The 144,179-nt window shown below is 44.4% G+C and overlaps 2 protein-coding genes across 4 annotated transcripts in view; both read right to left on the bottom strand.

Moving 5' to 3' along the window:
- The window catches only part of LOC143924400 (glutaminase kidney isoform, mitochondrial-like), a 196,691-nt gene extending 189,306 nt beyond the window's left edge, over window positions 1–7,385 (bottom strand). Inside the window, exon 1 of one of the 2 annotated variants that reach the window (XM_077448698.1) lies at window positions 6,862–7,385. In XM_077448698.1, coding sequence (XP_077304824.1) covers window positions 6,862–7,142 — 281 coding nt within the window. In that variant the 5' untranslated portion in view covers window positions 7,143–7,385. The remainder of the gene's footprint in view (window positions 1–6,861) is intronic. The other variant, XM_077448697.1, reaches the window with a different exon arrangement.
- Window positions 7,386–48,802: 41,417 nt separating this feature from the next.
- Window positions 48,803–126,479, bottom strand: NAB1 (NGFI-A binding protein 1). Of its 2 annotated transcripts, XM_077448695.1 has the most exons (9): window positions 126,262–126,479; window positions 95,864–96,702; window positions 83,741–83,874; window positions 72,502–72,553; window positions 68,861–68,980; window positions 61,954–62,104; window positions 57,736–57,864; window positions 53,972–54,088; window positions 48,803–49,237 (listed from the first exon to the last, which is right to left on the bottom strand). In XM_077448695.1, the coding sequence occupies exons 2-9, from the start codon at window positions 96,680–96,682 to the stop codon at window positions 49,152–49,154; spliced, it is 1,608 nt and encodes a 535-aa protein (XP_077304821.1). In that variant the 5' UTR covers window positions 96,683–96,702; window positions 126,262–126,479; the 3' UTR covers window positions 48,803–49,151. The 2 variants fall into 2 exon arrangements, with proteins under 2 accessions (XP_077304821.1, XP_077304822.1); XM_077448696.1 differs by lacking the exon at window positions 53,972–54,088 and having other exon boundaries at window positions 126,262–126,468.
- Between the last annotated feature and the right edge of the window lie 17,700 nt (window positions 126,480–144,179).

The raw sequence follows: 144,179 nt of genomic DNA, 5'->3' as shown, positions 1-144,179 counted from the left end.
CCATACCATCCCCTTCCTTGCAAACTTCCCTGCTTTTAACCCATTGTTGTCTCCCCTTTACACACTGTCATGCCTGGCCCTGCACTATTATCTCAAGTCGGGCCTCACTATATAAAACATAACGTATGTACCAGTGTGAATGTAGGTTTACAGTAAAAAAAAGGATACATTGCTACACTACTTAAAAATCAATTTAGAGGAAGGGAGGTTCCACTGATTAAGCCGCTTGCCTCTCTGAAGATGGATTTCTGTGGCCTTAGGCTCTCATATAACAATAGTACTTCAACGTGCTTAGGATCTCAATATTCCAATATGTCATTGCTCAGAAAGGACAACTTTATGATCACTCCCTGTCTATATGTTATCATAAGGAGGAATTTATTGATGCGTAAAACAGGTATGCCTGAACACACACACACAAAACGAAGGTGAAAGGCAATGCATTTATGTGACATTTATTGCATTGTATATTGCTTGCTATATGGTAATATTGTATAGTGTCAGCCTCCTGGGCCTGTTCTACCCAATCTCTTTCTCAATACAACCCTCCTCTAAAATATAACTTGGTGCCCACAGAAACATTACATTCACAATGTAATAGCCTTGGTCCATTTCACTTATCCTTGGCAGCTTTTAAAGTGACCTGGTCACCAATATAACAGTAGAACGTAAGCAGTAACCTGAAAAGAAGGGGTTAAATGAAAATCTATGTATGATGCTGCCTGTGCAACTAAATGCCAGTTTGTTGCTGAGGAATCATCCCTTAAAATCTGTTGGGAAGCTTACAAGTCCAGCTTTCAGCTCTAACTGGCTCCCCCGGCTGACCTCCAGCCATTATAGGACGCCGTAGTGATGGAGGAGTTGGCAGGAGGAACAAGCGAGAGCTGTGGGGCTCCTGGAAGATTGTGATGTGTTGGAGGCTCATTCAAAGTGAACGTATCTGCTTAATATAACACATTATTAAGCTGCAAAGCTCTACATCTGGCCTTAAAGCTCAACAGCACTTTTGTGAGTAACCCGGCACTTCGGATTCCTATAAGTCTCTGTTTTCAAATATTCACAAATAGCTAAATCGTTTTGCTGAATCCTATTAACGTCACCTGCATATGTGAGGGTGCCTACAAAGCATGCCCCTTCTGGAGGGATGTGAAGACAGATTTGGGCAACACTGGGGTCAATCATTGCTCATTTACTGGTTCAGAATAGAACACCAAACAAAACTGAAACTTACTAACCTCTAGATCCATGAAAAATGACTGCTAATGCCCAACTGAAATAGATATTCCAGGAAATTATCTAAGCTTCCTGCACATTATAATGGCACAGGAAACTGTGTGACATCAACAGTGCAGAAATACCCGTTTCAGGCTGTGCCAACCATGCCAGTTTCTTTTTCAGAGGGAACTAGAAAATGGCCCGGGTGGGCACCCGGTTAACTAGGAGACAACAGCCGCCTTCAGTAGAGAAGAACTGCAGTAGATCTCCGCCAGGTTGAAAGCAACGTACAGGATGTGAACTGTCTGCAGACAGCTTGCATCCCTTTCTATGCCCATGCAGCTATTACACTGCATTAGCAGAGTCTGCAGAGCCCTGCTCCTCCCTTTCAATAGCAGCAGAGCAGAGGGGAGAGGAAAAGGATTGGAGCATGCAGCTCCGGATGTACTGTGCTGTGTCTGTTACAAACACAGCACAGACCAGGGAGAAAATCACTCCTAATGAACAAAATGGCTTGTGCCTCTTGGTAATTAGGTGTAGGACCTGCTTTGCCTACTCAGCTTAGAAGAGGGGTGCAGTAATATAGCTTGTGGTACTCTTTGTTAATTATTTGAATTAGATAAGACATTGTACTAATAATTTTCTTTTAGTTCACTTTAATAAATCTCCTCTTATGCAATGTATGAAAGTGCAATAATCACATATACAATCAGACAGGCTGAATGTACCCAAGTTGATCAATCGAACAACTTGGGTACATTCAGCCTGACCATACATGGATTGAATTATCTATGGCCAGGTTTACTGACCACTGAAACAAGATAATGTTATTCCCTTTACTTATCAGTGGTTATAATGTTATGGCTCATCAGTGTATGTAGGATCACTGTGTTAGAATGGAACTAAAAACTTACCTCCATCGGTCCTGTCCCTCACTGATGATGGTATCTTTTTGGATGCCAGTCTTCGGCCATCTTCATTTCCATGCACTGGACCTTGTATGTCGCCTCAACAATAAATAGCCTGCCTGCAGTTTGTCACAGCAGAAACTATTAGCTCTGCATTAAAGCTCACCCCTGGGCCGATAGAGATATATATCTATTATATACACACACAAAAGGTATTGGGACTCCTGCCTTTACATGCACATGAACTTTAATGGTATCCCAGTCTAAGCCCGTAGGGTTCACTATTGAGTCGGCCCATCCTTTGCAGCTATGAAAGCTTCAACTCTTCCGGAAAGGCTGTCCACAAGCTTTAGGAGTGTGTCTATGGGAATATTTGACCATTCTTCCAGAAACACATTTGTGAGGTCAGGCACTAAGGTTGGACGAGAAGGCCTGGGCTTGCAGTCTCCACTCTAATTCATCCCAAATGTGTTCTATCAGGTTGAGGTGAGGACTCTGAAGGTCAGTCAAGTTCCTTCACCCCAAACTCGCTCATCCATGTCTTTATGGACCTTGCCTTGTGCACTGGTCCAAATCAGTTGGTGGGGGGGGGTGGGGTGTATTATGGTGTGGGGTTGTTTTTCCCAAGGGTTGGGCCCTTAGTTTGAGTGAAAGAAACTCTTAAGGCGTCAGCATACCAAGTCATTTTGTACACATTTCATGCTCCCAACTTTGTGGGAACAGTTTGGAGATGGCTGTTTCAGCATGACTGCGCACCAGTGCACAAAGCAAGGTCCAAAAAGACATGGATGAGTTTAGGGTGGAGGAACTTGACTGGCCTGCACAGAGATGAGAGGACACCTTTGGAAAGAATTAGAGTGGAGACTGCGAGCCAGGCCTGCGCGTCCAAGATCAGTGCCTGACCTCACAAATGCTCTTCAGAAGAATGGTCAAACATACCCCTAAACCTTGTGGACAGCCTTCCCAGAAGAGTTGAATCGGTTATAGCTGCAAAGGGTGGGCCAACTCAATATTGAACCCTACGGACTAAGACGCCATTAAAGCTTGTGCGTGTAAAGGCAGGTGTCCCAAGTATATATGCCTATGGTGGGCCTTTAACCACTTCAGACCCGAAAGGTTTTACCCACTTCCTGACCAGACCATTTTTTGCGATACGGCACTGCGTCGCTTTAACTGACAAATTACACAAATAAAATGTATGTCCTTTTTTCCCCCACAAATAGAGCTTTTTCTTTTTTTTTTGGCGCTATAAAAAAAAAAAAAAATCAAATCAATATTTTTTACGTTCTGCTACAACACATCCAAAAAAATAAAAAGATAAATGTAAAAAAACAAAAAATGTCTTCATCAATTCAGGCCAATATGTATTCTGCTACATATTTTTGGTAACAAAAATCCCAATAAGCGTATATTGATTGGCTTGCGCACAAGTTATTGCGTCTACAAACTACTAAACTAGATTTAGGGACTTATTTTTTTACTGGTAATGGCGGCAATCTGCAATTTTTAGCAGCACTGCGACATCTTATACTAAGTGACACTTTTTGGGTACCAGTGACACCAATACAGCAATCAATGCTTAAAAAAAAAAAAAAAGTGATCAAGGGGTTAAATGTGTTCCCTGGGAGGTGTTTCTAACTGTGGGGGGAGTGGATTTACTGGAGGAAAATAGATTGAGAGATCGGGTTTCAGCTAAGCTAAATCACACTTTTCCTCCTTGACAGATCAGCGTGCTTTGTTTACAATGGCACACCACTGATCAGTCTCCTGTGAACGATCGGCAGGTTGCGGCAGCCAACAAGACCACCGGACCTGCTGACTGGCTCCCCGTGTCCAATCACAGCGGAATCAGGGTGTGCGTGCCCCCTAAAGGTACATTTTTTTAAGCCGATCCAGTCTCCAGCGGTGGAAGCTCTGCAGAGGACACAGTCGACAACGACTGTGAAATGAATGGGGAGTGACATCACCCATAGAATTACTATGGGGCTTCCATTGTTGGCTGTGTCCTCTGCACCCACCTCCACAGCAAAGCTGCAGCTGACAACTCAGCGTGGGATCAGCTTCAAAAAAAAAAAAAAAAGTTATGTATTTCTTCATTACAGGGCTAGATAGGTTATAGATTGTAGATGCAGGGATTATAGTGTTAGGGGGGACTTCTACTTTTATTGCATAGATCTGGCTGATAAAAAAAACAAAAAAAAAAAAAACACACACACAACAACTTCTAAATGTATAAACAGTTTAGGGCTTCTTTTGCACAAGGCAGACTCCATTTTGATCAACAAGGCATCTATCTGCCAATCAGAGCAGCCAAAGATACAGCCCACTCTCCTCTATGGCTGGTTTTATACAGACTCCACTGTCCATAGGAGTTAATGGACCGTCCAATCAGGCGGACCTGATTGGAATGGCTGTGTAAAAGGGGCCCAACAAGTGTTTCTCGTCTTCCATAGACAAAACAAGCTACCAACCATTGCAGTGCAGGTGCAGCCCCACTACAAGGGATCACTTTTCCTGGAGTTGGGCTTTGACCACTTCCTGCCCGGCCTATAGTAGAATGACAGTCGGACGGTGGTTTCGTTTTCCTGACTGGACGTTATTTGCTGTCCTTCAGAATAAAATGCCGAAGGCACACAGCACGGCGATCAGTCTGACACACCGCATCTCCCATCGTGGTATGGAGCCTCTGACAGAGGCTTCTTACCACATGATCAGCTGTGGCCAATCACAGCTGATCAAAGCAGGAACCATGAAGTGCCGGTAAACGACTTTCCTTGGTTCGCGCTGACAGGGAGAGCCGATTGGCGGCTCTCCCTGTCATTGGGGGAGGGGTCTGCTCTGATAATCAACACATTGATTATCAGCAGAGCCCCCATGAGAGATGCAGATCAGCTGCCAATCAGTGCCCACACAAGTGCCAGTGCTCCATCAACGCCTGTCAGTACCCTTCAGATGCCAATCAGTAATGCCTGTCAGTACTACGTCATCAGTGCTGCCTATCCAGTGCCATCAGTGCCCATCAATTCTACATATTGATGTCTCATCAGTGCCAACTCATCGGTACAGCCTTATCAGTGCCTGTCAGTAAAGGAGAAATTTTTTTATAACAGAAACAAACAAAATTTTTGTTGTTTTTTCAAAGATTTCGGTCTTTTTTAGTTTGTTTAGCAAAAAAAATTTAATAGATTTAATACCACCAAAGGAAAGCTCTATTTGTGGGAAGAAAATTCTAAAAACGTTGTTCGGATATAGTGTAGTATGACCGCGCAATTTTCATTCAAAATGCGAAAGGGCTGAAAATTGTGCTGGGCAGGAAGGGGGGAAAGTGCCCAGTGTTGAAGTGGTTCTAAATTCTCAACGTTTTTACCTTCATGTATTCTACGCATGAAGGTGAAAAAGCCTTCTGTATGAAGCAACCCTCCTAATACTTACCTGAGCCCCACTGCGATCCAGCGAAGTGCACGAGAGTCTCAGCACTCTAGGGATTCTATGTGTGAAAGGACACGAAGAGCAGCAGCTCAGGAGTGAGCCTGCTTGGGTGCCCCCCATAGCACTCGGCAAGACAGAGAGGCCTGGAGCGCTGGTGGGGGACCCGAGAAGAGAAGGATCTGGGCTGCTCTGTGCAAAACCACTGCAGAGAGCAGGTGAGTATAACAGGTTTGTTTGTTTTAAGGTTGTTCATGCCACAAAAAACACACTCCAGTTCCATTCCCGCTGCATTCCAGATGCCCTCTTTTCCCTGGGGTTCAGTGCATTTTACTGCATTCTAGTACAGTCCAGTGCAGGAAGAAAAATGCATGTTCTACTTTTTTTCTGGAACTGGAAAGCACTGAAACTGACTGCACTGGTGTAAACTTTGCCATTGGAAGCCATATAACCTACTTTCCATGCGTTTTCTGTTTTATCTACAGAAAAAAGGCACTGGACTGCATGTGGAGTGAACTGGCCCTAAAAGCATTTGTTACCCCCAACATTTCACATTTCCAATTAGTGCCTGCTGTACCGTGTACTTGCACAAAAAGTATCCTGTTCTCTTTGTATTGCTTCTTTTATATGAAATTCCTGGTGTTCCTGCCAGTTCCTCTGCCTTCTTACTAAAAACTGACCACACTATGCAGGAGAACACACCGTGCTCAGTTCTCTAGCTATGCTGGTAACTCAGCGTACCCTTTTCCAATCGTCAGACTTGTCCTGACACCCTCCATTTACTGGGAAGACTAGTGTGCTGCCGATTCTCCTCCCGCCAGCTCTTATGCAGCTGAGAACAGAGGGAATGTGATCACTTACAGAAAGAAATAAAAAGAGGAAGGGGGGGGGGGGGGGAGAATGCATTCATATTGTTTCTTTTTACGATACACTGATATTTTACCTTTCATTTCTATTTTAGGATGAATAAATGGTTTTAAAAAAAGTGATCGTTTACAATAACTTTAACCTTATTTTTGCAGATTTGAAAAAGTTTGCCTAGAGTTCCGCTTTAAAGAGTCTGGACACACTTCCTATGATAACGGTCCATCTGGGAATACAATTCCCCATGATGATTGTCTATGAGGATGATCAGCGTGTGGCAGGGAATGGAGAGCCTCCTGAGCTGTCAGATGAGCCTTGGTCGAGTCCAATGTGATGGGGGGGATGGGGGAGGACAGGAGCAGGCGACGTGCTACCCCCCCATCCCTCGGCGGAGAGCCCGAGTGACGTCACGGCACACCCATCACCCCCCACACGTCCCCCTACTTACTTGTCCTCCTTGGTAGCCTTGGCCGGCTCTGCTTCCTCCGGAGCGCCCTTCTTCTCCGCCCCAGGCTCGGCCGACTCGTCAGACTTGGAGCAGAATAGCCGGCTGGGGAGTCTCCTCATAGCGGGCACCCAGAGCCTGTAGGCGCCGCTCCCTCGCCGGTCCTCTCCGGAGGGACATGGGACGGCTGTAGTGCGGAGAGCGGCAGAGCTGAGGGTGAGAGGCCTCCTGGAGGTTGTCCGGAGCAGATCTCTGAGCAGAACCGAGCCACCCGCACGGATCATCGTCACCACAGTGATAGACCGTCTCCCGTACCAAGCTCTAGTAATCGTCGCTGCCTTGTCCTTAGCGCCTTCTCATTGGTAGCTGTGTCCGCGGACAGGCTCGGGATTGGTGGGCTGTGTGACGGGAGAAGGGATGAGGAGCGGGCTGGGCTGGTTCTTTTCTCTATAAAGTTTCAGCACGATGGAGCGCGCTGCTTCCTGCCCGGGGATGATGCTGTCAGAACCATCCAAGCTGCGTGCGCGCTCCTGTGCGCGTCCCCGGGGCCAATCGGTGTACTGGGCATGCGCTGATCACCGCCAGACAGACAGTACACACGCCACCATCCAGACTATGAATGTCATCGTGTGCTAAGACACATTTCCTCTGTCACATCTCTCTGTCCTAGAACTGTCAGCGCTGATCTAGGACTGCACGTGTCATGAGAGCCATAGTCCGTAATGTGTATGTGTGCTGACAGTTCATCATGGGCCACCCACACATACATGGACATTTCATGCTGGATCACCCACACATACATGGACATTTCATGCTGGATCACCCACACATACATGGACATTTCATGCTGGATCACCCACACATACATGGACATTTCATGCTGGATCACCCACACATACATGGACATTTCATTATGGGCCACTCACACATACATGGACATTTCATGCTGGATCACCCACACATACATGGACATTTCATTATGGGCCACTCACACATACATGGACATTTCATTATGGATCACTCACACATACATGGACATTTCATTATGGGCCACCCACACATACATGGACATTTCATTATGGGCCACCCACACATACATGGACATTTCATTATGGATCACTCACACATACATGGACATTTTATGCTGGATCACCCACACATACGTGGACATTTCATCATGGATCACCCACACATTTACAGCGAAAAACCTCAGTTTGTGGAGATAAAGTGGTACTAAACGCTCCTAAGGTTTTCAGCCAAGGAAACTGCCATCTTAGTGCCTTAGTTCATTTGAGAGCAAAAGCAAATCTGACAGTTACCACTGGGAATCTGTTAAATCCAAAGTGTTTAATTCAGCTTTAAACCAGAACTAAACCCTCCTATCGCTTTCAGCCAATGAAGCTGGCATCTTGGCCTTTGTTTGATATTCAACTGCCATGGTGCTGCACATGTGATCAATTATGATATTCACTGTGTGATTGACAGTTCATTTGAGTGCAAAAGCAAACCTGACAGTTATCTTTGGGAAACTGTTAAATCAAAAGTATTTAGCCAGATTTAAAGCAGAATTTAACACTCCTATAGTTTTTAGACAAGGAGGCTACTTCCTTGGCCTCTGTTTAATTTTTAACTGCCATGGTATTGCATATGTGATCAGTTATGATATCCTCCATGTGATTGACAGTTCATTTGAGTGCAAAAGCAAATCTGACAGTTATCACTGGGGAAACCGTTAAATCCAAAGTGTTTAGTTCAGCTTTAAAGCGAAACATAAATCCTATCATTTTTCAGCCAAGGAAGCTGCCATCTTGGCCTCTGTTTGATCTCCAACTGCCATGATGTTGCACATGTGATCAGACACCAGCCATTGGATGGTTTGATAGTTTGGTTGAGATCACAAGCGATGTGACCGTTACATTTTCAACACGTGTCGGGAATTGAATTTTGTGAAACTGTTAAATCAATGGGTTTATTTCCACTTTAATGCTGCGTACACACGGTCGGACATTCCGACAACGAAATCCTGGGATTTATTTCCAACAGATGTTGGCTCAAACTTGTCTTGCATACACACGGTCGCACAAATGTTGTTGGAAATTCCGATCATCAAGAACGCGCTGACATACAACGTACGACAGCACTATAAAGAGAAAGTTCAATAGCCAGGACGCCACCCTTTGGGCTCCTTCTGCTAATCTCGTGTTAGTAGAAGTTTGGTGAGAGACGATTCGTGCTTTTCAGCCTCATTCTTTTCAGATCGTTACTGCTCTTCAGTTTGTGCTTGTGGGTTTGTATCTGGTTTTCAGTGCATGTAGTCAGTTCGCATCTGGTTTTCAGTGCATATTTTTATATTACGTATTTGGTTTTCAGTGCGTTCTTGTCCACTCGTTTCTGATTTTCAGCTTGCTCTTCCCCAGTCTTTCTGATTTTTAGTGAGTTCTGTTCATTCTGACTAGCCGACCGCTTTGAAGCCATGTTGCGGGTACGTACTCATCGTATAGTTCGTGCTGTGCAGGGGCTTGGTGTTGTGATTCTTACTTTGACTCAATCCCAGTCCATGAACAGGGCGGGGAGGAGTTCATGGAGGAAGGGTTGGTTGCTCCAGCGTGACCAATTCTCTCACATGCCTTTGTTGTGGAAGATCCGTGAGAATAATCCTGATGATTTCAGCAATTATCTCTGGATGACGGACCCTGTTTTTCACTGTCTGGCTTTGCTGTCCCTTTATATTACGAAGCAGGACAACTGCATGCGGAAAGCCTTCCCTCCTGAACAGAGGCTAGTTGCCACGTTGCGGTACTTGGCAACGGGGAGATGTCTTCAGGACATCAAGTTCTCGACAGGCATCTCCCCCAGGCTCTGGGAATCATTATTCCAGAGACCTGTTCTGCCATTATTCAGGTGCAGCAGAAGGACTATATTAAGGTAAGTTTTATCCTTTAACATCACATTAAAAGTATTTAATGTTTGCTAATGTATTGTATTTATTTTATCATTTCCTAATTACCACCATTGTAATATGCTGTAAATGTCCTCTTTATCCTCATGCATGCTGGAAGTTTTTAAAGTTCCTTTTTTGTCCTTCATGCATATTTGCCTTCACTAACCTCCTGGGTCCATACACACCTAGCCTAGTCACTTAACAATGTATTTTTTCAGCTCCATTGGGCTGCTTTACCCTAAACACCCCCTACAACGTGTACAAATGTTATTTGTGTCCTTAAATTCAGGCAGAGTGCCAGAGGCTTTTTTTGGGGGGTCCCAAACTCATTTGGAACCTTCCCTCCCTCAACCGTTAAGTCAGCCGATACCAATCCTCTATCTGCTGACTTTGCCAAACCCATACACACTATACCTACCTCTTTTGTGTTCATGTTTATGGATGAATTCACCAAAGAATGTAGTGAAAGGGCCTGCCTGAAAACTTTAAAATGGTACTGTTTAAAGTTTTTTTCTCCTGTTATCTTGATAGGTAATTGCAGAATGTAAAAATGTACTTCAATTTGTACAGTGTGTATACATATTTTTGGATTATGACACTTCTTACCTGTCCAGTGGGCTGCCAATAGTGTAAAGTAAGGAGAAGCTGGCCAAAGTAGCACACATTATTTTTCCATTCAGCTCTCAATGAAGTGGAGAGGGTTACCTGTCCAAAACACCCCCCCCCCCCTAATTTTTTTTTTACAACAATTGGCCATAGGAGGGGGGGGGGGGAATCTGATAAGTGGACCCTAATTTTTTTTTTCTTTAAATACTCCTTCAAATAAATGTTATACTGATGTTGGTCAAGAATGTTTGTGTCTAATCTGCTTGTGGTGTTGTGAGCAAAAGTACTACTTTTTTTTCTTGTTTCACTCTACAGTTTCCTTCAATACCCAATTTGCCCAGTGGTGGGACTTTTCCAACTGCAGAGGAGAAATAGATGGGAAACGCCCCCCAACTCGGGGTCATACTATTACAACTATAAGGGTTTTAATAGTATAGTGGTGTCGGCGACATATGATTTTCTCTATGTGGACATGGGGAAGAATGGCCAGATGTCAGATGGTGGAGTCATTGCCCAGACCGAGTTCTACGGACGGCTCCAGAGTGGTGGCTTGGGATTGCTACCTCCGGAAGACGATGTGGCTGGTCTGTCGTTCGTCTTTGTCGCCGATGAAGCGCTTGGGCTGGGTGATCATCTGATGTGGCTGTTACCGATGAGGACCTTCACCCTGGACCAGAGGGTTTTTAGCTACCAGCTGACCAGAGCCAGAAGAGTGGTGGAGAATGCTTTCAGGATAATGGCCAGGTGGTTACGCCTATTACTTATACCAATCAACATGGCAGAATATAAACTTAAAGAGGAAGTAAACTCTCCCACTCTGATGCTTCTTTTCATTTAGTCCATTATAATAAGTCATTATCAGACTATAGCCACTGTAATCCAGCCCAAATCGCATATTACTTACTGTTTAAAGTAACTTTAAAAAACTTGTTTCCAGGGGTTAAGCAGCACCATCTTAAGTATTGTTTTCTGAGTCCACAGTGGAGTGTATTTCCGCCCTTACATTGAGCACTTCTTGTACTGTTAACCAAGCCTCCTTCTCAATCCAAAGTTTATATGGCAACCGTGCTTCCCTGTTCATAGCTTACTTGTTTTTTTCATAGTATTTACTTGTGCCGATGTCTAATGTTTCCCTTTGTAAGACTTATCCGCTTCAGCTGATAAGACTGCAGTAATGGCTGCAGTTTAGACTGTATGTGTGGTCACATGGTGTGTAGGAGGAAGCTCTGAGTAATTAGCAGAGTTCAGTGTTGTGCCGTAGGAAGCCCTGATAACAGATAGATAAGACATAGAGAGTGTGCCTTAAATCAGGGGAGATCTGGGCATGCTCAGTGACTTTATTCTACAGAACAACAAGGATTACAACAATACTAAGCAAGTAAGGAGATATCTACGAACAGTGTTCATCAGGGTTTTTTATGCTGATTTACATGGGACAAAGTTGTGGAGGAGGGTTTACAACCACTTTAACCATATAATCCTTGCATGCTGCGTTCTCCCCAACTTTGTAAGGAGAAATTCTATAAACAGTTGGGCCTGAGGCCGGATTTCAAGAGCAAACCCTGATGGCGCTTGAAACTAGCCATCTTGGTTTGCCCCCTTAAAGCTCCCCCGAGGTCCTTTTAAAATATATGGAGTACTTTGCGGGTAGGGATATGCCAGAAAATGTTATAAACATTTTGAAAATACATTTTTATTTTAAATTAAAATAATATTTCCTTTGATTTACTGCTTATGTTTCTTTTAGCTGTCTCATAGGTTATCCACTTGGCTTTTCTTTTTGGCCATTTTCTTCAAAAGTGCAAATGTAAATAGTCATAATTTTCAGCACCATGAATTCATTTTTTGGAGTGACGAAAATGGCCTGATTGTTTCAAATTATAAAGCACTCTGGGTGTTATTTACTAAAGGAAAATCCACTTTGCACTACAGGTGCACTGCAAAAGTGCACTTGTAGTGCAAAGTGGAGATGCCTTTAGTAAATAACCCCCATTGTCACTGTAAACACCAACTTACTCAAAATAACTGCTATTGAGCATTGAAAGAAGAAGCCACACATTGTTGAGTACACAATTTTTAGAAAAGGGTTTTTAAAAAAAAAACTTTTTTTTGACAGTAGAAATATCGTTTTTTGTGGTAAACAGGCATGTTTAAAGCCATAAAACAATACACAACTCAGGAACTTACAAAGTACTTTGATAAATTGAAGGCAATATCAGACATTAGTATGTCCAAACTGTGTTGATATTGCCCTTATCAGATGGGGTGATGTCACCCCTATTAAAGCTACATTTTGCAGATGCACACAAATTGAGAGTCAAAATTATGATTTCTCTCCTGATCCCATGCCTAAGGTCAACATAAGCTAGCTCCCATCATGGGAATCAATGGACGTGTTTCAGGGGTGCAACCCCTTCCTCTCATCTACTTTAGTTGCGAAGAAGGGGTTTCACCCACAAAACGCCTACACTGATATCAGATATCACATGTTGACAGTTAGAAAAATATAAACAATTTGAAAATTTTTGGTGTGTTTAATGCCGCGTACACACGATCAAACAAGCGGGTGGAAAAGACCGGCAAACTCAAGTCCGCCGAACAATCTCCCCGTGTGTAGCCTCCGGCATACTTTTTTGACCCGAAAGTACGGCGGACTTAGAATGTAGTTTTACACTCCAATCTTCCCGCCGGACTCGCATTTCGGCGGACAATCCGGCCGTGTGTATGCCAGTCCTCCGTACTTTTGAAATGAATGGACTTTTCCCGCCCGGAGAAAAGTCCGCTCATTTCGAGCGGGTCTCCAGGTAGGCGGGGCCCGCGAAGGAGACGTCGCGGGCCCCGCGACCTGGTACGGCTCAGGTACAGAGGGCACGCGGCCTGGTACGGCTCAGGAGGGGCGGGTAGCGTGCTCGGACAAGGGTCTGTTGTGGACTTTGGGGGACCCCCACGCCGATTTTTTTTGGCGTTGGGGCTCCCCTTTAAGTCCATACCAGGCGGCGGGGCCAGCGACGTCTCCTTCGCAGGCCCCGCCTACCTGAAGACGCGCTCGAAATGAGCGGACTTTCCTCCGCGTGTGTGGGCGAGTCCGTTCATTTCAAAAGTAGGGCGGATAGTACGGCGGGCTTAGTACGCCGTATTAGTCCGCTGAAAAAGTGCCGTGTGTGGGCAAGTAGCCCGTTCGGAAAGTCCGACGGACAGTCTGGCGGAAAGTCCGCCAGACTAAGTACGTCGGACAGACGGCTACATGTGTACGCGGCTTTAGATTCAGCCTAAAACATCAATGATGTTTTTGAGTCTTTTTTTCAACATCATTGATGTCTTCCTTGATCTTCTGTAAATTCCTATTGCACACCATGATCTCCCAGATAAGGATCTGTGCATTTGTGAAATGTGTTTCTTCTTCCATAACATCCACATCACCTAAAATAAAAACACGCCATGTATTATAAATATGCAGCCATCCATCCATTACCTGAAGCTGTGGTCTCAGACACCCACCTGTTTTGGTCACTATTTCGCCCACTTCATAAACCTCTCCTTCCTCCACATCCTCTGGTTGTGCTGTGGGGATTTCCCCTTCTTTAGGAGATTGTGGGTCCTTGATGTCTCGAGTATTTTCGCTCCTATGTGAATAAAAAAAAGGTATACTTAGCACTCAGATATTTGAGGGCAGAAATAGTAATATGAAACGTTGCTTGGAAGTGCCGTCCAATTGTCTGTTTTAGCAGAATTCCAAAATGAAGACATGATTTTTTTCCCTTTCTTAAAGCTGGAATACTTACTTTTTTGGTAAATTTTCACACATGGAGACACCCCTAGTATCCACTGGAGCACCTGTTTGGGACACCCTAAAAAGTTTGTTCTGGTGTCCCACACTAGTGCTCCTGCGTCCAGATGTGTGAACAGCTGCTGAGTGTCCTATCCTTACTATGAATCAAGTTTGCATGTCATTCCAGTTACAAACCCATCTAGACAACAATGTACTAAACTTCTTTTAAGACAAATAGGCCTGAACAAATGTAGTTAACCTGCATCTGCCAAAAACATCGTATTAGTGGGCGAATGAGCAATGTTTACTACAAACGATTACTGTGCCCATGAACCTGAAAGTTGCCATTTTAAACTGTACAACAGTAAAGAAAAGCACATGGAGCAGCATGCAAGTAATAATAATAATAGGAGCACACGACAAAATACTTTTTTGCAGAACTCTCTTGATCCTTCTATACTGATTGTGCTCCCTCGGCTCTCTTCAAGATGTCCACCATCTCTACAAAGGAATATTTGAGGCCTTAAATCTCTTCCGGGATCCGGACATTCATGGCTCCGGGCTTTCATCGTTGCTGCTGCTGTCTTCATGCACTTGTTCTTTCTCCACCTTGTGCTCTCCAACTGCGCCAAAAGAGAAGGTCAGGGGCGGGCGGAGTTTAATGCATGCGCAGTGTATATAAAGCAGAACACGCGTGCGTCGTTCGTACAATCAATAAGTGGAGGAAGGAGCAGCGAAAGCGCAGAACGTTCCAACGAAGGTACAATTTTAACTTGGCGCATCAGTGGCCTATACTGCTTCTAGATCAAGGCCTATATTGGGACAAGATTATGCGAGTTTAGTTTGACATTATGGTTTGTCTTGTGTTGTGTCTTGCAGATAAAATCCAATGATTATGATCTCCTCCCCCAATTCATTGATTTGTACAGAGAGCTGCCCTGTCTGTGGCAGACAAAACGCCCCTTTTATACAAATCGATTAAAGAGGAAGGCAGCACTGAATAAATTGCTGGAATTTGTGAAGCCTCAGATCCCCATGGCAGACATCAACTGTTTGAAGTGCAAAATTGGTGGCCTGAGGAGCACTTATAATAGGGAGCGCAAGAAGGTCCAGGATTTCATGAGATCAGAAGCAGCAGCAGATGACATTTATGTACCCAAGCTGTGGTACTATGACAGACTGCAGTTTCTGTCAGACCAGACTGAATCCAGGCCATCACTCTCAACCTGTCAGGGCTGGCTTAGCCCTTCCTTCTCTGGGCTGGCTGCTCAGCTGTCGGCTAATTGCCAGCTCTCTTCTTTCTCCACAGTTACTAGCTGTTCCTGATGATGCTTGTCTGACCTGTCTACTTAAAGCCTTCCAGCTCACTTCACCTCTGCCTTCACCTTGGTCACATCACTAGAAACCATCTCCTGCGGTTTGTTTAAAGACTGGCTTGCTGACATCCCTGCTGGCTCCTTATCCTGCTTGCCTTTGCTCTACTTGGAATTCCTGACTTCTGCCTGGCTGACTACCCGATCTGGTTACTGGACTCTGGCTATGCTTGACTACACTTTTTCTATTTACCCTTTTATTTTTATTAATAAACAAGTGTGATTTAATTGTACTTCTGTCTCAGTCTGATCCATGGTTTCTGACAGTAGGCAAAGGCCATGAATTCAGAAGATACAGTCAATCCACTTGTTGGTAATATTTTTTCCAGATTGGATGAGCAAGATCAGCGCATGGATCAGTTTGCCATGGCGTTACAAACGCTCCTGAATCGCACGGCTCACCTGGAATCCCCCACGGTGGCTGCTCTGGTACAACCTGAGTCGCAGGCCGTCCCTGCTGCTGCGCCAGTCTCTGTGCAGGCACCCGCCTTAAGTATTACCTCTATAAGGGGTATGTCTGGTTCTGCTCCGCTTCCTCAGCGATTTAGGGGCGATCCAGTTCAATGCAGAGGGTTTCTCAATCAGGTTGAGATATACTTGGAGATGCTGCCCCAGGCATTTCCCACGGACAGAAGCAAAGTAGGTTTCATGATATTTTTGCTTTCTGAGAGAGCCTTGGCCTGGGCTAATCCTCTATGGGAGATGCAAATACCTGTTTTTTTGAGTTACCCTCAGTTTGTGGCCTCCTTTTAAAGGGTATTTGACGTTCCCGCACGCTCCACTTCTGCTGCCAAGTGCCTCATGTCCATCAAACAAAGTAGGAGAACTGTTGCCGACTGCGCCATTGAATTCCGTATTCTGGCAGCAGAGGTTGCTTGGAACAATGAGGCCCTGGTGGCTGCTTTTTCTCATGGTCTCTCGGATTCCATCAAGGATGAGATAGTAGCCTGAGATATACCCACTGAGCTGGAGAGCTTGATCTCATTTGCCATCCTCATTGACTCCAGACTCAGAGAAAGACTTTCTCTTAAGGAGTGCTTGTGGAAGCCTCCTGTACATTTGCCTCCGAGCTTTGTAGTCCTACCCATGCCTCCCGGTACCGAGTTGGTCAGTGAAGATGAACCCATGCACCTGAGCTTCACGCGTCTCTCTACGGATGAGAGAGCCTTTAGGAGGAGGGAGAGATTGTGCCTTTATTGTGGCCAGGCAGGTCCCTTTTTGAAATCTTGTCCTACCCGCCCAGGGAACGCCCGAACCTTGAGGACCTGTAATGGACAGATGTTAGGTGGCGTTGTTTCGTCCCCAGTTATCCAGAAGGATAAGCCCCTGGTTTTGGTCACCCTTTCTTGGGCTGAGTCGTCCATCGAGATGCAGGCTCTAATCAACTCTGGGGCTGCAGGCCTGTTCATTGATGCTGCATTTGTTTCTCAGCACTCGATTCCGCTGCAGCTGCATGACACTCCACTTGCCATTGAGGCTCTTGACGGAAGACCTTTACAGCCTGCCCATGTGACTCATGAGACGGTTCCGTTGTCCATGGCCATAGGGGCTCTTCACCATGAGATAATCCAATTCCAAGTTATTTCCTCACTCAGGTTTCTGCTGGTTATTGGTTATCTTTGGTTACAGAGGCACAACCCCTCTTTTGATTGGCTCCGTGCTGAGGTTCTCTCCTGGTCACCACAATGCAGTGAGACATGCTTCCTGAAGGTATCCAAGGTCCTGTGCACCTCTTCACTCCCCTCCCTGCCGGAGGAGTACCGTGATTTTAGCGATATCTTTGATAAAGGTCAAGCTGGTAGTTTGCCTCCACACCGGGCTTATGATTGCACAATTGACTTTCAACCTGGCGCCATACCTCCTCGTGACCGGGTTTACCCTTTGTCGGTTTTGGAGGATAAGGCCATGGAGGAGTATGTTGCTGATGCACTTTCTCGAGGTTTCATCTGCAAATCCTTGTCTCCTGCTGGTGCTGGTTTCTTCTTTGTGAAAAAGAGGAGCGGTGAACTGAGACCTTGTATAGATTATAGGGGCCTCAATCGTGTCATGATTAAGAATGCCTACCAGATTCCATTGATTACAGAGTTATTTGACCACCTCAAGGGAGCAACGGTTTTCACGAAGCTTGACTTGAGAGGGGCATACAATCTCATGCGCATTAAGGAGGGCAATGAGTGGAAAACTGCGTTTAATACCAGAGCAGGCCATTATGAATACCTGGTAAGGCCTTTTGGCCTTTGTAATGTACAGAGTTGGTCTCCGGAGTCCATTAAGGCCTTTGAGACTCTCAAGGCTGCCTTTGTTTCTGCTCCTGTGTTGGCACATCCTGATCCTACGTTGCCTTTTATCCTAGAAGTTGATGCTTCTGAGACTGGAGTTGGCGCCCTTCTGTCTCAACGTCCTAACTCTGAGAGCGCTATGCATCCGTGTGGCTACTTTTCCAAGAAACTGTCACCTGCTGAGTGCAATTATGAGATTGGTGACAGAGAGCTGTTGCCGATCATTTTAGCCCTGAAAGAATGGAGACATCTTGAAGGTACCACTGTGCCTGTTCTTATTCTTACTGATAAGAATCTTACATTCTTGTCTGAGGCTAAGCAACTCTCTCCCAGAAGGACACAATGGGCTCTTTTCTTGTCGAGCTTTAATTACATTGTCTCATTCTTACCCGGTACTAAGAACGTAAGGCCTGATGCCTTGTCACGACAATTTTCCTCCACTTCCAAGTCAGAGTCGGTTCCGGTTCCTATGATTCCTCCTGATCGTATCTTGGCTACGGTTCGCACCAGTCTTCTCCTTTGGGTGACAAAATTCTTGCTGCTCAGGCCCATGCTCCTCCTGATAAACCTGCTTTGTCCCAGAGAGTCTCCGTACTGCTGTGCTCCAGACTTACCATTCTCCCAAGGCAGCTGGCCATCCTGGGAAGAATCAACTCATTTGGGCCATTTCCCAACAATTCTGATGGCCTAGTCTACGGCCTGATGTTACTGCCTTCGTAGCTGCCTGTCCCGTGTGTGCCCAGAGTAAGACTCCACGACACCTTCCGGTGGGCCTCCTACAACCCATACCCAATGGAGAGAGGCCCTGGACTCACCTGTCTATGGATTTCATTGTGGAGTTGCCCAACTCCCAAGGCAACACTGTTATCCTTATGATGGTTGACCGGTTCTCAAAGATGTGTCATTGTATTCCACTTAAGAAGTTGCCCACTTCTAAGGAATTGGCTTCCATTTTTGCTTGGGAGATCTTTCGCTTACATGGGCTACCCAAGGTGATTGTCTCGGACAGGGGCAGTCAGTTTGTCTCCTGGTTCTGGCGAGCCTTTTGTGCACAGTTGGGAATCCAGCTTGCCTCTTCTGCCTATCACCCGCAGTCTAATAGGGCCACAGAACGAGCCAATCGGTCCTTGTAGCAATTCCTACGTTGCTATATTTCTGGTCATCATAACAACTGGTCTGACCTATTACATTGGGCAGAGTTTGCTCACAACAGTGCCTTGAATTCTGCCTCCCGATTGTCTCCATATATGGTAAATTATGGTTTCCAACCTTCCATGTTGCCCGACTTGTTTGTTCCGCAGAGTATTCCTGCGTTAGAGGAGCATCTCTGTGGTCTTTATTCCACTTGGGTACAAGTCCAGGAGGCTTTGCGTCATGCTAATGATTGGTACAAACTCCATGCTGACCGCAGACACCTGCCTGCGCCTTCCTACCAGGTTGGGGACAGGGTCTGGCTGTCATCTCGCAACCTCCGGCTTCGTGTTCCCTCACTGAAGTTTGCACCACGGTTTATTGGGCCTTTCCATATCGTTCGCAGGATTAACCCAGTGGCTTACGCGTTGGACCTTCCTCCTAGTATGCGCATCTCAAATGTGTTTCATGTCTCCTTATTGAAACCGTTGGTCTGTAACCGATTTACCACCTCTGTGCCACGTCCTCACCCTATTCAGGTTGAAAACCATGAGTAGTATGAGGTACAATCCATTGACTCCCGTAGGTTCTGTGGCCGCATACAGTACCTGGTGCATTGGTAGGGGTACGGTCCATAGGAACGCTCCTGGGTTTCATCCTCTGACGTATATGCCCCTGTCCTCCTCTGCGAGTTCCATAGATGGTTTCCCCTCAAGCCCGGTGGCCCTCCGAGGGAGAGGGGTCATTGACTCCCGTAGGTTCCGTGGCCGCATACAGTACCTGGTGCATTGGTAGGGGTACGGTCCATAGGAATGCTCCTGGGTTTCATCCTCTGACGTATATGCCCCTGTCCTCCTCTGCGAGTTCCATAGATGGTTTCCCCTCAAGCCCGGTGGCCCTCCGAGGGAGAGGGGTCATTGAGGAGGGGGTACTGTCAGGGCTGGCTTAGCCCTTCCTTCTCTGGGCTGGCTGCTCAGCTGTCGGCTAATTGCCAGCTCTCTTCTCTGTCCACAGTTACCAGCTGTTCCTGATGATGCTCGTCTGACCTGCCTACTTCCAGCTCACTTCACCTCTGCCTTCGCCTTGGTCACATCACTAGAAACCATCTCCTGTGGTTTGTTTAACCACTTAACAACCGCCCCATAGCCGAATGATGGCTACATAATAATAATAATAATAATAAATTTTATTTATAATGCACTTTCCATCAAAAGACCTCAAAGTGCTACATAATTACAATAAAAACAAACAAATCGCTTAATTTACAAAACATTTGCTAAAAAGAAAAGTCTTCAACCCCTTTTTAAAATTTTCAGTAGACTGAGAAACCCTCAGACTATCAGGCAAAGCATTCCACAGACGTGGGGCAGCAGCACAAAAGGCCCTATCTCCCATGGTTTTCAACCTCGTTTTTGGAACCTCTAAACAATTCAAATTAGTTGAGCGAAGAGAACGCGGTAGATTTTGCAATCTAAGAAGTTCCTTAAGATAAGGTGGAGCTTGTCCATGTATGCATTGATGCACAAGAAGAGAGACCTTATACTCAATCCTTGTAGAGACCAGCAGCCAATGAAGAGATTTTAAAATTGGAGTGATATGCTCATGCTTCCGCACTCTCATTAGGATCCTCGCTGCAGAGTTTTGAACGTATTGCAACCTCTGCATGCTCTTTCTCGGAATCCCAATGAGAAGTGCGTTGCAATAATCCAGCCTGGAGGAGACAAAGGCATGAATCAATCTTTCAGCATCGGAAAAAGAAAGGATAGGACGAAGTTTAGAGATATTATGAAGGTGGTAGAAAGAAGTCTTGCATACTTGATTTATATGAGCTTCAAAAGTGAGTTGGGAATCCATTTTTACACCAAGATTAGTGACAACAGACGAAACTGGAATTTTAGAGCCTGAAAAGGCAATACTTGTTATCAGCGATGATTTAATCTGGTGAGATGTTCCAATCATAATAAACTCAGTTTTGGAGCTATTTAGTTGCAAGAAATGTTGTTCCATCCACTCCTTTATCTCCTCCAGACAGGCGGTAAGGACTGATAGGGGTGACTGCACTGAAGGAGTTTCAGCTGCAGCTTTTACATAAAGCTGTGTATCAATAGCGGTTTCTTAACTCTGAGAGGCCGTCATATGACGTCCTCCCAGAATTCCGCTCTCGCACGCCCCCCTGGGGTGCACACTTGAGAGCATCCGTGATGATCAAATGACGGAGTGATCACTTGTAAACAAACCGGCGCCATGTTATGACGCCGGTTCCTCCCTCCCCTCTCTGTACCGATCGGTACAGTAAGAGGGGAGAGATCGGTGCCAGCAGCGCTGTGGGCTGCATCTGCAGTGCCCACATCGCTGCTCACCGAATTTAACCCCTCCATTCCCTGCCAATACTCTGCAAAACCCTGCCAATACTCTGCAATACCCAAAACCCTGCCAATACCCGCCAATAGGGATGAGCCGAACACCCCCCGGTTCGGTTCGCACCAGAACTTTCGAACGGACCCCGCGTTTGTTACGAACGTTAGAACCCCATTGAAGTCTATGGGACTCGAACGTTCGAAATGGAAAGTGCTAATTTTAACGGCTAATATGCAAGATATTGTCCTAAAAAGGGTTTGGGGACCTGGCTCCTGCCTCAGGGGACATGGGTCAATGCAAAATAAAGTTTTAAAAACGGCCGTTTTGGCGGGAGCACTGATTTTAATGACGATTAAAGTGAAAAAAAAAGTGAAATATTCCTTTAAATATGGTGCCTGGGGGGTGTCTGTAGTATGCCTGTGAAGTGCCACGTGTTTCCCGTGTTTAGAACAGTCCCTGCACAAAATGACATTAAACGGAAATAACACCATTTAAAACTGCTTGCGGTTTTAATGTTATATCTGGTTCCTGCAATATGGTTGAAAATCATTCAGAAAAATGGCATGGGTAGCCCTCCCTGCCCATTACCAGCCTATTTGGGTCTTGTACGCATATTAAGGGGAACCCTGTACCCATATTAAAAAAAGGAAATGCGTGTGGCCCCCAGGCCCTATATACTCAGAACAGCAGTATACAGGCGGTGCAAACAAGACAGGGACTGTGTAGGTTTGTTGTGTTAAGTTGAATCTGTTTGTAATTTTCAACTGGTACATTTTTAAAGTGTAGCTCCAGTCAAAAAAACTATTTTTAAGCTTTTTGGAAAACATAGGGAAGGGTTATCACCCCTGTATAATTTGTTTTGTCGTCCATCTTTTTTCATCTCACTTTCTGCTGTCTCCTTGCGTTTGCAAGTAGGAGATGTTTGTAAGTTGGATGTTTGAAAGTAGGGGCTATATGCTCTGCAGAAATGGCGGAACAAGGTGTTGGTTTTGCCACAACATTGTAAGCCCTCAAAGTGACTCTTGGTGGGCGCTGGAGCGCCCTGCTGTGAACGATTATATCAAGAATTGTAATTACATGCCATTGTTGAACAGTGGTAGAAAAATTGACCTTTGGTGGTTGTGGTGCTGGTGCCACAACACTATAAGTCCTCACCGTTACTCTGGGTGGGCACAGGAAGGGGCCCTCCTGTGAAATATTATATCAAGAATTGTAATTACATGTCCCTGTTAAACGGGCAGAAAAATTGGGCCTTAGGCACTGGTGCCATCACACTGCAACCTCTGCCATATACTCTAGTTTTATTGCAGGAATTAGCCCTGCTGCAAAGCATTGCATCAAAAATTGTACTTAAATGCCCCTGTTAAACAGGGGCAGAAAAATTGGGCCTTAGGCACTGGTGCCATCACACTGCAACCTCTGCCATATACTCTAGTTTTATTGCAGGAATTAGCCCTGCTGCAAAGCATTGCATCAAAAATTGTATTTAAACGCCCCTGTTAAACAGGGGCAGAAAAATTGGGCCTTAGGCACTGGTGCCATCACACTGCAACCTCTGCCATATACTCTAGTTTTATTGCAGGAATTAGCCCTGCTGCAAAGCATTGCATCAAAAATTGTACTTAAACGCCCCTGTTAAACAGGGGCAGAAAAATTGGGCCTTAGGCACTGGTGCTGGTGCCATCACACTGCAACCTCTGCCATATACTCTAGTTTTATTGCAGGAATTAGCCCTGCTGCAAAGCATTGCATCAAAAATTGTACTTAAACGCCCCTGTTAAACAGGGGCAGAAAAATTGGGCCTTAGGCACTGGTGCTGGTGCCATCACACTGCAACCTCTGCCATATACTCTAGTTTTATTGCAGGAATTAGCCCTGCTGCAAAGCATTGCATCAAAAATTGTACTTAAACGCCCCTGTTAAACAGGGGCAGAAAAATTGGGCTGCTGGCATCACCCAGAACCAAAAATTTTCTTCCAACATATCAGCGGAGGAGGAAGAGGATAGACAATCAACATAACAGGACAGTCACTCAGCATCAGCATAGGCAGTCTTGAAGGGATGTGATATTTCAAAAAAAATTATTCGGTTACATCAGCTTCAGGTGCTTGGTAGCTGTGGGTGATCCAAGACTGATTCATCTTGGTGAAGGTCAGTCGATCAACTGATTCGGTGGACAGGCGCACCCTGTGATCGGTAACAAAGCCACCAGCAGCACTGAAGGTGCGTTCCGAAAGAACGCTGGATGCAGGCCAGGCCAGTAGCTCAATTGCATACTGTGCAAGCTCTGGCCAGTGATCCATCCTCAAGACCCAGTAAGCCAGAGGATTTTCGGTGGGAAAGGTGTCCAAGTCTGACCTTGCCCCTAGGTATTCCTGCACCATGTAAATTAGACGCTGGCGATGGGTGCTGGAACCAATCATACCCTGGGGCTGCGGACTAAAAAATTGTCTGAAAGCATCAGTCAGACGGCCACCTTCTCCACCGCTCCTTCTGACTGATGCCTCAGCAACACGTTGTCCAGGACCAGGAGTTTGTGACCTCCCAGTCTCTGGGAACGCGTTGCACAGAGCTTTCTGCAAGGCCTCCCGGAGATGTCTCATCCTCTGCGATGGCAAGATAAGGTCGGCAACCTTACCCTTGTACCGTGGATCAAGGAGAGTGGCCAGCCAGTAATGGTCCCTCTCCTTGATCCGAAGAATACGAGGATCCTTCCGCAGGCTTTGCAGGATCAGGGAGGCCATGCAGCGTAGGTTAGCTGAGGCATTCGGTCCGGAGTCCTCTGGGTCACTAAGGACAACATGATCCGCAGCTACCTCCTCCCAGCCACGTACAAGTCCACGTGTTTCTTGGGACTGTAAATCATCCCTATAAGACTGCTGATGCTGAGTGCCAGCCTCCACCTCCATGCTGACACAATCATCCTCCTCTTCCTCCTCCTCACCCTCTTCCTGTGTGATGGGTGGCACAGCAGGAACACTGTCTGGATAAAGGGGGCCTTGAGAGGCAAGGAAGTCCTCCTCTTCCTGCCTCTGTTCTGCCTCAAGTGCCCTGTCCATTATTCCACTCAGCGTATGCTCCAAGAGGTGGACAAGAGGTACAGTGTCACTGATGCATGCACTGTCACTGCTCACCATCCTTGTGGCCTCCTCAAACGGTGACAGGACAGTGCATGCATCCCTGATCATGCCCCACTGGTGTGGTGAGAAAAAACCAAGCTCCCCTGACCCTGTCCTGGTGCCGTAGTCGCACAGGTACTCATTGATGGCCCTCTGCTGCGTGTGCAGCCGCTGCAGCATGGCCAATGTTGAGTTCCATCTGGTGGGCATGTCACATATAAGGCGGTTCTTGGGCAGGTTCAACTCCTTTTGGAGCTCAGCCAGCCGAGCACAGGCATTAAATGATCGGCGGAAATGCACACAGACTTTCCTGGCCTGCTTCAGGACATCATGTAAGCCGGGGTACCTGCCCAAGAACCGCTGCACCACCAGGTTAAGGACGTGAGCTACACAGGGCACATGGGTCAGTTGTCCCTGTCGGAGGGCGGAGAGGAGGTTGGTGCCATTGTCGCAAACCACCATTCCTGGCGTGGCGTCAACCACCTCTCCGCCTGCCCCTGCAGAGCTGACAAAACATCCGCCCCAGTGTGGCTCCTGTCCCCCAAACAAACCAGCGCAAGCACGGCATGGCATCGTTTTGCCTGCATACTTGCGTAGCCCCTGCAACGCCTACGGAGCACCGCTGGTTCTGAGGACAGAGCACTGGAAGAGGCCATGGAGGAAGAAGAAGAGGAGGGGGTGGAGGAGAGAGGTGTGTCACAACCAATAGTAGCATTTTGGAGGCGTGGTGGCGGAACAACCTCCAACACTACTGCACCTTGTCCTGCATCCTTCCCAGCAGCCAGAAGAGTGACCCAATGGGCCGTGAAAGACAGGTAACGTCCCTGTCCATGCCTGCTGGACCATGAGTCAGCGGTAATATACACCTGACCGCCCTGTCCAGCGAGGCAAGGACATTGCCTTCCACATGTCGGTAGAGAGCCGGAATCGCCTTCCGTGAGAAAAAGTGGCGTTTGGGGACCTGCCACTGAGGAACCGCACATTGTACAAACTCACGGAAGGGGGCCGAGTCTACCAACTGAAAAGGCAGCAGTTGAAGTGCTAGCAATTTAGCCAAGCTAGCATTCAACCGCTGGGCATGTGGATGGCTGGGAGTAAACTTCTTCCGCCGGTCCAGCAGCTGAGGCAGGGACATTTGCCTGCTATAATCGGATGTGGATGTACCACTAGCAGAGTTCCCGGAAGCACTTGGCTGTGACACACCTAATTCTACACCTTCATTCCTCTCAGAGCAGGTTTCAGAGAGGACTGAAGGTCTAGTGGGGTTGGAGATGCCAGCTGATGATTTGCAAGGAGAGGTCCGCTTTGTTCTTTGGTGTGGGTCTTTGAGGTACGATTGCTAACGAGCTGCATGGCAGGTCAACATATGTCTGGTCAAGCATGTGGTGCCCAAGCGGCTGATGTTTTGGCCACGTGAGATACGCTTGAGACATATGTTGCAAATAGCAGCGGTGCGATCTGATGCACTCGTCTCAAAAAAGGCCCACACCAAGGAACTTTTAGAATAACGCGCAGAGGAAGCAATCTGCGCAGGCGGAGCTCTGCGGTGTGATTCAGTCGGTGTGCTGCCCCTAAGCTGGCCCCCGGAGGGCATCCTGCCTCGTTGGACATGTGCCTCCTCCTCCTCCTCCCTCCTTCCAGGCACCCACGTGGAGTCAGTGCCCTCATCATCCCCTCCCTCTTCATCGCTGTAGCAAACCTGGCAGTATGCTGCAGCTTGTGGAACATGACTGCCAGATTGCTGTCCTTCTTGAGCATCCCCTCTCTCTGCGCTCACGCTACTGCCTTCCTCTAGCTGAGTGTCATCATCAGAGCCCACCAAACACTGGGCATCCTCCTGGAGCATGTACCCAACACTGTGCTCAAAGAGTTCAGGAGACTCCTCAGGAGGACGTGGTGGGTCTAGGGAAGGAGTCACTGATGATGACATTGAGAGGAGGGAAGACGATGTGTTGGCAGCTGCTTTGCTACTACCCTGAGACTGGGTGAGAGAGGATGAGGAGGATGAAGAGGGCTTGGTCATCCACTCTACCAAGTCATTGGCATGTTGCGGTTCAACATGTCCAGCTGCAGAAAAGAAGGACAAGCATGTCCCATGGCCACGTGCTGATGACAATGCACCGCGTCCACGACCAGCACTGTTGTCTCTAGACACAGAGCCTGCTTGCCCTCTTTTATCGGCTCGCGCCTGTCTGCCTCTCCTTGCTGGCCTTCCAGACATGGTAATGGTCTGAAGGGAGTTGGGTAAAACAGTAGTTGGGTAGTTTATATTGTGCTGGAGGCACACAACACCCACTAACTCCTGCAGATGCCTTTTTTATAGAACAGCAGAGATAAAGGGGTATATACAGATGTATACTGTGCTGTGCTGGAAGCACACACAACTTCCAATAACTCCTGCAGATGGCAATTGGGCCCAAATAGAGAACAGCTATGTAGGTGGATTATAGCGGTATGTACTGGGTACAGAGCACGCAGACAGCACGCACTATCTCCTGACACTACTGACTGCAAGCTCTATTATTAAAGCTAGATCACTAGCTATATAGGTGAGGTGAATATCACGGTGTATACTGCGGTCAGGGCACGCAGACAATAACCAGAAAACAGCAGAATTAAAGGGGTATATACAGATGTATACTGTGCTGTGCTGGAAGCACACACAACTTCCAATAACTCCTGCAGATGACAATTGGGCCCAAATAGAGAACAGCTATGTAGGTGGATTATAGCGGTATGTACTGGGTACAGAGCACGCAGACAGCACGCACTATCTCCTGACACTACTGACTGCAAGCTCTATTATTAAAGCTAGATCACTAGCTATATAGGTGAGGTGAATATCACGGTGTATACTGCGGTCAGGGCACGCAGACAATAACCAGAAAACAGCAGAGTTAAAGGGGTATATACAGATGTATACTGTGCTGTGCTGGAAGCACACACAACTTCCAATAACTCCTGCAGATGGCAATTGGGCCCAAATAGAGAACAGCTATGTAGGTGGATTATAGCGGTATGTACTGGGTACAGAGCACGCAGACAGCACGCACTATCTCCTAACACTACTGACTGCAAGCTCTATTATTAAAGCTAGATCACTAGCTATATAGGTGAGGTGAATATAGTGGTGTATACTGCGGTCAGGGCACGCAGACAATAACCAGAAAACAGCAGAGTTAAAGGGGTATATACAGATGTATACTGTGCTGTGCTGGAAGCACACACAACTTCCAATAACTCCTGCAGATGGCAATTGGGCCCAAATAGAGAACAGCTATGTAGGTGGATTATAGCGGTATGTACTGGGTACAGAGCACGCAGACAGCACGCACTATCTCCTAACACTACTTACTGCAAGCTCTATTATTAAAGCTAGATCACTAGCTATATAGGTGAGGTGAATATAGTGGTGTATACTGCGGTCAGGGCACGCAGACAATAACCAGAAAACAGCAGAGTTAAAGGGGTATATACAGATGTATACTGTGCTGTGCTGGAAGCACACACAACTTCCAATAACTCCTGCAGATGGCAATTGGGCCCAAATAGAGAACAGCTATGTAGGTGGATTATAGCGGTATGTACTGGGTACAGAGCACGCAGACAGCACGCACTATCTCCTAACACTACTGACTGCAAGCTCTATTATTAAAGCTAGATCACTAGCTATATAGGTGAGGTGAATATAGTGGTGTATACTGCGGTCAGGGCACAGACAATAACCACTACACAAGAGCAAGATAGGAAATCAGCCAAAAACGATTGGTGTGTAACTGTGTTGAAGGTACACAGAACACCCACTGCTTCAGATGCCAACACACTACACGAGGCCGCCTCAAAGGCAGCCTTATATAGTGTGGGGCGTGCACTACACAGCCTGAGCTATGATTGGCCTCAGACAGTCATGGCTCTCCTCGCTGCTGGCGCTGCGATTGGCCAAGCATGCGGGGTCACAGTGCATGCTTGGCCAATCATGAGCCAGCAATGCACTGCGCCATCGCAGTGCATTGTGGTCCGCGCGCGCCATACGAATTTTGACGCGAACGGACCAAGAGTTCGGATTTCGCCGAACGCCGAACAGCCAATGTTCGAGTCGAACGTACGTTCGACTCGAACACGAAGCTCATCCCTACCCGCCAATACTCTGCAATACCCGCCAATGCTCTGCAATACCCGCCAATACTCTGCAATACCCTGCCAATACTCATGACAATGTCATAAATTGCCATACCCAGCCATACTCGGAGATACCCTGCAATACCCAGCCATAGACGCACCCCCCCCTCCCTCTGCCCTCCGGTGCTTCTACCGACTCGCCAATACGATCAAAGCCAGAATTTTTTTTTCTTTATTTCAGGCTTCCCATCCTAGAGGTGAGATACGGGGTCTTATTGACCCCATATCTCACTGTAAAGAGGACCTGCCATATTCCTATTACAAGGGATGTTTACATTCCTTGTAATAGGAATAAAAGTGATCAAAAAATTAATTTTTGGGGAAAAAAATGTCAAACTAAAATAAATAAAGTAAAATGAACAAAATTTTTTTTTAAAGCGCCCCTGTCCCCATGTGCTCGCATGCAGAAGCGAATGCATACGTAAGTCCCGCCCACATATGAAAACGGTGTTCAAACCACACATGTGAGGTATCGCTGCGAACGTTAGAGCGAGAGCAATAATTCTAGCCCTAGAACTCCTCTGTAACTCAAAACATGTAACCGGTAAAAAAATTTAGAGCGTCGCCTATGGGGATTTTTAAGTAGCGACGTTTGGCGCCATTCCACGAGCGTGTGAAATTTTGAAGAGTGACATGTTAGGTATCTATTTACTCAGCATAACTTCATCTCTCACATTATGCAAAAAATGGGCTAACTTTTTGTTTTAAGATATGAAGGAGCCTATGTCAACCCAAAAGTCATGTACCAGTGAACAAGTCCAAAAGCATGTTCAAGTTCTGGTCCCTTTAAGAGGGACAGTTTCAGGGATCTGTGGTACTCACTCAGGGGTTCTCACCCATACAGGGTGAGGTGTCCTGGGTTAAGTTTGACTGGAGAGGACTGACTTCCAGGACCCTCGAGATTGTTACATTTATATTAGGGACATGGAATTTCGAAGGTTCAAAGAGACTCAGGGGGTAAGAGCCTTCAAACCCTGACTATCAGGACTTTGGTCCCGAAGGGGTTAAATCCCAGTGAGGCTTGAAAGGCAGCAGAGGGAAATCAGCACCTGTGTCAAGGAAGTAAGTAGAAGAGAGAGACTCACAAGCTGTGCAGCAAGTGTGAGCTCTCAGACAAACAGAGACACGGGCTGCTAACCCCATTTGTGGCCTGCCTTACACCCCTACTTGGAAGAGCCTAGCCCCTGCTTTCAACCAAAGACCAGCGGTGAGTCTGCTGTTTAATTACCACTAGGATTTGGACTGTTTATTTACTTTGGCTGAAGTAAGCTCTCATTTTGTTTAGCCGTGATTAAAATAAAAGAACTGTTTGCTTTTATCAAACTGGCTGGTGGTTATTACAGAGCTACCCCCGGTTTACATTTGCTGGAGGAGTGTGGGGCAGAGTATAGCTGCAAAAGCCATTTGGAAGCATTTAAAGGGCCAGTACCCACATTTGAATGTCCTGGGTCAGGACAGCACAAGCTCTGAAAACCTTACAAGGCGACATGGAGGAGGTGATAAAAGCCCTGGCTCAAAGCAGAATAGCCCAGCAACCGGCCGCCGCAGATGCCAACCGTCACCATGAGGAGGCAATGGCCCAGCAACAGGAAACCACATGCTTGCTGGTTGCCAGTTCACAGTCCAGCAAGAAACTACTCAAGTGCAGGTAGCTGCTTTACAAGCAGTGCGGCATCCTGCAGAGGGACGAGAACACACCGTTGGTGCCTCTAGCCATAAGGGCCAGTCACTACCTGCAAAATTTGAAGCCAATGATGATATGGAGGCATTCATGGCTACTTTTAAAAGAAAAGCATAAAGGGAAGGGTGGCCCCCAGACCAGTGGGCTGGTATTGTTGCTCCTTTTCTCACTGGGAATCCCCAGAAGGCATATTCCGATTTGCCAGCTGTTGATGCCAAGGATTACCAATGGCTGAAGAATGAAATCCTGGCCCACCTTGGGGTGACTACTGCTATGCTGGCCCAAAGGGTACACCCTTGGAGGTACTGCATGGACTGTCCACCAAGGGCCCAGATGCATGACCTGAGTCAGCTGGTCAAAAAATGTCTGCAGCCCAAGAAGTTAACGGGTCCCCAGATGGGGGAGTGGGTCATGTTAGGCCATTACCTAAGGTTGCTGCCAAATGACCTTCATCGCTGAGTGAGTCATGGGGACCCCAAGACAGCTGATGAACTAGTGGAAATGTTGAGAGATATGCTGTGATGGAGGATCTACTGGGACCTGTCAAACCTTGAGGATCCTTGGCAGTGAGGAGAGCCAAGCCATCCATAAACCAGGGAGTCAGCATTCAAGAGAGTCAAGGAGCTCTACTCTGGCACAAAGGAATGAGAACGTGCTGTGCTGGCAGTGTCACTCCCAAGGCTACATCAAGGCCCACTGTCCCCTGCAGGAGGAACCCATTTAGTGTGGCGCTCTACAAAGGATGTCCTTTTATGCCCAGAATGTCTGTGCTGCCCACCTGGACTTGACTGAGGGGTGGTTTGAATGTGACCTTTGGGTGAACCAGCTTCCCGCTCGAGCGCTGTTTGGACTCCAGAAGTATGGTAACCCTTGTGGGTACCGAGGTAGCTGGGGAGATGGGTCCAGTAGCAAGAAGCCTGAGGGTGGTGTGCATACATGGGGACACAAAGGAATAACCAGTGATCAGTGATATAGACACTGACACAAGTACACCTATACAGGTTGAACTGTATGGACTATTGTCTTTATTCAGCCTTACCTTAGCCTATGTTCAGGAGAGCCTTGTCTCACACTCCTGATTGGCTTTTGTGCAAAACCACTGCAGAGAGCTGGTAAGTATGACATGTTTGTTATTTTTTTAAAACAAGACTTTAGTATCACTTTAATAATGCAAGTGCTACAGTAGAGTAACTATGGCCATTGATGGATCAAAATTCATCTGGTTCAGCAGGGATTGGCCAAATTTCAATCCATCTATGGCCCTTCTTGTTTGAGAGGCGTCAACCTAGTGATCAATTTCTCTCTGGACTGTTTTGCAAAATTTGCAGCACTGATCAGTTTATTCTAGCAGTGGGGGAGTCCTGCTGCCAGGGGAGGATTCCTCCATCCACTTCAAATGTATAGATGGGGCAGTCTATTAATTTTTTTGATCACCTGGCTGGCTAGGCTAATCAAAAAAAAAACATGAATCATCTATGGCCAGCGATATACACACATTACACTGTATTTACATTACTTATCAAGGTGATGGGTTATGTTGAAAGGGAAGTTATCTTATCAGAACTAATATTCCTGTTCAACAGAAAGGGCTTGTTTACAAGATCAGGCAAGAGATTGCCACATAGGAACAGCCAACAGGGAGGTGAGCAACTCCCAGATTATTGCTCACAGCCAACCTAATTTGATTTTCAGAACACGTTACAGTGGATCTAGAGGTTAAAACCCCTGGCAGGTCTTTATTGCTGATTATGACCTTGCTGGGGACGTTTACCCTTCCTATTTGTCCTGTTGAATTTTGAGCTATTACCAAAACAGGAATAAAGGAGAAATCTCCAAATGGTGACAACTACCTAAAGCCTCTTTCATGTAGGTAGCAGTTTCTACCACCCTCTGAAAAGTGTACCTTGGTGGATCGCTTTTCAAAGCACAAAACAGCATCGGTCTTCGTGCGACTATGCTACCTCTTGAGCTGAGTTTCCCCTCCTTTCCTAAGCTCTGGAGCAGCTGCACTTGCAAAGTGCACAGTCTATTTGCCTTTAGCAAATCTACGCCATGCGTCCATGCACACATAGTCTACAGATACACATACAGGTAGACAAAAAAAACATCACTTGCACATTCAGAAGAGGAACATTTGGGTGAAAAAAATGGCAAATACACATTAACGCTAGACATGTTTGCATGAATGCATTCTAATGGCCATAATAAATTAATATGCTGGCTAACAGAATGCATTAATGCCAAACACATAAATGCACATGCAAAACACAGCTTTAGGCATGTTTTTTAACCACTTGCCTACTGGGCACTTAAAGCTCCCTCCTGACCAGACCAATTTTCAGCTTTCAGTGCTCTCTCATTTTGAAAGACAATAACTCGGCCATGTAATACTGTACCCAAATACATTTTTTGTCCTTTTTTCATACAATTTCTTCTTTTGGTATTTGATCACCTCTGGGTTTTTTATTTTTTGCGCTTTAAATTTTGAAAAAAACAAATTTTTCTTTTTTTCTGTGATCAAATTTTGCAAATTATTAACTTTTCTTCATAAATTTTGGCCACAATATATACTGCTACATATCTTTGGTAAAAATAACCCAAATTAGTGGATATTATTTGATCTTTGTGAAAGTTGGAGTCTACAAGCTGTGGTGCAAATCATAAAAAAAATTATCAAACCTGATGTACTGGTGGCCTATCTCAATTCATGCGGCCCTAACAAGCCAGGAAAGTACAAATACCACCTAAATGACCCCTTTTTTGAAAGTAGACATTCCAAGGTATTTAGTAAGATGCATGGTGAGGTTTTTGATGTCATTTTCTCCCACAATTCTTTGCAATATTAAGATTGTGTTTTTGTTTTTTTTCCACAAAATTATCACTGTAATAGGTTATTTCTCTCACATGGCATGTGTATACCACAAATGACGCCCCAAAATACATTCTGATACTCCTCCTGAGTATTACGATACCACATGTGTGGGACTTTTTTCACAGCCTAGCCACATAGAGAGGCCAAACATGCAGGGAGTACCTTCAGATGTTCTGGGAGCATAAATTACACACCTAACTTGTTGACTACCTATTAAACTTTTGAAGGTCCTGGAGCATCAGGACAATTACATGTGACACTGATGTGGCACTGATGGCAGGTGGCACTAATATGTGGCACTGATGACAGATGGCACCAATGTGGCACTGATGACAGGTGGCACTGATGACAGATGACCCTGATGACACGGGACACTGATGTGGCACTGATGACAGATGACACTAATACGTGGCACTGATGACAGATGGCACTAATACGTGGCACTGATGACAGATGGCACTAATACGTGACACTGATATGGCATAGCACTGATGTCAAATAGCACTGATATGTGGTACTGATTTGAGGTAAATTTGTTTACTCATATCTTTAAGGCTTGGTCTTTGCCAATGGTCAAAGCAAGAAAACTTTATGCGGATATTTCAAGTAGATCAAAACACAATCGCTAAAATCTTATATAAGCTTTAAGGGTTTATTTCACTTTTCCTAAAAATTACCTATGCAGGTAATGACGCGAACTGTGTAGCTTTGGCCAGAGTTGGAAAATGCCCTTGCTATAGGTGTAGGCCATTTACATACACCCTGAAGTCTGGCTGAAAAACTTAGACTTGGTGTTCCCATGTCTTGCCTTGTTGCTAGGACCCTCCAAGCTGTTACTGTTCACCCCCACCATCATAGTAGTGAGCTTTTTCTCTAATTCAAACCCCCACTCATACTTTTTCTCTCTCCATTAGACCCCTTTCACACTGAGGTGGTTTTCATGCAAGTTATCGCTAGAAAAAGACGCCTTCCAATCATTTTAGTGTGACATTTCACAATATACACAGGGTAAATTACACATAGGAGGGCTCGGGGGAGCAGGACAAGGAGATTCCAGTGCCCCCCAAGGTAAGCTGGGTTCCACAAGCCCCCCACCCAAAGTGACTCCCGTCACACCATCTCTGGTAGCTTGTCAGCCAGGCTTCAGGTGGTACGTAAATGGCCTACACATATAGTAAGGGCATTATCCAATTTTAGTCAATGCTGCACAGTTTGTTTTTTATTTACAGGAACCCCTTATCCTTCAAAGGCAGTTTTGTTTTGATAAAGGTGATCTAATCCTTTAACATATTAATGTAATTTCAAAAGTAATTTTGATCTGATGAGATCTGCAGCTTTTAACCAGTCCGCAGAATGGCACAGCTGGGCAAATGGGCGTACAGGTACGTTCCTTTGAATTTGCTGCCGTGTAGTCGCGTGGGCGCGGCAGGCGGCACATGCGCGACCCTGCTGGGAGCTCCGTGAGTAAGATTGCGGGTCCCGTGGACTCAATCGCTGTAGGGATACCAGCGATCATCTCACGGAGATGAAGAACGGGGAGATGCTAATGTAAACAAGCATCTCTCCGTTCTGCCTAGTGACAGTGTCACTGATCATAGCTCCCTGTTATCGGGAGCTATGATCAGTGAAGTGTCATTCGTAGCCATGCCCCCTAACAGTTAGAATCACTCCCCAGGAAACACTTAACCCCTCCCTAGCCCCCTTCACTGCCAGTGACATTTTCCAGTAATCAATGTAGTTTTTTAGCATTGATCGCTGTATTAATGCCAATGGTTCCAAAAATTTGTCAAATTGTCCGATGTATCTGCCATAATGTCACGGTCATGATAAAAATCGCAGGTCGCCGCCATTATTAGTAAAAAAAAAAAAATTCATAAAAATGCCATAAAACAAACCCCTATTTTGTAGACGCTATAACTTTTGCGCAGACCAATCAATAAACGCTTATTGCGTTTTTTTTTAACAAAGAATATGTATTGGCCTAAACTGATGAAAAAAATTGTTTTTTTATATATTTTTGGGGGATATTTATTATAGCAAAAAGTAAAAAATAATGCTTTTTTTTCAAAATTGTCACTCTATTTTTGTATATAGCGCAAAAAATAAAAACCACAGAGGTGATCAAATACCACCAAAAGAAAGCTCTATTTGTGGGAAAAAAAGGACATCAATTTTGTTTGGGAGCCACATCGCACGACCGTGCAATTGTCAGTTAAAGCGACGCAGTGCCGAATCTCAAAAAGTGCTCTGGTCTTTGGCCAGCAAAATAGTCCGGGGCTTAAGTGGTTAATAATCCTTAGTGATCCTTAACCATTACCGAAACCCATTTAACAAACTTTTCTGCAATTTTGAAAGAAGGAAAATCCAAAATTCGAAAATCTAAAAAAAAAGAAGGAAAATTGGAAAGAACGAAAATCTGAAATTTGAAAATCCGTAATTCGAAAATAAGAACGAAAACTTGAAAATTCAAAAGAATGAAAATTCGAAAGTAAGAACGAAAATTCTAAAACCTGAAGATCCAAAATAATAACTAACTAACTAATAACAATTAAATTCTAGGTATTGGAAATTCCTTTCAAATTTGGCTGTTAGTGAATACGGATTTATCCGAAGTTACAAATTATCCGAAATAACGAATGCCACATCTAAACGTATGGAACGTAAAAAATGTATAATACATTTTTTTTCTTAATATTTATTATTATGAATGAATTCCATTCCATTAATTTAGATGCGGCATACGTTATTTCGTATAAGCTAGTTATTTCAGATTTTCGTTCTTATTTTTGGATTTTCGTTCTTATTTGTGGATTATCGTTCTTATTTTCGAATTTTGGACTTTTCCAAATTATCCAAATAACGGATGCCGCATCTAAATTAATGGAACGTAATGAATTCAAATTCCAATTTTTTTTGAAATAACGAATTACGATCATGACCCGAAAAACGTAAAAAAACAAACAAATGAAACAAAAACTAACATTTCATTTTTCAGCAGTGCATGTTACATACATGGTTACATAGTAGTAGGTGAGGTAGTCCAACCTATGTGTGATTATATGTCAGTATTACATTGTATATCTATGTATGTTGCGGTTGTTTAAATGCTTATCTAATAGTTTTTTGAAACTATCGATGCTCCCCGATGAGACTACCGCCTATGGAAGGGAATTCCACATCCTTGCCACTCTTAAGCCTCATACACACGATAGGACTTTGTACAAACTTTCCCTTGGATTTTTGTACAAAGGGCGTCGGCCCTGAACTTGTATTGCATACACACGGCAGGACTTTTTCAGCCAACTTTCACCAAATCATGTGGTTTTTCTGCTCTTTAGTCTTTGGTCAACTTCTGTATTGTTGTCTGATCTTTTGCATTGGTTCTGAGCATGCCTGTTTGTACTTTGTACAAAAGTCCTATGGTTTTCTGTACACACGATCAGACTTTGCTCCATCGGACTTTTGTTGCCAGAAAGTTTGTCCGTTCGCACAGCCAACAAAAGTCCGATGAAAACCAAAAAAGTTTGTCCGATAGAGCGTACACAGGGTCGGATGATGCTCCGAAACAGCTAATTTGCATGTTTGTTGTCAAAAAGTCTGATAGTGTGTATGGGCCTTTACAGTAAAGAACCCTTTACGTAGTTTAAGGTTAAACCTCTTTTCTTCTAATTTTAATGAGTGTCCACGTGTCTTGTTAAACTCCACTCTGCGAAAAAGTTTTGTGCCTATTGTGGGGTCACCAGTATGGTCTTTATAAATTGAAATCATATCCCCTCTCAAGCGTCTCTTTCCTCATAACTAATATCCTCCATTTACAACATATTTTTGGTAATAAAATTGCAAAAGAAAATATTGATTGGTTTGCGCAAAGTTTAGCGTCTACAAAATAGGGGATAGATTTATGGCATTTTTATTTTTTATTAGTAATGGCAGCGATCTGTGATTTTAATCGGAACTGCGACATTATGGCGAACACATTTTTTAAACCATTAACAATTATACAGCGATCAGTACCAAAAAAATTGCACTGATTACTGTGTAAATGTTACTGACATGGAAGGGTTTAACACTAGGTGGCGATCAAGGGGTTAACTGTGTTCCCTAACTGTGTGTTCTAACTGTGGGGGGAGGGGACTGACTATAGGAGATGACAGATGGTGGTTCCTAGCTATTAGGAACTCACAATCTGCCTCTCCTCATAGAACAGGGATTTGTGTGTTTATTTGTGTGTGTTCTGCCTCTCATGCCCGCAACCACCGGCCATGAGTATTGGCACCCTCGAAATGCAGAGAGCGCACGCCTGCTATCCCGCCTACAGCTACCATGGTTCGCGGGATCATGCTGACCTGCCGCAGTATAATGACAGAGGCTGGTCAGCAAGAGCAGTTTAGAAATTAATTACATATCCCACAAGACCACAGCAGGATGATGAAGTAGATTCTAGGTGTGCTGGACCACATAAGAATGGCAAGCAGTTGAGTAGTTGTCCAGGCATGCAGTATTTAACCACTTGCCGACCGCCGCACGACGATATACGTCGACAGAATGGCACGGGCAGGCATATGGGCGTATATATACGTCCCTGCCTTCCCGCGGGTGGGGGGCCCGATCGGGCCCCCCCCGGTGCCTGCGGCGGTCGGTATCCGTTCAGCAGCGATCCGGGATGAGGGGGCGGCCATTCATTCATGGCCACCCCCTCGCGATCGCTCCTGACGAATGGAAATGAGGCGTGACATCACTTCCTCTCCTGTAATGTAAACACAGGCAGAGGAAGTGATGTAATCTCTCCTCCGTGTCGGTATTTTTCGTTCCGGCACTGAGGAGAGAGGATCGGTGAGTTGCACCAACACTACACAGTAGAACATGCCAGGCACACTCTCACCCCCCCGATCACCCCCCCAATCACCCCTGCCCCCCCAGTCACAGTGACACCAATTGCATTTTTTTTTTTGCATTGGTGTTATTTGTGACTGTAATAACTGTTAGGGCAGTTAGGGTTAGCCCCCTTTAGTTCTAAGGTACCCCCCTAACCCCCCCAATAAAGGTTTAACCCCGTGATCACCCCCCGTCGCCAGTGTCACTAAGGCTGGGTTCACATTGCAGCGGTTTATGAGAACGGATGTGATTCGCACCGCACTGCAGTGCAAATCACATCCGATCTCTGTGCGATTCGAGTTCAGCCATACAGATAGTATGGCTGAATTTGCGTCGCACCCGCCGCAAATTCGCATGGGACCCTTTTTTTGGTCCGCAGCAGAATCGGATCGCATGGGTGTTCACACCATGCGATCCGAGTTTGCAGATCGCACTGCGATATGCGAACTGATCTGGGGGTGTCATTAACATTTCACTGACACTCCCAGCAGTTCGCATAGGGCAGTGTGAACTGCCGCCGGGAGGCATGCGATGCGGGAACCCGCCGCGGATTCGTGGCGTTCCTGCATCGCTCCAGTTTGAACCCAGCCTAATAAGCGATAATTTTTCTGATCGCTGTATTAGTGTCACAGGTGACGCTAGTTAGGCAGGTAGGTATTTAGGTTCGCCGCAGCTTTTTATAGCGCCAGGGACCCCCATATACTACCGCATAAAGCCCCCTGATTGCCCCCTAGTTAACCCTTTCACCAGTGATCACCATATAACTGTTACAGGTGACGCTGGTTGGTTAGTTATTTTTTTATAGTTTCAGGGCACCCGCCATTTATTACCTAATAAAGGTTTAACCCCCTGATCACCCGGCGGGTGATATAAGTTTGAGGGTCAGATAAGGTCTGCGTCGCCCCAGGCAGCGTCAGGTTAGTGCCAGTACCACTAACACCCACGCACAAAGCATACACCTCCCTTAGTAATATAGTATCTGATCAGATCTATATTAGCGTCGCCAGCAGTTTAGGTTTCCCAAAACGCATTGTTAGCGGGATCAGCCCAGATACCTGCTAGCACCTGCGTTTAGCCCCTCCGCCAAGCCCAGACCAGCCCACCCAAGTGCAGTATCGATCGATCACTGTCACTTACAAAACACAACACACATAACTGCAGCGTTTGCAGAGTCAGGCCTGATCCCTGCGATCGCTAACAGTTTTTCTTGTAGCGTTTTGATACAGTCGCTGACAGCCTAGGTGCTTTTTTACCTGTGAGTCTCACTAGTGTACCCCTAAATTTAGTGGTGTCTACTTTCCAAAATGGGGTCATTTGGGGGGGGGGTTTGTGCCATCTTGGCATTTTATGGCCTTCAAAACTGTAATAGGTAGTGAGGAGTGAAGTCAAAAATTTACGCCCTTAGAAAGCCTGAAGGCGGTGCTTGGTTTTCGGGGCCCCGTACGCGGCTAGGCTCCCAAAAAGTCCCACATATGTGGTATCTCCGTACTCAGGAGAAGCAGCAGAACTTATTTTGGGGTGTCATTTCACATATGCCCATGGCATGTGTGAGCAATATATCATTTAGTGACAACTTTGTGAAAATAAATAAATAAATAAATAAAAGTTTGTAATTTTCCCGCAACTTGTGCCAAATATAAAATATTCCATGGACTCAACATGCCTCTCAGCAAATAGCTTGGGGTGTCTACTTTCTAAAATGGGGTCATTTGTGGGGGTTTTGTGCCATCTTGGCATTTTATGGCCTTCAAAACTGTAATAGGTAGTGAGGAGTGAAGTCAAATATTTACGCCCTTAGAAAACCTGAAGGCGATTCTTGGCTTTCGGGCCCCGTACGCGGCTAGGCTCCCAAAAAATCCCACACACATGGTATCCTCGTACTCAGGAGAAGCAGCAGAATTTATTTTGGGGTGTCATTTCACATATGCCCATGGCATGCGTGAGCAATATATCATTTAGTGACAACTTTGTGAAAAAAATAAATAAAAATAAAAAGTTTGTAATTTTCCCACAACTTGTGGCAAAATATAAAATATTCCATGGACTCAACATGCCTCTCAGCAAATAGCTTGGGGTGTCTACTTTCTAAAATGGGGTCATTTGTGGGGGTTTTGTGCCATCTTGGCATTTTATGGCCTTCAAAACTGTAATAGGTAGTGAGGAGTGAAGTCAAATATTTACGCCCTTAGAAAACCTGAAGGCGGTTCTTGGCTTTCGGGGCCCCGTACGCGGCTAGGCTCCCAAAAAATCCCACACATATGGTATCCTCGTACTCAGGAGAAGCAGCAGAATTTATTTTGGGGTGTCATTTCACATATGCCCATGGCATGCGTGAGCAATATATCATTTAGTGACAACTTTGTGAAAAAAATAAATAAAAATAAAAAGTTTGTAAATTTCCCGCAACTTGTGGCAAATATAAAATATTCCATGGACTCAACATGCCTCTCAGCAAATAGCTTGGGGTGTTTACTTTCTAAAATGGGGTCATTTGTGGGGGTTTTGTGCCATCTTGGCATTTTATGGCCTTCAAAACTGTGATGGGTAGTGAGGAGTGAAATTACAAATGTATGCCCTTAGAAATCCTGAAGGCGGTGCTTGGCTTTCGGGGCCCCGTACGCGGCTAGGCTTCCAAAAAGTCGACCACATGTGGTATCCCCGTACTCAGGAGAAGCAGCAGAATGTATTTTGGGGTACAATTCCACATATAACCATGGCATGTGTGAGCAATATATCATTTAGTGACAACTTTGTGTAAAAAAAAAATATTAATTTTTTTTTTTGTCATTATTCAATCGCTTGAGGCAAAAAAATAAAATATTCAATGGGCTCAACATGCCTCTTATCAATTTCCTTAGGGTATCTACTTTCCAAAATGGGGTCATTTGGGGGGGTTTTGTACTGCCCTGCCATTTTAGCACCTCAAGAAATGAGATAGGCAGTCATAAACTAAAAGCTGCGTAAATTCCAGAAAACGTACCTTAGTTTTTAGATGTGACAACTTTTGCGCAAACCAATAAATATACAGTTATTGACTTTTTTTTTACCAAAGATATGTGGCTGAATACATTTTGGCCTAAATGTATGACTAAAATTGAGTTTATTGGATTTTTCTAATAACAAAAAGTAGAAAATATCATTTTTTTTTCAAAATATGCGGTCTTTTTACGTTTATATCGCAAAAAATAAAAATCGCAGAGTCAGTCAAATACCTTTAAAAGAAATCTCTATTTGTGGGAAAAAAAGGACGCAAATTTTGTTTGGGTACAACATTGTATGACCGCGCAATTACCAGTTAAAGCAGCGCAGTGCCAAATTGTAAAAAGACCTCTGGTCATTGACCAGCAAAATGGTCCGGTCTGAAAGTGGTTAAGGAATGCAAAAATATCATAGCCAATTTTGAGTAGTCTCTGCCTTTTTTGATCTGTTCTCTTAAAAGTAATGCAAAGAAACCTAAATATGCAATTGAAGCGCAAAAAATAAAAACTGCAGAGGTGATCAAATACCACCTAAAGAAAGCTCTATTTGTGGGAAAAAAGGATGTCAATTTTGTTTGGGTACAACGTCGCACGACCGTGCAATTGTCAGTTAAATCAATGCAGTGCCAAATCGCAAAAAAGTGCCCTGGTCATGAAGGGGGTAAATTCTTCCATAGCTGAAGTAGTTAAGCTGGAAAGGACCTATTTTCTTGGAACTTTTTTTGCTTTCTTTTGAATACTTTGATACTCACTGTATTTGGTTACATTAAGGCACTACACTTTGCTCTATATATTGTATTATTTTGGGTTTTCTATACTTGCCCCCTGCTAGCTGTCTTGCACTCAAAACAAATGTAACATTTTTTAGCGCTGACTTTTAACACTTACCTTCCATTCCACTCCATGAAACGCAATATATTTCAGACGTGTATTAAGCAATTTGCCCAGTTTCACTTTAACTACTCACTGAGTCACTGGCCACGAACCAATATACAGCAGCAACTACAGTCACAACTCTTGATATGGTTCCACATCAGAGGCTCAGAAACCACAGAATTAGTATGACAGCAGTAACTAGAATTTTCAGAAGGAAATCAGCACGAGCCTACATATTTATCTAATTACAAGTTTCTAATTTCTTCCAAGTCATTTAACACCTATTCATTCAGTTCAGTTTTATCCAATATTGAACTACCTATGTATTTTGCATGCGTACTGCAATTTTTCTTTTGCCACATAGTTTGTTGGGTTTTTTTTTTGTTTGTAAAAAATAACCCTGATCTGCTCCATTTCACTTGATTTAAAGTGGTTGTAAAACCTCACATATACCCAGTGAATTAAACAGCCTCAGATAATACACAAAGATGAAACAATTCCTCCTACATAGGTTTTACTTGTTTATCTGCAGTCCTCTCTTCCCTTCAAAAAAGCAGAAATGTGTTTAAAAGCCTTCTGCATCTGTTAGTATCACAGAGGAGGGGGCCCGAGAGCCAGTGCTCATTGGAGACAAGAAACATGCCACCCTTCAAACACATCAGAACTGTGTTGTGAATAGTTGAGCTGAGTGCTGAACTCCCATCACAAATTTTATCTCATGTGTTTGAAAACATCTCAAAAGTGACTCATGCTGATAACAGAGGAACAAAGCACCAGAGAGAAATTACCCTTACAGCTTTGAGGATAGATAAGTAAGCACTATACAGACAGCCCCCAAGTTACAAACACAAAAAGGACTGTATGTTTGTTCGTTATTGGAATTTGTTCGTATTTGCACTTGTAAGTGTAACTTCCTGTCGGAAACACTGCATTAGTGAGTGTAACTTCTGCCTGTGCATGGATATGGGATGTTCCGGGTGCGCTTGTTATGTTATCTGGGGCTCTTCTGGCCATACAGTACATGTAGTACTGCAGTGTGGGATGTGTTCGGAGGTATCCAAGACCAGCATGGGGCACAAGTAGCCGTTGTTTGAGGCCGTTCGTAAGTAGGGGTCCTTCATAACTTGGTGCTCGTAACTCTTGGACTGCCTGTAGATCTTCAGTATGTGCTTTGCTCAGATTCCATGACTGAGGTTTACAACCACTTTAAATGATTTAAATTTTCCAGATCCAGTAGGAAAAAGCAAATAGAATTCTAGGATGCATCACTAGAGGGATCACCAGCAGGAGGAAGGAGGTTCTGATCCCCCTATATAGATCTTTAGTAAGACCTCATTTAGAACAATGTGTCCAGTTCTGGAGGCCTCACTTACACAAAGATATTGAGAAAATAGAACAAGTCAAAGATGGGTAACAAAAATGGTGAAAGGTCTAAGGGATAAAACATTGAGAGCGACTTCAGGAACTTAATATGTACAGTCTGGAGGAAAGAAAGGAAAGGGAAGATATGATTGAAACCTTTAAATACATCAAGGGGGTGAATAAGGTTCAGGAGGGCAGTTTTTTCAATATGAAACCAAACTCAAGAACATGGGGACGTGACCTTAAACTAACTCGAGGAAAGGTCAAAACTAATCTAATGCCGCTTACACGCGATCGGAATTCTCATCGGAAAAAGCTCTGATGGTTTTCCCATCGGATTTCCGATGGAATTCTGCTCAAACTGTCTTGCCTACACACGGTCACACCAAATTCTGACTGCCAAGAATGTGGTGACGTACAGATAACACATATGACGGGACTAGAAAAAGGAAGTTCAATACCTAGTAGCCAATAGCTTCCATCTCGTAGTTGAATCTGAGCATGCATGAGTTTTTGTGATCAGAATGTCCGATAGAAAGTTTTTCCATCGGGAAAATTGAGAACACGCTTTCAAATTGTTGCTGACGGGAATTCGGCCAGCTAAATTCCGATGGAGCATACACACGGTCGCATTTTCTGATGAAAAGCTCTCATCGGTCTTTTAGTGGCTGAAATTCTGATCGTGTGTACGTTTCATTAGAAAGTATTGTTTTACTAAAAGGATAGTTGATGCTTGGAATAAAGTTTTCCATCAGAAGTAGTGAGACAATCAACAATAAATGCCGCCATACATGCTTGGGACAAACGTAGAGCTATACTAAGACAAAAAATGTAACAAAAATAAAAGCCAAAAAAAAAGAGGGCAGACTCAATGGACTACTCGGTCTTTTTCTGCCATAGTTTTTCTATGTTTAGGTATCTCCAAGGCCTCATTCACACCATACATGCATATTAACTTCAGTGGGAACAACTCTACAAATTACTGATCCAGGAACACAGCTAATGTCACCTAAGCAAGATAAGGGAAACCTGAAACATACCGTATTTTCCGGGGGAATAAGACGACCTTTTACACGTAAAAAAAATTGGTCAAAAAGCAGGGGTCGTCTTATACGCCGGGTCAGCCCCTCGGATGGCTGCTTGGTGTTCGGTAATACTGTATGTAGCTTCGGCTACATACAGTATATACCGCTGAGCCAATCCTGGTGAGCGATGTATTCAAATGAATACAAAGCCTGCTTGGATTGGAGTAATGACCTCTGCCAATCCGAGCAGGCTACTCTGTAGCCTGCTCGGATTGGCTTGGAGAGTCGGAGAGGCGCGGGCTGATGATGTTACAGCCTCTGCCAATCCAAGCAGGCTTTGTATTCATTAATAGAATACATCACTCGCCGTGATTGGCTCCAGCAAATGCAGGAAGAAGGAAGAAATATGAAGCCTCGGAAGCCTCGAAAGCCGTGTCGTCTTATACGGTAAGTACAGTTTTAAAAGCGTTTTTGTCCTATAAGATTAGGGGGTCGTCTTATATGCCTTATACACTGGCAAATACGGTATTTGCTGGGAGTAGCAGAGCTGAAAAATATTACCATGTTTATGGAGAGCAGCTGTTGTAAAACCTTTTTCATACTGTAGTTCATTTCATAGGTTCTATAACTGTAACTTGCTGCATCAACTTCCACGTCTTTTTTCTTTTATTACCAACTGTGTTTTAAAGTATTACACTGGATCCATGAACATGACACATTAGCATGGCGGTGAATCTCTTCTTGTAGAATGTTGTAAGACATTTCGGAATCTCCCTGGTCCCACCACACTAAGCATGTAATATACAGTAGACAGTATATGACAGGACTATAGAAGACATTTAATAAAAGTCAATGAAAGTTGTAAGTAGTGTTTATATTTCTTGTTGGATTCAGTACTGAACGCGCCTGCCTATTAGAAGGGGATTCTAAAACCTGGCATACCCACTGTAGAATAAAACAGCTTTCGGTTTCAGAATTAATGGATTTGCATCAAAGAACTAGCCAAAATGGGAATTATACAGTCATAAATTATTATAGCTGTGCAGACTTACATATGAAAAAGTTATGACTTCTGCCATATTTAACGTATGACTTTTTAGTTAGGCTCCATTGCACACTGGATGTTAAAATAATGTTATAAAAACAGCAGTAGCTTTGCAGTGAGTCTTTCAACGTTTTTTTTAAAGTTTTTTGCAAGAGCGTTTATTAGAGTGTGAGCATTTTTTTGCATTTTTTTTTTTTCAATGGATCAAAAATGTTAAACGCTGGTGAGCCACATTATTGAGCATTTGTCAGCATTTGGCATTTTTTGTGGTCAGAAAAATTACTCCTGAATGCGATTTTATGGCGTTCAGAAAACAGCCCATAATAATGCTGATGAACATCCAAAAACGTCATGTGTGCATGGACACATAGGATAACGTAGAGGGGAGTTTATGGGGCTGTTAAAAAAACCGTCCGAACTCCCAAAAACGGCCGTTTATGAGCTTCAGTATGCATGGAGCCTTAAAGTCTGACAGCTGAAATATTGTCAAATGCCTGGTCTTGCACATTGCCTCCCATCTTTGAAATGTTTAAGCACTATGGGCAAAATAAAAAAATGACATCTATAATGCAATCCATCACTAGCATTACCACAGCAGTCTTTGTTTTACTACCGCCTCCTTCACATGGATGACAAGGGATGGTAAAAACAGGCAGTTATTTTTACTGCCCCCTGATGTTTTTCTGCGAGGCAATGGAAAAATGTAACTTGCTGAGTTCACAGGCAACACACTGGACTTATTGGGCTTGCGCTACAATCGTGAGAGAAACAAAAGTACTCTTTGGAATGGAAAAAAAGACTTTAAAAGATTTAAAAGGATTGCCTCCTGAACACCTGGAAGCCACTGAGCCAATAAATCTGTTATTTTTTTTAACTTCCTTTAACAGACCAAGCTGTCCTGACATTTAGTAAACCAGTTATTACTGGCAGGGCTGCTTACAATGGTCACACTGTATTCATATAGTTAAAATCTACCCTAAGAAGTAGAAAAACTGTAACCGCCAAAAAGCATAAGCTGGAGTTATGACAGTTATGACTTAAAGTGATTGTAAAGTCAATTTTTTTTAAAATAACAAACATGTTATACTTATCTCCTCTGTTGCAGTGGATTTGCACAGCGCAGCCTTGATCCTCCTCTTCTTGGGTCCCTCTTCGGTGCTCCTGGCCCCTCCGTCTTGTCGAGTGCCCCCACAGCCCAGCAGCTTGCTATGGGGGCACCCGAGCCAAATTGCAGCTCTGTGTGTCCATTCAGACACCCAGCTGCCATTCAGCCCCGCCCCCTCTCTCCCCTGATAAGCTAACTGACTTTGGTTAACACCCGCAGGAGCCAATGGTGCCATGGGTGTTCCCCAGCCAATCAGGAGGAGACTCCTGGATGGCTGAGGGAATCATGGACATCGCTGGATAGGGAGGGGGGTCAGGGTAAGTATTAGGGGGGCTGCTACACACAGAAGGTTTTTTATCTTAATGCATAGAATGCATTAAAATAAGAAAACATTTTACCTTTACCATTCCTTTAATTTGTTAGTTATTTAAAGTCCATCTAAATCTACAAGTCCATCTAAGCCCTTGTACACGCGGTCGGAGATTCCGACAACCAAATACGTCGGATTTTGTCTGACGGATCTTGTCCGAAACTGTTGCATACACACGGTCAGACAAAGTTGTCGGAAAATCCGTTCTTTCAGAACGTGATGACGTAATTTCGTTACGATGGGATTACGTTCAGGCTAGTAGCCAATAGCTTTGATGTAGGAATTTGATCTGAGCATGCGTGGCACTTTGTCCAATTGGAATTCTCTACACATGATCGGAGTATGTCCGATCGGACCAGTTTGTTGGAAAATATTTCCAGAAAGTTGGAAAATTTGGTCCGACGGATATTCCGACGGAAACAGTCCGATGCATACCACACACAGTCGGATTATCTGACAAAACGGTTCGAAAGGACACATTCCGACGGATTCTCCGACCGTGTGTACAAGGGCTAACACTACCCCCTCCACAGTTTCACTATGTTACTTTTCAGAGGTGGCTATGTTGTTCCTCCATGGCTACAGTAGGGGAGTAGTGTTTGCACCCAAAGACAGGAGGTTTTACTGGCTGGATCACCAAAAAGAATCCACTCTTATGTAAGAATTTGTAAATCAATACATGTCATTTTTGTTCTAGGGTTTGAATACTCTAACAGTTTCAGACCACAGAGTCCTGAAGTGGTCTATATCAGGGGTCTCCAAACTTTCTAAACAGTTTATTATCCTTCAGACTTTAGAGGAGCCTGGCTATGGTCAGTAGGAGTAGTAAATATTGAAGTGTGGATAACAATGCCCCATCTTTGGTCAGTGAGAAGAACAGTGTCCCATACTGGTGTCAGTGGGATCAATAGTATCCCATCATTGGTGTCTGTGAGAGAAATAGTGCCCCATCATTGGTGTCAGTGGGATCAATGGTGTCACATCATTGGTGTCTGTGAGAGGAACAGTGCCCCATCATTGGTGTCAGTGGGATGAGTATTGCCCCATTACTGATGTCAGTGGGAGGAGTAGTGCCCCATTATTGATGTCAGTGGGAGGAATGGTGCCACATCATTGGTGTTAGTGAGAGGACTAGTACCCCATTTTCGGTGTCAGTGAGTAACAGTACACCATCATTAGTGTCAATGGGAGGAATAGTGTTCCATACTTGGTGTCAATGGGAGAAATAGTGCCTCAAGGGTCGGATAAAAGCAAGCAAAGGTCTACATCTTGACCCCCCCGGGCCGCAGTTTGGATACACCTGTCTACATCATTCTTAACTACGGAACTCTACTGTGGAGATGCTACAGTCATTAGACTTTAGATGACCCCTAACCGTTGGTTAAAGTTAATGAGTAAGACTCATTAGAGGTAAGCTAATTAAGGGAGGACATATGTTGTAAATCTTTCATAAGTAGGCATGCACAAATAAACCCTAAAAGGTTAATGACTATATTGATCACTGAAGGCCACATTGGCTCCTAATCACATCCTGCATGCACCTAAAATAATCATCCTTTCCTCATGAGTATCCATACAGGAACAGTGTGGGAAACCTGTCAGCTAATTATAACACAATGCTCAGCATGGACTAATGTGATCTAATGATCTAATCCCCAAGGGGTCACCCACATGAATAGTCAGAACCACAGATTTAGTATGAACATAAGTAATGGTTTCAGAATGATGCCACCTGTATCTGAAAAGAGTGTCTGTGTATCTGATATATGAAAAATAATAGAAATTCTTACAAGGTGTCCTCATACTGTAATTGCATTTTATGTTACTTTCTACACGTGATACATATATCCCACAGCCTGTGTCCATTGCATTGTAATAGCTGCATGTGCCAGGATATATCCATTCACCCTCCTTGTTTTATTGCAGGATTAGTGTTGTACCGTTTTTATCTCTGTTTATCCAGTGATACGTAGAAGTATATAATAAATACAACACTACACTTTCAAGTAAAATGAATCGTATTCACATATATTAAATAAAATACATGTTCTAACACTGTATTACTAAAACTATTTTATACCTAAAAAATAAACTTAAGATCATTTTACATTCTAAAATATTGCAAGCCCCCTTTATTAATTAGCGGGCGGTGCCATATAGTGAGTTTGACAGGAATGTGAATCATTTCTCCGTTTTCAGTCCCATTTCATTACAAGTTTTCTTTTTACCACTTATATCAGTCAGTAAGCTTTGGCTTGAAATTCACGAATATATTGCTGAGGCAACAATGGTAAAATGTTTAAGGCTTGTTTGTTTCTGTAGTAATCTTCCAGTCAGCTGATTTTTTAGTTATATTCCATCGTTTGGCTCAAGTTTGATCGTTCTTTTTTCTATGCTGTTTAAGGCTGCTTGTGAATAATCCCTCAGCATCAAATCTGGTGGTACATAAAACATAAATATTCATTATTTTCAATCTGCTTTACATAACTTAATGACATACTCGCCAACCTGTTGAAAAGAATTGAGTCATACATTTAATTCTTTAGTGAAGAGATTATTATTATTATTATTATAATACAGGATTTCTATAGCACCAACAGTTTGCGCAGCACTTTACAACACAAATTAGAAGAGGACCTTCAAAAATGAGTATACTGTATTTGCAATGCACCATTTTACACAAATCAAAAATATTTACTTTTGTTTAATTTTATCACAGTTCAGCAGTGTAAAGTTTGCTGGATATCCATTATAAATTATAATCCCAGTGAGTTTCTGACAGCTGAGTACAGCAGCAAAGGCATGGAGCAACTGGGCCAGCTTTATTAGCAGCAGAACATGATTTAACCTGCAGCACCAGCACCATCTACTGGCGACATATGGAATCATTTCTTCGCAGTCTGATGAAGATATTTTGTACATATATGGGGGGGGGGGGTGATTTACTAAAACTGGTGCACACAGGATCTGGTGCAGCTGTGTATAGTAACCATTCGTCTTCTAACTTCTGCTTATTCAATTAAACTTTGACACTAAGCTCATGTTCACATTGGGCCGATTTGGTATGTGCTTTGACATGTCAAACCATCCGAATCGGTGCGAGGCCGCACCAATTCTCATGTCAAATTGCATGCCAAATCAGTGGCTAATGCTGGCAATAGCACCATGGGAATCGGTGCTATGCCGCAAAGTCAGCATCGCACTGATTCAGACAGTGCTATTGCCAGCAATAGCCACCGATTTGGCATGCAATTTGACATGTCAAACCATCCGAATCGGTGCGAGGCCGCACCAATTCTCAAAAGTATTTCCTGTACTACTTTTGGCGACTTCAGGGGCGATTTCAATAGACATCTGTGCAGGAACCCACAGAGATGTCTCTGAAATCACTTACAAAGTCAGACTGACATGCGGGTATGAAATTGTGCAAGTTCAGCTGAACTTGCATGATTTCTAACCCGCAGCAATGTGAACCTAGGCTTAAAACTAAGCTGATACTTATGGTTACTATGCAAAGCTGCACCAGTTTCTGTGTGCACCAGTTTTAGTAAATCTCCCCTATAGAGATAACTTTTAGCCCACAAGCAAAGTCCGCAATAGCTTTTTGCTTTGGTTTTAAAGTACAAACGTATAGTACATATAAAAAAACAATATACATGGAGAGTGCAAAACCTGGTACAGCTGTTCATGGTAGCCAAGCAGCTTCTAACTTAAAAAAAAACACAAAAAATCATGTGAGCCAGCACTAACCAAATGCCCAGTAAATATGTAGGGAAAGGAAAGCTGCTGGCATTAAACATGTTTCACAAATCGTGCAAACATAAATGAGTAAATAATACGCCGCACTATAAATATGATCTCATCATGTAAATAGATATAAAGATATTGGATCAATATAAAATACAGCAGCTAAAATCAGGATAAAATTATTAAATGAGGAAAGTGCTGTGCTAGGTAATATGCACTACACACCCAATAACTGGATACCAAATGCATACATAACTTAAAAACACACAAATATTGATCAATGGTAAAGTGCCAGTAAATAAATAAGGGAGTGGAAACTCAAATGCATAGTAAGTATATAGTGCTCATGTGAAAAACATATAAATTCATAAGGTACTTAAAAGTCCATATAATGTATGCGAAAACTATATAGCAAGTATTAAAGTGCTCGTGTGCAGACAAAATGTCCTGCTGTGCTTCTAATCAATACACTGAGTAGTCCATGCAATCACAAAAACAGCTTGGTAGGTGATCAAAAAATGCCAAGGTGTCCTTCCTTCAGTGATCCCCTAGGTAGTGAACGCTCACCTTGCAGCGTGCGACTTTGCAATTAAGCTCAGTCTAAACACACATTTGAACCTCCTCTGGGCTCAGAAGGGAAAAACCAGCATCCAGGGCTCCTCAGTCAGAAACCATTTACATGCAAGGCGAGTCGGTCCTCTTGTATACTGAGCATCTTTATTTGTCAGTGAGGTCACCCATCCAATAAATAGCAGAGGGGAGAGAAAAGCTTTAATTCCAGCAGACAGGACTTTGTGTCTCAGGTGAGTCTAGATTACCTGACGATTACCTAACTTCAGCTTGTTCAATTAATTTTTGACAAAAAACCTGGAAGCTAATTGGTTTATTTGCAAAGCTGCACCAAGTTTGCAATCTTCTGTTTTAGTAAGCCAACCCCAGGGTGTCTTCATATTCATAACAACTTGGGTTATGCTGGCATCTTTAGATGAATTGACATTGACCAAAAAAAGGCAGGAATTCCCCACCCAGACATAACCCTGCCTAGCCCAGCCCCAGTTTTGTAGCAAGCAATTAGGAAAAGACAAAGAGGGGATGGATCCCTGTGTCCTGTGATGCACTACAAGAGTTTTACAGGCAAAACAAAATCCTAATTGTTCATCACAGGACAAAAGGTACTTTATATTCATGACTACTTGGGACCAAAGCACTGAACATGAGGGGTGGGCAACACAGAAAAAAAGGCCAACACGCCCAAAGACAGTATTTAAGAAAACCTCACTGCAAAGCTTTTCGCCCAAACCTGGCATCCTCAGAGCCGCAACGATCTACCTGGTTGAACACGTGAAGAGAAAGCTAGGTAGCAGAACAACAGAAACTTGATGGCAATGTGCCCAGATAGTATTGACACTCCGGGAAAGAGCATTGACAAGGAAAAGGAGAAACTTTGCTCTTGATGCCACAGGCTTTGGCATTGTATGACTGTATTCTGAGAGAGGCACCCTGAAAGAAGGCAATCCCCCAAAGTTCTTGGATGCTGATTGGCAACCTCGTTCCCCTAACAACCACAATCCCTGAACTGAGAGGCTTTCCAGAACACCTCCCCAGAATGGCTGGCATTCTTTATTAATACCTTCCAATTTTTTGGGTATTGATCCACTGGGTTTTATTTCCTGGACTGGAGCCACTGCAGGTTGCAGAGTTGCCTATAGTCTAACTTGAGAAGGACACCTAAAGACGGCCTCTAACCAATTATCTGTGGGGACCTCATTAAAGTAGAAAATCACCAGATCAACAGCCAGAGTACTCCTTTTCTTATAGAATTCTTCTTCTTTGGGGTACTGATGAGTGAAACGCTTTGGAAGTGAAGCTGCACAAATCACTTCCTGCAAGTGAAAGTGCACTGGAAAGGATCACTATGAAGCCCAATAAGGTCTTTTCAGTCTGATACAACACCAGATTCTGGAATTTCTTCTGGGAGCATTCATCTATGGCAGATTATTTTTCTTCAACAGTTTTCTTCTTTTCCTCTTCTTGTCGGATCTGCCTCAGATGCTTCATCCTCCCGCAAAATGGGCAAGGTAAGTGGAGCTCCCATGCTTGCATTCCAACCAGTGAAAACCCCTGAGAGCTAATCTCACAAACCAGAAATGGCTGCAGAAAATTAAAGTCGTATTAAACCCAAAAGCAAACATTTAATTTATTGCAGGTTACCATTTATTACATCTGGTGGCTGCTTAGTCTTCTTTTTTATTTTCACCTAGTGATCCTGCCAATGACTCTTGTTTTTCAACAGACCGAGTTGGCCTCCAGACGTAGCCCTTTAGCCCTTGTACACATGGTCGGACATTCCGACAACCAAATACGTCGGATTTTGTCTGACGGATTTTGCCCGAAACTGTTGCATACACACAGTCAGACAAAGTTGTCAGAAAATCCGATCGTACTTAACGTGATGACGTTATTTCGTTAGGACGGGACTACGTTCAGGCTAGTAGCTAATAGCTTTGGTCTAGGAATTTGATCTGAGCATGCGTGGCACTTTGTCCGATCTGAATTCTCTACACATGATCGGACAAAGTCCGATCGGAGCATGTTGTCGGAAACTTTTATAGCCCAGCTGGAAAACTTGGTCCATCGGATACTCCGACGGAAACAGTCCGATGGAGCCCACACAATGTCGGATTATCCGACAACACGGTCCTATTAGACATTGTCCATCGGAACGTCCGACCGTGTGTACAAGGGCTAAGAGAGTTGAAACATACCATTTAACACTGACAAGGGTGCTTACAATGACCAGCTTATATTTATTTATGTACAACTTTTATTCCAAAAGGAGCAAAACTGTGGCTGTAAATGTAAGCTGGAGTTTTCCTTCACTTTGTTAGTGTATTTAAATCTGCTAGTACATAACACTCCCCCCAGACTGGTAATGCTGCTGTTCAAAGGTCTCTCTGTTTCTCCTTCATCCAGAGTGTAGCACTCTCATACAGGAGGGGCGTTATTGGCCAGATCCCCGGGTGAAAACAAAGGGGAAATGTCTATAAAATAAAACAATTGCAGCCACCACATCTGAAGATTGGTAAGCTGCAATATATTACATTTTTGGTTTTGGGTTTATTATTGTAACATGAAAGACACTAGATATCCATGGTGAAAGGAGCAAGTTTAAATAGTCTGGTCAGCTTACATCGTTTGAGTTATCGAATCAATTAAATATACCTCAGACTGTCTGCGTCCAAGGTCATGTCTGTACATTACATGCATGTATGTACGCAAGTACCAGCATATATGCATATAAAGTCATTGATTTCTATTGGCGGCTGTATGCAGCACCCCTGGCTCCCAGGCAGGGAAATATGCCAGAATTTTACATCATAGAGAACAAGTCTCATATGCATGGCCTAAATCTTTCTACTCACCAACAGATGGTGTAGCATGGCTGTGCTGATCTATCATTGTCACTTGTTTTTTCTCTTTCCAGCAGCCACATGCTGTACTTTCTGAGGTGGCAAAGCTAATACCATCAGTCCTGATATCTGTGTTTTTTTAAAGGAAAACACACAAAAGAAAGACAGACATTACATTAAAAAAGTCTACTCTTGATAATAAAACTATAAAATATATCTAAAGCCAAAACTTTTTGTTTTAGTTTTGATATGGAGAATGATTAAATATTTGTGTTTTTTTTTCTTTTCCAGGCGACAACTGCAAAAGTTTGGATTGGCTATCACTTTCTGTCCCAGCGATGGGGTAAATCTCCCCAGTTGGGACACAGATAGCATTAAAATGCTTACTAGTGATTTAACCCCCCTACCGCTCTATCCAAAACTAAAGCAAGACTTTGGTTTTAGATATACTGCCACAGACAGCACCAGTGGACAGAGTACACAGCCGAGCATGCCCCAACGAAAGATGGAAGCGACACAACCCCGTATGCTCTCGGGCTTCTTCCCGCCGGTCTCCCGAGGGCCTCAGCAAGTTGGCGGCGACAACCATGTCACTTGGTCTGCGGCCAGCCCTATAGTGCACGCCTCTGCAGCTTTTTGCTTGGGCCAGTGTGGCCGCGGCTGGTGACATGAATGGCTCAGGCACATACACTCCTACCTTTTCAAGCCCAGCAAAGTCTAAACCCCGCAGGGATCCATCTCCCCCCAGGCGAGGATGCCATGCAGGATGAGGTAGGAACATATACTGCAGCACCAGCACCAAGGCCTCTATCAGACACTATAGCTGCTTTTCCCACATTTGGCCAGCCAATGCCAGATACAGTATTACCCTAAAAAAAACTACTTCGCTCTTGAGCACAGCCACCCGCTGCATTGTAGGTGGAATGAAATTTCGGGGCAGGGCCACCTGGCGATGCCACATGGTGGCACTGCCCCCTTGTGAGGTTACTGACTGGTTCATGCTGCGGGCAGGGGATTGTGTCCCAAAATGGCAGTTTGGAAATGTGGTCACCCTATGCATCCTAGAGGTGAATATGCACATTTTTTTTTTTTAAATCTCGCACTTCCCCTTTAAGGCTGGATTCACACCTGTGCAGTTTTAGTGCTTTTTGCATTTTGCGGATTTGCACTACAGTCCATTTAACATGGTTTCCTATGGAACACGATCTGTAGTGCAACATGCAAAAAGCACTAAAACTGCATAGGTGTGAATCCAACCTAAAAATAGGAAACTTCTCCATGTGTTCAGTACTACAGACTAGTGCTGGTCTCTCTATCCCTGCTGCTTTTTTTAAATCAGATTTTATTTATGAAAGGCATTTTACTGAAATCTACATAGAAACATCTCCCTGAGAAAAAAACAAGGTACAGCTCAATGTTCAAACAGTTCCTCCAGAAAGTATAAAATACAATACAGCGATTAGATGAAAAAGAGAGCCACCGGACCTGTACAGAAAGGCATGGTAATCAGGCATTGAGCATAAAGTTGGACAAAAACTGTCCAGATGGACCATATGGAACTAACCTTCGGATAGAATTGCAAAGAAATGAAGTATGCTACTCAAATGACATACACCTATTGCGTTCCGTGATCCTTTCAAGTGAGGGTGGACTGGGTAAGGTCCACTTTAAAGCTATTATCCTGTGTCCAGGAAAAAATGATCTAGCAATTCCTATAGCCAGATATTCATCCATAAGCGAAGAGTCAAAATAGCACAATATAGGTGAGGTCACAGACCTGCTGTTAAACTTGCTCAAGAGTTCAAATAACACATTTCTTGGCTGTGCTTGGCATTGTTTGGTGTATTTTGATAAAAAGCCAAGTTAAAGTGGTTGTAAAGCCACTATAGTATATCATACCATCCCCTCTGTTAAATAACAATATGTGTCCCAGTGTCTATGCTATACAAAATGATGCCGAATATTATATGTGGAGGTGAGTTGTGGTAAGGGAATTATCGAGTGTTGTGACACCACTTGTGAAATTAACTTAATTCCATGTTTGGTCCAGTCGTATGGATCTGGAAGTTTGTAAATCTGAATACATTTCAGACACAGCAGAATAACAAATAGATTTCTTTCAATTTCTACCTTATATCAGATTTTCTCCTGGTGCTCACATGATTCCTCGTCTCTCTCCTCTGAAAGGCTGACAGCGGGAGGGCCTGAGAACTCCCACTGACAACGGCCGGGGAAGAGGGGGGGAGAGAGCCGAGCGCTCACGTGAGCGCTGGGAGATGCTCTGATATAAGGTAGAAATTGAAAAAAAACTATTTGTTATTCTGCTGTGTCTGAAATGTATTAAGATTTACAAACTTCCAGATCCATACACCTGGATCAAACATGGAATTAAGTTAATTTCACAAGTGGTGTCACAACACTCGATAATTCCCTTACCACAACTCACCTCCACATAAAATATTCCTTCATGTTATCTGTTTCGCCAATTACAGCTTTCCCATGCTTTCAATGCCCAATTTCCTCAATCCTCCTGTGTAGTTGTCCAATCGGAATTGTTGCAAGTACTCCATACAAAGTGTGGTGAGAAACCTGCCTCACATCTATATTCTTACTTTAATTTTGTGTCCCTGCCCCCCCCCCCCCCCCCCCCCCTTAAGGGTCTGTGGACTCTCTGGCAACGTAACATTCCCTCATTGGACAACGATGATTGGGGTGATGTCTGGGATTTCCCTTTTCAGTCCCTGGTTTCAATACAAGACCGCCTCATACAGTTTAAAATTGTACACAGAGCCTAATTCACCCTCATAGACTCCACATGATGAACTCAGACATCTCACCAAAATATTGGAGATGTGGTTCCTCTCCGGGGGACTTCTCCCACATATTCTGGCACTGCCCTAAGGCTGCACTCCTTTGGAAAGAAGTGCTTGTTCTGATTGGCCTAGTCACTTCTATCTCGATACAACCCTCTACGGAAGTATGTTTATTGGGGCTTGTTGAAGCTTTAGCACCGACTGTAGTTTTATGCAAGAAAGACTATTGCAATGCAGTGTAAAAAACCTTCTTCCCCTTCTCTCTCCAAGAGGAAACAATTAGTGAACAGTATCCTTCCTTTATACAAAGACATATATTAATAGAGGTTGCCCCATGAAGTATGACAAAGTTTGGCGTCCCTGGTTAGAGGAACCTTCGACTGCTTTGACTGTATAGTAAGACACCTCATGATCGAGTGCTCCAGACAGTCATGATTCAATGTAAGCCGGACTCAATGACGTAGCCCATATTTTGCATCTACTCTTAGGTTGGCATATGATTCTCATGTTCCTGTTTATATGCAGCGCTACAATTGTTACAGGGTGCAATAGTATACCTGTTATAACCAAGATGTTTGCAAGCAATATGCACTGGCGAATTGCACCTCTCATTGCAATGTTTTACGTTGTGTTCTAATTGTCTGTCTACTTTGTTGTATGCTTAATACTGCAATAAACAGATAAAAAATAAAAAATAAATAAATAAATGTATTAAGATGAACATTTTGCAACTAGAATCTCTGTAAGGTATACTACATGATATCATGTAGTAAGAAGATAACATGAGCAAATAGCACACAGAGATGGCCTCCATAGGTTGCTATGGTGATTTTTTTTGCCCCTCACTCTGAGCTGGAAGCGAAAGCATTATTACATTTTTTATTAACAAGAAACTGCTTCATTACCAATCATTGACTAGTAGTCCCAAATACTTTATCTGATATAAAAAAAACAGGTACTTACTTGAAGCCTGAGAGTTTATCTCGTTGGGGGAGAGATTGCAATGTTCATTACAAGGCTGCTTTCCCATGTTCTGTTCATCTGACAATATTTGTTGATCTTGTGACACTCTGAGGTTCAGTGGCCTCTCACCTGGAATTACATTACATAAAAACTAGTAATCTAGGTATTCTCAGCTACAGAGATGAAACCTCGTTACCTTATATGATCGTCTGTCTGCTATAAAGTGTACAGTATCTAAACCGAAGAAAAAAATTAATATATTGCAGCTTACCAGTCTTTAGATGAGGTGGCTGCATTTGTTTTCTTTTTTTCATTCTAAGAACAATTTTAGCAAGTACAGAAAATTCCCGCTGACCTTACCAGAAGTGCAGTCTGCTTATAACGTCCTGTGCGCTTAAAACACAGCATAACAATGTTATCTTGTGCAAACTACTATTCCCACCATCTATTGTGTAATGGTGCTGAAGGCAGGGACACTTTAGGTCTGTGTGACTACATCTGATGGCGCGTACACACGATCGGAATATTGGTCGGGAAAAAACTCTGATGGTTTTCCCGACGGAATTCCGACGGGATTTTGCTCAAGCTGTCTTGCATACACACGGTCACACCAAATTCCGACCATCAAGAACACAGTGATGTCCAACACGTATGACGGGACTAGAAAAAGGAAGTTCAATACCCAGTAGCCAATAGCTTCCATCTCGTAGTTGAATCTGAGCATGCGTGAGTTTTTGCGTCACGGAATTGGATACACACAATCAGAATTTCCGATAGAAAGTTTTTCCATCTGGAAAATTGAGGACATGCTCTCAAATTTTTGGTGGCGGGAATTTGGCCAGCTAAATTCCGATGGAGCATACACACGGTCACATTTTCCGATGAAAAGCTCTCATCTGTCTTTTTCTGGCCGAAATTCTGATCGTGTGTACGCGGCATAAGGCCTGGTAAGCTGCAATATATTACATTTTTGGAGGTTTAGATTCACTTTGGCTATGAACAGAGACATTCACAAATATGCAGCACACAACACCAAATGCTGTTACCAGAAAACGACAGGCAAACGATGAGCTGAAACATCAGAAACCATTTAACAAGTGTCTCGCCCCACAGAACCATAAAGAATTATGACAATACCCACCTGAAATACCATAATCCTAGCTCAACAAGCCACAACCTTTTTGATATGATAATCTCAATGGTCTGCAGATAAACTGGGTGTAGTGATGATTATAGTTTTTGAAAAATGTTGGCTTTTTGAGCTTGGCCAAAAGAGAGCAGTATAGAATACATTCAGACATATTTCTCTGCCTAGGAGTGACGAGTGCTTTATTCAGCTAGCTTATACAAATCAATGACAGATCAATAATGGCTGTATGGGTACATCCGCAAATACCATTGTATGGATGTGTACTGCAACTTACTACCCCAAACTCAGACTCTCTGAGTGAAAGTTTTTTCATCACGGATGAAAAGGTAATAAAAAACCTTGAAAACAGGGTATTGCCCAAGGCAAGGCATAGCTAGGCTCAGACCTATATCAGCCTTTCATACCTATTCTCAGACTACTGGGGCATGCTGAATTGTACAGATTTTGTTCCCCCGAAACCCAGAGAATTCCAAAAATGCGCCAAAAAAGCAGGTAAATACATGAATCACTGTCAACCAAAGTCCTACAATAGTCACTGGATCTCTGAAGGAGGTAAGCCGGCCATAGAAGGTTTGAATTCGAACCATGTATGGGCAGGCATAATGTACCCATGTTGATCAACCAGCCTGTCAGATTTTACATGCAATTATTGCTAGTGGCTTCCCTTGCCCATCCCCCCCGGAGAGAGAAAACAATGGCTGACTGTGTCGATGGGCAAATCAAGCGATCTTCTTTCCCTTGGTTGTGGGAAAAAAAATAGATTTGTCTGTGGCCGGCCCTGCCACTATGAGGAATTTCCATTTTCTATTTAAAAGTGGGAAAACGTATCTATCATCTTAGCATATTGTGCAGTTTATTTGCCTTGCCCTCCCATCCTAAGTAAAGTTTTCAGGGCTTCCATCATAATGAAGAGAAGAAGCACACTGTCTGGCAGGAGTGCATAGCTGGCCACACATAATACAACCAACCAAATGGTACAATCTCCTTTAGATCTATCAACAACTATATAGCACCTAATGGATAGAAATTGAACTGTTTAACTAATCCTTTCCACTATAATGATTTTGTGCAGATGTTAATCAAATTTTAGCATGTGTGGACAGCTTTAAGCAGAACTATAGGCAAAACTTTTTTTTCAATTTGGATAGAGCAAGGAAGGGATAAACCCATCAGATTGATTTTCGCTAGGTTTGCACCGATACCGATATTAGTATCGGTATCAATGCTGATTTTGAGCATTTGCCCGAGTACTTGTACTCATGCAAATGCTATGATGCTTGACCCGATACCTGGCAGGAGGCTAGTACACCCGGCATCCTCACTGTACAGTGGGGGGGGGGGGAGCGGGCAGCCTCACAGATGATCAGTGCGGCGATGGGGGCAGTTAAAATTACCTCCTGACCCTGTATAGCTTTTCTGACAGCCGCTTTTACTCTCCCTCCCGCGACTGTCAGGGAGATTGGTGCTTTTAACTGCCCCCACCGCCGCATGATCATCCCCGTTGTCCCCTGTGTCCTCCCCAGCTCCTCCTCCAGTCCTCCCTCATCCTGGATGTGTCAGGATGGAGAGAGGAGGAAGGAGCAGGTAAATCTGTCATTTATTGGCTCCTTCCTTTTCTGAATGCACAGTGATTCTGTTCATCCATAAATAAGCATCATAAACTATGTTTAGGATGCTTCAGTTTGTACATGAACAAGAGCCTCTGTCTCCTGTCTATTCATCTTCAGTGCAGCTGAGGCTGCTGAGAAAGGGACCGGGGAATCTGTGTTCTCAGTCCCTTTCTCTGTCTCAAAGGGACCCTGACAGGGTTGATGAAAAATAAAAAAAAAAGGAAAAATTTTATTTAATAAATATTAAAAAATGTAAAATTGTAAAAATAATAAAAAATTAAATGAAATGGACAACGTCCACTCCCCCCCCCCCCCAAAAAAAAACCCAGAATGCATTATATAAAAAAATAACAAAAAAAAATTGTAAAAAAGAAATTTAAAAATCAATTGTAAACAATAAAATTGTAAAAAATAAAAAAATAAAAAAACTACTGACACAATCCAAGCCTCATCAGCGCCACCTATTAGTGTCCATCAGTACTGCATATTAGTGCCACTGTCTCATGAAATAAATAAAAAAAAGTATCGTTAATCGGTATCGGCGAGTACTGGAAAAAAGTATAGTTACTTGTACTCCGTTTTAAAAAAGTGGTATCGGTGCAACCCTATTTTTCGCCATCTGTGTCCCATTGTGGAGATTTCCTAACACTTCCTGTCCTATAGCAAAAAACAGGAAGTAAATAAGGTAATCCCTTGGGGATCCCCAGGTCACCAGAACTAGTGTCCCCACTGGAAGAATTCCCCTCTACTACTTTTCTGGGGACAACCCAAAATTTGGGATTTTCTTTTACTTTCACTTTTGATGATAATGGTAAACAGGACAAATAGAGAGGGTAAATCTCCCTTATGGGGGCACAGACAGAGATAAAATCCGACAGGTGTTTTAATCCCTCTCCACTCTGTCCAAAACTTAAAAAAAAGTTTTGCCTTTAGTTATACTTTAACTATCACAGATTTGATTTCTCAGCACTCCATTAAAGTGTATGTATATCAAAAACCTTTTCTAGTTTTGGATAGCACAGGAAAGGATTACAGCCCTTATCAGGTCCCTTTTTCCCCATCTGTATCCTGCTGGGGAGATTTCACTTCACTTCCTGTCTTGGAGATGCAACAGAAAGTGAAAGAAAAGCTCCCATGGTGAGATGAATTCCCACCTTAGAAAGTTGTCATTACCTTACTTTCTGTCTTAGAGACAATTGTCACCAAGACAAACAGAGGCGTGAATCTCCCCATGACAAAGACTACCCTGGGGACAAAGACCACATTAAAAACTTGGCACAGGGTCACCTTCCATACTCACATTCCCTACGCTATCCAGAACTACTATTACTAAAGTATTTCCTTTCCATACAGATTAAGCCATATTGGCATGATAATAAACAACAATAACTAGCATTTTGACTGATACTACAAATTAAGTAATAAGTTATAAAAATGACAGCTTTCTCTTTAAAGTACCTTGTCCATCAGAACTGTCTGAAAACATATGACTGGGACTGGTATCTTCCGAATTCTGTCTGAAAAGGCCTTTCTGTGGATTTAGCACGATCTCACACCCTGAGTTACGAAAAATCTTCATCTGGGCTGCCATGACTTTTTCCATTTGAATCTACAATGAAAGGGGTTTATAGTAAGTAATGTAATATAAACTAAATCAAACACATACACTACTAAAGTCGCCCATAACAGAATGCATGGACTCCAGTATCAGGGTGTGCAGATTCACCCCCCAGCCTCTCTCAAACCCCATTTTTAGCATGTATGTAGCAACCAATCCATAAATGTCGCAAGTGTGACCAAATTTGTTTATGTGCAGGAATTTTAGAATTGAAGTTTTTGTCACCAGTACATACATTAATTACTGATATATACTTGCCACAGATACTTTTACCTCTAATGTTGTGTTATTTTGGCATAGTTAATAACACCTAAAAAAAAAAAATCATTTCCAGGAAACTAATACCAAGTTATTTATTCTTAATTGGACTCTATATATTGTTGTATATAGTTTTATATATATATATATATATATATATATATATATATATATATATATATATATATATATATATATATACACATATATATTTTATTATTATAATATATATATATATATATATATATATATATATATATATATATCTATAGATATAGATATAGATATATATATATATAAAAAACTATGTACAACAATATATAGAGTCAATTAAGAATAAATAACTTGGTATTAGTTTCCTGGAAATTATAATTTTTTTTAGGCGTTATTAACTATGCCAAAATAACACAACATTAGAGGTTGTATATATGGGATGATATAAGGGTCAGTTTTATATTTTTTTACTTTTATAGGATTTTAAACTTTGCAGATTTTACTTTTACTATTTGTACATTTTCTGTTGGTGAATGATTTTTTTTTTTTTTAACCAGTTCCCATGGAGGCCAATTCTGCCATTTCTCTCCTACATGTAAAAATCTGTATTTGTTTGCTATGCTAGAAAATTACCCAGAACCCCCAAACATTCTATATATTTTTTTTAGCAGAGACCCTACAGAATAAAAAGGTGGTCATTGCAATTTTTTATGTCACACGATATTTGCGAAGCAATCTTTCAAACCAAATTTTTTGGGGAAAAATACACTTTATTGAATGTTAATGCAAATAAACACAATATATAACCCAATTTTTTGGTAAGATATAAAAGATGATGTTACGCCAAGTAAATGGATACCTAAAATATCACGCATTAAAACACGGAATGGTGCCAAACAATGGTACTTAAAAATCTCCTAACGCGACGCGATGCGTTAATTTTTTTTACAGGTTACCAGTTTAGAGTTACAGAGGAGGTCCAGCGCTAGAACTATTGCTTTTGCTATAATGTATATGGCGATACCTCACATGTGTGGTGTGCATACCATTTACATATGCGTGCACAACCTACATATGTGTTTGCTTCTGCGTGTGAGAATGAGGGGGGGGCAATTTCAAAAAAATGTTTACATTTTTTTTTTACACTGTCCCTTTCATTTATTTATTTTTTGATCCCTTTTATTCCTTTCACAAGAAATGTAAACATCCCTTGTGATAGAAATAAGGTATGACAGATCCTCTTTATGGAGACACCTGGGGTCTATAAGGCCCCAGATATCTCCTCTACACTGTAAAGCATGAGATTAAAAAAAAACATTGATCCCTTCTTTCCAGGAAAAAATTGTCATGACATCACTTCTGAACTCCCAGGAGCAAAGAAATGGGCGGAAAATCATCCAGTCCATGGTCAGATCTGTGGTAACCCGGTATCATCGCTGGATTGGATCCCGGGCTCTTTCAAGAGAGCCTGGAGAGGCACTGGTGGGTGGTGGGGGGACATCCACTCCCGCTGCCTGTAAAAGCTGATTTGCCACTAGGATGGGTTTTACATGAGAGGGAATCGCGGGCTGAAAACAAAGATATCTGGATATTCCTGTCTGTAGCTGCAGACATCATCCAAATATTTCCACTTCGAGTCCAGAATGTCATATGACGTCATATGGACAGGTTAAAGAGGGAACACAGCAGAAGCAATTGGCTTATATACAATCTAATGAGAGCTCCAAACAAAGATCCAATATTTCAAGGCTTTTAATAATAAAATCGATTCATAGCAGAAAAGAGCCAACACATTTTGGATGCCAAACACACTTCCAATTCATCAAGGCTTAGAAACTCTGACTGTGCTTAACCACTAGCCGATCAGCCACCACAGTTATACTGCGGCAGGTTGGCTCTGATGGGCAAATTGCCATAGCTGTACGTTGCTCCTTTAAGACGTGACAGCAGGCACACCCCGGGCATGTCCCCAGAGCCCACGATCATTCGTAACAGAGCGAGAAACGGGATCTGTGTGTGTAAACACACAAATCCTGGTTCTCTCAGGGGAGGGGAGAGAGATTGTGTGTTCATACTAAGTCTCTCCTCCCCTAGTTAGTCCCATCCCCCTACAGTTAGAACACACCCAGGGAACCCAGTTAAAGCCTTGATCGTCCCCTAGTATTAACCCCTCCCCTGCCAATGTCATTAATACAGTAATCAATGGCTATTTTAAAGTGGTTGTAAACCCTTACAAACCACTTTGACCTACAGGTAAGCCTAGATTAAGGCTTACCTGTAGGTCCAAGCAATATCTCCTAAACCTATATGGTTTAGGAGATATTTGCCCGAAAATGGGCACCGCTGTCTACGGCGCATGCGCCGTAGACAGCGGCGCGCAGGCGCACTAAACGCGGCAAATCCAAGAATGGAGCTGCCTAATTTGTCGACTCCCGTGCGCATGCGCGGGAGTGACGTCATCGCGGCTTCGCCGAATGACAGCGGCGGAGCTGCGAGACGCGACTCCCGTGCGCATGCGCGGGAGTGACGTCATCGCGGCTTCGCCGCTGTCATTCGGCGGAGCTGCGAGATGCCACCAGCAAGATGGATGCGGCGAACTACAGGGGACAGCGGCGACTTCGCTGGCTCCTGTGTCAGGTAAGTGACACATAATGAGCTACTATGCGATGCATAGTAGTCCATTATGCTTTACCTTTGCAGGGAAAAAAAGAGGAAGTAAACCCATCAGGGTTTACTTCCTCTTTAAGCTCTGGTCACTGTATAAATGTCAATGGTCCCAAAATAGTGTCAAAAGTGTCCAAACTGACAATAACGCAGTCCCGATAAAAATCGCAGATCGCCGCCATTACTAGTAAAAAATAAAAATGACATAAATGTATCCCCTATTTTGTAGGCCCTATAACTTTTGCACAAACCAATCAATATACACTTATTGCAATTTTTATCGGCCTAAACTGAGGTAAACAATATTCTTTTAGAAGAAAAAATGGTGATCGTTATTATAGCAAAAACTACAAATATTGTGTTTTTTTCAAAATTGTCACGTTATTTTTGTTTAAAGCACAAAAAATAAAAACAGCAGAGGTGATCGAATAACACCAAAAGAAAGCTCTATTTGTGAGGAAAACAGAACAAAAATTTTTGTTTGGGTACAATGTCGCACGATCATGCAATTGTCAGTTAACCGCTTCACCACTGAGTACTTAAACCCCCTTCCTAACCAGACCAATTTTCAGCTTTTGGTGCTCTCACACTTTGAATGACAATTACTCAGTCATGTAACACTGTACCCAAATGAATTTTTTGTCCTTTTTTTCACACAAATAGTGCTTTCTTTTGGCGGTATTTAATCACCGCTGGGTTTTTTATTTTTTGCGCTATTAATCAAAAAATACTGACAATTTGGTAAAAAAAAAATTCTTTGTTTCTTTTAAAATGTATTGAAAAGTATTGGCGAGTATTAGCAGAGTATTGGCGAGCATTGGCAGTATTGCAGTGTTGCAGAGTATTGGCAGATTATTGCAGAGTATTGCCGTGTTGCAGAGTATTGGCAGATTATTGCAGAGTATTACAGTGTTGCAGAGTATTGGCAGATTATTGCACAGTATGAGCAGAATACTGCACATTATTTGCACTGGGCAGCGCTGTGGGCACTTCACATCCAGCCCACAGCGCTGCTGCAATCTCTCTGCCTCTCCCCTCTCACTGTACCAATCGGTACAGAGAGGGGAGGGAGGAACCGTCGTCATGACGTGGCGCCAGTTTGTTTACAAGTGGCCATTTACCGTCACGGATGTTCCCGGGTGTGCGCCCCAGGGGGCACGGGAGCAAGATTCTGGGAGGACGTTCCACGGACATCCACCCAGAATAAGCTGATGCGCTGTAGCCGTCTTTTTGCCATGGCCCGGTCGGCATGTGGTTAAAGCGACGCAGTGCCAAATAATAAAAAATGGCCTGGTCAGGAAGGTGGCAAATCCTTTCCGGGGCTGAAGTGGTTAAACAGATTCAGGTAAGAAGATACCAAATGGATCTGCAATGTGAACTGCTTAGAACAGTTTCAGGGGAACAGGTTAACAGTGATAAGTCATGGTGGCTATCCATTTGGTGTCCGTTTAACAACTTCACTACCTTCCTGCCCACAACAATTTTCAGTTCCTTATTTCCCTCACTTATTGCGCTGGTGAGAACTCAAAATATTCTTCTTGGTGACATTGGTCACAGGGCAAATAAAGGGGGTGAATCACCCCAGTGGGAAGATAAAGAAATAGAGATGTATAATAAAAAATGACTTCACAAACACTTTATCCGCTTTAAGACACTTTCACCCTCTTCCTGCCCAGGCCAATTTTCTGCTTTTTTTTGCACACTTTGAATAACAATTGCGCGGTCATGCAACACTGTACCCATATTAAAGGGTTTCACACAAATAGAGCTTTCTTTTGGTGTTATTTAATCACCGCTGGGTTTTTTATTTTTTGCTAAATAAACGAAAAAAGATTGAAAAAAAAAAACACACTCTAATCAATACATTGTTACCATGGTGACACGTTACTTCTCTGGAGAAATTATCAGGATTTTTTTTACACATTATGATTGCTTATACCAGTGAACTGCACTATTATAAGCAACCATTTGTACTGAAAGAAATTGATTCATTCAGTGTGTAGGTGTGATTGGCCCCAGGTAATAACATGATACAGAAGGGCTGTAATTGACCCTGTCTGTACTATATGATCACTGTGACCAATCACAGAGATTAACACAATTGTAGACAATGAATGGCATTAATTAAAGCCATTCATTGTGCACAATTGTCATGTTATCTGCTGTGATTGGTCACAGCAATCACATGGTACTGGCAGCAGCATCCTCTGTGTCCGGTTACCCAGTAGCGACTGGAGTTACTCATAATTACACTGAGTCTCAGCGGCTGGTGGCTCAGAGGTCACTGGCAGGTAAGAGACAGAATTAGAAGGAGAGCGTTTGTGCCTCCGCCTTCAGAGTCACAAAACAATTGTGTAATCTGGGCCATAAAGTCATGCATTATTGCAGTAAAAAAAAAAAAAAGGCAGAGGAGGCAGTGACACCCGATAGTGCTAAGGAATGCTCCAAAGATGGCACAGACTCCAGAGATAGAGGATATGATTTCAGGCTACACCCAGACGATGACATTAGTGCTCAGTCCCTTGGTATTAAGCCCTTTTGTGGTGAACTGGCAAACAGAGGGAATTTTTAAGGTGCCCAGCGATCCTACTAATGAGGTAGCTCCTGGTGCTCAGCTCGAGTGGCAAATTCACAGGGTGAGTCATCAGAGACAGAGCAAAAGCTAAGGCAATGCCAATGGCCCTGAACCTGGAAAGCAATCCATGGTGAACTTGTTATACAAACCGGAAAGGGCCCAAGTGCCCGAAGGTCACTTTCAGGCTGGTGATCCAACATCCAGTCCTGCGGGGTCTAGACTTATCATTCCAAAGTCAGGCTGAAGTCATCTGCACAAGATAGCTGCAATCGTAGAGACCAGATCTACCATAAATGTAAAGTCTTTATTTAGGAAAAATGCTAGCAAAAATGGTTTAGACTTTCAAGCAGGGGTCACCAAACTTTTTGATCAAACTGCCCCAGAATCAATAGGAGTAAAAAAATGCCTCAGGCTTGGTAGTCAGCAAAACAATTATATAGCACCTGTGGTCAGTAGAAGGAGGAATAGTGACTGATGATTGGTATTCATAGGAAGAACAGTGCCCCATTACAGTGTCAGTGGCAGGAACAGAGCTGGTGTCAGTGGGAAGTGCCCAATTATTGGTATCAATGGGGGGAATGGTGCCCTATTGTTGGTGTTTCCATGGAAGGAATTATGCCCTACTGTTGGTGTTAGTGGAAGGAATAGTGCCCCATCATTGGTGTCAGTGGGGGAAATACTGCCCTGTCATTGGTGTCAGTGGGGGAAATACTGCCCTGTCATTGGTGTCAGTGGGGGGAATTGTGCCCCATCATTGATTTCAGTAGAAGGAATAGTGCCCCACTGTTGGTATCAGAGTGAAGAATTATGCCCCATCTTTGGTTCCAGAGGGAGGAATTTTTTCCCCACTGTTGGTATCAATGGGAGGAATAGTGCCCCAATAACTACAAGAAAAGGGCTGCATCTGGCCCATAGGCCACATTTTGGAGATTATTGCTCTAAACAAAATAGCTAAAAAAAGGGCGGCCATCCTCCTAAGAAACTATAAAAAAGGAGACATGCTGGTGGGAAAAGAGGTTATCCTGGGCTGGCCCAAAGTGTTTGGCTACCAGGGTCAAATCCTCTGGTGGAAGGCAGAATAATCCGAGGATTAAGACTTCCTGTTCCTCAACGGATAAGAAAGAAAAAGTTTTGGGTTTTTTGTCTAGAGTTCAGCTTTAACTATCTTTAATTGTAGATAGGAAGAAGGAACAGTTGAATAAAACCACATATATATTAGCTGCACAACAAATAACATCATAAAATGGCTTCCTGACCTGCAATTTGTGAACTGTGGATTCTTCTCCATTAGCTTTGGCCACTGTAAGTTGTTCTTTTAGTGCTTTCATTTGCTGATGAAGTGCTGCAAGAGTTTCCTGATGATCTGCAAAGCTGTCCTGTGGACAGTAATGCACCACTTTATTGACGTATAAAGATTTCAAGCAATTCAGAATGAATTATATACAGTATATTTTTTAAAATAATTCAGATGTGCTTTCCAAAAGAATAATGTAAGTGTATAGTGGTTCTGTATATATTTTATTTATTTATGTATTGAGGTCTTAAAACTTTTGTAAAATACGTTCTCTATTTTTTATTGGGTATTAGAGTCTGCTAATTAATATTCAGTAATCTCTTTTTAAAATAGATGGTGGCGCTTTAGACACGTTTTTACATATGGTTCTTGCCCGTTTGTTAAAATAGCCTGTTATTTCCAGAACTCAATAGCTTGGGCTGTAAATTACACACAAGCAAGTCAGAGTAGTAACTCACCAAAGTATCTTATCCCTATTAGATGTCTTTCTCCTAAGGTTTATGTTAGTCATATCAATCCTTGAGTATATTCCCAGAATACAACTAACTAATCCTAAAAGTTCGCCCTCCCACCTCCTAACACCTATACTAACTACTCAGTGGAAGAAAGATATGTACAGTACCTTGCGAAAGTATTCGGCCCCCTTGAACTTTTCAACCTTTTGCCACATTTCAGGCTTCAAACATAAAGATATAACATTTTAATTTTTTGTGAAGAATCACCAACAAGTGGGACACAATTGTGAAGTGGAACGAAATCTATTGGATATTTTAAACTTTTTTAGCAAATAAAAAACTGAAAAGTGGTGCGTGCAAAATTATTCAGCCCCTTTACTTTCAGTGCAGCAAACTCACTCCAGAAGTTCAGCGAGGATCTCGGAATGATCCAATGTTGTCCTAAATGACTGATGGTGATAAATAGAATCCACCTGTGTGTAATCAAGTCTCTGTATAAATGCACCTGCTCTGTGATAGTCTCAGGGTTCTGTTGAAAGCGCAGAGAGCATCATGAAGACCAAGGAACACACCAGGCATGTCCGTAATACTGTTGTGGAGAAGTTTAAAGCCAGATTTGGATACAAAAAGATTTCCCAAGCTTTAAACATCCCAAGGAGCACTGTGCAAGCGATCATTTTGAAATGGAAGGAGTATCAGACCACTGCAAATCTACCAAGACCTGGTCGTCCCTAAACTTTCAGCTCAGACAAGGAGAAGACTGATCAGAGATGCAGCCAAGAAGCCCATGATCACTCTGGATGAACTGCAGAGAACTACAGCTGAGGTGGGAGAGTCTGTCCATAGGACAACAATCAGTCGTACACTGCACAAATCTGGCCTTTATGGAAGAGTGGCAAGAAGAAAGCCATTTCTCAAAGATATCCATAAAAAGTCTCGTCTAAAGTTTGCCACAAGCCACCTGGGAGACACACCAAACATGTGCAAGAAGGTGCTCTGGTCAGATGAAACCAAAATCGAACTTTTTGCCCACAATACAAAACTATATGTTTGGCGTAAAAGCAACACAGCTCATCCCCCTCAACACACCATCCCCACTGTCAAACATGGTGGTGGCAGCATCATGGTTTGGGCCTGCTTTTCTTCAGCAGGGACAGGGAAGATGGTTAAAATTGAGGGGAAGATGGATGCAGCCAAATACAGGACCATTCTGGATGAAAACCTGTTGGAGTCTGCAAAAGACCTGAAACTGGAATGGAGATTTATCTTCCAACAAGACAATGATCCCAAACATACAGCAAAATCTACAAAGGAATGGTTCACAAATAAACGTATCCAGGTGTTAGAATGGCAAAGTCAAAGTCCAGACCTGAATCCAATCGAGAATCTGTGGAAAGAGCTGAAAACTGTTCACAAACTCTCTCTATCCAACCTCACTGAGCTCGAGCTGTTTTGCAAGGAAGAATGGGCAAGAATTTCAGTCTCTCGATGTGCAAAACTGATAGAGACATACCCCAAGCGACTTGCAGCTGTAATCGTAGCAAAAGGTGGCTCTACAACGCAAGGGGGCCGAATAATTTTGCATGCCCCACTTTTCATTTTTTTATTAGTTAAAAAAGTTTCAAAAATCCAATAGATTTCGTTCCACTTCACAATTGTGTCCCACTTGTTGGTGATTCTTCACAAAAAATAAAAATGTTATATCTTTATGTTTGAAGCCTGAAATGTGGCAAAAGGTTGAAAAGTTCAAGGGGGCCGAATACTTTCGCAAGGCACTGTATATTTACCTTTTTTCAAGCTCCTTTGAACCAGTAATTTGATCAGCTCCCTTCTGTCAGCTAGCAGCGGCTTTAGGGAAGAGGTGGTTGTGCCATCAACAGATGGCCCATAGTAAGCCTGTGGGTGACTTCACTGCTCAGGTACTCCAGTTGTTGTCTGAGCGCTCTCTCCCCTCCCCTGTAGTTGGCGCTGGCTGACATAGAGGAGATTGCGGGACCGGACCAGAGTGGCCTGAGAATAGGTAGGTATAAGCATCTTTCTTTCACAGAGCAGTTAGTATAGGTATATGCAGTTAATATTTATGCGGACTTTTTACACTATTTGTGTATGGGCACAACCACTGTTTTGTGTTAACGTTGGCATTGTATGTAATAAGGCAATATAAATACTATGAAATATGATTTAAAGGGATAGTGCACCCATATGTGTTTACAATCTATTTGAATGTTATTTATCCTGAGACTGTACAGTGTGCTGCATCCCTTACTTTTGATTCATCTTTGAGTTAATTTGCAGATTTGTCACACATTTGTTTTTTATTTATTTATTTCACATTTGGATATTTGTATATTTACACTGAGCACAGGAAAGTTTACTTTTACATACAACTTAATAAACTCATATAAATTATGCAACCAACTATATTTACGCATCCTACAGAATGCAGCAGTTGATCAAGTAAGACCAAACTCAGTCATGAGCCATTTGTTGAGGGACTTTCAATGTTCTGGACTACTATAGACTGATGTCTATAGTATAGGTTTAAAGCAGATTCTGTTTTAAAGTGGAAGTCCATGCTAATATTAAAATCCCTGCAGACAACCACGATCTAATACTAACCTATCTAGCCCTGTAAAGAAAAAAATGAGTATGCATACCTATTCTGAAGCTGATCCGACCTGATCCCACGCTGAGCTTTCAGCTGTGGCTTTGCTGTGCAGATGTGTGCAGAGGATACATCTGACAACGGAAGCCCCATAGTAAGTCTATGGGTGATGTCACTTCCCATTCATTTCACAGCCGTTGTCGGCTGTGTCCTCTGTAGAGCTTCCACTGCTGGAGATCGGGTCGGATCAGGTCAGATCAGGTCGGATCAACTTAAAAAAAGGTATGTATACTCATTTTTTCTTTACAGGGCTATTTAGGCTCATGGGTGTCTATAGATGCAGGGATTTAAGTTTTATCATGGACTTCCACTTTAAGTCGTTTTATGTTATCTTATTCTACATTATGAATAAAATCAGAAAAGTGCAAGTACAGTATGATTAAAAAATGGAATGCTTCCGTTTAGAAAATAAAAGTCATCAATGCAACCCTCACAATCACTATCAAATATCTAAAGGCAGACTACAAAAATACTACACATTACCTCAGTTTTAATTCTCTTAGGCGATAGCTCGTCTCTATCTTCATATTTGGACCTGGAAATAGAAAGAAATTGGAAAAATTTAAGATATATTATTATATTATTATTATACAGGTTTTATATAGCGCCAACAGTTTGCTCAGCGCTTTACAACATGAGGGCAGTTATAGTTACATTACATTACAGTTACAGTTACATTACAATTTGGTACAAGAGGAATCGGAGGGCCCTGCTCGTTAGAGCTTACAAAAGGATATATATGAAAGGATGCAGTCACTAGTAAAATGTTATTTTCGGGGCTTTCGTGTCTGTTTGCTTTTTCTTTTTTTAAAGTTAAAAAATGCAAGGGTTTCCCCTTTAGTGATGGCCGAACGGTTCGCCCGGCGGTCGTTTCGCGGCGAATTTCCGACTTTCGCCGTCCGCGGGTTCGAACGCCTTTTTCCGTCGTTCGCCCCGGCGGACTTACGTGTTTAATGTATACAAGAACTTTAACCTTTCGTGACACGTTTATCATGTGTTACAGGACAACCAATTGAGACATGACAGCTCATGGACACTTGGACATTCCCCCTAACCTATAAATACACCCGATCCGGTGGCCATTTTACATTCTTTCTTCTGTCACTGTAGGGAAAGGATCCTGTGTGGAGTAGGGACAGAGAAAACGCTAGCTATTTGGTACACAAAAGTTCTTTTCAGGACTGGTATAGGTGTTAGGTCAGCAGCCTGAGTTTCTTTTGTCAGTTTAGATAAAGGGACAGAGCGCTGTATGCTGCTATTTTAGGGACAGCTCAGCCAGATTAGTCTTTCTTCATCATCATCATCATCATCATCATTAGCTGTTACTATCAGGTCCACAAAAGAGCTGTTCCAGCTAATCGTTCCAGCCTACTCTTTTTTGCCAATTTGTATAGGGACAGGCAGGAAGCAGTGTGTCAGGCAGTGAGGATAATTTTAAAGACTTGCTGTTACTATTAGTTCCACAAAGGTTCTTTTCAGGACTGGTATCAGTGGTACGGTAATAGGCTTGTACACGTATAATATTCTTTCTTCCAAATATAGAAAGAATATTATACTTGACTGCTGCCCTTCTGCTGCAGTCTGCTAATCATTCACAACTCACTTGTTCCACAAAGCTCTTTATCAGGACTGGTAACTTGGTCTGTCTAGGGTGCTACGGTACATAGGCTTGGGTGCGGTACAGTCTGCTGTTCTGTAAGGACCGCTATCGGTCCACAATACATAGGGTTGCCGTGCACTACTGCTGACCGCTGCCCTATACTGCAGCAGTCCTTCATTGGTATAGGGACTGACGTACAGTCTGCTAATCACTAACACACAACCTGCTTGGTCCACAAAAGTTCTTATAAGGACTGGTAACTTGGTATAGGGTGCTACGGTACATAGGCCTGAGTGCGTTACAGTCTGCTGTTCTGTAAGGACCGCTATCGGTCCACAATACATAGGGTTGCCGTGCACTACTGCTGACCGCTGCCCTATACTGCAGCAGTCCTTCAGCGGTATAGGGACTGACGCACAGTCTGCTAAACACTAACACACAACCTGCTTGGTCCACAAAAGTTTTTATAAGGACTGGTAACTTGGTATAGGGTGCTACGGTACATAGGCCTGAGTGCAGTACAGTCTGCTGTTCTGTAAGGACCGCTATCGGTCCACAATACATAGGGTTGCCGTGCACTACTGCTGACCGCTGCCCTATACTGCAGCAGTCCTTCATTGGTATAGGGACTGACGTACAGTCTGCTAATCACTAACACACAACCTGCTTGGTCCACAAAAGTTCTTATAAGGACTGGTAACTTGGTATAGGGTGCTACGGTACATAGGCCTGAGTGCGTTACAGTCTGCTGTTCTGTAAGGACCGCTATCGGTCCACAATACATAGGGTTGACGTGCACCACTGCTGACCGCTGCCCTATACTGCAGCAGTCCTTCAGCGGTATAGGGACTGACGTACAGTCTGCTAAACACTAATACACAACCTGCTTGGTCCACAAAAGTTCTTATAAGGACTGGTAACTTGGTATAGGGTGCTACGGTACATAGGCTTGAGTGCGGTACAGTCTGCTGTTCTGTAAGGACCGCTATCGGTCCACAATAGATAGGGTTGACGTGCACCACTGCTGACCGCTGCCCTATACTGCAGCAGTCCTTCAGCGGTATAGGGACTGACGCACAGTCTGCTAAACACTAACACACAACCTGCTTGGTCCACAAAAGTTTTTATAAGGACTGGTAACTTGGTATAGGGTGCTACGGTACATAGGCCTGAGTGCGTTACAGTCTGCTGTTCTGTAAGGACCGCTATCGGTCCACAATACATAGGGTTGCCGTGCACTACTGCTGACCGCTGCCCTATACTGCAGCAGTCCTTCATTGGTATAGGGACTGACGTACAGTCTGCTAATCACTAACACACAACCTGCTTGGTCCACAAAAGTTCTTATAAGGACTGGTAACTTGGTATAGGGTGCTACGGTACATAGGCCTGAGTGCGTTACAGTCTGCTGTTCTGTAAGGACCGCTATCGGTCCACAATACATAGGGTTGACGTGCACCACTGCTGACCGCTGCCCTATACTGCAGCAGTCCTTCAGCGGTATAGGGACTGACGTACAGTCTGCTAAACACTAATACACAACCTGCTTGGTCCACAAAAGTTCTTATAAGGACTGGTAACTTGGTATAGGGTGCTACGGTACATAGGCTTGAGTGCGGTACAGTCTGCTGTTCTGTAAGGACCGCTATCGGTCCACAATACATAGGGTTGCCGTGCACTACTGCTGACCGCTGCCCTATACTGCAGCAGTCCTTCATTGGTATAGGGACTGACGTACAGTCTGCTAATCACTAACACACAACCTGCTTGTTCCACAAAAGTTCTTATAAGGACTGGTAACTTGGTATAGGGTGCTACGGTACATAGGCTTGAGTGCGGTACAGTCTGCTGTTCTGTAAGGACCGCTATCGGTCCACAATAGATAGGGTTGACGTGCACCACTGCTGACCGCTGCCCTATACTGCAGCAGTCCTTCAGCGGTATAGGGACTGACGTACAGTCTGCTAAACACTAATACACAACCTGCTTGGTCCACAAAAGTTCTTATAAGGACTGGTAACTTGGTATAGGGTGCTACGGTACATAGGCTTGAGTGCGGTACAGTCTGCTGTTCTGTAAGGACCGCTATCGGTCCACAATAGATAGGGTTGACGTGCACCACTGCTGACCGCTGCCCTATACTGCAGCAGTCCTTCAGCGGTATAGGGACTGACGTACAGTCTGCTAAACACTAATACACAACCTGCTTGGTCCACAAAAGTTCTTATAAGGACTGGTAACTTGGTATAGGGTGCTACGGTACATAGGCTTGAGTGCGGTACAGTCTGCTGTTCTGTAAGGACCGCTATCGGTCCACAATACATAGGGTTGCCGTGCACTACTGCTGACCGCTGCCCTATACTGCAGCAGTCCTTCATTGGTATAGGGACTGACGTACAGTCTGCTAATCACTAACACACAACCTGCTTGTTCCACAAAAGTTCTTATAAGGACTGGTAACTTGGTATAGGGTGCTACGGTACATAGGCTTGAGTGCGGTACAGTCTGCTGTTCTGTAAGGACCGCTATCGGTCCACAATAGATAGGGTTGACGTGCACCACTGCTGACCGCTGCCCTATACTGCAGCAGTCCTTCAGCGGTATAGGGACTGACGTACAGTCTGCTAAACACTAATACACAACCTGCTTGGTCCACAAAAGTTCTTATAAGGACTGGTAACTTGGTATAGGGTGCTACGGTACATAGGCTTGAGTGCGGTACAGTCTGCTGTTCTGTAAGGACCGCTATCGGTCCACAATAGATAGGGTTGACGTGCACCACTGCTGACCGCTGCCCTATACTGCAGCAGTCCTTCAGCGGTATAGGGACTGACGTACAGTCTGCTAAACACTAATACACAACCTGCTTGGTCCACAAAAGTTCTTATAAGGACTGGTAACTTGGTATAGGGTGCTACGGTACATAGGCTTGAGTGCGGTACAGTCTGCTGTTCTGTAAGGACCGCTATCGGTCCACAATAGATAGGGTTGACGTGCACCACTGCTGACCGCTCACCTATACTGCAGCAGTCCTTCAGCGGTATAGGGACTAAGAGTTTTGTCACAGGGTCATTTAAAAAATGACATGCAGAGGAAGAGGCAGGCCCTTCCGCAGGGGTGGTAGGGGTAGGGCAGGAGCAACAGGCTTGAGCCAAAGTGGGAAGTTGCAGAAGGTGCGTTCAATTACTTTAAAGGATGCACCAGACTTGGTTGAGTGGCTCGCTCAGCCTTACTCTTCTGCACCCTCCTCATCCTCTCGATCTGCACCCTCTTCTTCACTCTCTGCTATGTGCACCCCCAAAGACACTACCACCAACAACACGACCACCACCACCACCACCACATACCTTCCGCTTGAGTCACTGGAATTATTTTCCGATCCATATCAAGAGGACATTTCTGATGCGCAGCCACTCTTGGTATTGGATCAGGAAGAGGAGGTAGCAACAAGCGCTACTCAGCAGTCTGACGCCAGTACCCAGATCAGCCCAAGGAGGAGGTTGGTCCCCGGTGTTGCTGCCTACTCTACTTATAGCGGTGGGGAAGGTGACGTTGATGATGACGTGTCTAGTGATGTCACGTGGGTGCCCACAAGAGAGGAAGAGGAGGGGAGTTCAGAGGGAGATATGGACCAGCAGATAGGGAGGAGAAGCAGCAATGACTTACATTGCACAGCAGGGACAAAGCAGACTGCAAATGTATCAGGAGCGAGTCATCGACCATGTACGGTCACATCTGGCGCTCCCAGGACACCGGCACATGGCTCCGCAGTGTGGGCTTTTTTTAACGTGTCCGCTGCTGACAATAGCGTTGCCATCTGCAATCTTTGCAGTCAACGCGTTAGTCGCGGTAAGCCCAATACTCACCTAGGGACGACCGCCTTAAGAAGGCACATGAGCAGCCATCACCGAGCCCAGTGGGAGCAACGGAACACACAAAGCCACACTGCAGGCTCTCACCGTCCAGCCTCGTCTTCTACTTCTCCTTCTCCTCTCTCCTCACAATTGTCCTCCACTCCACCTTCCATCACGCCAAGCTCACATTTTTCTGCAAAAAGGCAGGCTTCCGTGGGCCTAATGTTTGAGCGTAAAAAAATGATGACGCCGGATAACCCTCTTGCCCAACGGTTGGCGGCTGGCTTGTCAGAACTCATAGCCCGCCAACTACTGCCATATAAACTGGTGGACTCGGAGGCCTTTCGCAAATTTGTGGCCATTGGAACACCACAATGGAAGGTCCCAGGAAGGAAGTATTTCTCAGAGAAGGGCATCCCAGAGCTATATGGCCATGTTCAGCGGCAAGTGAATGTATCTCTGGCACACAGTGTCGGTGCCAAGATACATCTGACCACAGACACGTGGTCTAGCAAACACGGGCAGGGAAGGTATATCAGTTTTACTGCCCACTGGGTGAACCTTCTGACGGCCGTCAAGCATGTAACCCGTGGCACCCGTGTAGATTTGGTTTTACCGCCACGGATTGCATGCAGGCCTGACTCTTCTTCTCCTCCTCCTACTCCATCCTCCTCCCTCTCCTCCTCAGCTGCCTCCTCCTTTTCCGCTGCTAGCGTCTCTTCCACTGCACCGCCCAAGCTCCCCAGAACCTATTCCACATGCCAGGTGAGACGTTGCCATGCCGTGCTGCGTCTGTTGTGCCTGGAAGCAAAGAGCCACACTGGCCCGGCACTCCTTTCAGCTTTGCGTTCACAGGCAGATGAGTGGCTAACACCGCTCAATTTGACAGTTGGTAAAGTGGTGTGTGACAACGGTGCCAATCTGCTTAGCGCATTGAAACAGGGCAAAATCACGCACGTGCCGTGCATGGCACACGTCTTAAACTTGGTCGTGCAGCGATTCCTTGTCAAATACCCTGGGGTCCAGGACATCTTGCGGCAGGCAAGGAAAATCTCGGCCCATTTCAGAAGATCTTACACGGCCATGGCTCGCCTTGCTGACATTCAGCGGCGACACCATCTGCCGGTCAGACGTCTTATTTGCGATTGCCCGACGCGATGGAACTCAACCTTCTATATGCTTGATAGGCTGCTCCAGCAGAAACGTGCAGTTAACGTCTACCTGTATGAACTCTGCGAAAGAAACGGTTCTGGGGAGCTGGGTTTTTTTTCACCGCGCCAGTGGCTGCTCATGCGCGACACATGCAGACTTCTGCGGCCATTTGAGGAGATCACCAAACTGGTCAGTCGCAGCCATGGCGCCATCAGTGACATGGTACCTTATGCCTTCTTTCTGGAGCGTGCATTGCGTCGTGTCATTGATCAGGCTGTGGAGGAGCAGGAGCGGGAAGATGAGGAAGTCGCAATGCTGGATGAATTCCCAGGGGGGGCTACTCTATCTGAGACAAGTCAACAACAGGAGTCTGATGAGGAGTCAGAGGAGGATGGTGCCGGGGCGGATGAGCAGGAGCAAGAAGAGCATGCTTTAAACCTTTCTGGGATCCCTGTTGTGCGAGGATGGGGAGAGGAGAATGAAGAGGACGACATTATCCTGGATGATGAGCAGGAGCCAGGCCACCACACCGCTTCCACTTTAGTGCAAATGGGGGCCTTCATGCTCCAGTGTTTTAATAGGGACCCCCGTATAAAAAGCATGAGGGTCAAGGACCAGTACTGGGTGGCAACGTACTTAGACCCCCGGTACAAACACAAAATGGCGGAAATGTTACCGCCGTCGCAGAGGGCTGTCAGAATGCAGCACTTCCAGGCCTTGCTTCGAGAAATGCTGCATTCTGCTTTTGCGTGCGCTGGCAGAGGAGCAATTCCCACTCCCAGAGAAGGATTTGCGGGTACCAATCCAACAGCGCCTGCAAGAAGAGGCCGGTTTGAAGATGTGTTGGTGACTTCGGATATGAGGTCATTCTTTCAGCCGACCCATCGACAGGTGTCATCCGGATCCAGCATCAGGGAACGCCTAGACCGTCAGGTGTCCGACTACATTGGGTTAACGGCCGATGTGGACGCTCTGAGGAGTGATGAACCCCTAGACTACTGGGTGGGCAGGCTTGACCTCTGGCCAGAGCTTGCCCAATTTGCAATCGAACTGTTGGCTTGCCCCTCATCCAGTGTCCTGTCCGAAAGGACGTTCAGCGCAGCAGGGGGGATTGTGACCGATAAGCGTACTCGCCTAGCTCACCACAGTGTTAACTACCTCACATTTCTAAAAATGAATGAGGCATGGATCTCGGAGGAATTCAACACATGTGATCAGTAGACCATGTATATGTCTATAAACAATTTTTGGAATCAAGCACACAGACCTTCTTAATTCATTTGGCTCACTTCCCTGACCCAAAAAAGCACACCGTACTATATGCCCCTACCCTCCTCTTTGAAGAGGTTGAGCGGTGTCATATTTCTACTGGGGCTGCTTATTATGAGGGGTTCCCACCATCCCTGTGCTGTGCTGACTTCCTCCTGGGTGTTCTTATTATGAGGGGCTCCCACCATCCCTGTGCTGTGCTGACTTCCTCCTGGGGGTTCTTATTATGAGGGGATCACACCATCCCTGTGCTGTGCTGACTTCCTCCTGGGGCTGCTTACGGTGCTGCTGTCAGCGCTGTATGTCACGGAGCTGCTGTCAGCGCTGTATGTCACGGAGCTGCTGTCAGCGCTGTATGTCACGGAGCTGCTGTCAGCGCTGTATGTCACGGAGCTGCTGTCAGCGCTGTATGTCACGGAGCTGCTGTCAGCGCTGTATGTCACGGAGCTGCTGTCAGCGCTGTATGTCACGGAGCTGCTGTCAGCGCTGTATGTCACGGAGCTGCTGTCAGCGCTGTATGTCACGGAGCTGCTGTCAGCGCTGTATGTCACGGAGCTGCTGTCAGCGCTGTATGTCACGGAGCTGCTGTCAGCGCTGTATGTCACGGAGCTGCTGTCAGCGCTGTATGTCACGGTGCTGCTGTCAGCGCTGTATGTCACGGAGCTGCTGTCAGCGCTGTATGTCACGGAGCTGCTGTCAGTGCTGTATGTCACGGAGCTGCTGTCAGCGCTGTATGTCACGGAGCTGCTGTCAGCGCTGTATGTCACGGAGCTGCTGTCAGCGCTGTATGTCACGGTGCTGCTGTCAGCGCTGTATGTCACGGAGCTGCTGTCAGCGCTGTATGTCACGGAGCTGCTGTCAGCGCTGTATGTCACGGAGCTGCTGTCAGCGCTGTATGTCACGGAGCTGCTGTCAGCGCTGTATGTCACGGAGCTGCTGTCAGCGCTGTATGTCACGGTGCTGCTGTCAGCGCTGTATGTCACGGAGCTGCTGTCAGCGCTGTATGTCACGGAGCTGCTGTCAGTGCTGTATGTCACGGAGCTGCTGTCAGCGCTGTATGTCACGGAGCTGCTGTCAGCGCTGTATGTCACGGAGCTGCTGTCAGCGCTGTATGTCACGGTGCTGCTGTCAGCGCTGTATGTCACGGAGCTGCTGTCAGCGCTGTATGTCACGGAGCTGCTGTCAGCGCTGTATGTCACGGAGCTGCTGTCAGCGCTGTATGTCACGGAGCTGCTGTCAGCGCTGTATGTCACGGAGCTGCTGTCAGCGCTGTATGTCACGGTGCTGATGTCAGTGCTCTGTATTACGGTGCTGCTGTCAGTGCTCTGTATCTCCTGCACCCTCTTGTTTGCCTACCCTGGTCCCTGACCTTCCCTCTCCTCCATTGCCTTCATTAGCTCCATAGTCCTGAATTGTCAGAACAATTTCCCAAATAAAAAAAAAATGCTTGTAGTTATCGATCCCAAATTCACCTCATACATGTATTATGCTATTGTCCAGGTGGTGGGACTACGTGCTACCCCCTAATAATTACCCCGTGGCCGCAAATTCGACCTAAAGGTTTGCGAAATTCGCCTCCCATTGAAGTCAATGGAGCCCGCGGCGAACGGTCGTTTTCGCGAACGTTTGTGTCCGTTCGCGTTTCGCGTTCGCGAAACGTCCCGTCGGAAGTTCGTCCATCACTATTCCCCTTCACAGATAATTCAGCCTCCTGGCTTTCTATTGTAGCACTGCTGTTCTGCCTTTATGTTCCTTTAGACAGTACTGGGTGGAGCCCTGAACACTTGTCAGCTCTCTAACATAGGGCTTGTGCCCAGCTGCAAAATTACCTTTCTGGTTGTCAACAAAATGTGGACCTAGGGTTGGAAGCTTCACCTGACCCAAAACTCTAAAAAGTCTCTTAACTCCAGAACCCAGTCCAGTTTAGATAGGTCTTCTTATTACATACTTTTGGTAAATCTAAAGTAGATTGTAGAGTGGAGGCAGAATCAGGTTATAATGGGTATGGTGAATATTAAATATAACCAAATTAGGAATCAAGGGTAATTCTCACTTCATATTCAGTAGAATATTCCAGATGAATACCAGCTTGCTTTTTATGGGGAAAAACTGTTCACAGGAACTAAGCTTTCCTTCAAAGAAATGTCACTACTGCCCCCTTCCCTTATTAGAATCAAACACAGTTTAAACAGAAAGAAAGAGGATATTGCAAGATTCCAATTGCAGTCTCAAGACAAATGATACAATGCTAAGTTAAAAACAAATAAATCATATTAAAAACCAGGAATGAACATCACACCAAACAACTGTATTCACAGATCAGACAGCTCTCCTCTGCTCTCTGATGGCTGGCTATCCATGTGTGCATATTTAATAAAGGAAGATAATTCATAATTACATTTTGGGAAGATCTCCATTAATGTGGTTAGGAAGGAACTAATGGAACTATAACCATCTCTGCAATGAGGTTTTATAACTAATATTAGAGGATATGTTGTATATTAGCAGCACAGCCTTCCATAGCTGCTAAGGAGAAGTTGATAAATAAAATGTTTTATGGTCAAAGAAAGGGTGATTTATGCATGATTAAAAAACTTTATGGATTAACAGGCATGCTGGTATTGCCTGGTGTGCATGCTTACTATGCCTACCTAATTCCTTGTGCAAAGCACCAATTGGCTAGGATAATCCAACTATTCCAAACAAGTTCTCCCCTAAGATCAGCTGGTCATACTCATGTAATAAAAAATATAATGATATGCAGTGTTTGAAATAAAGTCCTTGTTCAGGAGAAAACGCTGGAATCACCCACAGTGTAGACAGAAATACAAATTAGGTGAATACGGACTTATCCTCCATCGAACATCAACACACTAGGCCTCTTACCAAAAAGAATGGACCACTTAATCACAGGTGGTCAACAGGCATGATAAATCCACAGAGCCACAAAAACATTAATGGAGATCGCAGATGGCTGGGTCTTTTTTGTCACTGTTCTAAACAAACTTTTTCATTATGTCCTGATTCCTGGCAGGAATCTTGGGTCTTATGTTCTTGCCTTGCCAGGAACCAGGACATAATGAAAAAGTTTGTTCAGAACAGTGACAAAAAAAGACCAAGCCATCTGTGATCTCCATTAATCGTTTTGTGGCTTTGTGGATTTATCATGCCTGTTTGACCACCTGTGATTAAGTGGTCCATTCTTTTTGGTAAGAGGCCTGATGTGCTGTTGTTCGGTGGAGGATATTCACCTAATTTGTATTTCTGTCTACACTGTGGGTGATTCCAGCGTTTTCTCCTGAACAAGGACTTTATTTCAAACACTATGGACTTTTTATTAGCAATACTACAGTTATAGCGCTGCATATCATTATATTTTTTTATGCTTATTGTCACCATACAATTTATGCAGCTGCTTTATTACCGTTACTAGTGCAGTGATTAATCTTGAAGTTATCATTCTCAAGTAATCATCATCATCATCAATATGCTTATGGACACTTTAAAATATTCACTGCAGAGCCTTTTTGGTTGCGAACGTACAATATAAGTCAGTTAGGAATTTAGAAAGAAGGGGATTTTAGGATCTGCCCTTTCAAATCATACTCAAACTCAAACCACATCGATCAAAAATGACTGTCTCCTTTTGTTTCCGTTTAAACCAGATATACTGCGCAAGGCAGGGGGCTTTTTCTTTCAGTGGACCTATTCCCTGTACTGTGGTTTTATAGATATTGTAATATAATGTCTGCATTTGTGGGTATATACTGTATACTGTAAGTACTGTCTAACATAATACACTATTTGGATGGGGGGGGATTACTTATCACATCAATTTAATTCTTACTTTGTAGTTCTGTATGTGTATTTGTATGTTACTTCCCGGGAAATTTGTCTTGCTAGTGTGAAAAGTTCATCTCTTCTAGTCAGCAAAGCGAGATCCTTCATGCAAAGTTGAGCAGCAGCTTCATTTACTGTTAGCTGTAACACACAAGTAGAATTTCAATGTTGAGGCTTTTTTACATTACATATTTAAATGTAATTTCAGGCAACAAGTGAAAATATTCAGGGAGCTACTTATGTTATCCAGTAAACACAGCAACTGTGCTAAAGTCAAAATGTTCACTTCAGTTTCCCTTAAATCCAACTCTGTGCTAATTTATATGCCCTCCCAACTTTAATCCAGAGCTACTCCCGCAATACATTTTTTTCCACATAAGACGTGCTCAGTCTTTCAGGTTAAATGATGCCCAGTGCCATTTAATTGAAAAGAGGGCATGCTATCACTGTAGGACATTCATACACAGTTTATTGATGCAGAAAGCAGAACTGAAGTCATCACAGTTCAATTCTCTGCACCATCAGAGGCCTGTCTCCACTGCCAGGAGAAGGCCAAAGAGAAACAGTACCCAGTACCTTAAGTGCCCTGCCTGAAGTCTTCCTAAAAAGTGAAGAGAAAAAAGTATGTCTTCCAGTAACTCCCTCCATTCTTACAATATGCTGCTCTATACAGGGTCGGTAGGAGGACAGTCATAGTGTACATGCTTGAGTCTGCTTTTTAAGGCCTATTTATTCTTTATTCATTAAAGGTACTTATATAGTGCCATCCATTTACGCATTGCTTTACTTAGATATAGTACATTCACATCAATCCCTGCCGTCAAGGAGCTAACAATTTAAGGTCCCTAACTCACATCCATACATACACATAATAGTAACTCACAGCTGTGACAAGAATCCAGCATTTCGTGTTCCTGGATTCACAGGTGGAACATGGATAGTTGTAGCCACTCAGCCTGTACATGGCAATGCCAGGATAACGGCAGCCACAGCTGTCTGGATGTACAACCCCAATACCAGAAAAGTTGTGTGTAATATCTACATAAACACAGAATGCAGGGGGCGTGACCGGAAGCCGAGCTGGAAGGAAGCTGTGAGTGAGAGCTCTCCTCCAGCCCAGCACTACAACGGCCTTACTCTGGGGTTTAAAGCTACACACGATGGGGAGATCGAGAGCCACAAGGTCCTCATCCACCCGGGGGTCGTCTCAGCCGCCCCCGGGCTCGTCATCCTCCCTCAAATCATACTTTCAGCCGCCCGTGATTCCGCTGGGCGGAGGCCGCAAGATGGCGCCGGACGGCCCCGGCCGCGATGCTGAGGGACCTCACGTTGCCGCCGCAGCAGCAATGCGAGCACCGCTCGGAGCTCCCGCACCCGCTCGCCACGGACTCCCTCCAGGAGCTGGACGAGTTAGGCCGCCCCATACATTTGCCCCATGAATCCAGGCGCGACCAGGCCGCAGGGGTGCACAGGCCGCGATCCGGCCTAGGCCGCACAGACAGCACGGAGCCAGCGGGCCTGGAGGCCCAGCACAGGCATTCCGATCCTCCACACTTGCCTGGAGCCTGGAGCCCATGCACGCCGGGACAGCACAAGGGGTGAGTGAACAGCTTCCCCCCCCACCTCGCCCCCCATCTCCCCAGGAACACAGACCAACACCCTGAAGCCCCATCTGCCTTCCACACAATGTTCAGAGGCATTTCCCCGCTTGTTGCGGACGGCCTCAGACCCAGCAATAGGAGGGTCCCCATCTCCTTTTCACCAGGCGCTCCAGGAGACCCCCAAAGCCTCCCCAGTCGTGCAGAGGGTGCGGCGCTCCCCCTGACTGAAATGAGGGCCCAAGATGCTTGGAAATCACTCGCTCCCCCCAAGGCCCAGAGGCAGCCTCGCTCCAGGGACCCCAGCATATCCAGAGGCCAGGAAGCCAGCCGTCCCTCCTATGCCCAGGTAGCCCACCCTCACTCCCCGCGATCACAGGGCTCCTCTCCGGACCCCTTAACCTACTCCCCCCATGTCACATCCTGGCCGGACCACGGGAACCCTCTGTTATCCTGGCCCCCCTTCCAAGGCCACGGGGCCACAACAGGGAGACTCCCCCCGACACCCACCGCATCCCCACTCCCCCACGGAGCAACATGGGGGCGGATATCCCCCCTGGCACGCCTATCTGACCGCCATCCCAACTAAGGATGACTTTAAACAACTCGTGGCAGATGTGAAAGCCACCTGCCGAGCTGAAATCCAGACCCTGCACGCTGGCCTTAAACACCTAGCTGAAAGGGTCGAGATGGCGGAGGAGGAGATCCAGGAGACTAAGCTGGCAGTACACCGCACTCAATTGGAGAACTCGGATCACCGCCTCCTCCTACGGGACATGCAGCGCCATGTAGAGGACCTGGACAATAGAGGCCGGAGGAACAACATTCGTGTTCGGGGCCTCCCTGAGACCGAAGGACCCGAAAACCCAAACTCCCTGACTGGGATCTGATAGCCTCCCCGCCACCTCCGCCGGTGCTCTGGCAGAAAGCACCCTCGGCTAAAAGACACAGAGGACCGGATCCGGACCGCAGACCGCCTACACACAAGTGACACAGATTCCCCCACCGGCGGAATTCCCTACTATCTGTTGTTTTTTTTGCTTTTGTTTTTTTTCCCCTGAGTGCTCTCTCTCATCTTTTCCATTTGGGGGCTGTTCCCCCCCCTCCCCCCCGAGGGCCTGAGCTTCACAAGGTTTCTGTTTTGAACTGTTTTTACCCAGGGATGGCCTAGGTAGAGTCCGAGGACAGACCGACTCCCAGGCTACTGATCCCCCCCCCCCCCGTGGTTTTCCACCCCTTGGTTCCTTCGAAGACTATAAACTGTTGGTGTCTACCTGACCCGGCTCTTTCCCCCATCTTGTTTTGTTTTTGGGTTCCCCTTTTTAGGGCCAGGGGACACCTGGGTCAGGAGACCTATCGGAACCGCTTAGGCTCGGTGTCCCTATAGGGCATCTGGACCTAGCGCATGTTACAACTAATACTGGTTATGTATTTTGTCTATGTCTCTATTCTCTCTCTTTTTTCTAGAACCTCTCTCTACCCCGCCCCCTGTGCGTACATCTGTCAGTGGTCATCTTGGTCGCCAGTCCTTCTCCGGCAGTCGCCTCTCTCCCCGGGACACGCATTTCTCCAATGGCTTGAGTTAAGTATGACTATCCCCGACCACCCCCCCGATTATGGCTAAGATATTTTCACTTAATGTACATGGTCTAAACTCCAATAAAAAACGCCACCTTGCGTTCCGGAAATTTAGGCAATCCGGGCGGACATAGTGATGGTCCAGGAAACTCACTTTAACCGGGGGGATTCCTTTAAGTTTGCCTCTATACATTTCCCCCAGGTATTTCAGGCTTTCAGCTCACGCAAGAGGGCGGCGGTGGCCATACTTATCAGGAAGGGTTCCCCCTTTACGTGCACATCGACATACCTAGATCCGAAGGGCCACTATGTCATACTCCGAGGTACCTGGCGCACGCAGGCCCTCACCCTATGTGCCCTTTATGCCCCTAACGCATGCCAGCACCGCTTCTTGTCTAGGGTCCTATCCCGCCTCTTTAGGACACCTTCCGAGCTTCTGGTGATAGGGGGGGACTTCAATCTTACTCCGTCAGTCCCACATGACCGTCATGTGGGGAATCCACAAGCGCCCCAAACCAGAGTCTTGAGGGACTTGAGGCCCCCCATCGCACTCACTCGCGCATTGATCACTTTTTCGTGAACAATAACACGTTGAGGGCCGTCGGCTCTGCACACATTCTACCTATCTCCTGGTCTGACCACGCCCCGCTTACCATGACGCTAGACATTGGGGCCCCCCTTCGTAAACCCTGCAACTGGCGACTGAACAACTACCTATTGCAGCATCTCCCGACCAAAGCGGAGCTGGAATCTTCGCTCCAACTGTATTTCGCTGAAAATGATACCCCAGACGTTACCCTCCCCACCCTGTGGGCTGCCCACAAAGCTGTTATTCGGGGCCGCTGCCTTTCCCTCTCCTCAGCACTGAAGAGAGACGCACAGGCCGCCAGGCTAATGGCTGAAGGACGGTTAAAGATCCTTGAGGCTAGGCTTCGGGGAGCCCCCTCCCTGTCACTGATTAAACAAATTGTGCAGATGAGACTAACTCTGAGAGATCTTGCTCTGGGTTCAGTGGAAAAGGCGCTTATCCGCCTGCGACAGCTCTATTATGATAAGGGAAATAAAGCGCAGACCCTGTTGGCTCGGAAACTGGCTGATCAAACACAAGCCTCTACGCCTTCCCAAATCAGTAGAGGAGACCTCTTGTCTCATCCGCAGGCCATCGCGGACACGTTTGCGGCCTTTTACACTGATCTCTACAACAAGCTGGACATACCCCATAATCCACCAGCCCCCGCATTGAATGACCAAATCACTAGGTACCTAGAAAACATGACACTGCCCCGACTGAAGGACACGGACCTTCAAGACCTTAACGCCCTAATTACAGATGAGGAACTGTCAGCGACTGTGAAAGCACTCCCGGCCCATAAATCTCCAGGGCCAGACAGGTTCCCGTACGAGTATTATAAGACATTTCTACCTATTTTGAGCCCCCACATGACCAAACTGTTTAACTCTTTCCTCAAACGATATCCGGTTCCGACTGAGATGCTGGCCTCCTTTATATCCATCATCCCGAAACCAGACAAAGACCCGACTCTCTGTGCCAGCTATAGGCCTATTGCTCTATTAAACTCAGATTTAAAAATTTTCACAAAAATTCTAGAGAACCGCCTCAATGCGATTCTTCCTGCTTTGATCCATAAGGACCAGGTAGGCTTTGTACCTCATAGACAGGCGGGCGATAACACCAGAAGAATTATTGACCTTATCGACATAACTAACAAGACTACTCTCCCCTTCCTGGTCCTGAGTCTAGACGCAGAAAAGGCATTTGACCGCCTGAGCTGGCCATTCGTGACGGCAACTCTACGCCACATGGGCTTTAAAGGTCCTTTCCTACACGCAATACAACACCTTTTCACCACCCCCACCTCGCAAGTTAAAACCCCGTATGCAACGTCTCCGATCTTCTCTATCGCCAATGGCACCCGCCAGGGCTGCCCGCTATCTCCTTTGCTGTTTGCACTCTGTGTGGAGCCCCTGGAGGAGGCCATTAGAAGCAATCCGGATGTCAGGGGAATTTTGGTTCGGGACAGGGAATTCAAAATATCTCTATTCGCAGATGATGTCATCCTTACCCTGACCCAGCCTAGGACGTCCTTGCCCAACCTGAATGCGGAACTGCGACGATACGGGGAGATCTCGGGTTATAAAATTAATGCCTCCAAGTCAGTGGCCCTCCCGATCAATATACCATCGGCGGAGGAGACTCACCTACGCTCGGTGTTTCCCTACAGATGGGAGAACTCCTCTCTTAAATACTTGGGGGTTCTCATTACCCCATCCTTCCATACTCTGTACCAGGCCAACTCCCCCCCCTTTACAGGGAGATCAGGGAACTTATCCACAAATGGAAGGCACACCAAATATCGCTCATGGGGTGGCTCGCGTCCATCAAAATGGTAATTCTCCACAAACTCCTTTACTTATTCCAGACGCTTCCGGTTCAAATCCCCTACGCGCACCTCCGTATGCTCCAGAAAGACTTGCTGAAGTTCCTATGGAACTATAAAAAACATCGGGTTCCTGCCTCCGTTATGACTGCTTTGCGCTCGGACGGTGGCCTGGCGTTCCCCGACTTGGTTAGGTACTATCAAGCGGCGCAGTTACGGGCTATAGTCTCATGGTTCACACAGCGGTCGTACAACAAGTGGTCAGAGATAGAGACAGTTTGTCTTAAAATTATACAATTTCTCATTTTAAACATTTGATGGTTTCTATTTTTATATTGTGAATATAATATGCATTTATGAGATTTGCAAATCATTGCATTCTGTTTTTATGTAGATTTTACACAGCTTCCTACCTTTTTTGTAATTGGGGTTGTAATAGCACATATAACGGTTATCTGAGGTTAGAGATAAGTGACTTCCCTTGGACACGTGCTACTTGCATCCAGGGGACGTGTGGGGGACGTGTGGCTGTTAGTCATTTTCATCGCTTTTGTACAGGACGTGCAGCTTCAAGTGTCTGCATTCACCTGTGAATCCAGCCACAGAGATGTGCTGAATTCAACCAAAGCTATGAGTTAAATCCCACGTTAGTGAGGCCTAACATCCACTTTTTCTGTTTTTCACATCACTAATCACATTTAAGCCTCCAAGGCAGGGATTTTGCTAATTGGTGACTGTCAGAAACTTCTTAGTACCCCCATTTTTTAACAGCAGGTTTCCTGTAAGTGAGACGTAACCTAGGAGTATGCAGTGGGTGTTTCAGTATCAAAAGCAGGGGTGGTTTAGGGCCCATTCACACCAGAAACTGCACGTCTACTCTGTGTGTTTTTTAATGCACACTTACATGCTGTTAAAGTATTTTCCATCTGCATTTGTCCTAGGAGGTCACTTCCTTCTTCTTTCTTTCTTTGGGCTTTTATGTGCATTCGCGTGCATGTGTTAGCATGCATTTTGCATGTTTGTGGTGCGGAAAAATGCAACATGCTGTACTTCTTCACTGCACTGCACTGCACTGTAATAGTGTAACCTATGCCTATGGGATAACCTGGATTTTGGACTGTCCATGTAATTGGAATGCAGTCAAAATGTATTCAACTGAATCTGGTGTGAATGGGCCCTAAAGATCACTAGATTATCAACCAAAAAAAGAATAGGGGAATACATGATATGCCTGGATAAGAAACTACAAGTAAAGCAAGCAGACATCCCAACCTGCAAAAACTAATTTCAGGGAGGTGATGCTCCATGCCTGCAACTGCCCCAACCTCACAACACAACGGAGGAGCACACAGGAAACAGCTGGGAATCATAGATTTTTAGCTGACAGCCACTTCTCCTACTCTCCCTCCTGTGGCTGTCGGCTAAAAAGCTATACAGGGAGATCGGTGTTTCCAGCTGTAAACACTGATCTCCCTCTATAGCTTTTCAGCCGACAGCCATGGGAGGGAGAGAAAGAGAAGCAGCTGTCAGCTAAAAATCTATACAAAGGGGATCAGTGTTCACAGCTGTTCTCTGCCGCACCGATCATTCCCAGGAGATTGCGAGGCGCTTGCAGGTGTGGGGGAGCCGCTGAAAAAATGGGGGAGACTCCTGCATCACACAGGAGACTTGGGATGTCTGAGAAAGGCTTATCGGTTTGTTCCGATGTGTGGCCATAAAGGAAAAGACACGCAGCCACTTAGGGTTATACACATGCTGTAGCAAAAATGACATTCCCTGTCACATTCAGCAAGCAGTTCTCCCGCCGAACGCAACCAATTAAAGTTAATAGGGCAGCTCCACAAGCTCCCTGCAACCATATGCAATGCACACGGCTGTAGCGTAGTGATTTTGGATTTTCAGGGTGAAGTGAGAAGGTGACATAGGGCCTCCCAGCCAGCCCCTGAAAAGCGATCCATTGCCACCTATGCAGCTGCTGTGGGGCCCAGGATTGGATGGAGGAAGACAGGAATAATTGTGAGGAGGTACTGGCTCTCACTACTGAACACTCATGTGTTGTACAGTGGGCCATTAATGACCTACACAGTCCAATCACGTGGCACATGGTATCACTCACAAGGTACCAGATCTCTGAGGGCATAACCCAACTGTGGAGGAAAACATGTAGATTATTGGACCTACTTAAAGTACTTAAAAATGTCCTTACTTTCGATTTTGGAAGTACTTTCCCCATATGAAAACTACAATCACTGTTAGAAATTTGAGAAAAAATTTACATTCTGCTGCTCTGAATTTTCTCAGCTTCGAGGTCAACAAACAGAAAATCAAACATTCCGAAAACAAAAAATTTCAAACAAAATTTTAATAGTGTATGGCCAGCATTAATCTCTTCAGGGCTTTTTTTCTCCATGTACCATTTCCGGGGCAGTCTGCTCAATGTAATAACTCTACGGTAGTGGGAAGGTGGGTTAGTTCCGGGTCCTGTAACTTTTTTTTCTTTTTTAAATGAATGTTTACTGAAAGTATGAAATCATTTTCCTTTACACCAAAATAAAAAAAAAGAAAGGCTTGTAGTGGCGGCACTCCAACCAGCAAAAGCTCCAGGACCTAATGGCCTTCCGTCAGAGTTCTACAAAACTAACAGTGAACTCCTAGTTCCTAAATTCCACACCCTGCTCCTAAACAAGCTGGAGGAGAGGTCCCTTCCTCCCTCTATGTCGGAGGCGGTAATTGTGGTAATACCTAAACCCAACAAAGACCCTACGAGCTAACACTGTTGAATGTAGATGCCAAAATAACTACCAAAATTCTTGCAACTAGACTAAACTCAGTCATTTTATCCCTAGTTAATGGTGACCAAACAGGATTTATGCCCGGTAAAGGCACTGATATAAATCTGCGTCGCCTATACACCAATATATGTTGGGCTGGGACGGTGGACTCTCCGGGTGTCATGGCCTCACTTGATGCCGAGAAGGCCTTCAACTCAGTGGAGTGGGAGTTCCTGTGGCAAATACTTGGCAGGTTTAACTTTGGCCCCAAGTTTATCTCCTGGTTTAAACTAATCTACAGACACCCCTCCGCAAGGGTCTGCAGGAATGGCATGCTGTCTCCCTCTTTCTGCCTGGGCAGGGCCACCAGGCAGAGATGCCCACTCTCCCCAGGGCTCTTTGCTATCTGGCTATCCTCCTCAGATCTTCCCCTACGGTTAAAGGGATAGAAGTGGGACCATTGACTGAGAAACTGTCTTTATATGCTGACGATACACTCCTCCAGACGCATCAGTATCCCTCTCAGCTGCACTGGAAATTATCAACCGATACAGTCCTACGGATCCTTTTCAGGAATCCGGATCAACTGGTCTAAATTGACCCTCTTCTCCCTCTCTCAGACAGTCCCTCCCCAGGACCCGCAGATACCATTGACCATGGTACCCAAATTTAGATACTTGGGGATTGAGGTCCAAAGAGACCCCTCCCAATTCCTAGCAGACAATCTTTACCCAATTTTACACAAGCTTACATGCTTACTGCCAGATGTCAGATGTGGAAATCGCTTCCCCTATCTCCGGTAGGAAGGATTAATCTCCTTAAAATGACATTCCTGCCGAAATTACTTTATGTCTTCCGCAACACTCCTGTTCCCATCCCTAACTCCTTTTGATGGTGGCTAGGGTTGCTAAGACTACTTTGCAGCTCCCTCTTTCGTTAGGAGGCCTGGCACTTCCCTGCTTTAAACACTATCGTTGGGCAGCGGTCATTGTTACGGTCCGGTTGTGGTTTCCCCAAACAAAATCCAACCCTTCAGTCAATCTAGAGGCTATCTTGGGATCATACTCAGCACTAAATAACCTGGTGTTCAGGGGCCCTAAAGCACACCCTGAAACTACAACCCCCATGTGCACAACTATCAGAGTATGGGAACAAATGTCGGTCAAGCTTGGCAGCCCAAAGGTGATCTATCTATATGCACCACTGTGGGGCAACCCTAAACTAAATCACTTACAAACGGTTCCGGACCCGGCATTATGGGCTAGATACGATATTCAAGTGATACAGCAGATAATTTCGGATGGTAAAATACTTCCTTATAACACACTTAAAAATAATTTCCAGCTTCCCTCAAAAATGTTTTTCAGATATTTGCAACTATGCCATGCTGTACAGGTGCAGTTTCCGCAGGGCGCTACACTGGGATCCCATGGGGTAGAGAGACTCCTGATTTCTGAAAACATTGACCGTATCCTCTCCTCCCTGTACCTCAGAATATCATGTGAGGGAACTGATGGCGGTACTAGACTGTATGATAGATTGAAGGAGGACCTGCCTGCCCTCGCTGATGATGATTGGGAGGAGGGGGTCCAACAAGACATCGTTGATGCCACTGTGTTGCCAGATTTTATTTCCATGCTTGTATTTGCCTGTAATATGTGAGTACCCATTTACACTTTTAATGTTAATAAAAGTTTTAAACGGTATTTCACTATGAGGCTGTATTTTCTTTTTGGCCTATAATATACGTGGAAGAATCTCTGTCCTCAGTCACCCCAAAAGGAGGATAGCCATTTCATCTATTTTTGGGTCATCTCTCTGTCTACTCTGGTACCCCTGAGAAGTTAGAAGTTTTGCCAGCTGTTTTTTTCGTGTGGATTTACATCAATAAACTCGTGTGACTCACTAGGTATATACCTAACTGGGTCCATTACATCTGGTAAGCCTCCTCTCAAGTGGTGGTGGATTTCTGCAAAGTATTCACTGAAGTCTCTATAACTTCTCAAGATATTGCACTTTGTCACCATATTGTTTCACTTATGGACTCTTAACACGTTCACCTTGGTGGATATACGTATATCAATTTTTTATTTTATTTTTTTGTTTTTGGATATTTGGTTATAGTGTTGTCTAAAACATAGAATCATTAATAGTGTTAATTTATGCAGAGTTTTTTTCACTATTAAAGTTGATTATATTATTTACACTGGTAAAAGATTATATAGATATTGTCATAATCTAAGCGCTGCACCTTTTTTATTATTTCTCCAACAAGAAATTTCCCTAATGGTCTCAGCGAAAGATAGATACATCCAACTTCAATTTCTCCACAGGGCCTACTATACGCCACAGAGGCTCTCTAGAATCTGCCCGTCTCAATCGGATAGATGCCCCAAATGTAACACTGAGCTGGGCACCTTTCTACATGTGGTTTGGGCCTGCCCTGTTATACAACAATTCTGGTCGCAAGTAGTGGACACAATTAACTTACTAGGCCGGCTACAGATGGGGATGAACCCAATTACTCTCCTCTTGGGAGTCTGAGATAACCTCACACCCAAAACTCATAAGAGGCTATTCGTGTTCAATGCTTCATTCTACACTAGGAAATCTATCCAAATTAAGTGGAAACAGCCTGACCCCCCTCCCCCTCCCCCCACGGTCTCCCAATGGAAAGCCTTAGTGAACTCCACATGTCCACTCTACAAGCTTACCTACATAAACTGCAAATGCCCAAACAAATTTGGGAAGGTATGGGGTGCATGGATTAAGCAGTAGCGTCCTGTGCAACGGGACGATGCTCCTGGTGGTTTCTCCCCCCTTCTGCTGTGTCTCCCCCCCCTATAGTTTGGGTAGATGGATGTTGGAAAGGATCCGTCCACAAACTTTATACACAAGAATATAACTGAGTGAATAATAACACTGCGGAACACCGTAGGATGAAGATTTTATTTAAGTGATATAATCATTATTTTTGTTATACGATTCATGCACAATCTTGCACAAGATATTTTCAGTTTATAGCTATGGCAGTACCCACTGTACCTTTGCTGTATAATATGCACAACCGCAGAATGTTTTACTGTATGTATCAAAATTTCTCCATTTGGAGGCAAATAAAAACTTTGGTGTTATAAAAACAAAAGAAAGTCTTGTAAAAGCAGTAATAATAGTCATGGCCTACCAGTAAAACAATTATGTTGTGTAGCCTGTTTGATTTCAGTTGTTGCCTGGAGTTGCTGTTTAGCTTTAAGTTACATCAGCCTTTCTCAAACTTTTTATCACAGAGGAACCCTTGAAATAGTTTCTCAGGTCTCGGGGAACCCCTGGTAAGATTAGCCCATTGGAGGTCATTAGGAAAATCCCCCTTACACTGGTTGGTGGTCAGTGGGAAGAAAGCCCCCTTACAGGTTGACCAGAATGCTGCTGGCTTTGCCAAGAGATGTTGGACCTGGAGCTATGCAGGAACCATCAGATGGGAGGTCAGTTAGCCAGAACTCAAGGAACCCCTATCCGCCACTGGAGAAACCTTAGGGTTCCATAGAACCCTGGTTGAGAATGGCTGAGTTACATGGCAATTTCTTTAGCTGAGTAAGCCAAAAAACAAAAAAATTAACATAAATCATAAAATGACTAAAGATCACCCAGAAAACACCCATGTAGCCTAGAAATTTAGAATGTCATAGAACTATATATCTCTATTTCCTGTAAAATACAGTATACGTTTTGATAGATAACTGCACTAATCTTAAAGGAATGAAAAATAAAACATATTATTGATTACCTCATGTAGAGTTAAGTGCTTCCCATCTTTCCTTTTAGAGTCAAACCTGCCATAAATTGCACTGTACTTTCGTATTTCTTCTTCTTTGCGAGGGTCCTCATCTGTCATTTCAAAGATATGCCCGATCATCTTTCCCAACTTTTTGTTATTTTTTAACAGTTCTTTAACCTCATTCAAGTCATTTTTTGGTAATGAAGGTAGCATTCTCTCAACACACTCAGCTACAGACAGAGCAGCAGCAGCATCCAAGGTCTCGGATGTGTCTCTAGGTGACGCTGGAGAGCCAAGATCAGCTGGAGATAGGCTGTGTTCACTCTCTGTAGTTTGCTGAGTTTGCCAGTGCCTGGCTTCACTGCTAACCTGTAACGGGGAACTACACATGCCTTCTGATTTCCCGGAACCCACACTTTGAACACATGTTGTAGCTGCACACTTTGGAATTTTCAGATGTGGTTCTCTAGTATTATTGTTCCTTTCATAACTGCTGGAGTTAAGTCCCAACAAAGAAGTTGATGTTTCTGGAAGTTTGTAAATTGGAATGCTGCTGACAGGTAATGATGTTAAAGGCTGGTTAAAGAGACTAGGATTGGTAACCCAATCTCTTAAGGCCTTCTGTAGTCTTCTAACATGTAGTGGTTTGCTAGCCATTCCAACAAGTGCCATTATCTCAAGAAACTCATCTTCCCCTGCTTCACAGAGCTGCTGGACATCATCTCCTCCCTGCTGTATAAAGGCATCAAAGTAAGACAAGAGGTTTGCTCGTTGTAGTATCCTGTAAAGTTGAAGTTCCCCTAGAGTTCGCGGTAATGTAGTTGCCATCTTTAATCAGCAGGATAACCCTGAAACAATAATAAGCCTTCATGTAAAATATTTTACAATTTAGCGCACAATTAAATGGGCATTCAAGTATAACCAAAATCACTTATGACCTATTGGTAGTTGATATTAGTATGTGCCAGATATACTGTTGCCAGAAGTAAAGAACATGTGCTCATTTGTTGCTTCTGCACTGTCCCCTTAACCTAGAGAAAATGGAATGATGTAATAGAGACATTTTCATGGCAACTCCAAATGTGGAAGCTTGTTCCACTGGTGTGAATGTAGATCAGGAGCAGAGAAGCGGAAGACAAAAATCCCTAAGTTTTGTTTGGGATAACAGCTGGATGTACTTTTGCCTGTCAGTTTAATTCTTGGTAAAAGAACGGTATTTATAGGTCTCGGGGGAGCCATTTTAAAGGTGACATTGAACACAGAATTGGTGCTTGAGAAGTGCTTGCACAATATTAATGCTACACAAGTGCTCTAGTATGAACATTACAATTTCACCTATATTTGCTTTAACAAGGAGAATGGCACTGCTCTTACCCCAACCCAATGCCAAACACATGCTTATGTAAGAGTGAATCACCATTTTGTCGGGATAAGATATAGATTATCATTTTATTGTACAAGATTTATATAGCACCAACAGTTTGCACAGAGCTTTCCAAAATAAAGGGAGCCAGTACAATAACAATACAATTCAAGACAAGAGGGTTATGTTGGGTACACACAGGAAGTTATTTTCCAATCAACCCTGCGGGCTAAGCGGAAATAAAAAAAACTTACAGATCACTGTGCCAACACATCTTTATGTCTATCTCCACACTGAGCTATTGTGTTCTGACAGGGGGACTGCCCTAATGGCTGCTAGCGCTGAATGGTTGTTGGTTTTTCAGCATAACAGTTTGACAGAAGCGGGTCGTGATACCCGCTTCTGTCTGACAAAGAGCTGTACACCAGGGACAAAAGTTGACCAGTTCCTGCTGAACCATTTCTGACGATTTTCATCCAATTTTCGACTCTTGTGTACCCAGCTTAAGGATGGGCTTGCTTGTGAAAGCTTACAATGTAAAATGAAGGGTAAGTTATAAAAAGGTAACTGCAGGGAGATGAGAAAGACAAAAATCAGTTGCTAGAAGCGACATAGGCTTTCCCTAAAGAAATGCGTTCTCACAATTTGCCTAAAGGCAGACAGAGTAGGAAACAGCTGTAAAAGTTGAGGTAGGAAGTTCCAGAGAGACTCTGGGAGAAGGTGGCAACTCATTGTCTATTAAAATGAGTAGGACCAAAAAGAACCTCCTAACATACATGTGCAACTTTACAAGTAATTATTTTGAACAGACCAGTAACACTGCAGGTTTTGGATTACATTTTTGGATGGACAACAACTGGTTAAAGATGCAAGTACCAATTCCTGCAGGTCAAATCGGCCCTTCTCAACTTTTTTTTTATCCCAGAGGAACCCCTAAAATAAGTTTCAGGTCTTAGGGAACACCTGCTAAAACCAAACCACCAGGGGCAATGGGAAAAATGCAACTTACATTGGGGGTTTGTAGAAAGATTAAAATTTTACAGTGGTAATCAGAAAGCCACCCTTATAGATAACTAAAAGGATAACTGGTGAGATGTTCTGGCTTTGCCAAATGGCACTGACATGGGAACTGTGCAAGCAACCTCTGGAGGAACCATCGGGTTCCATGAAGCCCTGATTGAGAATGGCTTCCTCACAAGGTGTGTTGCTACTTCATGAGGCTGGATGGATGGATGAACCCAGGCACATAACATAGCAGAATAATTTGAGACTTGGCCTCCCTGATTTTGTTAGTTGGTGATGTACTAGAAAACATAAATAGTATTTTTCAGGTGATTTCTTACAGAACAAATCAAATTGCTGAACATGATATTTTGTAGCTTCATAGCGTCTTATGATGTGAGGACACATTGTATACAACTGGACAGCAATGTCATAACCCATCCAGACTCAAGCAGATAGTAGCTAGAAATGGTTCAATTGCTACATTTAACAATAACAATTGGGTCCCCGTTACAATATAAATTTCAGTGTGTATTATATTCCAAACTAAATAACTCTGAAATAGACACATACAGTACATTATACAATAATACAGTACATTACACAATGATAGTTTTGGCACTGCTTGACAACCACATGACATGAACTGCAACTTCTCAGTTACTCAATGGAAGCATATAAATTTCATAAGAAATACGATTTTTTTCAGGGGTGTCAAGGGGAATTTGACTGGCCTTACCTTACAGAATAATTCTGGAGTTTCCTCACAATATATAAAAGGTCCTTCATGTTATCAATTCGGGTTAATAGCAAGGGCAGCAAAATTGTAGAGAAATAGAATTCATATAAAAATTTCAACTTTGATAAATGTGTACCAATGGTCCACTGTTTTTGAAAATGTAGATCTACGTCTACATCTTGACAAAAATTTTCTTCAGGAATCCTTCACACAGACCTAACATAATCCACCCACCCACTTAGGGCATACACAAGAGGATTTCCAAACATATCCACTCTCCTATCTCTGTAGTTGGTATAGTGTCATTTATCACTCATCAGTAACTTTATAACGGAATAAATTCCCTAAATGGTGTAACATTTAATTGAATTCAAAAATAGTGAGTCCTGGGTGAAAGGTTGTGTGGATCTTGTGTGCAAACATTTATAAATAGATCCCCAACAATATAATTAAAAGAGAAGTATGGTTGAAGTTTTTGGCCATACTTCTCTTCTGGGTCACGAGTGCACTTACTTTTGCTCTCCTGTTCCCCAGAATCAGCTGACAACAGCCTTTAGCCCACTGTTGGCTGATGCCACACAGCTGATATCACAGAGCTGCTCCAGGTCCAGGAAGGATCCCAACCATATTGTCAGGATTCACTTGGATGCCCGATTGGCAGTGGGCTCAGCCTCTCAGCATGCGTCTTATAGCAGGAGCCAGCTGCGCTTGCCCCCTCCCCAGCCCAGCACTCCATTTAGGGGCAGACCAGGGACCTGTGACTGTCAGTCACTATTCTTAGCTCACAGCAAACCATGAACTGAGCGACCAACGGTCATGTGATCTTTCGGTTCTCAGAATAGACCCATCATGTTGGTAAGCTGCAGCCTCACACCAATGCTGCAGCATGGAGGTGAGTATGTGTGTTTGCTTCTATTCCGATATTTCTCCTTCAAATAGGCTGTATTTATCTAATTTAAAACCAGCGCCTATGTTCAATCTCTCAATATCTTTTCAGTCTGTCTAAGAGAACGATCTGGGAAAACTATATCATCTGAATATTCTTCAGCAAAAGGAAAGTGTTGGCCCATTCTTCCTTTTCACAGTGTTAAAGAGCTTCTAAACCCAAAACCAAAAATGTAATATTGCAGCACACCAGTCCTTAGGTTGTCCAAAAATGCTGAAGTGGCAGAATTGCGATCCATCTAATTAGTTTAGTCCACTAAAATCTCCTACATTTTTTTTTTCTCAAGCAAAAAATGAAACATACATTTTTTCAGAGAAAACCAAGTACTCTAGGTGTGTAGATTTCAACGCGCATAGTTTCAATACATTGTACATACCATTTTACATAGTGCTATCCCACTTGCCCATGCAGTTAAATAAAGCATTACCCATCATCATGAAGTACAACTGTACAATCAACCAATTTGATGTTCATAAAGGTAGGATGGAATTGTTGTCAATTGCTAGAATATATATGGTCATAAACCAGGTCCACTGGGGCTAAGCCAGGAACATCTAACCATGGGAAATCTACATTTTAGGCAACTAAAATCGAATGTTTGGTTAAATTGTAATGAATTATTTAAGCATTTCTGCAGAACTACCAAACGCATGATATACTCCTGGAGTAAAAATCAAATGTGTTATTATTTGGTATTATTTGGCACAAATTTAGCCGCTGTGATATATTAGGGTTGATTTACTAAAGGTAATTCAACTGTGCACTTTTGAAAGTGCAATTGCTTCAAAGCTTAGTAAATGAGGCAGGTTTTCACTTTACAAAGAATACCCAATCATGTGCAAAGAAAATGAAAAAAACTGCATTTTTACTTTAACATGATTGGATGATGGAACTCTCCCTAATTCACTACGCTCTGGAGCAACTGCATTTGCAGCCAATTTGCCTTTAGTAAATCAAACACAAAATGTCTTTATAAATAAAACATCGATATTGCTTTTTGAAAAACAGGTGTGCAACTTTAAAAAAGCAAAAAAACTGTCAACTCTATTGGCTGTAATCTCATTGCACATATCACCTGAATATATTTCCAGCATTAAATATTAATAATAATAAAAAAAAACAGGAAAAGCATTTTTCTTTTTCTTTTTTTTTTTTTATCAACAAAAGTTTTTATTGATGAGAACACGGAGTGTTTACAAAGGCATATGGTCAATGAACAATAATATCTATTACAATTCCAACATTCTACAGAAGTTTAGAATCATTGTGTTAAGAATCATTGTAAGGGACCTGTTGTCCTCACTGTTCCCCTATCTAAGGGGGGCTCAACGCGTTAACAAGAATATTAAAATTGAGAGAAACTAAAACATGTCCAAAAACAAACGAAAAAGTAAACTAATACAAAATAACTCTCTCTAGTTGTGCCGCTAACCCCGTCATTGAGAAGGTTATGTGATTATTAGTAGGTCCTATCTGGCGTACTTCACAAGGTACATTGCCTTTTTCATGTAGTACTGTGCTAAAAGCTGTTCATCCCATTAGCAATCTATCTAGTGCCAGTTGTGGGGGTGCCACATCTGGTGAGCCCAGCCAAAACTGCCATATGCCATAAAACTTATTTGGCGACTTCCTATGCTGATATGTATTTTTTTCCCATACACGGGTGCTGTTAACCTGTTGGATCCACTATGTAAATTTTCTGGCCATATATAGGAGTCTCGTAAGCGCAATGCATACCAAAGGGGTCTACAGTCCCTCGTTAAGACTACCCAATAGGCATGTCAGTGGGTCTACTGCCAACCGCAGCTGGAAGACATTATTAATTTTGGCTACAACAGCGCTCCAGTACCTCAACAATTTAGGGCATCTCCAGAGCATGTGGCTTAGGTCTCCTGTGTGGGCCTGACATTTTGGGCAGATAGGAGTGTCTCTCCTGCCCCACTTATGCAGCTGCACTGCCGTACGGTACACACGGTGCAATATGAACAAATGGGATAGCCTCTGAGCTGCAGGCACGGACACCATCGGTCCCACCTCCAGGATCTGTTCCCACTGTTCACCATCAATAGGGCCAACATCTCTTTCCCATTTCTCCCTACATGGCAAGAGGTCAGGAGCTTGTATATGCAATAGTAGATGGGTATAGAATCTCAAAATAGCCCCTTTCTTTTCAGGTTCAACAAATATAGAGTTCACAAATGCAGAGTAGTCCAGACTTAGGTCAGACTGTCTGCTCTGCATTCCCACTGCATGTTTTAATTGGATGTACTGGAAGCAGGGCAGGACTTAGGGTGGTGGGGGCCCCTGGGCTTGAGTCCCTTTCGGGCCCTACCTTCTATACATTACCGTATTTATCGGTATATAACACGCACCCCAAGTTTAGGAGGGAAGTTTAAGGAAAAAAACTTACATTTAAATGCCCATCAATGCAACCTTATCAGTGTCCATCTGAAGCCTTGTCCATCTGCAGCTTTGTCCAATGTCATTGCAGCCTTGTCAGTGTAGCCTTGTCATTTACAGCCTTGCCCCAGTGTCATTTGCAGCCTAAAAATGGCACCGCCGAGATACAGAGTCCTGTATATCTTGGCTCTCGAGTCCTCTCGGCGGCTCTTGGGTTCTCTCGCAGTCCTGAGCGGAGCCAAGAGTAGCTGAGTGTACTCAGCTTGGCTCACAGTCATGCCCCGTCCCTGTGTTATGTCCATCAGAGGTCGGGACTGGGCATGACTGTGTGCGTAGTCGAGCCAAATACACTCGGCTATGTATCTCGGCAGGGCCCCCTATTGGGCGGGGCCCATGGGCTTGAGCCCAGTCAAGCCCAATGGTAAGTCCAGCCCTGACTGGAAGTGATGAGCCCTGAGGACCGGAAATTCCGCCAATAGGAGAGGGTATGGCTTTAGTCTGGTTCCCTGTAAGATCTGATCTATAAATCTTATCCCTGCCCTTTTCCAAACTGGGTGCTTGGGGATAATTTCGATTTCGCCAAATGGGGGTACAATGTATGTATCCCGTTACTCCTAATGATCCCTTTCCACATTTTCCTTAGCAGTTGAGCTGCGGGGGAATTAAAAGGTATATTAGGGAATCCCATTTCCATATGGGACAGAGCTGTATAACCCATCAATACATGCCCTCAAACTAGCCATACATGGATTGGAATTCGGCCGTCTCAGCAGGGATGTATGGGCAATCCCACTTAACAGAAGCAGATCTAACGTTCTGACATCTTTTACTCTACAATTTAGAGCCAATAGAGGGTGAACTGCATCGGAAAAAAGGAGAGAGTAGAGTGTCTTGTTCAATATAGCTTGAACTTACTGTATGTGACTGGAATGCAATGTGCGGCCTTGTATTATTGCATTATATTTGTGTGGCGTATATTTTATGGTATTTATTCCAGTTTTAATGGGGATCACATACTCAATATACCTCCAAGAAACCTTTAGATCAGGGATTAATTAGCGGACCTCCAGCTGTTGTAGAACTACAAGTCCCATGAGGCATAGCAAGACTCTGACAGCCACAAGCATGACACCAAGAGGCAGAGCATGATGGGACTTGTAGTTTTGCAACAGCTGGAGGTCCGCTAATTGCACATCCCTGCTTTAGATTATGGTGTGTCATAAACCCCAGCCTCTAAACAACAGGTATTACATCCAATTTACTCTTTTCTAAAGACAACAAAGACAGATAAATGATCTTGGAAATATAAGGACATTAGAGCATACTTTATTACTCAAAAGTTATTTGTTACCGCAGCGCAACAAACCATATGATACTCTACATTGCCATCTGATATATATTGTGGCACAATGATGATGCTAATCAGGAGGGTATACAAAATATTTATAAGGTGATGACAACCCTATGAGCTGCCATTCAAAATTACTCAACAAATTTTTGAGTGCTGTGAAGTCTTTATGACTAAGCACACATAAATATATGAAATGTGTCAGAGGCAGTTTGGCTGTTATGTGGCATGATGCTGCAAAAAAAGTCCTAATGAGTATGCTGCTTCAAGTTCCTTGCTCTTATTTTACTTTTTCTCTGATGGTATACAGTGCCTTGCAAAAGTATTCACCCCCTTGTTTTTTTTACCTATTTTGTTACATTACAGCCTTTAGTTCAATGTTTTTTTTAATCTGAATTATATGTGATGGATCAGAACACAATAGTCTAAGTTGGTGAAGTAAAATTAGAAAAATATATATGTAAAACTATTTTTCAGAAATAAAAAACTCATAATTGACATGTGCATATGTATTCACCCCCTTTGTTATGAAGCCCATAAAAAGCTGTGGTGCAACCAACTACCTTCAGAAGTCACATAATTAGTGAAATGATGTCCACCTGTGTGCAATCTAAGTGTCACATGATCTGTCATTACATATACACACCCTTTTGAAAGGCCCCAGAGGCTGCAACACCTAAGCAAGAGTCACCACTAACCAAACACTGCCATTTAGACCAAGGACCTCTCCAAACAAGTAAGGAACAATGTCGCTGAGAAGTACAAGTCAGGGTTAGGTTATAAAAAAATATCCAAATCTTTGATGATCCCTAGGAGCACCATCAAATCTATCATAACTAAATGTAAAGAACATGCCACAACAGCAAACCTGCCAAGAGACGGCCACACACCAAAAGTCACAGACCGGGCAAGGAGGGCATTAACCTCCCTAGCGGTAATCCCGAGTCTGGCTCGGGTTGGGTTTTTTAGTACCATAAGCGGTAACCCCGAGCCAGACTCGGGATCGCATCGCTAAATACAGGGAGAGGTTACTTACCTTGTCCCCTGGATCCAGCGTTGTCCTCCGCGCTGTGTGATCGAGCCACTCTGCCATTAAGCCCAACTCTATGGAGCATACGGCTTATTGTCGTCCTATGTACAGATACTCCAGTCTCTGACGTGGAACTCTGCAGCTCCTCCAGGGTTACCTTAGGTCTCTGTGCTGCCTTTCTGATTAACCTCCCTGGTATGATTAGTTCTGGTTTTAGGTGCTGAAAGCGGTACACTTATTTTGCATGGAAATTTGGCGTTTTATATTGTAGTCCTGTAATTCTTAGGAATAACTCTCTTAAATCTGTTCAAACCAGAGTCTAGTAGACATCCCGGGTATGATAAAGTTTATAATATAATAAATAATAATAAAAATTATTCAATAATGTAATCAAATCCTAAAACACTGAAAAAGGGACACTTTTTGGTTGCTATGGACAATCTCCAAATTTCAGGCAGAAAAAACAGTATTTATAATATAAAAGTGCATGCAGGGCACTGCACAGACCACTAGGGACAAAGGGGGTGTGTCTTTTTTAATACAGTACTGTAATCTGTAAGATTACAGTGCTGTGTGTGTTTTGTGTCTTTTTACTTTTTTGAATTTGCCGCCGTTCTCCGCTCCTGTGCGTCGTAACGTCGCAGGGAACGGAGCTCGGCGGCATTCGGCACTGTGTGAATCGAGCGGAGGACAACTCGATCACACAGCGTGGAGGACATCGCTGGATCCAGGGGACAAGGTAAGTAACTCTCCCTGTGTCCTCCCTGCATCCAGCGATGCGATCCCGAGTCTGGCTCGGGGTTACCGCTCCTGTTAGTAAAATCCCAACCCGAGCCAGACTCGGGATTACCGCTAGGGGGGTTAATCCAGTAGAAAATCTGTGGTCAGACTTAAAGATTGCTGTTCACAAGCGCAAACCATCCAACTTGAAGGAGCTGGAGCAGTTTTGCAGGGAGGAATGGGCAAAAATCCCAGTGGTAAGATGTGGCAAGTTCATAGAGACTTATCCAAAGCGACTTGGAGCCGCAAAAGGTGGCTCTACAAAGTATTGACTTTTGGGGGGGGGAATAGTTATGCACTGACTTTTTCTGTTATTTTGTCCTATTTGTTGTTTGCCTCACAATAAAAAAAATCTTAAAGTTGTGGGCACGTTCTGTAAATTAAATGATGCAAAACATTAAACAATCCATGTTAATTCCAGGTTGTGAGGCAACAAAATATGAAAAATGCCAAGGGGGGTGAATACTTTTGCAAGGTATTGTACATGTATTATTCTTCATTACAGCCCTTAAATTCTGTGAATTTTCTGCAGACTTAAAATGACATACAGTACATAGTGAAAGACAAAGGGGTTGATTTACTAAGGCAAAGGCAAATATAGTGTGCACTTGCAAGTGCAGTTGTTCCAGAGCTTAGTAAATAAGGTGAGGCTTCACTTTGCAAGGAATACCCAATCACATGCAATGAAAATGAAAAAAAAAAAAACAGCATTTTTGCTTGCATATGAGTGGATGATGGAAGTCAGCAGCGCTTCCCCTCATTTACTAGCCGTTAGTAAATTACCCCAATAGACTGATGTATATTAAATACATAGCTCTTTGAAAAACCTGAATCACAACAGACCTCACCTTAATTATGGCAAATCATACCCACTTGGCTCCTAATTCTAAATCGCTTTTAGAATACCTGCCCTTTAACTTGTGTAAAATTTAAACCTGGCTGGATAGCCCTGCAAGAAAACAGTGGGGTTGATTTACTAAAACTGGAGAGTATAAAATCTGGTGCAGTTTAATTGAACAAGCTGAAGTTAGAAGCTGATTGGCTACCATCCACAGTTTGCACTCTCCAGTTTAAGTAAATCAACCTGTGTCATTTTACTTGTGAGCCCTTTCACACTGAGGCTATTTCTAGCACTAAAACGCCTGAAAATCCCATCAATTTCAGTGTGTGTTTTCACACTCAGGCGGTGCGCTTGCTGGACGTTAAGAAAAGTCCTGCAAGCAGCATTTGCTCCCAAAATGCCCTGCCTATTGAAATGAATGGGCAGCGCTTCCAAAGCGGATGTTTTAACCCCTTCTTCGCCTGCTAGCGGGGGTTAAAAGTGGCCCGAAAAAAACACCACTTAAAAGTACTTCCATGTAAAAGCTGGAATTTTTGTTCTGCTGTATAAACTCTTTTTTTCGGATGTACAAAGAGCTTTATATGCAAATACAATTTTTAATTTTCTGTATTAATAACCAAAAATATCTGTGCATTAATTTATAAAAACATCTATAGGAAATCTGTCACTGTATTACAATGAGATTCTATTTAGCTGGCTCATTTTCATGAAACATCCTTTTATTTAAGACTCAGACTAAAAAGGTTGATGAGTATTTTCTAGGTTTATAGAATGCATGATTCTACTCTATGAGATTATGGATTGGTAAAACATTCAGGACTGAATAATATGAACAATAAGAGCAATGTGCAACACTGTAATTAAACAAATCCTCCATTTTATTAACCTGTGTGCATACTTGCCAACATATTTGGATTAGTCCCTGAGAGAGGTCATGACCGCTGACATGTAAAAAGCCCACTTTCCAGGTAGTCTTGCCAAGATCACACTCACTTTCTGGGCAGTCGTGACCAGAGCGTGTCCACTTTCTGCGCAGTCCTGCCTCTAATTATTTACGAACCAACGTAACCTGGAACACAGCATCATGAAGATAGAGCACCTAAAAGTGAGACGGTTCCCGACAAATCCGGGACAGTTGGCATCTGTGTCCATGTGAGGGTGAATCTTAAACAGCCAGCACAAACAGTGCCCTGACTACATACTGATGGGACATACTGTTTACCTTCACAATCACCCATGCAGAACCCCTAAACCCTCTGAATTTAATACAACCCAATTTCCAAAAAAGTTAGGGCACTGTAAATTCTTCAATAAACAGAATACAAACTGGGAAAATTTCCCATTTTACGAAAAAAATATTTTTTTGAAATCGATAGCAGCAACATGTCTCAAAGAAGTTGGGACAGGGCAACAAAAAGCTGACAAAGTAAGTGGTAATAACAAGGAAAAGCCAGAAGAAGATTTTGCAATGAATTAGGTTAATTGGCAACAAGTCAGTAACATAATTTGGCATAAAAAAGCATATTATTGAGTTAGTGTCTCAGAAGTAAAGATGGGCAGAGGTTCACCAATCTAAAGGCCCGTACACACGGTCGGACTTTTTGACAACAAACATGCAAATTAGCTGTTTTGGAGCAACATCCGAATGTGTGTACGCTCCATCGGACAAGCTTTTTCTGTTTTCATCTGACTTTTGTTGGCTGTGCGAACGGACAAACTTTCTGGCAACAAAAGTCCGATGGAGCAAAGTCCGACCGTGTGTACGCAAAAGCATTGGACTTTTGTACAAGGTACAAACACGCATGCTCAGAACCAATGCAAAAGATCAGACTACAATACAGAAGTTGACCAAAGGTGGCGCTGGAGTCATTGAACATCCTCTTTTGAAGTGGCGTCAGTACGTTGTGACGTCACTACGTTCGTGTTTGTTGTCAAAAAGTCTGACCGTGTGTATGCAATACAAACTTGTGGACCATGCCCTTTGTACAAAAGTCCACGAAAAAGTTTGTACAAAGTCCGACCGTGTGTATGAGGCTTAAAGGCCCATACACACGATCAGACTTTTTGACAACAAACATGCAAATTAGCTGTTTTGGAGCAACATCCGACTGTGTGTACGCTCCATCGGACAAACTTTTTTGGTTTTCATCTGAGTTTTGTTGGCTGTGTGAACGGACAAACTTTCTGGCAACAAAAGTCCGATGGAGCAAAGTCTGATCGTGTGTACAGAAAACCATAGGACTTTTGTACAAAGTACAAACAGGCATGCTCAGAACCAATGCAAAAGATCAGACAACAATATAGAAGTTGACCAAAGGCGGCGGTAAAGAGCAGAAAAACCACATGATTTGGTGAAAGTTGGCTGAAAAAGTCCTGCTGTGTGTATGCAATACAAGTTCAGGGCCGACGCCCTTTGTACAAAAATCCAAGGGAAAGTTTGTACAAAGTCCTATCGTGTGTATGAGGCTTTAGACAAGCTGTGTCTAAAAAGTGTCGAGCTATTTCAGATTAATGTTTTAGAGTTAAGCCTCATAAGGCCCGTACACACGGTCAGACTTTTTGACAACAAACATGCAAATTAGCTGTTTTGGAGCAACATCCGACTGTGTGTACGCTCCATCGGACAAACTTTTTTTGTTTTCATCGGACTTTTGTTGGCTGTGCGAACGGACAAACTTTCTGGCAACAAAAGTCCGATGGAGCAAAGTCCAACTGTGTGTACGCAAAAGCATCAGACTTTTGTACAAGGTACAAACACGCATGCTCAAGGCCCATACACACGATCAGACTTTTTGACAACAAACATGCAAATTAGCTGTTTTGGAGCAACATCCGACCGTGTGTACGCTCCATCAGACAAACTTTTTTGGTTTTCATCAGACTTTTGTTGGCTGTGCGAACAGACAAACTTTCTGCCAACAAAAGTCCGATGGAGCAAAGTCTGATCGTGTGTACAGAAAACCATAGGACTTTTGTACAAAGTACAAACAGGCATGCTCAGAACCAATGCAAAAGATCAGACAACAATACAGAAGTTGACCAAAGGTGGCGGTAAAGAGCAGAAAAACCACATGATTTGGTGAAAGTTGGCTGAAAAAGTCCTGCTGTGTGTATGCAATACAAGTTCAGGGCCGACGCCCTTTGTACAAAAATCCAAGGGAAAGTTTGTACAAAGTCATATCGTGTGTATGAGGCTTAAGGGCATTGGCCGTAAGTTTGTATTGCATACACACGATTGCACTTTTTAGGCAACAAACATTAATGTAGTGACATTTCAACATACTGACGACACTTCAAAAGAGGATGTTCAATTACTCCAGCGTCACCTTTGGTCAACTTCTGTATTGTTGTCTGATCTTTTGCATTGGTTCTGAGCATCCGTGTTTGTACTTTGTACAAAAGTCCGATTGTTTTGTGTGCACACGATCGGAGTTTGCTCCATCGGACTTAAGGCCCGAACACACGATCAGACTTTTTGACAAACATGCAAATTAGCTGTTTTGGAGCAACATCCGACCGCGTGTACGCTCCATCGGACAAACTTTTTTGTTTTTCAACTGACTTTTGTTGGCTGTGCGAACGGACAAACTTTTTGACAACTTAAAGCCTCATACACACGATCGGACTTTGTACAAACTTTCCCGTGGACTTTTGTACAAAGGGCGTAGTCCACAAGTTTGTGTTGCATACACACAATCTGACTTTTTAGGCAACAAACACAAACGTAGTGACGTTTCAACGTACTGACGACACTTCAAAAGAGGACGTTTGGTCAACTTCTGTATTGTTGTCTGATCTTTTGCATTGGTTCTGAGCATGCGTGTTTGTACTTTGTACAAAAGTCCTATGGTTTTCTGTACACACGATCAGACTTTGCTCCATCGGACTTTTGTTGCCAGTTAGTTTGTCCGTTCACACAGCCAACAAAAGTCCGATGAAAACCGAAAAAGTTTGTCCGATGGAGCGTACACACGGTCAGATGTTGCTCCAAAACACCTAATTTGCATGTTTGTTGTCAAAAAGTCAGATCGTGTGTACGGCCTTAACATTCGTGGTGACATCTGACATGTGTAGCGCAATCACAATTTACATATGCGTGCGGCACCAACATGCACATTTGTACAAGGGGGTGGGGGAACTTTAATTTTAATTTAAAATATATTTTTTTTATTTTATCATTTATTTTATTTACATTTTTTTTCTTTTTACACTTTAGCTTCATTTTTTTAATCAACTTTATTGCTATCACAATGGATGAACAACATCACTTTTGACAGCATGGGCCATGGCAGGTGCTCTTTATGGAGAGACCTTTATGGATCTATGCAACCCATATCTTTCCTCTGGCCTCCAAAGCAGCTGATCAAACTGAGATCAGTTTGATCGACTGCTTTATATATCAGTGACAGCTTGTAAATAAACAAACCCAAACTGGAAGTGATGAAATCCTCATTGCTTCCAGTTTCTGACATCACACAATAGGAGGAACAAGGTTGGTGCCTCTCACTGTGTTCACGAAAGCCGATGCCACTAGCCACATCGGTCTCAGGCTCCCTGGTAAGATTGGAGAGCCCAGGAAAGGTGGTGGCAGCAGCAGCGGGGGGGGAGGGGGGGCACGTTACACCTCCTGTAAAAGTGATCAAGCAGCTATACAGCCACTCAGATCACTTTTACATAAAACAAAAACGTCAGCTGAAAAGATTGATACTGGTAAAATGATTGTAGCTGCAACCATGATCCTGATATAACCACTTCAATACAAGGCCATAAATGGGAACGCATGATTTTGCACTGCATGAGCTCAGGGATACTTTTAAAAAATCAGTCTGTGAACACAGTATGCCATGCCAATCAAAAATGCCATGCCAATCAAAAAGGTAAAGCTCTATGGTGCAAAGAAGAAGCCATATCTGAACATGATCCAGAAACATCACCATCTTCTCTTCTTGTGGAATCTTAAGTAAAAACACATCACTCCAAAAACAAAAGGGGAAAAACAGCATAAAACAGTTATCCAAAGCACTGCAAATACTGTGAACTTTCCCACCATATGTTTGCCATTCATTTTCCCTGCAGTTAACAAATGTAAAAGATACTGGGGGAATTTTTTGAGAAAAGCTAAATCATGCATTAAACATTTTCTGCAGGGGATCCCCTTCTACAACATTCCTGTGGCAGCTGGGGTGTGATTCCCACTGAAACCATTGATTTTATTTTAGGAATATAAGTGAAAACACCACCCTGCTGTCTCATTAGCCTTTTTAATGATTCATTTCTGGAAATAATTTATTTGTGGATGTTATAAGCAAAATGAGACCATTAGTAAAACAAACAAAAGAGGGCGCCTCCATCTAAGTGTAGATTAAAGGTTTATTACTGTACATGACAGAAGGATCTCCTGGCTGCGACTAATCACTACAGAATTTGGCAGGCAAGCGGCTGACCCATGCAGAGCTCTGCTAGGAAGCTGCTGGTGAGAAGGAGAAGGAACACTGCTTGGATGAAAGTCTGGAATGCAAGTTCCTTTGCGGCCTCTGGGTGTTTGTTCAGATAACGCCAGCTAGATTTGGCCAGGGTCAGCTCCCCCCACAGACCTCTGGTAGGCTCAATGGTAACATCAGGACACTAAGGGATATAGCTACGCGTTTCGGAGCTTTAGGACCAAGTTTATTTTACCTTATGTGCATTAGGTAACGCAGGACCTGACATCTGAGGAGCAGCATCCATCCAGCAAAGCAACTTTTTATGTTGTCCCCTCATGGTGATTTAGTGGGTCTGTCAGCACAGTAGCATTTTAGATTATGTGACCATTGGTTAGCTTGGTTAACAAGTGTGCAGGCTAGAGTTTAGGTCAGTAAGTGCAGTGTTGTGAGATCGGAGTATTAGGAGGTAGGAGGGGTATATTCCTAATCACTGAACACCCTGGCAGTCAGGACACCTCGGGGACACTGCCAGTGCTGTTAGTAGGCATATTGCAAAAGGTAAGGGATGATCTGATACCAGTCATCTTAGCTTAAATCCATTTTTGCCTACTACAGTCAGTTTCCAGTCAGTTTCCGATGCAGAAACTGACCGGAAACTGACTGCATGGTGTGAACTAGAGCCATTGGATTACATGGAAAACACTGTGCATGCATTTTGTGAAGAATAAAAGCACACAAAACTGCACAGAACTGCATCTGGTGTGAACTGGCCCTTAAAGAACAGGATCTTTATTTTTTATTTTTTGGGTTAACAAATACTTTAAGTCCAATTCACAAATGAAACAGAAAGAAAAAAAAATGCAATATTTATCATCATGGTTTTGCTGGTGGTATCCCATGCAGTATTTTGTCAGATACAGCACGTGGGGTTCCCCCCAATAGCTGGTTGTTAAGGAGTGGGCCGATAAGCCAGCCGCCACATCCTTAGCAACAGATTACTCATCAGCTGTCAGCATGCTGGCAATTAAAAATAAAAAATAAAACATTGTGTGCCCCCCAATGCCTACCAGAACCTTTGAGTCTAGAATGGATTTTAACCACTTCCGGACCGGCTGACGCCGATATACGTTGGCACTTTGAAGAGGGATATCGTTGTTATGGCAGCAGCTAGCTACCATAACCCTGGTCTCCTCTTGTTCAGTGAGCGGTCCGGTTTCAGATAAAAGTGGTCCCTGTGATTATTTTTAAAATAACAAACATGTTATACTTACCTGCTCTATGTAATGGTTTGCACAGAGCAGCCCCAATACTCTTCTTCTGGTGTCCCCCACCAGTGCTCTTCTGGTGTCCCCCACCAGTGCTCCGGGCTCCTCCTCTTTGACAAGTGCTCCCATCATGGATACCCGTGTGTGCTCGGTCCCGAGCTGCCCAGCCTGCATATTGACACAAAGCGGCCGGCTCGGCCCCACCCCCACTCTCTTGGCACAGCATTTGATTGACAGTAGCACGAGTCAATGGCTCCCGCTGCTATCAATCTGACCACGGAGGGACACAGAGGTGAGAGCAGCTGCTCTCGTATACATCGCTGGATTGAATCGGGCTCAGGTAAGTATAAGGGGGGCTGGGAGGAGTTTTGCAGCATAGAAGGTTTTTCACCTTCATGAAAAAACCTTAAAGCAGAGTTCCACCTGTTTTTTTCGTTTATTAAAAGTTTTTTAAAAGACTTTTAATACACACTCACCTGTCCCACGGTCCAGCGATGCAGCCACCCGGAGCTTCGCTGCTCTCCTCCCTCCTCTCTGCCGTGCTGTCATAGCAACTGTGAGCACAGTAACAGTGTAAGTCGTGCTGCGCTCTGCTATTGGTCAGGCAAACTTCTGGAACCTGTGACATGTCCCAGAAGATTGCAGAGAAATAGGGGCTGCCTAGGGATAGAGGAGGAGTCGCCTAGGCGGCAGAGAAGCAAAAGGAGAAAGTGGGGCAGGAAGTCCCTCTAAAAAGAAGATACCCACTCCCCCCAAAAAAATTACATGCCAAATGTGGTATGTAAGGGGGCGAGAAGTGCTTAAAGCAGAAGTTCCACTTTGGGTGGAACTCTGCTTTAAGGCTTTAGAACCACTAGAAGGTTCCACTCTGGGATCTGCAGTGCAAGGGCTAACTACTTGTTTATGCCTAGGGGGTGTAGAAAAAAGATTTACTTACTCTTCCCCTCAGCACCTCAAAACTATTCCCCGCACATCTTCTCCCCCATTCTCCAGAGGTCTAAGGTCCTGATGTCATCAAGACCTATGCAGGGATCATCGGACAAGATGATGCAGATGGACAGTCCACCGCTAGAACATGGGGGCGGGGCCATCTGCTGGGGAGCAGAGGATCTTTCACACTCCCCTAGAATAAGCAGTTAACCCTTGCATGTGTGGGCTTTAAGTTATCCAATATTGTTCACAAACATTTATGCCTCAAATGTTAAATAAACTAAATTCTTGCTAGACTTCATTGCACAATTAGAATAGTACTCCAAACACAAAATGATATGTGTTGGGGACATTAACACAATACTGCTTAATCCGGACTGCTCTTCTTCATCAGCTGCATCTATTCAACAATCCCGGGCTTTATCAAAAACCATACAAATTCAGTTACAACACCTACAATTAATGGATTTTTGACACCAAGAAGATCCTCACTATAAGACATGTACGTTCCATTTGGCAACCCATAATTCCTTTTCACGTATTTATTAAATCCTTTTAAGCTCATCACTAGGTAGTAGCTTAAACAATTCTAAAATCCGCCCTGCCCATGATCTGATCACAAAATAGTTTAAACTGATCTCACTTGTCCCCTAATCTGTAAGAAATCTTTTCTCTAGACATTAAATGCCTTGCTTACCCAACCATCATTTCCATACTCCCTTCAAAAACAAACTGGAGACAACATCTTTAAACCCTTCAAGCTCCCATAAACCATCAGACAAGTGTAAACTAGCCATTAACGTTGCCTTTTCCAAATCTGGGAACAATTTTAAGTGGAAGTAAACCCTCCAATCGTTTTCAGCCAAGGAAGCTGCAATCTTGGCCTCCCTTTAATCTTTAACTTCCATGGTGCTGCACATGTGATCTGTTATGACACCAGCCATTGGATGGTTTGACAGTTTGGTTGAGAGAACATCCAATGTGACAGTTAACATTTATGGCATGCCGGGAATGTAACTGTTTTTTCAAACTGTTAGATCGATGGGTTTACTTCCACTTTAACTGAACAGACAGAATGCAGGAAGAAAAAAAAAATCGCATCATCTAAGGCCTGCGGTAAGCAAATTACCGTAGTTCCTTGACTGTATTTTCATTTAGCATACCTTGGATACACTTTGAATATAATATGATCTACCCCATATTGGTGCAGTTCCTGAGATGGTGCCCCTAACCATTAAAATACTTACCTCCAGGGGAACGTAAAACAACGGGTTTCTCTTTATCCTGCTGACATAAATATAAACTAGTGAATAGCCACTTATTCTATACCTTTTTCTAATCCAGAATTCTCACTTGGATATCAAAACTTATACTTTCATTGGTGGCATATGCAAAACAATTTCTGCATTAAAGACTTTTGGCAGGATGAGAGATTGGCCCCTTTTCCCTTAGTACAATATACTTTGGGGCAGGGCACCCCAGCAAGAGCTACCACTTTATCTTTTCTGGTACAATATTGTTTATTGAAGGAAATCAAAAAATATAAGGCAATAACAATAATCCCATGCAGGGGATGCAAACATTGAGCACAACCTAGTGCCACCTAGGGTATATTGTACATATATACATATTTTTCGCAAGAGGAACTATCAAACCGTAACAACCCTCTAAGCCAGGGGTCGACACAAGGTGTTTGAGCGGGATTGCTCAGGGATTTGAGTATTGACAGTCCATAAATTTGGGATAAAGCCTTCAGAAGCTCTACTTACAGACCAATGACAAAAAAACTGAAAAAAAAGAGGAAAACAAAACAAAACAAAATGAGAAGAGGCGAATGGGAATATAAGGGGGGGGGGGGGGGGGGAGGGGGGGAAGAGTTAGATCCCTTTCACACTGGGGCGCTTTGCAGGTCCTACAGCGCTAAAAATAGCGTCTGCAAAGCACCCCTAAAAGCCTGAGGGCTTTCACATTGGAGTGGTGTGACGGTAGGACGCTAAAAAAAGTCCTGCTAGCAGCATCTTTGGAGCAGTGAAGGAGCGGTGTGTATAACACTCTTCCATCGCTTCTGCCCATTGAAATCAATGGGCAGCATAGCTATACTGCTGGCAAAGCCCTGCTGCAGCAGCGATTTACAGGTGGTTTTAACCCTTTCATGGCTGGTTTTAACCCTTTCTCGCTCGCTAGTGTGTGGTAAAAGTGCCCCACTAGCGGCCGAATAGTGCCGAAAAATTGATGGTAAAGCGCCGATATTTGTACCACCAACGCCCCAGTGTGAAAGGGGCCTTAGAAACAGGGAAAGTAGGAAATAGGAGAAGAACACAGAGCAAAAGGAGAGAAAAGAAGCACAGGGTACTAAAGGAGAGAGATATTTTCTAACCCTGATAAACTTCCTGAGATTATCTTCTAAACCTAAAGCAAAGGGGCCAATCTCACATCAAAATTTGTTAAACTGTGACTAGAGACCAGGTTAGGGATGGCTTACAGGAAAAAAAAAAAATGGTAAAAATGATAAAACATTAAAACTGTAAATAATATAAAATATTAATTGAGAGGAAGGGGGCAAATGTGCACAGCAGTTGAAGTTGGCCACACATTGATTCCGCTGTGCATTCTCCAGCCAACTTCAGCTAAACATAAGCTATCTACACCACCTCAATTGACAAAAAGCCCACCAGTAGCATTGTAACATGATGAGTTGGCATTGTTGGCAAGAAATAGATGGAAAATTAGTTATTGGAAATCCTGTCAAACTGCTTACCCTGTGCCCCAAATGGTGGAGTGTCCATGTATAATGAAAAAATATATTAAAAAATAAAAATAGTAATCAGCATAAGAAAGATACTCGGTCCCCAGAGCAGCCGCCTGTTCACATTAACAAATCATAAGCATATACAAGCTGAAGTTAGAAGCTGATTGGCTACCATGGTCAGCTTCACCAGATTTTTCACTCTCTAGTTTTAGTAAATCAACCTCAAAAAGTGTTTTATTCAATGTGCAATAAACAAACTCCATCAATCCCTGATGACATCCAGTAGATAAAATGTATTGTACAGGGATACATACCTGTGACGTCACTTCCAATACCCAGAATGCACGCCCATCTTGGAAGTGGCTGGTGGAAATGTATATTATATGAACATGGCAAAATCTGTGTTGTAACCTAATGTAAGTGTGCATTGTGGCCTTTGTTGTTTTAACTCCCCTGGCGGTATTCCCGAGTCTGGCTCGGGGTGGAAGTTTTATACCAAAAGCAGTAACCCTGCGCCAGACTCGGGACTGCATCGCTGAATTCAGGGAGGGTTTACTTACCTTCTCCCCTGGATACAGCGATGTCCCTGCACTGTATGAGCAAGCCGTGCTCCGCTTGATTCATCATGGAGCCGATCTCCATTCCCTACGAGTGTTGCGATGCACGGGGACGGAGAACGGCGCCAAATTAAAAAAGTCAAACACACACTATACATACAGTATAATGTAATCTTACAGATTACATTGCTGTATGTGATTATTTCACATCCCCTTTGTCCCTAGTGGTCTGCCCAGTGTCCTGCATGTAGTTTTATATTATAAAAACTGTTCTTTCTGCCTGGAAACTGGAGATTGTCCATAGCAACCAAAACTGTGCATTTACATCAAAAATGGTTTTAGACCAGCTAGAAAACAGCGATAATAAATTAGAATCACTCGCAGAATTGAGCAATTTGTGGGGAGATCCGTCATCAAATATTGAAAAGTAATGACAGTGACAATTCTGCAACTGAGCAAATTTCAGTGTTTTTGATTTGATTACATTATTGAATCATTTTTATTATTGTTATATTATTATTTGGTATAATTATTTATAGTTATTTATTATATGATTATATGATTTATTATATGATAATTTATGATTTCATTTTTCAAACTTTATCATACCCGGGATGTCTGCTAGACTCTGGTTTGGACAGATTTAAGTGAGTTATTCCTCAGAATTACAGGACTACAATATAAAACGCCAAATTTTCATGCAAAATAATTGTACCGCTTTCAGCACCTAAAATCTGAAATAATTGTACCGCCAGGGAGGTTAATCATAATAAAAAGCAATACTGCACTAAGTATGGATCTTTTCAATATTTGTTCTCTGGTGGCATGGAGGTATTTGGAGGCTGGTAATAAACAGCATAATAACCGGAGGAGAGAGTGAGAGAGGAGGACACTCTGTGGCGCTGGAATAAATATATAAAAGCGCATTGAGACCTTCTTATTGATTTAAGTGGGTAGGGGTCACATAATCCAATGAGCGTATTTCCACAATGGGACGTGTGGAGTGGTACATGACACATATGTATATGGATCGCAGCAGAATCGGATCGCATGGGTGTTCACACCATGCGATCCGAGTTTGCAGATCGCACTGCGATATGCGAACTGATCTGGGGGTGTCATTAACATTTCACTGACACTCCCAGCAGTTCGCATAGGGCAGTGTGAACTGCCGCCGGGAGGCATGTGATGCGGGAACCCGCCGCGGATTCGTGGCGTTCCTGCATCGCTCCAGTGTGAACCCAGCCTAATAAGCGATCGTTTTTCTGATCACTGTATTAGTGTCACAGGTGACGCTAGTTAGGCAGGTAGATATTTAGGTTCGCCGCAGCTTTTTATAGCGCCAGGGACCCCCATATACTACTGCATAAAGCCCCCTGATTGCCCCCTAGTTAACCCTTTCACCAGTGATCACCATATAACTGTTACAGGTGACGCTGGTTGGTTAGTTATTTTTTTATAGTTTCAGGGCACCCGCCATTTATTACCTAGTCTCACTAGTGTACCCCTAAATTTAGGGGTGTCTACTTTCCAAAATGGGGTCATTTGGGGGGGGGTTTGTGCCATCTTGGCATTTTATGGCCTTCAAAATTGTAACGCCCTTAGAAAGCCTGAAGGCGGTGCTTGGTTTTCGGGGCCCCGTACGCGGCTAGGCTCCCAAAAAGTCCCACATATGTGGAATGCCCGTACTCAGGAGAAGCAGCAGAATTTATTTTGGGGTGTCATTTCACATATGCCCATGGCATGCGTGAGCAATATATCATTTAGTGACAACTTTGTTAAAAAAAAAAAAAAAAGTTTGTAATTTTCCCGCAACTTGTGGCAAAATATAAAATATTCCATGGACTCAACATGCCTCTCAGCAAATAGCTTGAGGTGTCTACTTTCTAAAATGGGGTCATTTGTGGGGGTTTTGTGCCATCTTGGCATTTTATGGCCTTCAAAACTGTAATAGGTAGTGAGAAGTGAAATCAAAAATTTACGCCCTTAGAAAGCCTGAAGGCGGTGCTTGGTTTTCGGGGCCCCGTACGCGGCTAGGCTCCCAAAAAGTCCCACATATGTGGTATCCCCGTACTCAGGAGAAGCAGCAGAATTTATTTTGGGGTGTCATTTCACATATGCCCATAGCATGTGTGAGCAATATATCATTTAGTGACAACTTTGTGTAAAAAAAAAAAAAAAAAAATTTTTTTTTTTGTCATTATTCAATCGCTTGAGGCAAAAAAATAAAATATTCAATGGGCTCAACATGCCACTTATCAATTTCCTTAGGGGGTCTACTTTCCAAAATGGGGTCATTTGGGGGGGTTTTGTACTGCCATTTTAGCACCGCAAGAAATGAGATAGGCAGTCGTAAACTAAAAGCTGCGTAAATTCCAGAAAACGTACCTTAGTTTGTAGATGTGACAACTTTTGCGCAAACCAATAAATATACAATTATTGACTTTTTTTTTACCAAAGACATGTGGCTGAATACATTTTGGCCTAAATGTATGACTAAAATTGAGTTTATTGGATTTTTCTAATAACAAAAAGTAGAAAATATCATTTTTTTTCAAAATTTGCGGTCTTTTTACGTTTATATCGCAAAAAATAAAAATCGCAGAGGCAATCAAATACCATCAAAAGAAAGCTCTATTTGTGGGAAGAAAAGGACGCAAATTTTGTTTGGGTACAACATTGCATGACCGCGCAATTACCAGTTAAAGCAGCGCAGTGCCAAATTGTAAAAAGACCTCTGGTCATTTACCAGCAAAATGGTCCGGTCTGAAAGTGGTTAATAAATGTTTAAATGTAAGAAATTTTCTGTATCACTTATTACTGAAGGCTGCTTTCACACTGGAGCTGGCAGGCGTTGACGGTAAAACGCTGTTAGTTTTAGCGGTGCTTTACCGTCATTTTAGCGGCGCTATTCGGCTGCTAGTGGGGCACTTATAACTCAGCTAGTGGCCGAGGAAGGGGTTAAATGCGCTTGTGAAGTGCTGCTGCCAAATCGCATTGCAGGCGCTTCAGCAGTGGTGCCCATTAATTTCAATGGGCAGGAGTGGTGGGGTAGGGGTATACACCACTCCAAAGATGCTGCTTGCAGGACTTTTTTTTTTTTAACATCCCACCAGCGCATCTCCTCATTGTGAAAGCACTCGGGCTTTCACACAGACTGCAGGGGAGCCGTTTTGAAGGCAATTTACAGGCACTATTTTTAGCCCAAAAGTGCCTGAAAAACGCCCCAGTGTGAAAGGTGTCTAACTTAGATTTTATGAGATGAACGGAAAAAAAAGGGGGGGGGGAATCGGCCTAACATATCGGCCCAAAAAAAATCAGCATCATATATCGGACATCGGCCACCGTGATTTCTAAATATCGGCATCGGCCAGAGAAAAACCCATATCGGTCGACCTCTAATCATGTATATGTGGCATTAGAGCCCTTTCACACTGACAGCGCGGGGGCATCAGCAGTAAAACGCCACTAGCTTTACCATCATTTTAGAGGCACTAGCAGGGTGCTTTTGACCCCCGCTAGCAGCCGAATAAAGGGTTAAAAGCGCCCGCAAAGTTCCGCTGCTGAGGTGCTTTGCAGGTGCTTTCGGTGACACTGCCCATTGACATGAATGGGTAGGGGCGCAAATGGTGTTTGCACCGCTCCTAAAGCACCTCAAAGATGCAGCATGCAGGACTTTTTTTTAACGTCCTGCCAGCGCAGCGCTCCAGTGTGAAAGCACTTGGGCTTTCACACTGGGATTGTAGATGAGCCATTTTTCAGGCACTTTACAGGTGCTGTTTTCAGCACTAAAGTGCCTGAAAGAAGCCTCCAGTGTGAAAGGAGTCTTAGAGTGCTGCCCACTTTTTTCTTTTAACTTTATAGTATCACTATTGTGCATATGTGGATTATAGTTTGGTGGTCAGCAGCTGGGTTTGTATATTCCTGACCATAAGTGCAGAAAACTCAAACTCAAAGGAGATTCAAACTATGTATGGGCAGGCTAAATGTACCAAGTTGATCAATCGATGCTGGATTTATTTGCGATTATCGCTAGGGGCTGCTATAGCCACTAGCAATAATCACTGTCTTCTCCCAGTAAGGACCGCCCCCCCCGTCCCCCTCTGCCCCCCTACCAGGAGAATACAATGTCATGGCAGAAGGGATTTCCCTGTCAACTCTGTGTCGATTGGGGAATAGTGCAAATTTCTTTCCTGCAACCAAGGGTTGCAGGAAAGAAATTTGCCCCCTCTGTGGCCTGCCTAACTTTTTTTTTATGATTACCTGTCAATTTTAAAAAATTTTTTTTTTTTTTGGACAGTCCTTTTTTGAAGAAATGCGGTTGGCCTATTGTCAAAGGATTCTACTTTCAAATATTGCTGCTTCCTGCTCTTCTCTTCTTATGTAAGTGCAGGCAATCTATGGCTGTAGGTTTTTTTATGCAGTTATGCACCCAGTACCATGGCTATAATGACATTAAATACAGTGGCTAAAGCTCTTAATTTTGTACAAATTGATGATTGGTACATTGTATAGTTTCTTTTGTATTTTTTTTCCCAGTACCACACTGCATTGTCTTGAAAGACTGAAAAAATATCAAAGAAAGAGTGCACAAAAACAAAGCATAAAGTTCAGGTAGATGTTTGCTTGAACTTGTCTAGCATCAGGACAATAAGCATAATAGGCATCAAACAGAAAAAGACAAGTCTTGCAATATAAAATTAGAGTGTATTATCTGGGATAGTATAGCCAAAAATAGAGATGCATGATTCTGGGAAAAATGAGAATCACAATTTTTTGCTTAGAATAAAGATCACGATTCTCATGGTGTAACATCATCTTTCACATTATACAAAAAAATTGGGCTAACTTTACTGTTTAGTTTTTTCAATTCATTAAAGTGTATATTTTTCCCAAGATATTGCATTTGAAAGACCGCTGCGAAATACACTGACATAAAATATTGCAACAACCACCATTTTATTCTCTAGGGTCTCTGCTAAATATATATATATAATGTTTGGGGGTTCTAAGTAATCTTCTAGCAAAAAATAATGATTTTTAACTTGAAACCAACAAGTGTTAGAAAAAAGTTTAGCCTTTAAGGGTCCTTTCACACGGGGCGGATCAGTTCTGATCCGCCCCGTGGATATCCGTTTGCTCAGCGGGGATCACTCCGCCGATCCCCGCTGAGCAGGGAGATGACAGCTCCGTCTCCGCACACTGTGCAGGGACGGACCTGTCACAGCGCCGCTCTCCCCTATGGGAGATCGGATGACGACGGACCGCAGTGCCCGTCGTCACCCGATCCGATCCGCAGACGGATGGAAAAATAGCTTTTTCCTCCGTTACACTTTTTCGGATCGGAGCGGGTCGGATGTCAGCGGACATGTCACCGCTGACATCCGACGCTCCATAGAGCTCTATGGAGCACCCGTTCAGGTCCGCCTGAAAAACTGACAGGCGGGCCTGAACGGCACGTCAGTGTGAAAGAGGCCTAAGTGGTTAAATTTCCCTCATTTACAGAAGGAAGTTTATTCCTTTGATCTAAAGAACAAAATGTTACAATGTTTATAGTTAGCTCAGGGCTGAGGAATGTTGTGAAACTTGTTAGACTGCCTGTTTTTTGTTTTTTTTTACAGCTGTGGGCTTGAGCAGAGAACCCTGCATCGAATCCGGTAAATGCTTTGTTAAGATCGTGAGGGGGAAAGAATTGCAATCTTAATTCTTAACGATTAATTGTGCAGCTCTAGACAAAAGTATTCCCTGGAGTGACAGATGTTTGCTAGTGTGTGTACAGTGGTGTGAAAAAGTGTTTGCCCCTTCCTCATTTCCTGTTCCTTTGCACGTTTGTCACACTTAAGTGTTTCGGAACATCAAACCAATTTAAACAATAGTCAAGGACAACACAAGTAAACACAAAATGCAATTTGTAAATGAAGGTGTTTATTATTAAAGGTGAAAAAAAATCCAAACCATCATGGCCCTGTGTGAAAAAGTGATTGCCCCCTAAACCTAATAACTGGTTGGGCCACCCTTAGCAGCAACAACTGCAACCAAGCGTTTGCGATAACGTGCAATGAGGCTTTTACAGCGTCCTGGAGGAATTTTGGCCCACTCATCTTTGCAGAATTGTCCTAATTCAGTTGCATTAGAGGGTTTTCGAGCATGAACGGCCTTTTTAAGGTCATACCACAACATCTCAATAGGATTCAGGTCAGGACTTTGGCTAGGCCACTCCAAAGTCTTCATTTTGTTTTTCTTCAGCCATTCGGTGGTGGACTTGCTGGTGTGTTTAGGATCATTGTCCTGCTGCAGAACCCAAGTTCGTTTCAGCTTGAGTACACGAACAGATGGTCGGACATTCTCCTTCAGGATCTCTTGGTAGACAGCAGAATTCATAGTTCCTTTTATCACGGCAAGTCTTCCAGGTCCTGAAGCAGCAAAACAGCCCCAGACCATCACACTACCACCACCATATTTTACTGTTGGTATAATGTTCTTTTTATGAAATGCAGTGTTCCTTCTACGCCAGATATACTTGGACACACACCTTCCAAAGAGTTCCACTTTTGTCTCATCGGTCCACAGAATGTTGTCCCAAAAGTCTTGGGGATCATCAAGATGTGTTGTGGAGAAATTGAGACGAGCTTTGATGTTCTTTTTGCTCAGCAGTGGTTTTCTCCTTGGAACTCTGCCATGCAGGCCATTTTTGCCCAGTCTTTTCCTGATGGTGGAGGCATGAACGCTGACCTTAACTGAGGCAAGTGAGGCCTGCAGTTCCTTGGACGTTGTTGTGGGGTCTTTTGTGACCTCTTGGATGAGTCGTCGCTGCGCTCTTGGGGTAATTTTGGGCGGCCGGCCACTCCTGGGAAGGTTCACCACTGTTGCATGTCTTCGCCATTTGTGGATAATGGCTCTCACTGTGGTTCGCTGGATTCCCAAAGCTTTGGAAATGGCTTTATAACCCTTTCCAGACTGATAGATCTCAATTACTTTCTTTCTCAATTGTTCCTGAATTTCTTTGGGTCTCGGCATGATGTGTAGCTTTTAAGGATCTTCTGGTGGACCTTACTGTGTCAAGCAGCTCCTATTTAAGTGATGCCTTGATTGTGAACAGGTGTGGCAATAATTAGGCCTGGGTGTGGCTAGAGAAATTGAACTCAGGTGTGGACAACCACAGTTATAGTATGTTTTAACAAGGGGGGCAATCACTTTTTCACACAGGGCCATGATGGTTTGGATTTTTTTTCACCTTTAATAATAAACACCTTCATTTACAAATTGCATTTTGTGTTTACTTGTGTTGTCCTTGACTATTGTTTAAATTGGTTTGATGTTCCGAAACACTTAAGTGTGACAAACATGCAAAGGAACAGGAAATGAGGAAGGGGGCAAACACTTTTTCACACCACTGTATATGCAGGAATAGATGAGTGGCCCTGGGCACAAATATTGTCTGTGAGTGTGCATATGGCTGCTCAGGTGTTATAATAAATGAGATTTGGGGGGGTGGCATGTATTCTCTATACCAAGGGTAGGCAACCTGGGGCCCTCCAACTGTTGTGGAACCACATTTACCATGAGGCATTGCAAGGCTGGCAGTTACAATTACTCCCAGATGCATGATGAGACTTGTAACTCTGCAATAGCTGGAGGGCCCCAGGTTGCGTACCCCTGCTATATACTGATTGCACACACACTGTACTTGTAATAAATGAGATCTGGGGGTACACTGTATTCTCTATACTGATTGCACACACACTGTATTTACAATAAATAAGATCTGGGGTGCATGTATTGTCTATACTGATTGCGTGCAATCAGTATAGACAATACATGCACCCCAGATCTTATTTATTGTAAATACAGTGTGTGTGCACACACACTGTACTTACAATTAATGATATCTGGGGGTGCATGTATTGTCTATACTGATCGCACACACACTGTACTTATAATTAATGAGATCTATGAGATCTGAGGGTGCACTGTATTCTCTATACTATTTGCACACACACTGTACTTATAATAAATGATATCTGGGGGTACAGTGTATTCTCTATATTGATTGCACACACACTGTACTTATAATAAATATCTGGGGGTACACTGTATTCTCTATACTGATTGCACACACACTGTACTTATAATAAATTAGATCTAAGGGTACACTGTATTCTCTATACTGATTGCACACACACTGTACTTATAATAAATTCATTCTGAGGGTACACTGTATACTCTATACTGATTGCACACACACTATACTTATAATACATGAGATTTGGGGTGCACTGTATTCCCTATACTGCTTGCACACAACTGTACTTATAATAAATGATATCTGGGGGTACACTGTATTCGCTATACTGACTGCACACACACTGTACTTATAACAAATGATATCTGGAGGGACACTGTATTCCCTATACTAATTGCACACACACTGTACTTATAATAAATGAGATCTGGGGGTGCACTGTATTCCCTATACTGATTGTACACACACTGTACATATAATAGGAGATCTCGCCGTCTACTAATTGCACACACACTGTACTTGTAATAAGTGAGATAATACATGGTTGATGGGTAGTGCCTGTTGTATTTATAATGGGTAGATCTCACAGGGGGTGCCCTGTATACTCCATACTGATTGCACACACTGAACTTTAATAAGAGATAATAGGGGTGTATTGTATAGTGATAATAGGGTGTATTGTATAGTGATAATAGGGTGTATTGTATAGTGATAATAGGGGTGTATTGTATAGTGATTGCACACACTCTGCTCTTATAGGTGGGATAGGATGAGGACTGGAGCCTGTACCCCCATATCCTGGGGTGACAGAAGTGTGCATGGTTCTGTGTACTGGAAGAACAAATTGGTGAAGCTGACAATGATGACACATCCTGTCCTGACTCCTCTGATATAGAAAGCGCTACTTATTCTTCATCAATATTATGTATTGATCCAATCCCATATTCTGCTGCCACTTGTCCAGGTGACATCTGCTGTCCCCTCCCCCCAGGTTCCCCACATCTCACTTACTTTCCAGAAGACCAGCCCTGAACTTGTGGAGGAATCAGCAGAGTCCCAGTGGCCCCATTCAGGCGGTACCTGTCCCTTCCCTTCCTATCTCAGCTCAGGATACTTTGCAGATACTTTGTAGCACAGCAGCCCCTGCTCTCAGGCTAGGATCATACATTGAGGGGGAGGGGGGTGATTCTTCTAGGCTTCACCTTCCTCTAGCAGGAGGCTGTGTGTTCGCAGCACGTCCACCCCCCGTGTTTGGGGACACAATGGGATCTTCCGTTCTTGCTACACAGCACAGCTCGGTCTGTCTGCCTCCCACTCAGGGCCGGTGACGCAGATCCTGGCGTGGGAGGCGGCCCGGGCGTGGGTGGCAGGATCGTACTAGCTGGATGGAATAGCAAATACTGAATCTCCCTCCTGAGGGAGGAAAGAGACGAGAAGGAGAAAGAATCCTTCCCTGTGTCCCCATCCCTGAGAGGAGGGAGGAGAGGAGAGCTTCCCACTTCCATCATCATCCAACCTGGGGTGTGAGAGGGATTCTGTACACAGCTCTGTACTCTCTGTACACCCTCTATACACTGACACCCCCTCTATATACACTGACACCCCCTCTATATACACTGACACCCCCTCTATACACTGACACCCCCTCTATATACTGACACCCCCTCTATACACTGACACCCCCTCTATATACACTGACACCCCCTCTATACACTGACACCCCCTCTATACACTGACACCACCTCTATATACTGACACCCCCTCTATACACTGACACCCCCTCTATATACACTGACACCCCCTCTATACACTGACACCCCCTCTATATACACTGACACCCCCTCTATACACTGACACCACCTCTATATACTGACACCCCCTCTATACACTGACACCCCCTCTATATACTGACACCCCCTCTATATACACTGACACCCCCTCTATACACTGACACCCCCTCTATATATACACTGACACCCCCTCTATATATACACTGACATCCCCTCTATATATACACTGACACCCCCTCTATATACTGACACCCCCTCTATATACACTGACACCCCCTCTATATACATTGACACCCCCTCTATATACTGACACCCCCTCTCTATACACTGACACCCCCTCTCTATACACTGACAGCCCCTCTATATACTGACACCCCCTCTATACACTGACACCCCCCTCTATATACACTCACACCCCCTCTATATACACTGACACCACCTCTCTATACACTCACACCCCCTCTCTATACACTGACACCCCCTCTATATACACTGACACCCCTCTCTATGTACTGACACCCCCTCTATACACTGACACCCCCTCTATACACTGACACCCCCTCTATATACACTGACACCCCCTCTATACACTGACACCCTATACACTGACACCCCCTCTATATATACTGACACTCCTCTATATACACTGACACCCCCTCTGTATACACTGACACCCCCTCTGTATACACTGACACCCCCTCTATATATACTGACACCCCCTCTATATATACTGACACCCCCTCTCTATACACTGACACCCCCCTCTGTATACACTGACACCCCTCTATATATACTGACGCTCTATATACACTGACACCTCCTCTATACACTGACACCCCCTCTCTATATACTGACACCCCCTATATACACTGACACCCTATACACTGACACCCCCTCTATATACACTGACACCCCCTCTCTATATACTGACACCCCTCTCTATACACTGACACCCCCTCTATACACTGACACCCCCCTCTATACACCGACACCCCCTCTATATACTGACACCCCTCTATATACTGACACCCCTCTGTATACTGACACCCCCTCTATACACTGACACCCCCCTCTGTATATACTGACACCCCCCTCTGTATACACTGACACCCCCTCTGTATACACTGACACCCCCTCTGTATACACTGACACCCCCCACTATATACACTGACACCCCCCTCTATACACTGACAACCCCCTCTATATACACTGACACCCCCTCTATACACTGACACCCTATACACTGAGACCCCCCTCTCTATACACTGACACCCCCTCTATATACACTGACACCCCCTCTCTATATACTGACACCCCTCTATATACACTGACACCCCCTCTATACACTGACACCCCCCTCTATACACTGACACCCCCCTCTGTATATACTGACACCCCACTCTGTATATACTGACACCCCCCTCTGTATACACTGACACCCCCTCTCTATATACTGACACCCCCCTCTATATACACTGACACCCCCTCTATACACTGACACCCCCTCTATACACTGACACCCCCCTCTATACACTGACACCCCCCTCTATATACACTGACACCCCCTCTATATACACTGACACCCCCTCTCTATATACTGACACCCCTCTATATACACTGACACCCCCTCTATACACTGACACCCCCCTCTATACACCGACACCCCCTCTATACACCGGCACCCCCTCTATACACTGACACCCCCCTCTGTATACACTGACACCCCCTCTATATATACTGATGCTCTATATACACTGACACCTCCTCTATACACTGACACCCCCTCTATACACTGACACCCCCCTCTATATACACTGATACCTCCTCTCTATACACTGACACCCCCTCTCTATATACTGACACCCCTCTATATACACTGACACCCCCTCTATACACTGACACCCCTCTCTATGTACTGACACCCCTCTCTATGTACTGACACCCCCTCTATACACTGACACCCCCTCTATATACACTGACACCCCCTCTATATACACTGACACCCTCTATATACACTGACACCCCCTCTATACACTGACACCCTATACACTGACACCCCCTCTATATATACTGACACTCCTCTATATACACTGACACCCCCTCTATACACTGACACCCCCTCTGTATACACTGACACCCCCTCTATATATACTGACACCCCCTCTATATATACTGACACCCCCTCTCTATACACTGACACCCCCTCTATACACTGACACCCCCTCTATATACTGACACCCCTCTGTATACTGACATCCCCTCTATACAATGACACCCCCCTCTGTATACACTGACACCCCCTCTATATATACTGACACTCCTCTATATACACTGACACCCCCTCTATACACTGACACCCCCTCTGTATACACTGACACCCCCTCTATATATACTGACACCCCCTCTATATATACTGACACCCCCTCTATATACACTGACACCCCCTCTGTATACTGACACCCCCTCTATACACTAACACCCCCCTCTGTATACACTGACACCCCCACTCTATACACTGACACCCCTCTATATACTGACACCCCCTCTGTACACTGACACCCCCTCTCTATATACTGACACACTTCTATATACACTGACACCCCCCTCTATATTCACTGACACCCCCTCTCTATATACTGACACCCTTATATATACACTGACACCCCCCTCTATATACACTGACACCCCTCTCTATACACTGACACCCCCACTCTATACACCGACAATAACTGACACCCCCACTCTATGCATGGACAATAACTCAAACCCCCAGTCTATACACTGACAATAACTGACACCCTCTCTATATACTGATACCCCCACTCCACACACTGATAATAACTGACACCAAACACTGGAGAAAAGATTTCATTTCTAACCTAAAGCTCCACTCACATCTGCGCATTCTGGGAGCATGAACAGAAGCATGTGTTTTTGTGCGCACTCCTGAAATGTGCAAAAGATGGGCATCACACTTGCTGTGACATACGTTTTTAATGGAACCCCAAACACAAGCAGCAGATGAGTATTTTTGCACAGAGCAAAACATATGAAGCTGAACACAGCACGATGCTTGTTTTGGCATATTTTAGGGAACGCGCACAGAAACAAGTTTTTGCATTCCTGGAATGAGCAGGTGTGAATGGGGCCAAAAGATGCGGGGGGTTCTTTGGCATGTTTGTTACAGTTAGGGCAGCCCATTCAAGTGAATTGGTTGTCCTATGCATGTCACACAAAAAAAGTGCGAAACAACACACGTTAATGCGACACGCATATGTGAATGGGGCCTAATGATAGGTTCACATATGTGTGGGTTGAGATCGTGGGCAATTATGCATCTGGACCGTAGACGCAAAAGCAAAGGAAACTTAATGTAGCAGATGAAAGACACATCATGCTTACTCTCCTCACATTGCCATTTAGGCCCATACTGGCCATAGGACACACATCGGGCACTTGCCTGGTGGTCTGGGGCCATTGGGCCATATGTCCTTCTGGGGCCCAAGGCACCCATGTGCTCTCCAGCTTCCCTCCTGTGCTCTAAGGCTTCTCCCGTTTTTTTTCAGCCCCCGTGCTCTCTGCCCTCTGTGTTCTCCAGCCCCCCCGTGTTATCTGGCCCCCAAATGCTCTCCAACCCAGGCCCGTGCTCTGCAGCCCACCCTGTGCTCTTTGATGCCCTTCCTGTGCTCTCCGACCCCCCCCCCCCACGTTTTCCATCCCCCCTGCGCTCTTGACCCCCCCAGTGCTCTCAAGCCCCCCTGTACTCTTATGCAGGTTAGTTCGTTTTTTTGTGATCCGATGATGCCACCATTGATTTTCAAAATTTGTCCGACCAAGCCTTCAATTTCACGTCATGTTGCTACAGAAAAGAGTTTTTGTGGCTGGGAATCTTCTTTTCTCTCCGTAAATTTTTATTTTCTTGCACATGCGCATTTTTTTTCTTATCACATTTCTCGCACGATTCTCCTATTAGAAAATAGTTTGTTTTTAAAAAATTTCCAACATGTCCGATTCCTCAAATTTGATTGCCGCACGTTGCTGCAGCCTACTAATGGTGCGATATTCGTCCCAAAATTCTTAGATACGATTTTCGAAAGAAAATTCTTTTGAAATTTGAACCGGCATTCGTTTCCCCCAGTGCTCTCTGTGCCCCCCTCATTGCTCTCAGACCCCCTTGTGCTTTCAGTTTCCCCCAAGTGCTCTCTGGCCACCCCTGTGCTCTCAGGGCCCCCTCCCTTCTGCTCTCTGGCCACCCCTGTGCTCTCCAGCACCCCCTCCTGTGCTCCCAGGCTCCCCCGTGTTCTCCGGCCTCCCCTGTGCTCTCTGACTCCCCCCTGCTCTCCAGCCCCCCCAGTGTTCTCCAGCCCCCTGAATGCTCACTGACCTAGCCCCATGCTCTCTAGCCCCCCCCCTGTGCTCTCCGCCCCCCCCACCAGTGCTCTCCGGTCCACCTTAAGTTCTCCATCCCCCTGTGCTCTCCAGCCCCCCTGTACTCTTTCACGGGCCACCTGACCCCCGCAGCTCTGCTGGCTTCCCTCCTCCCCTCTCCCACTGGCTACTGTGGAAGGGGGATGCGGCCGGTAAATATGTCATGGGTTGCTCAGTCTAAAATGCCTGAGCCTATTTTTTATTCCAGTCCAGGCCTGGTGCCATCAGCGGCACAGTGGTGTAGAGGTTAGCGCTCTCGCCTAGCAGTAAAAGGTGTCTCTGGTTCGAATCCCAACCACAACACTACAGGATTTCCTCCCACACTCTAAAGACATGCTGGTAGGTTAATTGGCTTCTGTCCATAAATTAGCCCTAGTATATGAATGTGAGTTGGGGACCTTGGATTGTGGGCTCCTTGAGGGTAGGGACTGATCTGAGCGAGCGATGCATGCATGGAGCACTGTGTAAATTGATGGCGCTATATTGGTACCTTAAATAAATAGGGATAATTGTAGACCCATACTCACGCAGGTTGAACTGGATGGACTGATGTCTTTATTCAACCTTACTAACTATGTAACTATATAGCATTGAATTGGCAGAAACCAGTGGGACCCAGGTACACCCATCTACTGTCCAGAGAAATGTGGTTTTCATGGAAGAATTGCAGCTAAAAAGCCAAACCTCTGGTGTGGAAAGAAGGCTAAGCAATTCAACTATGTATAGATACATGCAAGTAAGGGGGGGGGGGGAGTTTTTTGGGACTGGATACACGCCTCCATCCCAGTAATTTGATACGTATAGAAAGGGAGGTTTGGGACTTTAAATGAAGCACTTGGATAGTGGAGGTGAGTTTTAACCATAATTGGATGTTTATTGATTGTTCAATGGAAAACCATAAATTATAATAATAGAACAAATTCATAATATATATAGGCATCAATACACTAAAACACAATATATAGTATCCACATAACAGTACTTGACAATGGTAATTACATTAAATAAATGAAGTGGCATGGTGATGCCTATGACAGCAAGCCCGGCATCGATAGGTGTACCCACATGGTGAATAAGCATCCACTAAGAATAATTGATATATAGTTAAGTTCATCAATTCATAACACAATAAACATGATTCCATATAAAATATAACTGGGACATCTAATCAATAAATCTCGACGCGTTTCGTGGGTGTCTCCCCACTCATCAGGAGCTGATGTTATTACAGAGTTCCTGTGGAGTAAGATAAAAAATATAAAAATAATGTACCAACCATAATAATGAGGATTTGATACACGTAGATGGTTTGGCCAAAGCAAACTCACCAGTCCAGACGGCAAGCGCTGTGTGTGCCGGTGGATGTTGGGTGGGCTAGGCACATACTCCCTCCCTGGGAACTGAGGCGGCTGAAAGATGGATGTGACTTCGGGCAAAGCAAGGAAAGCACCAGCATAAAAGAGTGTGTCTAAAAATAAAAAGTGTAATAATAGTTGAACCCAATAAATCTAGGGACAAGGTGTGGGATATAGGTATATTCACTAGAGTAATGTAATAATGAAAAATTGTTTTAAAATAAATAATGAACCCCAATGAAACCCAAAAAGGGATGAGCAAATAAACCAAATAGTGCTGTGTTATACTTGTGTGACTAAAAATGTCATTTTGTATGATGCACTAATTAAAGGGAATAGCATGCGTGTATGCATGGAAGTATAAGTGCATAAATTGAGGTGAGTAAAATAAGTAAGAATGTGATGTGTGTGTATCATGATAGACAGGGGGGAATGATGAAATTACCCATGAACAAAAATGTGATGGTTGAATAAGAAAGGGGACAGAGTTTTTCCCGAATGTCGCTCCAAAGACAACACCAACAAACCAAGAGGTTGGTGTGTACAAACCCCATGCAGAGACCAGCGGCAACAGACAGCTGGCTCCGAGTGGGGTTTAAATATGCCGCCAACGCCACGCACGTGAGAACACACAGTGAGGGGCCACGCCTGGCCTGGATTGACAGCCAGCGACAGGCGTGCCGTGCCCTCCCAATGGCTACACGGAGAAGGAAATACCGAGCGACGGCGCGATGACGTCAGAGACTGACGTCACACGCACGGCGTAGGCTGCGTGGCGCCGATGCGCAAAGCGGAATCCACCGGAACGTCCCGATCAGAGAGTGATAGGGGAGGAATGGAGGATACGCTGGCGCATCGCAGTTCCCACAAGGAGGAAAAAGAGCCCAGCAACGCCCAAACACCCAACAGCCCCACACAGGACAACATCAGCTGGCTAGTGAGCGTACAAAAAAGGGCCCTAATAGTTAAACATCCATTTGGGGTACCTATGCAGTGTCGATGAATGCTGACAATTTACAAAGTAAAATAGAAATTGTAGGTACACAGAGCCAAAAATCTGGAAATATCAACAACATTTAGATATACCTCACACAGGGAGGGTAGGGGAACACTACCTGTCCCATGTATCCAAATGCTTCCATCCCGATATATATGCAAGTAAGGGGGGGGGGGGGGAGTTTTTTGGGACTTTAAATGAGGCCTGGATACACGCCTCCATCCCAGTAATTTGATAGGTATAGAAAGGGAGGTTTGGGGCTTTAAATTAAGCACTTGGATAGTGGAGGTGAGTTTTAACCATAATTGGATATTTATTGATTGTTTAATGGAAAACCATAAATTATAATAATAGAACAAATTCATAATATATATAGGCATCAATACACTAAAACACAATATATAGTATCCACATAACAGTACTTGACAATGGTAATTACATTAAATAAATGAAGTGGCATGGTGATGCCTATGACAGCAAGCCCGGCATCGATAGGTGTACCCACATGGTGAATAAGCATCCACTAAGAATAATTGATATATAGTTAAGTTCATCAATTCATAACACAATAAACATGATTCCATATAAAATATAACTGGGACATCTAATCAATAAATCTCGACGCGTTTCGTGGGTGTCTCCCCACTCATCAGGAGCTGATGTTATTACAGAGTTCCTGTGGAGTAAGATAAAAAATATAAAAATAATGTACCAACCATAATAATGAGGATTTGATACACGTAGATGGTTTGGCCAAAGCAAACTCACCAGTCCAGACGGCAAGAGCTGTGTGTGCCGGTGGATGTTGGGTGGGCTAGGCACATACTCCCTCCCTGGGAACTGAGGCGGCTGAAAGATGGATGCGACTTCGGGCAAAGCAAGGAAAGCACCAGCATAAAAGAGTGTGTCTAAAAATAAAAAGTGTAATAATAGTTGAACCCAATAAATCTAGGGACAAGGTGTGGGATATAGGTATATTCACTAGAGTAATGTAATAATGAAAAATTGTTTTAAAATAAATAATGAACCCCAATGAAACCCAAAAAGGGATGAGCAAATAAACCAAATAGTGCTGTGTTATACTTGTGTGACTAAAAATGTCATTTTGTATGATGCACTAATTAAAGGGAATAGCATGCGTGTATGCATGGAAGTGTAAGTGCATAAATTGAGGTGAGTAAAATAAGTAAGAATGTGATGTGTGTGTATCATGATAGACAGGGGGAATGATGAAATTACCCATGAACAAAAATGTGATGGTTGAATAAGAAAGGGGACAGAGTTTTTCCCGAATGTCGCTCCAAAGACAACACCAACAAACCAAGAGGTTGGTGTGTACAAACCCCATGCAGAGACCAGCGGCAACAGACAGCTGGCTCCGAGTGGGGTTTAAATATGCCGCCAACGCCACGCACGTGAGAACACACAGGGAGGGGCCACGCCTGGCCTGGATTGACAGCCAGCGACAGGCGTGCCGTGCCCTCCCAATGGCTACACGGATAAGGAAATACCGAGCCCACCCAACATCCACCGGCACACACAGCGCTTGCCGTCTGGACTGGTGAGTTTGCTTTGGCCAAACCATCTACGTGTATCAAATCCTCATTATTATGGTTGGTACATTATTTTTATATTTTTTATCTTACTCCACAGGAACTCTGTAATAACATCAGCTCCTGATGAGTGGGGAGACACCCACGAAACGCATCGAGCTTTATTGATTAGATGTCCCAGTTATATTTTATATGGAATCATGTTTATTGTGTTATGAATTGATGAACTTAACTATATATCAATTATTCTTAGTGGATGCTTATTCACCATGTGGGTACACCTATCGATGCCGGGCTTGCTGTCATAGGCATCACCATGCCACTTCATTTATTTAATGTAATTACCATTGTCAAGTACTGTTATGTGGATACTATATATTGTGTTTTAGTGTATTGATGCCTATATATATTATGAATTTGTTCTATTATTATAATTTATGGTTTTCCATTGAACAATCAATAAACATCCAATTATGGTTAAAACTCACCTCCACTATCCAAGTGCTTCATTTAAAGTCCCAAACCTCAATTTCTATATGTATAGATACATATGAACTGGGGTGCATAAAAATGGCAGCAGGTATTCTGAATTGAGTCAAAATCTGAAATATTTGGCTGTAGCAGGAGGTAGTTTGTTCCTCGAAAGGGCTAGAAAGCAGTACAATAATGAGTGTCTGCAGGCAACAGTGAAGCATGGTGGAGGTTCGTTGCATTTCTGTATTTCTGCAAATGGAGTTAGAGATTGTGTTCTGAATACTGAGAAATACAGGCAGATACTTACCCATAATTTCGTAACTTCAGGGTGACGTGATTTGCCTCAAATGTATTCTTCAGTAGGACAACAACCCCAAACGTACAGCCAATATTATTAACCACCTCAATACAGGGCACTTACACCCCCTTCCTGCCCAGACCAATTTTCTGCGTTCTCTCATTTTGAGTGACAATTACTTAATCATGCAACACTGTACCCGTATGAAATTTGTGTCCTTTTTTTCACACAAATAGAGCTTTCTTTTGGTGGTATTTAATCACTAGTGTTTTTTTTCATATTTTTGTGCTATAAATAAAAAAAGACCGTAAATTTTGTGAAAAAAATGCCCTTTTCTTTGTTTTTGTCATAAAATTTAGCAAATTAGTCATTTTTCTTCATACATTTTGGTCAAAATGTACAATGCTACATAGCATTGATAAAAATAACCCAAATTGGGGTGCGTTGCCTAGACCGGCATATGAATGGACGTGCATCACGGAGCTCCCGCACTGATCCTGTAAAGATCCTTTTCCCAGCCAGCTAAAACACCCGAAATCGGGCTGAACTCAGCACAGGGGTCCCCACTGGTGTGCCTGGAGTAGCTCCCGAGGTCTGGGGAGATCATGCTGACCCGAAAAAACGCGGAGGCCGGAACGCCAGATTCCCAACATGGCACCGCAGCTCCTGTCTCACAGCATGCTCGTGGCAAGGAGAAGCTTAAAGATTCTGGTAAGACTCCTAAGACCCCTACGAGTACAGTGAAAGACCCCCCGAGGGACATGTTATACTACCCTCAGAAAATTGTGCCCCAGACGGCCCAGGGGAGTGGGGAGGACATGTCGGCCACCCCTGCGGTGTTCCACACTCAGCAGGAGGAGGGGAGCCACGCACAGGACCCTGTAGTGTCCCCCAGCCAGAGCCTTCCTGCCATGGAGGAGGAGGATGAGGGAGAGGAAGCAGCTCAGCCCTCCCTAGCAGACATACTGAGGGCAGTACAGCGATGCACAGCTTCAGTTCATACTCTGCAGGATCAGTTTGGTGGCCTGAAGGAAGAACTGGGGTTTCTTAGGCATGATCTACAGGAAACGAGGGAGTGCACTACCGCGGCGGAAGGCCGCATCAGTGAGATAAAGGACAAGCTGACACCCCTGCTGAGGGATACACAAATTACAGCCAGGATTGCTAGAGCAAATGAACTTAAATCTGACAAAATTGAAAACCGATTGAGACGGAATAATATCCGTATTGTGGGGCTCCCCGAGAAGACGGAGGGTAGGGACCCCACAGATTTTGTCAAACAAAGGCTATTCTGCCTCGCCTGTTGAGGGTTCTTAACTACGCATGGGAGTGCCAGAGCCTGCCCGACTCCATGACCAGGGCTAACGTTGTTCTTCTCCTAAAACCAGGTAAAAACCCCTTAGACCCGGGCTCTTATAGACCGATATCACTTTTACAGAGTGATATCAAACTCCTGGCCAAGGTTTTGGCCTTGAGACTGAATGAGGTCATCTCCTCCATCATACACTCTGACCAGGCAGGTTTTATGCCCCAAAAGTCTATAGCCATTAGACCCCTTTCACACCAGGGTGTTTTGCAGGCGCTATAGCGTTAGAAATAGCACCTGCAAAACGCCCTAAAGAAGCTGCACCATTGTGTGTAGTGTGAAAGCCCCGAGGGCTTTCACACTACAGCGGTGCGCTGGCAGGACGTCAGAAAAAAGTCCTGCCAGCAGCTTCTTTGGAGCGGTGAAGGAGCGGTGTGTTTACTGCTCCTCCACCGCTGCTGCCCATTGAAATCAATGGGGCAGCGCTGTAATGTGGGTGACAGGGCCTTGCTCTCTCTGGACGCCCACAAGGCGTTTGACAGCGTGGAGTGGGAATATTTATGGGCTGTCATGGGTAAGTTTGGCTTCGGCGAAGGGTTCTTGTCATGGGTGAAGCTATTATACTGCTCGCCCGGGCGATTATCAGAGAGGCGGGACATATCTCCGCCCCATTCACCCTGCACAGGGGCACTCGGCACTCCCTAATCCTTGGGCCTACTACCTGGCAGCACAGGCACAGCATATAGCCAGGGCTATGCAGGGGGGGACAGGGGAAGAGGAGGAGACCACATGCTTAGACCCAGTTAAGGCCCTGATGTGCCTGGACTCTGGCCACGGTGATGTACCCTCGGGAATGGAGGCCTTGGCCTACGCAAAATCAAACAAACGATTGCCCACCTATGCTCTTATGCAGAAAATCTGGAATAAACTACGACAACTACAGGGGGTGGAGGGCTTCACTGAGTACAGCCCAATATGGGAGAATAGGCACTATCAGGAGCTACTACTGCTGGATTGTGGTGCTCGGTGGTGGAGACTAGTGATGGCTGAACAGTTCGCCCGGCGGTCGTTTGGCAGCGAATTTCGGCTGTTCGCGGTCTGCCCGCTCGGCGGACTATTGGCGCCATTCGCCCGGCGGCCTTCCGTGTTTACTGTGTAAAAGAACTTTGACCTATGATGACACATCCATCATGGGGTACAGGACAGCCAATTGAGACATTACAGCACATGGACACTTGGACATTCCCCCTAACTTATAAATACACCCGATCCGGCGGCCATTTTACATTCTTTCTTCTGTCACTATAGGGAGAGGTTGTTGTGTGGAGCAGGGAGGGATTACAGTGACCCAAATCGCTAGCTATTTGGTACACAAAAGTTATTTTCAGGACTGGTATAGGTGTTAGGTGTAGTTCAGGATAGGCAGTGCTGTGCTAGTGATTGTTGCAGCAGCCTGAGTGTCTTTTGTCAGTTTAGAGAAAGGGACATGACGGTGTGTGCTGCAGGGACAGCCAGTTTAGTCATTAGCTGTTACTATCAGGTCCACAAAAGTGCTATTTCAATTATTGTTCCAGTAGCCTCTGTTTTGTCAGTTTATATAGGGACAGGCAGGAAGCAGTGTGTGAAGCAGTGAGGGTCAGTTTAATCAGTAGCTGTTACTATTAGTTCCACAAAGGTTCTTTTCAGGACTGGTATCAGTGGTATGGTAATAGGCTTGTACACGTATAATATTCTTTCTTCCAAATATAGAAAGAATATTGTACTTGACTGCTGCCCTTCTGCTGCAGTCTGCTAATCATTCACAACCCACTTGTTCCACAAAGCTCCTTATAAGGACTGGTAACTTGGTCTGTCTAGGGTGCTACAGTATATAGGGTTGAGTGAGGTACAGTCTGCCATTCTATAAGGACTGGTATAGGTCCACAGTACATAGGGTTGAGGTGCACTACTGCTGACCGCTGCCCTATACTGCAGCAGTCCTTCATCAGTATAGGGACTGACGTACAGTCTGCTAATCACTCACACACAACCTACTTGGTCCACAAAGGTCCTTATAAGGACTGGTAACTTGGTCTGTCTAGGGTGCTACAGTACATAGGGTTGAGTGAGGTACAGACTGCCATTCTATAAGGACTGGTATCGGTCCACAATACATAGGGTTGAGGTGCACTACTGCTGACCGCTGCCCTATACTGCAGCAGTCCTTCATCGGTATAGGGACTGACGTACAGTCTGCTAATCACTCACACACAACCTACTTGGTCCACAAAAATCCTTATAAGGACTGGTAACTTGGTCTGTCTAGGGTGCTACAGTACATAGGGTTGAGTGAGGTACAGTCTGCCATTCTATAAGGACTGGTATAGGTCCACAATACATAGGGTTGAGGTGCACTACTGCTGACCGCTGCCCTATACTGCAGCAGTCCTTCATCGGTATAGGGACTGACGTACAGTCTGCTAATCACTCACACACAACCTACTTGGTCCACAAAAATCCTTATAAGGACTGGTAACTTGGTCTGTCTAGGGTGCTACAGTACATAGGGTTGAGTGAGGTACAGTCTGCCATTCTATAAGGACTGGTATAGGTCCACAATACATAGGGTTGAGGTGCACTACTGCTGACCGCTGCCCTATACTGCAGCAGTCCTTCATCGGTATAGGGACTGACGTACAGTCTGCTAATCACTCACACACAACCTACTTGGTCCACAAAAGTCCTTATAAGGACTGGTAACTTGGTCTGTCTAGGGTGCTACAGTACATAGGGTTGAGTGAGGTACAGTCTGCCATTCTATAAGGACTGGTATCGGTCCACAATACATAGGGTTGAGGTGCACTACTGCTGACCGCTGCCCTATACTGCAGCAGTCCTTCATCGGTATAGGGACTGACGTACAGTCTGCTAATCACTCACACACAACCTACTTGGTCCACAAAAGTCCTTATAAGGACTGGTAACTTGGTCTGTCTAGGGTGCTACAGTACATAGAGGTACAGTCTGCCATTCTATAAGGACTGGTATCGGTCCACACGGCCGTCAAGCATGTAACCCGTGGCACCCGTGTAGATTTGGTTTTACCGCCACGGATTGCATGCAGGCCTGACTCTTCTTCTACTCCTCCTCCTACTCCATCCTCCTCCCTCTACTCCTTGGCTGACTCCTCCTTTTCCGCTGCTAGCGTCTCTTCCGCTGTGCCGCCCAAGCTCCCCAGAACCTATTCGACATGCCAGGTGAGACGTTGCCATGCCGTGCTGTGTCTGTTGTGCCTGGAAGCCAAGAGCCACACTGGCCCGGCACTCCTTTCAGCTTTGCGTTCACAGGCAGATCAGTGGCTAACACCGCTCAATTTGACAGTTGGTAAAGTGGTGTGTGACAACGGTGCCAATCTGCTTAGCGCATTGAAACAGGGCAAAATCACACACGTGCCATGCATGGCACACGTCTTAAACTTGATCGTGCAGCGATTCCTTGTCAAATACCCTGGGGTCCAGGACATCTTGCGGCAGGCAAGGAAAATCTCGGCCCATTTCAGAAGATCTTACACGGCCATGGCTCGCCTTGCTGACATTCAGCGGCGACACAATCTGCCGGTCAGATGTCTTATTTGCGATTGCCCGACGCGATGGAACTCAACCTTCTATATGCTTGATAGGCTGCTCCTGCAGAAACGTGCAGTTAACGTCTACCTGTATGAACTCTGCGGCAGAACTGGTTCTGGGGAGCTGGGTTTTTTTTCACCACGCCAGTGGCTGCTCATGCGCGACGCATGCAGACTTCTGCGACCATTTGAGGAGATCACCAAACTGGTCAGTCGCAGCCATGCCGCCATCAGTGACATGGTACCTTATGCCTTCTTTATGGAGTGTGCATTGCGTCGTGTCATTGATCAAGCTGTGGAGGAGCGGGAAGATGAGGAAGTCGCAATGCTGAATGAATTCCCAGGGGGGGCTACTCTATCTGAGACAAGTCAATAACAGGAGTCTGAAGAGGAGTCAGAGGAGGATGGTGCCAGGGCGGATGAGGAGGAGCAAGAAGAGCATGCTTTAAACCTTTCTGGGATCCCTGTTGTGCGTGGATGGGGAGAGGAGAATGAAGAGGACGACATTATCCTGGATGATGAGCAGGAGCCAGGCCACCACACCGCTTCCACTTTAGTGCAAATGGGGGCCTTCATGCTCCAGTGTTTTAATGGGGACCCCCGTATAAAAAGCATAAGGGTCAAGGACCAGTACTGGGTGGCAACGTACTTAGACCCCCGGTACAAACACAAAATGGCGGAAATGTTACAGCCGTCACAGAGGGCTGTCAGAATGCAGCACTTCCAGGCCTTGCTTCGAGAAATGCTGCATTCTGCTTTTGCGTGCGCTGGCAGAGGAGCAATTCCCACTCCCAGAGAAGGAGTTGCGGGTACCAATCCAACAGCGCCTGCAAGAAGAGGCCGGTTTGAAGATGTGTTGGTGACTTCGGATATGAGGTCATTCTTTCAGCCGACCCATCGACAAGTGTCATCCAGATCCAGCATCAGGGAACGCCTAGACCGTTAGGTGTCCGACTACATCGGGTTAACGGCCGATGTGGACGCTCTGAGGAGTGATGAACCCCTGGACTACTGGGTGGGCAGGCTTGACCTCTGGCCAGAGCTTGCCCAATTTGCAATCAAACTGTTGGCTTGCCCCTCATCCAGTGTCCTGTCCGAAAGGACATTCAGCGCAGCAGGGGGGATCGTGACCGATAAGCGTACTCGCCTAGCTCACGACAGTGTTAACTACCTCACATTTCTAAAAATGAATGAGGCATGGATCTCGGAGGAATTCAACACATGTGACCAGTAGACCATGTATATGTCTATAAACTATTTTTTTAATCGAGCACAGAGACCTTCTTTCTTCATTTGGCTCACTTCCTTGTCCAAAAAAAGCACACCGTACTATATGCCTGTACCCTCCTCTTTGAAGAGGTTGAGCGGTGTCATATTTCTACTGGGGCTGCTTATTATGAGGGGCTCCCACCATCCCTGTGCTGTGCTGACATCCTCCTGGGGCTGTACCTCTGCTGTGCATATTATGAGGGGCTCCCACCATCCCTGTGCTGTGCTGACTTCCTCCTGGGGCTGTACCTCTGCTGTGCATATTTTGAGGTGCTCCCACCATCCCTGTGCTATGCTCATTACGAGGGGCTCCCACCATCCCTGTGCTGTGCTGATTTACTCCTGGGGCTGCTTATTATGAGGGGCTCCCACCATCCCTGTGCTATGCTGACATCCTCCTGGGGCTGCTTATTATGAGGGGCTCCCACCATCCCTGTGCTATGCTGACATCCTCCTGGGGCTGCTTATTATGAGGGGCTCCCACCATCCCTGTGCTATGCTGACATCCTCCTGGGGCTGCTTATTATGAGGGGCTCCCACCATCCCTGTGCTATGCTCATTATGAGGGGCTCCCACCACCCCTGTGCTATGCTGACTTCCTCCTGGGGCTGCTTACGGTGCAGGTGTCAGTGCTGTATATCACGGTGCTGATGTCAGTGCTCTCTGTCACGGTGCTGCTGTCAGTGCTGTATATCACGGTGCTGGTGTGAGTGCTTTATGTCACGCTGCTGATGTCAGTGGTCTCTATCACGGTGCTGCTGTCAGTGCTGTATATCACGGTGCTGGTGTGAGTGCTTTATGTCATGCTGCTGATGTCAGTGCTCTCTATCACGGTGCTGCTGTCAGTGCTGTATATCACGGTGCTGGTGTGAGTGCTTTATGTCACGCTGCTAATGTCAGTGCTCTCTATCACGGTGCTGCTGTCAGTGCTGTATATCACGGTGCTGGTGTGAGTGCTTTATGTCATGCTGCTGATGTCAGTGCTCTCTATCACGGTGCTGTTGTCAGATCACCCTATCACGGTGCAGGTGTCATTGCTGTATGTCACGCTGCTGATGTCAGTGCTCTCTATCACGGTGCTGCTGTCAGATGACTCTATCACGGTGCAGGTGTCATTGCTGTATGTCACGCTGCTGGTGATCATCTCCTGCACCCTCTTCTTTGCCTACCCTGGTCCCTCCATTGCCTTCATGCGCTCCACAGTCCTGAATTGTCACAACAATTTCCCATATAAAAAAATACTTGTAGTTGTCGATCCCAGATTCACCTCATACATGTGTTATGTCATTGGCCATGTGGTGGGACTATGTTTGCACAGCTATTAATTATTTTGTGGCTGCAAATTTGACCTGTGGGTTTGCAAAGTTCGCCTCCCATTGAATTCAATGGGGCCCACCGCGAACGTTCTGGTTCGCAAACTATCGGCCGCGTTCGCGAAACGTCCCGTCGGAAGTTCGTCCATCACTAGTGGAGACACGGGGTTCAGTATTTGGGACAAATTTTTACAGCAGGGAGGCTGACTCCCTTCCCCGACTTGAGGGAGAGATTTAATCTACCGCAGTCTATGCTTTTCTACTACCTGCAACTGCAACATGCAGTGATGGCGCAGGCGGGGGGGACCCCGTGGGCTCTTTCACCGACTCCGATCTTACGATCTATGGCTAACGTAACACAGTTCCAGGGCTTTATTTCCAAAACTTACTCTATGGTCCTAAATGCCTGCCTAGGGGGATTCCCGCAGACGGCACTAAATAAATGGAAGAGGGATTGTGGTACATTTGAGGATGAGCAATGGGAGGAGGCACTACAGGCAGTACAATATTGCTTGCTAAATGTGGCCCAGCGGCTTTCTCAA

Source organism: Lithobates pipiens, unplaced genomic scaffold, assembly GCF_037356315.1.
Source record: "Lithobates pipiens isolate NorthernLeopardFrog02 unplaced genomic scaffold, aLitPip1_a1.2 Scaffold_22, whole genome shotgun sequence".
In the NCBI taxonomy this organism is placed as follows: domain Eukaryota; kingdom Metazoa; phylum Chordata; class Amphibia; order Anura; family Ranidae; genus Lithobates; species Lithobates pipiens.
This window is presented reverse-complemented; position numbering and strand designations above follow the sequence as displayed.

What these genes read in the sequence shown, in the direction of transcription:
- NAB1 (XM_077448695.1), bottom strand. Translation starts at nt 96,682, where the DNA reads ATGGCAACTACATTACCGCGAACTCTAGGGGAACTTCAACTTTACAGG. An exon ending in TACACATACAGAACTACAAA is followed by an intron (nt 72,554 to 83,740) that starts GTAAGAATTAAA and finishes TTCTATTTCCAG; the next exon opens with GTCCAAATATGAAGATAGAG. An exon ending in CCACAGTTCACAAATTGCAG is followed by an intron (nt 62,105 to 68,860) that starts GTCAGGAAGCCA and finishes CTTTCATTGTAG; the next exon opens with ATTCAAATGGAAAAAGTCAT.